General features: G+C 36.7%; 1 protein-coding gene across 4 annotated transcripts; it reads right to left on the minus strand.

The window, feature by feature from the left end:
- Positions 1 to 39,960: 39,960 nt before the first annotated feature.
- On the minus strand, positions 39,961 to 92,471 carry MDFIC (MyoD family inhibitor domain containing). Of its 4 annotated transcripts, none has more exons than XM_009086770.4 (5): positions 92,325 to 92,471; positions 90,124 to 90,279; positions 78,833 to 78,964; positions 55,948 to 56,223; positions 39,961 to 43,488 (listed from the first exon to the last, which is right to left on the minus strand). In XM_009086770.4, exons 2-5 carry the CDS (start codon positions 90,212 to 90,214, stop codon positions 43,241 to 43,243), a joined length of 747 nt encoding a protein of 248 aa, XP_009085018.1. In that variant the 5' UTR covers positions 90,215 to 90,279; positions 92,325 to 92,471; the 3' UTR covers positions 39,961 to 43,240. The 4 variants fall into 4 exon arrangements, with proteins under 4 accessions (XP_009085018.1, XP_050840774.1, XP_030094258.1 ...); XM_050984817.1 differs by lacking the exon at positions 92,325 to 92,471 and adding an exon at positions 90,700 to 90,842; XM_030238398.2 differs by lacking the exon at positions 92,325 to 92,471 and adding an exon at positions 90,527 to 90,664.
- Positions 92,472 to 144,179: the final 51,708 nt, after the last annotated feature.

A 144,179-nucleotide genomic window follows, 5' to 3' on the forward strand; every position in this document is an offset into this window, starting at 1 on the left:
GAATTGGAACATTTTGTGCTGTATTTAAATTTACACCAGTGTTGATGGCATAAATCTCCTCACACTTCATTACAGTATGTGAGATTATTTGGACACCACAGGCAAAAGGCAGAGAATACATCCTGTCTCCTCCTTGTGGCACAGAGAGAGGCGATCAATCAGAAAGGTGCTCAGAGTCAGACAAAATGGCCGTATGGTGCTTCAGTGTTCAAATTATGTGTGTTCTTTAAAAAATTGAATGCTGGATAATGATTTTCCACACTGCTATACTACAGGTAAGTTCAAAAGCAGTCATTGTCAGTAAGCTGATTGATGTAAAGCCTTCAGTCTCTGGGGGGAAGAGTATAGCACTTCCTACTGCTTGATCCATAAAGCAGCATTTACTGCAGCCCACCTTCCTGGTCTGCGCTGCATAATACATTGCCAGATTATGGGAGTTAGGGAATTAAAAGGCAAAGAAAAGAATGGATGAAAAAGCCCTGACCCCCTCCTCCACAGGTGAAATATTTGAGTCCCTGCCTCAGGGTATTAGAAGTTGACACTAATTGCCATCCAGGTACCCACTACTCACATTCACCTAAATATTTCCCACTTCTGGCTGATCAACCAACGTAACATTTAATTGAAAAAGTTTTCATTTAACGTTTGCATCCTGTGATGACTAGCTGGGACTGGAAGCATTCACTCTCAGAGCTACAATATAGAAAGGGAGAATAGCACCGCGTGAAGGAGCCCAAGTAAAAGGGAAGAAGTGAGAAGGGGGGAGAAAGGCTCTTAAGGATACACACTTCAAGTTTCTTTCACTAAGAACCAACAACTTGCACTTCATGTGATACTCCATGTGCCAGGTACTGTGCCAGTTGTTTGATTCTGTATTTGCGACTTAGCAATCACTATCTGGATTTTTGTAGGCATTTTCTTATGGCTGTTGAACAGAAACCTGCAACACTATCCACAGATAGGAAGGGGAAAGTATTATTGATCTGTGTCTGCTTTGATGTGCTGCTTTCTGGGAGTGAAAACCAATCTGTTACAATCAGATGCTGCACAGCCTGAATTATATTGAGGTTCCCATCAATATATAGAATATATGGGAGCAAATAAACAGTGGGCACAAAAGAAAGACTTGACCAGGTTATTAACCAACTCTGGGTGTTGAAAAAAAGAAATTCATGTGGGATCCAGACAGGTCTCATTCTTAAAGACCTTTTGGGGACAAAAGTACAAGAAAGGAAACGTTTGATATTGGAGACCATGCAGAGAAGCCAAAGAAGAGGATTTATGCTTTATGAAGCATTAAAGTTGCTTCTGTAATGACAGTCTATTTGGAACAGAAATGCCCCATTAAAAAAAAAAAAAAAAAAAAAAAGGAATGAAAGCAACCTATATTTAGAACTTGCAAACCTTGTTGGCAGCCTTAGAGATATTTTCTATGTTACAGTTTTACCTGAGAGGGACAAATGGAACACTGAGTACCAAACCCACAAATCCTTGCTCAAAATTATTTACAATTCAAGAGAAGGAACATAAACACAATCAGTCTTCAGAATTACTTAAAGGCAATGATTAGAAACTAGGGGAACAAGATCTGAAAGACAAAAGAGTAAAGAGATTGATAGTTTTGAGCAGATAGCATTCTCCCTACCCCCTCAGAGCTTGCCACCATCTGCACATCAGCCTCCAGGAAGGGCAAGCAGGCAAAAGGAAATATTGGTTACAAATTGGAACATATGCCAAAATAAGAATAGTCAGAGCAGGAGGAACAAGTGACAGAATGAAATTTATTCAGAAAAAAAATACTCCTGGTAATGATTACCAGTTAAGCAACAAAGTTGAAATACAAGTGTTTGTGTCTGTGTGTCTGTGTGTCTGTGTGTGTGTGTGTGTCTGTGTGTGTGTATGTGTGTGTGGGCATCTTACAGATTTAAAATATGTTTGGATATGATTACACAATATTTTGCATCTTGCTTTCTTCTTTAAAAATCACCTGCAAATCAAAACAGTTTTGCAGAGGTCTAGCTACAAAAAGTTTAAGTGTTCTCCTTGTGCAAAACCAGCTTCCAGCTGCCTCTGCACATAGAGATTTCTAGTAGGTATCTCACTGTAAATGCAGAGATGCTCATGCTTTGCCAAGCCAACAGTATTCAGTAACAGTGGTAAACTGGGCATGGAGGCTGAATTCATCAGTGAAACAGGTAAAATGGCCAAATATATTTTAATGACAATAGCTGAATAGAAGCAGAATTGCATAGGCCTAAGGACATGATGAAAATATTGGAGGGTGGAATCCAAGGAAGCTTAAGGAATATCACTTGCATGCCAAGCACATGTACTAGAGGGACAAAGTAATATAAGGAACAATCTTTCATTTTGCTTAGCTCGTTCAATGCATCTTTTCAGTGTGCAACAGTGGCAAACAGAGATAACTGGAACAAAACAGGAGAGACAACTTAGGTACTCTAACTACTGCCAATGCACTACAATATCTTGGACAAAACATCTTCTACTTCAGAAGACTCATAATATTGAAGAAAAGCAGATTACTTTAGAATGAACCAAATGGCACTTGACATGAGACACCAGAAATATTCTCAAAGAGTCAAAAAAAAAAAAAAAAGCTCTATCGAAATATCTTTAAGTGGAGTTCTTAAAAGAAAAGTCAAGTTCCAGAGATTGTGTTGATGCCTCTGTACACAGGTTATTTCCCCTGAAAATGTATGTGGTAATGACCTAATGAGATGCAGATAATACTGCATTACAAAGACAGAGGACTCTGAGACGGGGTCTTAACTTTAATTTTTTGGAGAAGTTTATGGCAATCATGTATTCTTGAGGCTTCAATTTTTTCTTTGAAATAGTAAATAAAATTACCTCAATTTCCAGCTGTGGACAGATTGTGACCAGATAGATAATTACTCTGCCATACCTGTGTGTAACCAACTTCCCCCATTGCTCAGTAGCATTTGAATTGTTTGCCTTATATCTCACTGGCTTTAGACTTTGTTGAGAAGAATGCAGGTGATGTTTATCTCTTAACACAAACACATATTTGCAAGCTGTTTTTAGAGATGCAGATTAAATGAGGGACCATAAAGCACACATATGGGCTGACACATTATAGCAATTTTAGTAACAACAAAGATCAGAAGGGAACTGTTACATTTGGAGAGAATGTGATTGAAAATTAAGGGATTCAGGAATGTGTCACTATTCTCTCAATGCTAAAATAAAGCAGGAAAATAATGACCTGTAATTCCAACAGGGAGCAAAAAAGAATCAGACCTTCTACAGCCAATAGGGGTGCTTCACCCCATACTCCTCTTTTGATTTCCACAAGAAGTGATACACTGAGTAAATTCCTGGCATAGTTCTGTCAAATTTCCTATCACTAACTAGCTAGTTATTAAATAGATGTGTTCCACAAGAGAAGGGACAAATGAGTGTTACATGAAAAGGAAGTATTTTGGTATTTTGGTAGTTTCTTGACACACCTGCTATAACCAACAAGAGCTTGATTAATTTGGACGGCAATGGCTTAATGTTAAGGCATTACCTTAGCACTTAAAGAGCTACAAAAAGCAGATATGTAACCGACCTTAATCCATAGATACAGAATGTGTTACTCTTCTACCAAAATGCCCTACAATCAATAGACAGATTGAAACTACTTAGATGAGAGATCAAAAAAACCCAGGGTTGGCTAGAATTGGTCAGGATCAGGTACGTGTCTGAACTTTGGCCCGTCACAAAAGTTCAGGTGTGGTTCTGCCTTGAGGCTCCACCCCCAGACCTGATGAATAGCTTTTTGCAAAATGTCTCAATGACCAGAGCACTCAAAGGAGTGATACCTGTGGAGAAGCTGGAGTGTTCCAGCTACTCCTCAGCTTAAGGAGATTTAATTCCTCAAAATTCCATGCCCAATGACCAATTAGAGCTAACTGCAAGAGCGAAAGAGGCTCATAAGAAGATTCTCTCTAACCCTTCTTTCCACACTGAGCCATTGTGTAGTCAAAAGAGAAAATGTCTTGAAGTCAAAAGACAATATAGAATTGAGAGTCTGTGGATAGGTACAGATAGGTGCAGTCCCCCTGTGGATAGACAGGTTGAGTCTACTCCCAAACAATTAGTAGCATTTTTAAAAATTTATTTATGAGACATACCGTGGAAAAAGACAGAAAAAATCATGTCCATTCTAGAAGCTTTCAACATTCTGCAAGATGGAAGATGACATAAAGAAATGTATATGATCAGAAAGTTAGTCAAACTGACTATTTTTTGGTATTGAGTCATAGTGTATGATAGGAACCAACACCTGACATATGCCTAGAGTTAGGTATAAATTCTTCTGAATAATTATTTTGATTGCTTTCTAAATTCATAGTATTTGGTAATTAAAAGGTTTTAAATTGTATAAAATTAGATAAAATTTCAGTATCTTATCTATACCTTTTTTTTATTATCGCTTTCAAATGGTAAATTACAAGAAGGCAAAAACATGCCTTCACTCTCAACTCTAAACAGGAATATGGAGGTAGTTAAGAATGAACAGAATAGAAAAATGGTGTGACATCTGAGACCTGGTTTTGACAGAAATATTTCTAGCATTAATTGGAGCGTTGTAAGTAATATGTGGAAGACTTTGAACAGATTCATAGTCAGTACAGCAGTAATAATCCTTGACACACATTATTTTTGAGCCACTGCTGCCCCTATGCAATGTGTTAAAATGAACTTCCAAACCCAATCAGAGGATGTCACAAACATTAGTGCTCCACTCCTCTGCACAGGGTAGTGAGTCAGGGCAGGCCTCCGGGAGACTTGAGTGGTGAAGTAGGGCAGCCAGGCAGGAGAAGCCCTCAGAGCTTTAAACTCTCACACTTCTCTAACTGTAACTTGGTCTGACTGGGAACCAGCAAACACTGCAGCTGCTGCTCTTCTGCATGCTATCTGTAAGCACATGTGCCCGGTGCATTTGGGTGCATTTGGCAGGGTCTCGTTTAAAAGGAAAAAAAAACACGACTGAACCCCCGCGCTTTTTCAGATCAAAAAAACTGTATTTCTTTATTTACCACAGATTTTACTTAATTAGACTTATTTTTAAAATGTCTTACAGTATTGTACTCCATCTCAACTTTAAAGAAAGTGAAATTTATATATGTATATATCTGTGTGTATATATATATATATATATATATATATATATATACGCGCACACATACATATATGGCCTTATGGACCCCAAAATTTCTCTGCATATGTTCTCTGCTACTCAGTTTACATGAAAAAAAAGATAATAAGATTTCCACAGCTTTTGTAACTTTCATACCCATTCCAGATTCTTTAAGGTACTCTGAGGGACTACTTTTAAGAACGCTATTTAATTATCCATAGAAAATACAAATCCACTAATCTGAACTCAAAAATGCTCGCTTATTAAGTGGTTTTTTTACCAGAACATATATAATACTATTTTGAGTAAGTACAAGGATTGTTTAAGTACAAATTCAAAATATAAAATATTTGTTGTATATAAAATCCCTGCAGAGATGGAGCCAGGTATTGCTACCTGCTCCTTATTTAAAGTTGTCATTAACTGAAACGAAAGGTAAGTACTTTCCTATTACTCCATGCCCCTTCTGACCTTAGAGGGTCAGAGTCTGTGAGTATCCAACTCAGTTCCAGAGGGATCCATGTTCCACTGGCCTATACTATAGCATCAAGTACTAGCACTGAAATATGTTGAATGGCTGGGCATTTCAAGGGGTGAGATTTAAGCCTGAAGCAAATCTCAATTTGCAGACTGAGTTCATCTCTAAAATATTCTCAGGTTCAAATACATATTTATTTTTAAAATGGTTCCAGAGTAGATACAACTGAAAACATCAAGGTTGCTTTACCTGTCTCCTGAAGAATACAGTAGTACTCTTCAATGGGTGGGCATGTGGAGAGGATCAGTCATCTGTCTGATAATAGTTGCAAGGCATGGGGTGCCATAATCACAGTATATGAAATGCTGGACTGAGGAAAGTCCTGAATATATATTGTGTTTTAGTCCTGAATATATAACTGTGATATTAGGGGGCATTTTTTACACAATAATATTTATCTATAGTACAGTATTTCCTGTATTTTAGTAAGAAGTGCTACAAAAATGATAGCAAACAAAATTACATACAAGCCTTACTTCGTTGTTTTCATAAACTAAGAGGTGCTAACAAATTAAACTTTTTATGGTTCATTAGACCTGCACAACTTCAAAAATTCTTCAAATAAGTTTTCTGTGGGCTAAATTCTGAAGTAGTTCCAGGCCCAATAGTTTTATTGATTGCTGATTCAACTGAGGCTGAAAAATGCTCATTTATCTGATGGTCATGACCATCATGACCAAATGTCTTGCTCTTCTACCAGTCTCACCAGAATGCAAAGGATCAGTTTTATAGACTCAAAAACCCCTTCTGCCTTCACAATTCCAAATCCTTCAAGCCAACTCTTCTGACCTGGCCCTTATTGTTACAGATCAGGGCCAAGATTGTGGACTTAAATGCAGGTATTTATAGGTTATGACAAAGCCGTTCCTTGCTTCTTAGAGTGAGATTTAGGCAGAAACAATTTCATTCAAAACAAATCTGATAAAAGGGAAAATGACAGGAGTGGGACATGGCTCCTCCTTCCACAAAGGATGCTTCTTCACTAGCAGAATCCCAATCTCCTTTTCCCTCCCTCAGTTTGACAATTGCAGAGTGCCAAGACATGGAAATCATCTTCCCACTGGTGACATCTGTCTCCCCAAAGAGCTCCGGAGGCCGTTATTGTGATAGCTTTGGAGTCTGTCACATTATTAGGTGAATATCGAACAATCTGGGACTTCATTTTCTTAATGCCATTGGCTCACATTTGACTGTCTGGTGTCCTGGTTTCAGCTGGGATAGATTTAATTTGCTTCCCACAAGCTGGTAGAGTGCTGTGTTTTGTATTTCGAATGAGAATAATCTTAAAAACACATTGAAGTTCTAGTTGTGGCTAAGCAGTATTTACATTAAATCATGGACTTATCTGCTTCTTACACGACCCCATCAGCAAGGAGGTTGAGGGCACAAGAAGCTGGGAGGGGATCCAGCTGGGACAGATGACCCAAACTGGCCAAAGGGATATTTCAGACTATATGACGTTGTGCTCAGTGGAGGGGAGGGGGCAGAGTGTGGCATCTGTGTGGTGTTCAGCTACCACTGGATTAAAGTTCAAGAGCTTGAATTATTACTATATATGATTTTATTTGCATTTTTGATGCTAAAAACAAGGGAAGGAAAAGTTTTAAATAAATGTATGTACATATAGAGCTTGTAGTTTAGGAGTAGCTTCTCTTTCGTTTATTGTATGATATATATCAGTCATAACTATCAATCAGCATTGTCCATTTACACATCTACTAAAAATATTGAGTTCTCATTGTGGAAGGCATGATGCTTATGAACATGTTAGAAAGCTTTATCTGCCACTTGTTTTGCAAACAGAGACTTCAGAATACTCTCATTAATGAAACGTAAGTAAAAAGATTTTTTAAAGTAATAGCTCTCCTAAGGAATGGCATTTAAAAGGAGTAGCGATAAATATCAGAAACAAGTCAAAAGAGTTGAAGAAGTTTTAAGCATTATCCTTTTCAGCATGTCTATCAATAGAAAGCTGACAATAGTATTATTGCTATTTACATATTGGTAACACACTGGTATGAATTTGCATAACGTATTGTAGTTCTGTGCTCTAGGGACTTGCATTGTAACATATTGGTGCTTAATGAACTCTGAAAAAATTGATTTTCCACAGAGTAAATTAAGGAATGCATTATAGCTGTTAAAGCAATCTTAAGGGAAATCTGAGGCTTCCACTGCAGCACCGTGCTTAGTAAGTAATAAATTACATGTTATACTTATTTGCCTTAATTCATGCTAATTTTGTCCAATTAATGTATCACAGTAATTCAGAAGCCTGTCACAGGAGAGCTAATTATTTATTGGATTTTTGTGTTCAGCTCCCTAGGAGTCTACTAGCAAACAAACTTGCGACTGTCTTTCTGTTAGGTCCACAATGACAATCTTATGTCTTACTGGGGAAAGAAAAAGAATGTTATTCTTTTTTTGTTTCACTTATATAAATGGATCATTACTCATTTAAGTTAGTTTTTGTTTACAAATTGGTGTCACGTCATGACAGACTGACATACTGCTAGGATGAAATCCAGCGTTTTTCCTCTTCCTGTAAATGCCTAAACATGACATAATTCTTCTGAAAGACCATGGCAGTACTTTTCACAATCTGAAAGCTTTTTCCTAGTGGTGTGTAAACTTAAAGGAAAAAACCTTATCCTTCTTTTCACGGCAACTTGCTTTTCAAATGCCACTGGCTTGAAAAATCACAACATACCCATAGCAATTGATAGTGTTTCAAAAAAATTAGATTTTTAACTGTGGCAGAATGTTAATTCACAGCAAAAATGAATTATTTATGATATTAATTTGTGCGATTCATACCTATAAATAATATGGCAGTTGCTAAATAATTTGCACAGTGTGATAAGATGCAGACATCACAGTTAAACAATAAGAGAATCACCAGCTGTGAAATACCCACTATCTGCTGGCATTCTGTCATGCACAAGCGTTTACAGAAAATTATTTGTTGGGGGTGGAAAGTATTAGATCTGATACTTGGCTTTTTCTCATGGGTAGCAGGAGAATACTTGTCAGTTGATTACTGTCTTCTACCCTACGTGAAAAGAAGTGGTATTTCTTTAAATGTATAATGCAAAGTGATGTTACCAGCAGGCTACATAAAATCATGTGATGTATCCTGCCATAATATGATGCACATGACCGACTGTGTCACAAATTTAAAGAGACTTTTTTTAGAAGAGCTGCTGAGGAAAAAAAAATATTACCCCTTCTCCTTTTCAGTCAGTTGCCACTGATCTGTGTTTGCCTATAGCCAAATGAATGCCTGGTAGTTCAGTAAACGTCCCTGAGCAATATACAGTCTTACATTATAGCTATTATGATCACTTTAAAAGCATCTGTCAAGTACTTCATTGTTTTCTATCACTGTTCTTCAATCTCTACCTTCCTAGCAAGCACACAATAGCTCATCAAGGAATTAATTATCCAGTCCTTGTTTCTTGGAAAACAGTTGTTTAATTGTTTATAGCACTTAGAATTTGAAATTGTTTTCTTCGTTTTCAATCTTGATTTCTCCACTCTGGAAAATATAAAGGCTGCACTTTATGTTAAGCATGTTTTAAATCCCATCAAAGCAAGAATAGATAATAACTGAGCTCCCCTCTTAACTAGGAGCTTTATTTTCTGACCTGCATTGCCGTGACATTCTGGACAAGGGGACAGAGTATGTGCACACCTTTCAAGGGTGGGAGCACTTGTGGCCAACCATGCCATGCAAACATGATGCTGTTTTACAACTGATCCAGACAAAGGGGTGAACTATGCAAAAGAGCAGCAATCAGTAAAGAAAACTCAAGAATCAGGAAGAAAAAAAATCTTTTGACCATGTCAGAAAATTCTTCCTGTCAGCAAATACATCAGTTTTGAAGGCCCACTTTCCTTGAAAGTATTCATAACTTTTTTCAACTCTCAATCCTTTCTTCCTATGAGTAGTCTGCATCATTGCCTATGTGGATAAGCCTCTACTTGTGAGCCAAAATGCACACAACCTGACACACAACACCACCTTCAACGTTGATGATATGGAACAGGCAACAGAGGGTTTGCATTGTAAAGATGTCACACTGTGGATTGATAGAATAGGAAAAAGTCTAAAATCTATAACAAGAACTGGAATTCCTAGTTAGGACAGAAGTTTAAAGTGGTCATGCTTACTCTCTTGTTAAGCTGGTACATTTGCTTCTGCTAGATGTGGTGGAAACTTATAAGCTAACATTTGTATTACTTCAACCTAGTATATAAACTTTTAAAGAAACACCACAGTATCAAAATACCCTTGGAGAGGGAAGACTGGTGATGAGGAGCTAGATATTCATTAGGGACAGCCTCTGTCTGTACCAGAGATTATGTTTGCTCCTTCCTTCTCCAGGCCACCCTCCTGTAGAGCCCAGCTGCACGAGGAAGGTAGGGAAGAATAGTATTGTACTTTCCTTCTGCTTCTTGATGGTAATGCCTTCTAATAAGGACCCCTCTTTAAAACCACCTTCTTTCCATGGAGGCAGCTGCTTTTCTGCTAGCTGTTTCACTGGGTTCTTTACTGGTCATTCTGAATATGACAAAAGAAATCCAATTTCAAGTGCCTTCTTGTACCTCAGAAATGTATGGGCATCTTGAGTTACACAGCAGCAAATCACTCAGCAGTACTGTCAACTTTAACAGCACAAGAGCCTCCTGTAGGTCCTAATTTCTGCATCTGTAATTTTTCCAGCACGAGTGTATTTTCTCATCTCTCATGACACAATACTTGTCCCAACACACTATATCTTTCCAATGCAAAGACAATACCTTTCTCTACCCGGAATGTCTCTGTCTCCCTTCTTTTTCTCCCCATGCCCTCCTGTCATCCCTGTGGCAAAACCCCATCAGTTAAAGGGTTTCATATCTTTCTTTTCAGACTGCCTAAATTTTAGTAGTCTTTCATCACACAAAAAATTAGGGAAAGCTTCTCATGAAAGCAGAAATATGAACTCAAAATAACATTCACAATGCAGATTACTTTTGTAATCGGTGCCTATAGTGCTTCCTGCCACACAAAGTCTATCCTGTTATGCCAATAGGTTGTCTTTGTCAGAGCATAAAACATACTTAAAGAAAAAAAAAGTTTTTACAAATTATTAAGATTCCCAATCAATCCTGGTCTCAGTGGTTGCAGTAAACAGTGAAGTGCTGTTCAAAACAGCTCATCCTGCTAAGCCAAGCTGTATGCAGAGCCTGCACAAATGTCTTTTTGTTCATGTTATCATGGACAAAATCAGTGCAGGTATCACTAGAGAGAGAGAGAAAGAAAGATGTGGATACTCTAATAAAAATGCAAGCTTACATAAACTGCTTTCATTTACTCACTGAATTCAGAAACAGATTATTTAAAAACATAGAGAACAATGACAGTAACACTTAAATCTCTAAGCAGCACCTGGGCCTCAGTTACAATACTAAAAGAAAGGAAAAGTCATATAAAGGAAAAGACAACCTCACTCAGCATTAATTGTAGAATGACAAAACCACATGGGTTAGAAGGAAGCTCCAGTCATCTGGTTTGACTTTCTGTTCAAAGCAGATCCAGTAAATGAGGCTGGCCTCCCAGTGACTGATTATCACAATGGAAATCAGAGATAGCTAGTCAAGTAAGGAAGTTAGTGGTTTGTTATAGAGTGAATTGTAGCAATAGGGAAAACAAGAGAAAGGAAACTCAAAAGAGGATATAAAAATGAGGCAAACTATGGCTACAAAGAGAAGTTGCAGGTAACCACACATCCTACATCTTGCTTCCATGCTGCCTTACAACACGGGTGACTGAATGAATTGTTCTAATAGACACCCATTGCAGATTTTGCTTTCCTGCCCACCAGCAGTCAGTCAAAGTGAAGGATACCCAGATTCCCGCTTAGAGGAATTTATGACCATATTCATCATCCTGAGCACCATGAGCAGTCCTAGTTCCTGTCACATGTATGAAACTATTGCATTCCTGTTTTATGTCTCTCAAAACACTATCAAAATAAACTGTAACTATTTGTCTGTAATTTGAAAGGTGACTTTTCAATTTTGTCTGGTTTGAAAACAAGTTTATTTCTTTCTTTTGACAAAATTAAGCTGGTGAGCAGAAACAGCAAGAGTTCTGCTTGCTTATCAGGACCTCATATTATTGCGAATTCCCTTTTTTCCATCTTGGCATTCTGGTATACATTTAAGTGCTTCCTCAAGAGAGAGGAAAGAATGCAGGCATTGATTCTATGCTGCTTGCTGCTACAGCAGCAATTGCCAACTTTCTACAAAACTGTTTCTTGCAAATGATGGTTCCATATGTAAATATAGGACGTACAATAGTCATCTTCAAAACTATAGTTCAATAAAATCACTTATGATGCCCCCTGATGTGCAATTAACCCTGCAGTTTATTGGAGGGCTGCACCTCATCTGCTGCTCATACAAAACTCCTTTTTCCAGCATGTTACTGCAGTTCACTGGGGTTTTTTTCAAGTGTTTTATATAGTTCTGCTGGAATTAACAGAGGGACTGGCTTGAGATCTTCAGGTGAAATGTGTGATAGAAATGCAAATAAACTACTAGCTTACTATTTGATGCAGAGACAGCTATATAACTCTACTTAGACATTACATTTGCTTTCCATGCCTATCAGTATGCACTCAGAGATTGATAGATGATGGTTTCATAATTCTTAAATACTTTTTTGATATCCTAAACCTATAGAGCCTTCAGACATTTTCTTCAGGAGATCTGGAATACTTTGCTACTTGAAATAAAAAGAGCTTCAGTTGGCAGGGTTTTATATCCAAACATTTAAGGCATTGATTTTACTTAGTTTTTCTAAAGTAACTCCTTAAGGAAATTGAGTGCTACATTGCTAATTTTAACTTTATTCATTTTAAAGTGCTTCAGGATACTAGCACAAAGGGCACTGTAAAAATTGCATTGTGCTGTATTAGGTTTGAATAGGATGAGTTATAGAACTGTTTGAGACTTTGAATTTCCAGAATGTAGTTATTACAATGCTTATAATACTAAAGGCTTCTTATGTGTGCATTTTATGTCTGGGTTTTTTTTTAATAATCATAACTTCTAAGAAATATCAACTATACATAGTCTGTAACTAATATTTATAATCTTTTTCTATTTCAATACATCTGTACAAGAGGATTTTATAGAAAAGTTTTTCAACCTTCATAAATATAATTTAAAATGTAAATAATAATGGTTAAATTACAGTAGAAATTAACTTTATTTTTTTGCAAGGAATATTTACAATATTTCCAGTCTTGATTAATCTACAATAGGATTTTTCTTGTGCAATACAATATATATATTCACCTTGTTTAAATCTGAGTACAGCATTCAAAAATCTCTCTGAACATCACATAGTAAGTTGCTGTGTATTCTGAATAAACAACGCAAAATGAAGCAATTTGTAATGTATTTTGAATTTTAGAACATTTTTCCAAAAGAGATTTGGAGGCTTATGACTTACAAAAGCTTAATTAAATATACAATAAAAATGCAACAAAGATTGTGCTCCTTTTCATTTGGTGATTATACACATTTATCCTGAATTGTTTATTGATTTCAGTAAAAACTGGTTCAGAATACTTTAACCTTTAGAAGAATAATGTAATTTCATAGGTGGATCTTTCTCATAACAATTCACTGAAAAAAATAGATTACAGTGCAAAAATATAAATGATGATGATGATGATGATAAAAAGAGATTCTCTTTTTTCCCACTTATTCATCCCATTATCACCAATAATCCAGCATTCACTGGAAGAGAAAAATATCTAACACAAGAAATAGAATTACTCTAAAGGAAATGAGCAATATTTGAAAAATACTATTAGTAGAGAGAGAAAAATAAAAAAATATCTAAACAGATAAATGTTGGCTTTGGAAGAATAAATAGAACATTCTTTATTGCTCTTTCAAGAGCAGTGGAAAATATTGCTCACAGACACATGATTTTTATTCCTGCTCTCTCTCAACAAGGATAATTTGTGGAGGAATAACTTAGAGTAGAAAAAACAACAAAGATGAACTTAAGCAATGTTTTAATAGATATACCACCAAACTTCAGCAGGTCATTGGGGAGATAGATCGATGGAATGGATGTCATCACTAACATCAAAAAGAATAGATCTATCACAGAAAAAACACCCCAAACTATTTAAAAATTTAAAGCATTATCTATAGAATTTTTATTCAAAGGCTTTTCTGAACAATTGTGTTTGCTTGCACACTTCTTTGACAATAGACAGTTCCCACAATCCATATCCTCATGGTTAAAATACTACAAGAAGTTTTTAGATTTCTTGTGTAATTAGATTTGATAGGTACTTAAGTTTTGTTTAAAATATATATATATGCATTAGTGATTATAAGATGTCTATAAAGAAAAAGAGCAATATTGCTGCCATCCAAGAAGAAAAAACCCCTAAAACTAAACCAATGTCAGAAAATGTCAGAAAACACATTTTTGCTTTTATGTTTTTTATGTTAAAATACATGTTTACCACAATAAATCATGTACTACACAGGATATCTTGTATTGTCTGCCCGAGTCATATCCAAAAGAGGCTGAAATCCATGGTTACTTTCTCCCTGGTGTCCATATTTCTTGGAGCATGCCATTTGTGTATTTCCAGTGTGTCCTTCATTCTGATGCTCTAGATCCACTTTTTCCCTTCCTCCCTGAGGCCAATGGAATTCGTGTGTTTTTCACTGCCCGCTGTTCAGAGCTGCAGTACAGCGGGCCCTTTACTGATGAATGGAGAGTGCAGAGCTTGTGCTAGAAAGGCCCCTTGACTTGAACAGCACAGGGTCTCCAGAGACCTTCACCCTGCTCCTCAGAAATGGGCCAAGGAGACTGGGGAGAAGAGCACCCAGTAGCAACACAAACCAGAAGTATCACCTGGAGCCACCAGCATGTCTGTAACATTCACATCCTGCTGGTAAGCTGGGGAGACCGGAGAATTCTTTTCCTGAGAGAAACAACAACCACTTATTACAATTTTGTGAAAACCAGAAGCTGTAATTGAGGTATGTGATGTTTTACTGTAAAATAATCTGTTTAATCTAAATTAGCCGAATGTAATAAACTATGTACTTTTCTAGTGGTGAAATCTGCAGTGGGTTAAAGAAGAAAACTGTTCTACACTTTCTTTTATAAGCTGCATAATGGCTATATTTAGTCATTATTTAGTCTCTTATTTAGAAAATAGAATTTTACATACAAATGGGAAGTGTTGCTCATCCCTGTAGAGAAGAATTTTCATTAAAATATTCTGGTTGTCCACTAAAAACTCAAAACATTGTCTATCAAGCAGGAAATAAAGTTATTTTTAAAATTTCTTGCCTTTTCCATCAAATGAGTTTTGAGGAAGCATATTCAGTTTTATTTCTATGAGCTGCTTTGCTGGAGCAAAATATCTGTACAAAACAATCAACGTTTACAATAAAATCATTTTTGTTGGCTGAATTCAGCCTTTTTCATGTCCTAATCAGGACTAAAGCTTCATTCATTATGGTTATTTTGGATAACTCAAACCATTTTTCCCTTTTTGACTGGGACAAAAAGCAGAATACTGGAACAAATTCATTGAAATGTATCTGCAGTCAGAATTAGTCAGAAAATTCACCCCATGGAAAATTTCAAATAGGAAAGAAAATGTAAGAAGTGGAAACATTTTCATATGGAAACCCTGCCATATTGTCTGCCAAGAGCTGTCCCCCAAGTCTCCCTTTCCAGAGGAGTGTTGCACGAGCAGGATATTAAAAGTCCAGTAGTAGCCTTTCTTAGCTAATCTGACTAAAGAAAATCCCCAGATGTAATGTAGCTGGGCAATCCAGCTATCCATTTATTAGTGGAGAGACAGGGAAGATGACCTGCTGCCCTTCTAATCACTGCACTAAAGGCACTGGAGCAGCAGCCTTCCAGCCTTCTGACTTGTGGTTCTTACACTCTTCTTTAATACAAAAACCAGATCTCTTCTGTAAAAAAAGAAATGGGTTTAGGTCACAAACCCGGCTGGCCATTAAAAAACGCCCAAATTGTGAAATATAACTTCTCACACTGCCTTGACCCAAGACTATCTTCACAGTTAGAGGGAGCAGCAGCCACCACAATTCCTCTAGAAGAGGTCAGATAAATTTTACCCAAAAGTGCCTATTTGTCTCCACGGACTCCCAAAATTGTTGGGGCAACTCCTTCAGATATAGATCTACAACACTATGTGAGATTAGTCCTCATTCCAGTATTGGTCTAGAGGAAGGAGAGAAAGTAAAAGGAAAAAAGACTTCACTTGAATTAGGAAGTTACTTTTACTATCTCTTCTAAGCTCCTTTTGCCCAGGCCTTGATGCTGTTTCACAGATCTCTTTCAGAAGATTTTTATACTATTTCCTGAGGAGTGGTGAAACAGAAATTTCCAGTCCCAAATCTTTTCTGTACTTCCATGTGGCTCCGACAAAATTTCAGCAATCAAAGCTACACTAATATTGTGTAAAAGAAAAAAAAAAAATCCATCTTTGTTCTGAATAATGGTTTTGGTTCAACCTCCATATTCAGCTCAGTGAAGGAAACCATAAAATTATGTATGTACATTTTGGTATATTTTTGCAATTCTAATTAATTCAACTGTAATAATATTCTTGAATTAGTAGTTTCAAGAAATACTAGTTTGTGCTCTGCATTTCACATCTCAAGTGCAACATTTTAAATTTATATGGACTTCTTTGAAGTCAGTGGGTTCTGTCCAGTGTAAGTAACAACAAAGTTTGCTCTGTGGCCATAACTTTCTCCTAGTAGAACTCCAGAAGTAACTGTTCTTTGTGGCATAATACACTGGAGGATGAAAATTGCTGCAGAAATCCAGTTTTGAACTTTGATTTTTTTCACTTAAACTGCTAGCTTAATGAAACAATTTAAGGATATTTTGCCAGCAAAGTATGTAAAAAAGAGACAGATGAATGAATGAAGAGCTAAGAGCATAGTGAGTGCATTTAAATCCCTTCAATGCCCCTAAACAGCTATTCTCACACTTATACAATTAAAATAGAAAATAACTATGATGATCTGGAGAGATCACTCAACTCATCCTCTACCTCAAAGAGGGATCAGCATTTAGGATGTTAACCAGGATACACAATTTAACTTTCTTTTTGCCTATCACAACATGAAGGTAGCAAGAAAGTCATATTTTCAATATTTTTCAGGAGTCCAGACCAGGAGCCTAGATATATAAAGGCAAATGAAATTGAAGTTACCTCAATGTTTGTATTTTCTAGTTCCAGTTGGCAATTATCTACATCTGTGAATAAGGCCTGACCTAACATCCGTTGAAATTGATGTGGATTACTTTACCATTACATTTCATAAACTTAGGAGTAAGCCCCTATCCAGGCCCCCACAGGGAAAAATTACACCTACATCTGAAAACATGCAATGTTTCAAGTAAATCTGATTACTTAAAACTTTTTTCTGGAAGTTCGATCCACAAACAAACAAAAATCACCTTTTTAGAAAAAAGTTTCTCCTGTTAAATTAAAACATCATTTTTAAAATCAGGATTAATAAAATCCCTAATGAAGGGCATTTTCATCTCTTCTCACATATTATTGCTGCAGATGACTTCATAAACCTGAATAACTTGGAGTTTCTTCAAGCAGCTCTAATAACAGCTCTTAACAAAACAACAAAGACACACATGAAAAATTTAGATATCTTCAGAGAACCTTTAAAAAACACTAAAGCTGTGTTTTACTTCTTGTTTCTTGAACAGCAGCCTTTTACCATTCTGAGTATTTGCTGTACAATGGAGATGTTAATAGTTACCCTCAGACTGCACCTTATCTTTTAATGTAAACCTCTTAGGCAGTGCATCCACGTTCCATGTCCTTTCACAGTGCAGCTCACTTAGAGACAAAAGCAAGAGGAATTTGTTTCAGTTGAACTATTCCTTCTTAAGAGACACTTTCCACCTCCCTCGCAGAAACTGCCAAAAGGAAAATCAAGGACTGATACTACCTTTTTTTTTCCCTCAAGATCTGAAAACCCTGTAAGGTCAGGGGGATGTTTAAAACTTATTTGTTATTTGCCAAAGTGTCATTAAAGCATTTGCTGGTTGAGGAGCTGTCAACTATGAGACAGTCCTACACCTCTAATTCTCTAATTGTACAGTCTTTTAAGATGCTATCATCAAATCTTAAATTTGTCCAGGTGGAAACTGCTTCCAAGTTTTACACTTTTCCAACCACTTTTCCACTGCTAATGAATTTGGTTTTCTACAAGAACAACAAAAGACTAATTATGTTGATCATATATTAGTCTCAGGCTTGGCATTCTAGACAAAGTGCTGAACTTTCATTTGTTTACATGTTCAAATCTAATGTTATTATAGATGTGTATGAATAGGAAGTATTCAGTCCAGATATTTTAAATATCCTACTAAAATTACAACGGTAAATTTTTATAAGCTTTTCTATTTTCATATGTATGTTGCTTATACATAATAAAGAACGAAGCCGCATCCAATCAAAATTTAACAAACTTTAAAAAGTACACTTTTGCTATTTATGTTACACAGAACGTAACAGAAAAATATGTATTTCCTAAAGACTTTAAAAATTATTATTACCTTGTAATACAAGATATTACTCTAAGGAGACGTGTACCCAGTCACTACTTTAAAGCCTCATCATGAGGGAACTTATTTCATCAAGAATTTGCATGAACTTTTTGTCTATCACTTTCCTCTGCAGAAATGCTGGAAATCATGTAATAATGCTCATAGCCACCTTTCTACTGTATTTGCAGACCCTGCACAAAATCTCAACCCAGAGGAACTGCTGGTGTTCATGGAGCCAAAAGTTTCTTGTCTCTAAATGGAGAAGGGAAGGTAAGGTTATCTCCAACATACATCTTAGCACTAAGGAAGCACAGAGTAGAAAAACCTCTGTGTCAACACCCAGAATGGGGCTAGAGCTGTTTTCATGCTATATTCTCTAAAGCTCCAACAGAGTGACCTATCTCCAGCCTCTTTTGATTACAAGATCTGGTTCCCTGCAACAAGTTCATAAGTAACAAAATTACTTTAGTATTTATTGTATTAAAATATACCACATAAATGTAAAAAATTTCAAAATTATTAAGCAACAGGAGGAGCAGAAATAGAATATGCTGTAGTAAGTAATACAGTATGTTTCAATAATTTCTTTTAAGATTTGCAACCAGATCATGCAAGATGTATTTAATCAGTGTAAATATTATCTTTTGGTATTTTCTATATATCTTCCAAACTGGGGTGTTGTTTCTTTCTCCATCAGAGGTCTGTAATGAGCACTATTGTCAACATTCTCACCAAGAAAAATATGACCAAAACTGGTTCATAATATCTTAGACTGACACAAGGGACACGGCTGCTTTTGGGAGCCTTTACCTTAATACTGGCATTGGACATAAGCCTTGATTTAAGTTCCCAGGCAACGGATCTATTAAAGCTATATTACTAAGGTTCACACTGCCCCTGAAAGCTTTATTAAATGATTATTTCATAGCATGGAGGGAAATGCATTGAAAATTAATATGCAGCATCAGCCAGTCATGGCTCATAGCTGAGATATGCTCTTTGTATCCAAAAGTAGAAATTTCCAAATAAGACAGAGGAAGAGAAATTCCTCTCATTAACTTTACTTTTCTAATCTGACTTCGACAGCTACAGTGAGTGGGAGATATGGCCATTTCTAGAGCTGATTCCATTTTTTTTCTGCCTTCAGAGCCCAATTTCCTATTGGGTACACTGCCCTTTGGGAGAGCCCCTCTGCTTCTGCAGACCATAGAAGGAGCCCAGCTGCCTCACTTTAATGGGTGAAGTGAAAAAACAAGAACCACAACTTATATCAGAAAAGTAAGATTTGATGTATCCATCCAACCCATGGGATTCTGACAGACTCAAAGAAGCATCTTGAATATTTACAGATCTCAGTGCATTAGGCCATTCTTTTTGTAGAAAACAATCTGAGGCAACTAATGCCAAGTAAAATTATGTCCACATGTACTTCTTCAAAAGGATTTTTCAGAAACAGCTAATTAGCTAAACTTCTACAGTGTTGCCACACTCAGAACATACATAATTTCTTCTATGAAAACACAATTACATGTTTTATGAAAGTGATTTTTTAATGAATAGTTAAGACCTCTAAATAATTTAAAGATACAATTTAAACCTAACAAAGTTCGTTATTTTACATTATTAAACTGCTAAGAAATATATAAATTCTGATCATACAGTTCTAAAGTTATGAACAATTAGGAAAATGGGCAGGTTCTCTTGTTGACTCCCAATTAATTGGGAAGGTGAGGGTGAGGAAAAGCCCAGGCAGGCAGCTCCTACCCTACGAGCACCAGGTGGCAGTCCAGCGTTGACTGACAGGTTTTCAAGTTCTCCTGCACTCCCCAGGCCAAAAGCTTTCCTTGTTACAGTACTTGCCTGCCTAACCCCGTTCTGAAAGTCTTCCACGCTTTTCTGTATGCTAAATAACCTATATTCACCCTGGGATTTAGGGCAGAGAATAAGATTAATGTTTTTCATAAATTTGCCCATACTGCCTTGCTGATGCTGAAACGACAGGGAATTACTTAAAGTGTATTTCCACAAACTGAGATCTGAATTTTGCTGGTCAAACAGACTACACTAGTACACCCAAAAGTTTAAACAACCTATAAACCATGAAGAGGAAATATGAGGCATATAAGTCTTTTACCTACTAGAGTATGGTGTTTTTCACAGAATAAGTAGCAAAGATAATTTCAAATCTCTCTTATTTAAAATAAAAAAAGTAAATAATAAAAGCTCCTTCAAAACTAACACTGAAAAATCTTGCAAAAATTTGGATCACATATAGTGATAGCTGCAATTTCTAAGAAGAAACAATTATAATAATAATTTAAGTCATTCCAATGTTTGTTGGGATGGTCATCCTCCTAAAATGCTGCAAAAACTGTCCTAAGAAGAAATAAACTTTGAGGTAAATACAGATAGACCTTTACCAAAGCTGTGAAATGGATCTCTCTGTGCATCTCACTGTCATATTTCACCCATCTGTTTGCAGGGATCTATGTTTTACTATTCTAATTACAGTTTATCATTTGGTATCAACATACTCAAATACTTTTCAGTAAAGTTCTAATAATTTTTTTAAAAAAAGAAAATATCTGCAAAAAGAAAAGAAATTAAAGTCATATATTGCAGAAAATATCACTAGTGATGACAAAAGGTATAGCAATTTGACAAACTGTACTAGCTAACATCAATGAGCCACAGGTAAAACACGTAGTTCTGCCCTTCTCAAGTCTTTTTTTACTCTTCTATCCTGAAGTGGTACAATTTCTGAGTAATAATAGTATGGTTTATTCCACAGAGCCAGTTCTTTTGAGCGTTCTGAGTGGGATCTGCTAACTTCACTAAGGAAGAGAAAGTTTTAATGCTTTTTAATGCAGCTAGACCTGCAAATCCATCACAGCTGAGAAAGGATTCTCTTCCTTCCTGTTCATCTTCACTAGAATTCTTCAAAATGGCAATGAAAAAATGCCTCGTTGACATATGGCTTTAAATGTGGAAGTTCCCAAGCCTGAGCTGTGCTAAACAAGCAGGATTCTGTCCCTCCAAATAGGCTTGCAGGACAGGTGCCCCATAAATGACTTGGAAGTATTTTTCTCTGAATCAAACATAGAAGGGGACACACACCATGCACTGAAAACCAGCTCACATTCCCAAAGAGTAATCACATTCCACTTCAGAGTAATCACAGGACTTTTCCAACCAGAATCCTGCTGGCTCTGAAGCAGCTGAGGCAGCTCTGTATCAAACCTTGTATGTACAACTCCAGCCCAGGCTTTTGTGTCCGGGCTGTTCCTGCCATCTCCATGCCATCCTGTTTCCATACAATCCAGAATGCTGACTCCCCTTAGGATCAAAGGGAGAGAACTGCTGGCAGAAGGCTTTTCTCAAAGGTGTGCTGACACAGGAACTGACTTCTGCTGTCCATCTGTGCCAGCCTTGAGTTGTTGGTCATCAATATGTAACAAAGCCTGCCTTCCTCTTGGGTCATCTTTAGCACAACTCTGAGCTTCATTTAGAGGGATGGATTTTTGTTATGAACTATTTTCTGTTATAGTTGCCTTCAAATTTTATCCGTAGTACAAATGAGACAGTGACTGTTAATATTAACATGGCAAGTAGTACATAATGTAGGCACCTACTGAGAGTTTTTCATCAATCAGAAATAAACATTTTTCTAACCACACATACAACACTTGTTTTGCCACGTCTTTTATAAGGTGAACTATTTGCCCATCAATTTAAAAGCAACTTTAATTGATTTTCAGGTTTCAAGCACCTTTACAAAGACTATTTTTATTTTATTGCGCTGGTTTCTACTTTATTGTTTCCTTTTACGTTAGTCTGTTGAGGTTTATTTATGTGAGGCATTTTCTTCTTACCATATTATATTGAAAGGCCGACTAGTACTGGGGAGCTTTCCATAATTCTTTTGAAATTTAGAAATAGCATGGCTCTTACATGATACTTTCATATTGTTGCCAATCCTCTGATAAGTTGTTCACATCAGATATTTAGCCCCAATACCTACTGCTTGAGAATCTGCACTGATTCTCTTCACGTTTTGCCTCTGCATTTCAAGATTTATGAATATTAAGTTGTGCTTGCCCCAAAGCAAAAGTATACTCACTAAGATATTTGCTGAGATCAGGAGTCTCTCTGCCCCATTTTTAAAACAAAGGCATTAATAAGGAAGCACTATAAAATGTACAACATTGAAAAATAAGGAAAATTCAGTATTTTTAATAAAGTCAGAAAAAAATCCTCTAGTTCAAAGCACCCTATCTGAGCTACCCTAAATAATGCAAAAGAGTAACAATTTATAGCACTTGTACAGGATTTTTTCTGCTAAGTGTGAATATACCCTGATTTCTAAAACTGTGACCATTATTTTCAAAAACAACGGTCACGTAGGGTAAAAAATATAATTATCTATCATTTTAACCCTTAGAAACACAAGGGCAGATACTATATACAGCATCTATGTAGGTCAATTAGACCCAGTGGCAATGGTTGCATCATTACCCAGCACACACATAATTACTTTGTGTGCCAACCACAGAAGTTATGGACACACTCAGAGGGTACACACCTACATATTCCAATACTGAGACATCTTTCACAAGGACTTAAAAAACTTCAGAATTTAAAATGCATACATAAAGATGTGAACTTTAAAAAAATCCTGAAATATCTTCTTTTTTCTTATATTTCTTAAATTCTATTACAAATGGTCCCAGCTGCCTCTGTGATTTGGTCTATTTTTATGTGTACATGAAAATAAGGAACTCATTTGAAGCAAGCTGAATCTGGTCTATGCTAAAATGAAAAAAAAAATCACAGAAGAAATATGAATGAAGAGGTTTATAGGACTACAAACAGGTGGAATAAACGTGCTGCGGCAAAAACATCCTATTGAGATAAATGCTGAAACAAACCAATGTAGACTTGGTTTCTAAACTGTGACTACACAATATTACTTCTGCCCCTCTGTTTTTAATTACATTCCTTTCAGTTTTATATATTAAACAGTTCCCCAGCTGCTCTTTAGAATATAATAAATTAGTTAATTCTAAGAGCAACCACATATGGTTAAGATAATTCAAGAGAGACAACTGAGTCATGCAATTCATCTCTTTTTTCTTTTTTTTTTACACAAATCTTTTTATTAAACTGAAAATAGAGCTCTATTGTGTTTATTACCATCGATATTCTTACTGAAGCCAACAGTATATGGCATTCACAGCGGGTTCTGTACAAGTCATTATTGAAATATCTTATTGCAATTATTTTTCAGCAATTTCCTCCCACTGTTATTCTATATATTACAATATATCGAGCACAAAATAAGATGTGGGTATCTGTCAGCATAGCTTCTATTGGATTATAAATGAAGATAAATTGGATTGTCAATTAAGAAACTCAAAAAGTCAAGGCACCCCTTGGATTTAGAATGCTCACTCTGCAACAGAGCCCTCACCTCCTCACCAGCATCAGGGCTGAAACTCGAGCCACTTCAGGATAATTCTCTCACTCAGCATACCCGCAGAAAGAAGACATTTCCCTGGCTTCAAGAAGTAGTGTTAGAGAAGTTTTTTTTCCCTTTACTGGCAATTGCTATGTAGGACATTATGTGGATTCCCAGATAGTATTAATGGTTCTGTTTTCTGCATGCCTCAGGCCACAGGGCTGTGATTACTTTTAATCAGTTTCAAGACTCCCCAACCTCAGCTGTGCTTTGGTTATCTTCAGACTGGATCAGTACTTTGTAGCCTACCTACCATAACACTTGGAAGTTTCCCTGAGGCTTTCAGGCTATGCAGAATGCAGCCAAAATGAAAGTTTAGGTCCCTTTCCTTCCCCTCCTCTCCCTTCAGGAACTTCTCTGGCTGCTCCCTGTTTTCCATCACTAGTCCCCAGTACAACATAGCAAGCAGAAATCCCACCCTTTTTTCTGTAAGGTTTTATACAATACCAAAACCCAAACCAAAACCAAAGCAAAGCAAAAAAAAAAAAAAACGAAAATAAAAACATAATATGTGAAATCAAATTTGCCTGGAAGTTTGCAATGCTTTTTTATGTCACTCTTAAATTCCTTCTGATTACATATGCAAACACACATAAATTCACTTCACACACATTCCTCATTAAGAAATAGTCACACAATTTGTGTTATCAGAAATAAACTTCACAAGACAACAACCTCCAAAATTCAGTCTAATGAGTGTAATGGGGAGACAGTGTGTGGCACTTGCCCAGAAACAGGGAAAATGATTCAATGGTAAAGAGCATTGTCATTCACTCACACACACACCATTTCCTCACTCACACACACCCTATTTACTCACTCATTAGCCTTCTTCATTTCAGTCAAACTTATGTGTCATGTAACCAATGTAACAAGCATGCTTTCTGTTTCATATGACCTCTAAGAGAACAGTCCCTGTACAGGGATGCTGAAACTTAATGCAAGTACTTAAAGAGGGTGAATAATATTGAAAACAGTAATTTTCATTATTATCAGCAGCATAACAAACACAATTTTTCTATCGTTGTAGTAAAATCATGTCAGTGTGGTGGGGGGGGGGAAGTGGGAAGATGTAGTGACAGTACTCTGTGAACATCCAATTGCTATTATTCAGAAAAAGAATAGGGGAAGGATGGAGGAAATTTATTTATAAAAATCCCTAGTAAATAATACATTATTATGTAAAGGGGCTCAGCCAAACACTCCAACAATTTATATAGGACATCATACAACAGAGAGCAGCCATTCAGAAAAGCGAGACAGACGAGATTAGGTTTGTGCCGGCTGTGTCACTGACATGCAGCCTTCCAGACAGCCAAGTGAACATGCTACTAGACAAGCAAGTGAACATATTACACAAGGACCTACGCAAACTACAAAACGATCAAAGACTGCTTCAATATCATAATGTAAAATTGTAATGGGAATGCAGACAGGATGATAAAAAGAAGCAAATCTCTTTGAAATGTGAATCAAGAGGAAAAAAATTGACAGGCTCATAACATTTTCAGATGAGGGTTTAAGACCATGGCACTTTCTGCAAGAGCAACACAGAAAGTGAACACTAACACACACAGCTGTTAAAACAACAAGATTAGCATATTTTTTACAAGCTGTAAAACTCCACTATTAGAGAACTCTGCTAATTTCAGAAAGGAAGATATTCTGGGAGAGGGGGATGGAAGGTCTAGCTAAATGGAAAAAAGAAATGCAGCTAAATAGCTAAATTGTCTTTTGGTACTTTAGTGATGACAGCCACAAACTCGAATTTAGCCAAAAGGGGAGTTTGGCAATTGCATGGGCTGAAGTACCACCAGTATTTAATGGCTGCCACTTGCAGCTCTGACTCTGGGAAGCCTCATGCAAGACTAAGACTCCAGCTGCAGGAAATCATGGGTTTTTATTTTCTGTTGACTACAATACTTCTCTTTACTCCTTGCTGAAATGTGGGTTGCCAGAAGAACAGGTTTGTCCTTCAGCTGTAAAAGTACCCAAGTTCCAGTTGGCTTCACTCTAAATTACTGGCTGACTGGCCACGCTGTGATGAAGAGAGCAAGGACAGAAGATCCGTACAAAGACAAGGGACTGTCATGAGCAGCCATGAAAAAGACAGGCCTAAACACAGTGCAATAAAGGTAAAAGAACAATAAATAAATAAAGACAATTAAGATAAAATACACAGCCATGTTACACTGGAAAAAGCAGACCCTAAATCACTGTTGTACCATCCATGGGAAAACACGCATTTCAAATTATGGGGGAAGGTGTACTTGGTTGCCCCAAGTACAAGTGTTATAACTGTCTGGTTTCAAAGTAACACAAATATTTCTGTTAAAATCACCAATACAATAAAAGGATCATTGGGACAATTTGACAGTCTGCGATGGATTCTTAGTTTGGCTGCCTCCTATTAAAGTTATTCCATAACATAAATCTTTATCTTGAGGTATAACAAAACACCAGGCAGCAGGATAAAAATGCTTCTTGAAGTGGCAGTCAATTTGGTCCTACCAAATTTAGACAGTGTCATATATAAACACAGCACTATAGAAAAAGAAAAAGCAAAAAAAAAAGTTGCAGATTCAGATTAAAGTTCTAATAATTTCATGATAATTAAGAAACACTTGCTATTAACCAGAAAACAAAGCAAACAATTTGTGATCAAGCTTATAGGGACAGACTGCACACAGATGTAGGAGCACAAGACCTTGTTTCTGCAAGGTCTTGTGTGGCCTCAAGCACAGGATTCAAATACTTCAGGATGAGCATTGGTTACTTTTCAATATGAAATATTGTGAAAACCTCTTTGAATATCTCTTTCTTTTCTAGTGAACACTGGCTCAAGCCCAAAGTAGCTACAACAAGAAATCAAAGCAACATAAAAAATAAATATTTGCAAGCTTGCATAGCAGGGAAGCCAAAATGGGAGGAAGATAAGAAGCAGTAGACTTTCTCTCACTGCCAGGTGGTAGGATGCATGCTGCTAGCCCCATGAGGAGGCAGGCTGTCTGGCCCACAGGAGCTCCAGTACCCACAACTGTGATTTGAGGCAGGGAGTAAACTCTAAAACACTTAAATCCAGAGGAAATAATTCAACAATTCATAGTATCAATGACAGAAAAACAGATTAAAGTCCCCACAACTGGATGCTGACTCAAAAAATAAATCCTTTTTTTTCCAGAGACAACAGCAGTTTATGCCTTCTATATATTGCTTTCTACAAAGAGTAGTAATTTGCCAGTATATGCAAGGAGGGGGAGGAAAGAAAAGGTATTCCAGGTTTTAAAATACATGTTTATGAACAAGTATGTGGCTTTGGTTCTAGTCTTTTTGTTTACTCATTCTGACCTTACTACAGTCCTATGCAAAGTAGTTTCTACAGAACTAGGAGAATCCTGCATTTAGAAGGGGTACCAGTTTTGTTGCCTTGGCAGGTCAAGGTGGAGGGCTTTTTGGATGTTTGGGGGACCTTCATTTTTCCTCATTTTGAGCTTAAAAGAAAGACAAATGTGAATAATTCTTCATTTCTGTTGAATCCTTAGGAATGTTTTTCTGCAGTTTAGCTACTATTGTGAATGATTCCTTTACATAGCTCCACAAGCTACTCCCATACAAGGAACAGAAGAGCAAGTTAAGAAAATGATAAGAGAAATGCCTAGGGAAGACAGCACTGCACTGTACACTACAAGGATCAGAGGCAGCCCAGGAGCAGAATTAGGAAAAACCCCTCTGCTCACAACTTTCATCACAATGCAGAAGTTCTCAGAAATCTCAAATACCATCGTTGTCATTTCTGAAATCAAGAAAGCTGGAGGGAAAAAATTGCAGGAGGGACCTGATAAAAGTGCAAGTTAACGAGTCACTTTTGCAGAAGGTTTTACTGAGACATTTGACCTTAAATAACAGATACAGTAGATTTTAAGTCAAGTCAAAGTACTATCTGTCTATAAATCCAAGCCACTTTTATATCTGGTGAAGAAAGCTTCTAAAAATGAAAGTTTTCTTTGCTTCTTCTGTGGAAGGAATTGACTGAAATGACAAACCAAAATAAACACATTCAGCCCAAGCAAACAAACAGAAATTGTGTTAGGAAGAGTTCTGAGCAGCTTATCCTTCCTAATATGCTGATCATGACAGAGTAGCATGTAGTAGGTGAAAGAACTAAAGGATCTGTTCCAAACATAGAATGTGTCAGGAAATAACCCTGAAGTTTGTACATACACAACAATATTAGTCCTATTTCATTTGCTGTCACCTCTCATTGACTGACAACCTCAATCCATAGAAGTAATTAGAGAGCATATTTTTGTGATATGTTAACATATCACAGCTATGTCTATGACTGTAAGAGAGAACACCAAGAATAGAAAGCAAGTGACTGGTTTCTTAGAAATAGAAGCAAAATTTTAGAGAAATAGTGTTAGTGCTTTAAATAGCTAACTGTAAGAAACTGAAATAGGAAATTTTCACAGCAACAGACAGAAATTAGAAATCTTCATGATCATTTAGTGGACTAAATGACTTGTAAGACCTTTCAGAAAAGATGAGACACAGAGATCCATGCTGAACTTTATCCTACTCTACATGAATTATAGATCAATAAACTAAGATACACAGAGGCTTATTAATTCATAATATTTACAACGCTTCTCTGAGAAGCATGCTGTGAGTTTATGATGTTCAAGAGGCATCTGGATCTGGCACTGGGTGATGCCGATCAGTGGTTTAGGGGTGGACAGTTAGACTGGATGATCCTGAAAGGTCTCTTTCAGCCTTGTTGATTCCTATGAGTATGAGCAAAGTTTGCTAGTCAGCATAAGAAGGAGAAAGAAGAGGCCCCAGCTCAGTCACACATTGCTAATGAAATAAAGATAAACCTTTGTGCTGATGTCTGGTATATCACTGCAATTTGCATAGTATCCTGCATTGTCTTTTTAATGTCAGCTATTGCAATAAGCAGTTCACAGAATCACAGACTTATTTTAGATTGAAAAATAAGAGATCATCAGGTCCAACCTATGACTGAAAACCATGTCAACTAGACCACGGCACTGAGTGCCCTATCCCATCTTTCCCTAAACACCTCTAGGGATGGTGGGCAGACCATTCCAATGCTCAATCACCATTTCTGTGAAGGATTTCTTTCTAATGTCCAACCTAAACGTCCCCTGGCAGAGCTTAAGACCAAGTCCTCTTGTCTTACTGCTTGTTGTCTGGCAGAAAAGGCCAATCCCCACACGAAGGCAACCTCCCTTCACATGAGAATCTTTGTTTTCTTGATTTTTTCCTTAAAATTATTTTTGCTACAGCTTTTTAAGGAAGTATAAATCTCTGGATTCCAAAGATTGAAAACAGAAGCTGTGTTTTCAGGCAGCCAGCTACTTATCTGTCACCCCAAGTCTGGATAGTTGTAGATCATGCAGTCACAGATCAGTGATCTCTATTGTTAAAGATATTCTAATATAGGATAGTTCATAAACCTTAATATACATGGATTTGTTTTTCTGCATAAAATAATCTAGGAATAATTCTAATAGTGATATTCTGACATTTTGTTTATATGATGAAGGAAAAATAACCCCAAATCAAACATGAATTACAGTGTGGCAAAGTTGGGAATTCGAAGTTCTACAAGTAGGATGATGTAGTCTACATCTGTATCAACTGGGAAGCACACATTAATACAAATTTTGCTCTTTCCTGGATGGCTAGACTTGCGATGCTACTACCAACCAGAGAAGTCCAACTTGCACATGCTTGCATGTGATATTCCCTTGATGCAGTCTCCACTAATCTTCTAAGTGTTGTATGTGATTCCTTCTGTGTGCAAAAGCTACAGGGCAAACAGCAATCAATGTGTAATTTGACTTGATGCCCTTTGAGTTTCCCAGTACTCTGAAACAGGCAAAATCACTTAGAGCAGATGATTCAATTTGTCAGGCAGCACTGTGGGTAATGTGCATCGGCCTTAATTCAGCTGTAGCAGAAGAGGGTGTCTTGTCAGTCCATCAGCATATTGGGCTGGTAATTCACAGGAGCAAGGCAGAGCAGGATGTGAGCCATAAGCAATCCAAGCAAGAATATTTAGTTAGAGAGGAACTCATGAGCATGAACAAATATTAACATTTACAGTCACATAGCAATACATTTATAGACATAAAGACAGTGATTGTAGCTATTGAAAGGAAAGCTCACAGACAGGTGCTTCCCCACATACCTCACCACAGCTCGTCAAAGGAACAAAGAAATTCTCCCTTTGGCTGTTTATGAACAACTTGGCTTCATCTGTCCCAGAACTCTGAAGAACAATTCTGAGAAAGGAAAGGTAAGACAGAAATGCAGGTTCTTCCATTTAATATGGGTTTCAATGGTGAAGTTTTTTCCATATTTATCAGCTAAGACAGAAGGACTCCTTGCTACACTTCTGCCAGACCTTTATACACAGTGTTTGAAATCATGTGACAAGAGAAAATGATAACAGAGCAAACAATGCATGTCTGTTTAGTATATTAATCTTGGGAAATAATAATTTACACTAATTGTATCTACATCTGAACAATCAGTTCTGCTGTCTAGGGTTTAAAAGCCCACGAAAGAAGACTATTGTATTGATATGATACCCTTGATTCCAGGATTTACCTGAAGGTTATAGTTATATTCACAGATGTAGGCAGACAGTAGGCCTATGCAGATGCAGATTTATAATTCCCTTCCATAAAAAATAGTTTTATAAAACATACAAATATGGCATTTCAGAATATCCCAGGATCATATCTTAGCTCTTATTTGAAATATGCTAGAATATCTTTGGCGTCTATTGAAAATACAAAAATATCTAACCTGAGAAAATAGTGAGCTATCTTACAATTATTTCAACCACATAAAACATTGAAGAATCTTTTATCAAAGATGCAGGGGTACTTACCTTTCCTGATAGACTACTTCTTGAAATGTCAGGATCCTGGAGAATTACCATTAAGCCTCCAGAGGGCATGTACTTTTCCTTATTGTCTCTTCTATTGTTTATCTGAGCTCAAATTTGGCCCAAATCATTCATATACAAGATTTCAACAAGCATATTAACCCAAGCAGTGCTGGATAGAGTGTTTCATACATAAGAGAGTTTCATACATAGCTAAATAATTGAGCATGTGAAATGCAGTCACCACAGAGGATATCACAAACAAGTGTGGCCTTCCCATTTTAGTTTTAACAAAAAGCCTCAAAAGCCTTTACACTTTTGTGCAAATTGCCTGCCCTTTTTCAGCAGTGTCCTCGCTGGGATGCTGATAACCTACGCAGGGCACCTACAGTCAACATGACTTTGCCTTTCACTACCCTGATTAAGTAAGTAATGTTCACTTCCCAGGAATCCCCCACGGAGCAGCAGCATTCCTATGTGCCCAGCTGTAACAGCAGTAATGACTGGATTCTGAGAGAAATTGAAAACCTTCCTCAACACACTTATTTCTGTTTTTCAACCTATATTCAAAGCGATGCTTTGGCATTGCTATGTAATTTTTGACAGGGTTACAGTAAATTCATCATGCTAAACTGAAATGTTTCTGGCAGATGTCTACTCTGCACCAATCAAGCTGTGTGTACAGTAAGATATGACAGCCACAGAGATACTTCTAGTTGTAAAAATTACACATATAATCCTTTATTAATGCTAACTTGGAGCACAATTATGCGGTATATTATTTATTGCTTTAATTAGGAAATATTTATTTCAGAAACTTGCTATAGCTTGTTATATGGATAATTTTTTTTAAATTTAGTCTTGAGTCAAAAAGTATTATTGATAAAAAGGAAATAAGCAAATATTTTAATATCAACAGAGTTTCTTTTTCAATCCTTCATTCTTTTTTTTCTTGACTACTAGCAAATTATTTTTTCAGTCATTTCTACTTTTCTTCCTCAAGACGTCATTGGAACAACAGATTTTGAAAACTGTTGGGTGGGGGAAATCTTGAATCATTAAAGGGGAATACCACAACTTTTCCAAAAGTAAGCGTTACAAAACAGGAGACAAAGAAGAGGGATTTATTTTGAAAGCAATTTCAAAACAGCAGGTTTTGCCACTATTAAATATTTTTTGGTAAGTCTCCCTTCTGTGGACTCCCTGACAGCTTACAGGAGCTGACCAAATTCTGCCAGTGTCCTCTCACTGGGGTAAGAATAAGATCAGTCTCCTTTTGACTTTCTTTGGCTTTTTTAAATTGCTCTCACTTTTCATTTCATTTAAACGAGACCACAAGGCTTAAAAGTCCTTAGTAAGGAGTAAGAAAATGGATAAGCACACATGCAAGCATATATATCACAGTGGATTACTAAACCCTTTTCTCTCTGGAAACCAGGAAAAGAAAAGGGTAAAATTCATTTGGTCACTGGAGAAATCCCCATGTCACATAATACAGTCTTACAAACTACTAATGATTTCCATAGGGGTCAATTTTCATTTTATCATTTGATTCCCTTAAGAATAACACAGGACCAAGGAAGCCTAAGGGAAATAAATAAATAAATAAACCTAATGGTATAGTTTGTGAGCTAAATTTCTCCTGGAGTAGGGGAATGCAAAATTACAGCTGAATCAATGTAACACAGCATTTTATTAACCTCTAACTAAGGAGCAGGGAAGAGAAATATGCAGGAAAGTCTCCACACACGTCTGACCTCTCCACCTGCTCTATAATTTCCAGCATTGCAAGGTCTGGAAAGATAGTGTACAAAGAACACTAGGAAGTATCCACTTCCTTTTCTTAGCCCAAAGGAATTGGACTTTCTAGCTCTGTATTTTTGCTTTTTTAACATTTCAGAGTAGATCTGTAACAGTTATGATGGGCCTGCTTGCAGCTCAGAACACACAAATCCCATTGGTACCTTGTTTAATACACTGAAATGCATTTTGTCTTGTGAATTTTCCATAAACTTCTATATCACAGGTGAACTTTCATGCTTTATTTCACTACAAGTGAACTATTTATCTTAACACTGCTGCTTATCTTCCTTTCACAGCCCATTTAATTAACTTTTTTTTATATTAAGCAAATTCACTTTTTATCTATGATGTTTGTTTTACAGGTAATTCATCCAATTTAAGGTATTTTCTTAGGGACTTCAACTTCATGTTGCCCTTGAAATTAATATCTAATGTGTTTTACATTTTTGAAATAGAAATTAATCTTTATTTGAATTTTAGTCCAGAACTATAACCTACATGCACCATATTTGAATGTTGGTTTGGGAATCATCTGTGATCACATATTATCCTGGACAACTACTGTGATAGAGAACATACATATTTGTGTTGTGGAGATCCTGCAGTGGCAAAAAAACATATTTCTTTTATCTTAATGTTTGACAAAAGTAAGAATTTGACAAACCCATTAACACAGGGTAATCTCTTCCTGTCACCAGACAAATCCATGAGGTAGTACTGTACCATCTCATCTAAGTTCTCTAAGATGAAAAGAACTAAAATTCTGTCCATTTCAGCATCTCTTGACTACATTTTTTCTCGGTATGTGCTAAACATATAAATATATATATATATATATATATATATATATATATGTATTCATATACACACACAGCTTTTTAAAGGCAAGTGTAACTCTGAGAAAAGCATCAGTTGTGGACCAAGACTGCCAAGAGATGAGTAATCAAATGCTGGGTTTGATGGTTTGTCCAACTCATTACTATCTTCAGAGGTACATTTGGGTAAGGAATTGGACATCCATTTTTGTTTGGCTTTATAGTTTAGTTCTTTCTGTATCTCTCTGGCAGAATAGGAAAAGCTTCAGAGCACTGTAATTTGTGCCTGTGAAGATACCAGTACAGTGTGATGGAGTCACAGCTCAGTCTTCTGCTGGATAAACTTGAGTAGAATAAGCTCTGAAATTTTCTCTTGCTAAAGTGATTCTATATTAAGTAATTTCCAATGTTCTGTTTCGAACTTTCTATTTTTCAAAACATGAAGGCCTGAAAGCATGTTTTTCCTTAGCACACTTATCCATTTAAATACTGAAAGGTCACCATGAAAGGCTGCAGGATTTAAGCTGAAATTGTTCAGTACCTTTTTCACCATGATCCTTAAGTCCTTTCAAAGTGTTTGAAATGATTCTTTTTTATATGAAGTAAATTCTGAATATTTCCTTTCCCTTTCAAAGCATGGAAAAACATTTTCCCAGAAGAGATCCATCCTACCAGGTTCAGATTGCTCTAAATAAATATCTTGTAGTGATATGTATTCAATTTACTGTTCCATCAACTATTGATTGATCTACAAATTCTGCTAGAAATCTTTCCAGATTATCGATTAAAATGTTGAAGAGTTGCAGGCACAGTACCACTTTCCTCAGAATCTCTCTAAAATCACCCTTTTAACATATTTTCATTTGACAACTACAGTTCTGAGACCTATCAGTTACTTGGTTTCAGTCTACATCACCTGTACATATTAAAGAATAATATTGCAAGTCAGGATGTCATATCAGTCCTAAACCAAAAGTGTTAAGAACTCAGGTATATTATGGTTGTAAAATTATTTTTATAAAACTTTTATTCTCATTACTGAATAATAATTGAGAAGTATTATAAAACTTCACTGAAATACATTAGATCTTCTCTGTGAATAAAATTATTCTAATTACCATTTTTGAACATGAAGAGTAGTAGGGGAGCACTAACCTTTTGAAACAAAGTTTGTTTATGTTAAAATTCATTCTCAAAAATGATCTTAAAACCATATTACAAGGCTATTACAAGGTTACAGGTACTTTCAATAAGAAAAATCACTCTTCAGTAGCTTTTTTTTCTTGTCATAAATATGTATTAGGCATCAAAGAAGCAATGAGACCAAACAGAACTGGACAAGAAGTTTCAGTGAGAACACAGAGGATGCTGGATTAGTAAACCAAGTGCCCATGAGAGTGGCAAGAAGCTGAAAGCTGAGATGGAGTGAAAATACAGAAGTAACAAAAGTAGATAAGCTTTAATGATATGGTCAATTCATTTTCTCAGTTTGTTTGCTAATACAACACTTTTAGGTCTCCATCCTGGAAATTTTTAAAAGGGTTCTTCTGCAAATCCCACAAAAATCTTTCCAGGGATTATGTAGATGATCATAATGCTGATTCTTAGGACTGTTTCTTTTACAGAAGTTAAGCTGTACGTGAAATACTGTCAACTTTCATGCCACAGAAATCCATGCACATTATTGCCATGAATGTATCTCTTACCTCAATACACTATCCAACATTCTTATTAGCAGAAAAAAAATTCCTTCATGGTTGCTCCCTCAGTCTCATAGTACTTTGAAAGGAGAAGCACAGCTCATACAGTTTTATAATGCCTGAAATGAATGTTGCACTGAAAAACAACACGTTGGGACTATATTTCTTTGGATTAGGCAAGAGAAACTAGGCAGGAGTATACAAACTATATGAAAGGTTATGACAAGAGAATGGTGACTGTTCTAGACATCCACTGGGAATAGAACATGTATACATTGGTTTTATTTGCAGAAATTAAAATAAGATTAAATGGGATGTAAGGACAAAAGCTTTCTATCTGTTAAGACTTTACTGTAGCACAAGTGAGAACTACCTCTAGTGTCCAAAACTCCCTTCATCAGAGGCTTCCAAGAAATGTTTTTAGACACTGTTACAGCTTAGACTGCTGAACTGGAAGTTCTCTAGAAGTTTCATTCAATCATGTAACTCTGTGTTTCTGCAAGATTTGTATGTACATTTTGAGATTAATATCTTTCACTATTAGCCTTATTTATAAAAGTGATTATGCAAAGTAATGTCCAGAAAAGTTGGAAGCTAATATGACTAAGAAACACAATAAATTTTTGTCTTTTCCAAACAATGTGTAAGGTGGGAGTTCAGTATGAAATAACCTTTCTTTTCATTTACATGTACTACAAAAATACTATGGTTCTGCTTTCAGACATTATAGAAATTAATATCAGCTTTAAAAGGATGAGATACATGCAAAAATACCATTTTAACACCAAAAAAAAGAAGAGATTTTCACCACAGATTTTTAACAAGACTTGCATATGCAATACATGGAACAATTTAAAAATCATTTTGATGCATTATGAATTACCTGTAAAAGAATAAGTAAGTGAGGACATTCTCAATTTTGGTAAATATTTATAGAGCCAAACAATATGAAGTATATGTAACAATCAAATTTCTAGTGAAAATGTGTGCAAGAAGGTTTATTTTGAAAGGAAAATTCCTACTCCCAGTGTCATACCCAATTAAATTCTCCAGGTAATGACCCCATTTGCATAGAGAGCTGAACCCACAAGTGGGAATTTTAATGGGCACAGCACCTGAGTACATTAATTGAGAGTGACACTACTTGAACTAGTTTTGTGCTTACCCCACTGAAAATTCTACTCATATTATTTTTAATGTCAAGCTACAAGTCAAATTTCAAGATGATGGATTTGTTCTTTTTTAAGCATTGAATTTGAATAAAAGGCGGCTTTAATTCTGTTATGCATTGCATAGCTTTAACTAATATGTAGTTCTGATTCTCACCATTACTTCATTTTTTCAGTGATTGGAATTTAATTTTATTCATTAATTTGCAAATAATTAGATAGAAAATAATGCGTTCTGCAGCTAAATTGCTTCTGGATTGCTGTTTAATGTACTTTAACCAGAATATGTGTTACAGTTAAGCTGACATAATAGTTTACTAAAATGTAATTGTGTAAATATGTCTAATTACTCCTTCTGAAGAAACAAGAGTGAATATAAAATTTCAGTCATGGATACCCTAATTTTCTTAGACTTAACCCCATGAAAGCTTGGTAGTTGCAAAACAGATTATTGAGGCAGAGACAGCAGTTGTCAAGAGTAGTGGGATCCTTGTAACACATTTCCCTTTATCCTTCACGCACTACTTCTAATGACCTTGAAGTTATTGTGGATTCTAAACCACTGCTGTTAGTCTACATTAAATATGTAATCAAGGTGTCTCCTCCTCACATGAAGAAACAGACAAATGGAGTTGCATTTCCTAGGGAGGAAAGAAATACCACGCTGTTTAATACAATTATTCTTCCCAGCTTTTTCTTAATTAGTCCTCAGTAACTGAAGGTAGCTCAGAATCAAAAAACTAGCATATATATATATATATATATATATATATATATATATATATAATATATATATTTACACATACACACACACACACACAGATATAGATATATACTGCCCCTCTCAAATGTGCTTGTTTGAAACTAATGTGCTAGTCTTATTCTTGTAAGCAGAACTATTTTGAAGATTATCAGTTTGCAAAATTCAGCAGAATCCATCTTGATAGAACTTCTGGTGCTTTATTTGAGCAAGAAAGACATAATCAATTAATTTTCATTTTGAAATATTTCAACACTATAGAGCTTCAGTTATTTAGATGCTAAGTCCAAAGTTCCAAAGACATCACTTTTACAAGTCTCTTTGACTAGAAGTTGCCTATAGCAGAGAACAGAGAAAAGATGAAGAAACATTTTACAATGCAACATGCATCTTAATATCATCCCAGACTTTCACAATGAAGACCCTTTCAATTTTCTTTGAACCAAAATTTAAAAGCAAAACAAAACCAAACATACTAACTTGCAAAAAAGCTAAGGAAACAAAGATAAGCACTGTGAATCTGGTGCCTCAAAAAGTAGAATTGTAACATGAAATACATTGGAGTACAGCATATTCACAGTGTGGTCACTTTGTGCAACTTGGAGATGAGACAAATTTCTGAATCCTACATCACTGATTGAAGAGGAATTGTGCAGTGCTTGGGCACCAATTACATGCCCTACTGAGATGATATAAAGAGCCCCAATTACAGTGGAGTACTTTGTCAGTTAAAATAGCATACGCATACCAGAATAAAAATCAGTAAGGCACTATTAAATGTATAAAAGGTATTATACAGTCTTTCATCTTACATTCCATTTTTATGAGTACTGAATGGTAATGTACTAACAATTGCTATAATATGCCTATATAAAATAAGAAAACAGGATTGTACACAATGTTTTATGAGGTGTGCTGAACTGATAGAAGAATTGGAATTGTTCAGCCTGGAAAAAGAGCTTTTGGGTGGCCTAACTGCAGTCTTCCAGTTACCTGAAGGGAGCCTAAAAGGCAAATGGAGAGAGACTATTTACAAGATCATGTAGTCATAAAATGAGGGAGAATGGGCTTTAAGCTGAAAAAGGGGAGGTTTAGATTAGATATTGGGAAGCAAGTCCCAATGTGAGGGTGATGAGGCACAAAAACAGGTTGTCCAGAGAAGTTGTGGATGCCCCACCCCTGGAAGTGTTCAAAGCATGTTTGGATGGGGCTCTGAGCAACCTGATCTAGCTGAAGATGTCCCTGCCCATGGCAAGCAGGTTGGAATCATATGATGCTTAAGGTCCCTCCCAACTCAAGCCATTCTATGAACCTATGATTAAAAACCATAAAGACATTAAGAACATCTACTCTAATTAAACATCTGCCTGTTTTGCAGAATGATAATTCAGAGAACATTCTCTTTCAAACTATAGTAGAAATAGTCCATCATATTAAAGATTTCTAAAGGTGAGAAAATCCACCCTTTTATGACACTAGCAACAAATCACTGGTGAATAGCAAAAGCAAGTGTTTAAAAGTAGGCTAAACTTTGTACAAGCAATCAACTTCACATTCAAGTGCACTGAGCACACTCAACAAGTGCATCTTGGAAGTGAGCGCAGCGTATTATTTTTACTGAACTTCTTTCATTGTTAAAATTGAGTTAAGGTCTCCCTGCTCTCTTTGGAAGTGCTAAGAGCTGGCAAAAGGTTCGGAATGTAAGGAAAAACACAAGATTAATGTCTGTAGGATTCTAGAGCTACTACTGTTACCATCAACACATTGTGGAGTTTACCAGTACGTGATGTATGAACTCAAAGACTAAGACAAGACACTAGGGAGATAATTCTCTAATGTTTAACTTAATTTTGGTGCCAATAGTAAGATTTCAGATACATCATTCATTCTATTATCTGTCTCCTTTTAGAAAGTTACAAGACTGGAGACAATAAAAGCTTTAACATGGAGACACATCAATACAATTGGCACTGCTCCCCAAGAATACACATCAAATATTGCAACCATTAAGATAATGTGCAAAAAGCCTAAGTGTGTGAAGAGCTCAAAAAATTTTCTTATTTAGAATATTATAAAGCCAGTGATTCATCTAAGTCAACACACAGTTCTTAACATGAGAGCTATGCCTGAAATAGAGCCATTATTCAATCCAAAAGCTCCTGAATGTTCCTGATCCTTCTTCACAGGAGCCATTTTTTTCTAGAAATCTTTTGTATTATGGATATTGGCTAGACCAACTAAAATAGGTGTCAAATGATGCTATTTTTCTATGCATTTATCAGTTCTTTTACTAAAACAATTATTTTGGTGCACAGTCTCAATGCAAGGCTTCATGATACAAACTCAAACTTCTGCCAGTTTTATCATCTTTCCTCTGTAATGGCCAGATGAGCAAGTTTTTCTGACCCTCTGTGCTGGTAGAGATGTAGAAAAATTAGTGCAAAAGACTGTAGACATGCAGTTTCTGCAGTTTTCAAGTAATATATAGATGTTCATACTTAGCTTAAGCCAACATGAAAAAAAAATAATATGAATACTAAGAGCTGATTACACTCTTGGTTCAAGTTGTTTTTAGTAATCTGAAGACTTGCAGTGGATGCATTAAAATAACTTTCATTTTGATAAAATTTAATCATTCCTGTAATTTCACCTAATTAATCCAATTTTACCAAAGAATGTATTTTCCCTCTTAATGACAAACTTTTTTACTGCTGTAGGTTCATGCTAGCACAGCTTCTGTGTCTGAGTGTCTGAGTTGGCTCAGCTCCACCTGTAAGACAAACCTTGCACCGGTTCACCCTCTGGGCAAGTCACCCACAGGCCAACACCTCTAGGAAGGGTTAAAGTAGAAGAAAAAACACAAAAAGACATTAAATTATTCTTCAGGGGAGTAAGAAGGCAAGACTACAAAAATGTGATATCCAAAAGTTTCAAAATAAAGATCTTTATTTCAAAATAGTGTTTGCAAGTAGCACATCCAATTGATATAAAATACAAACATCATGTCTTTCAAATGGGCCAGTTTGCAGAACTATAAACTGAAACACTGTACAAGTTCACAAGAACTATTATAAAATAGACAATTAAATTCTAATGTTTTCATTTAATTTAAAGTCTATTTTCACATTTGACTTCTGATTCTGCTTTTTTTATTACACAAGGTGCTTACAAGACTGATTACAGAGTGAAAATTAAAAAACAGAATTTAAGGATGTAATATAGGAAGGAATTCCCTAAACTACATGCTAATATTCTCTGCTACAAAGATACATTTTTCAAAAGTGCTAATACCTCTATGACAAACAGTAGCAGATTACATTTAAATGTCAAACAAAATACACAATTTTTATTTTTTCAATTGTCTGTAATACTTTGATACTTCTAATAATTGAGGTTTAATAACACTATTTTTACTTCCTAGTATTTCACAAAAAAGTGAAAAGGGAAAAGACATATCTGTGTGTGTATATACATGTGTGTGAGAAAAAGTATATACACATATGCATGAACAAAATTCTCATAATTATTGTTTTTATAGTTTCAATAAATCAAAAACCCACTAAGTTCCAGTAAGTAGAAACAAAGCCTTGTGCAGGGCAAACTCTGTAGATAACTTTTACACAGGAAAATAACTCCCTAGATTATTGTTTTGGTTTTTTATTTAACCATATCAACCTGTGGTAAAAGTAATTTTTATTAAGCTCTAGCATTCACTAAAAGCACGTTGCACAAATGTGCATTTTCCAAGCACAGAACTGGACCTGTTCCTGCAGGGCATGGATATTGGGGCTGGACAAGAGACTGGGAGTCCTCTTGCCAGTCCCAAAAGCACAGTCAGACAAGAAACAGCCCTAATTCACCTCTCTGTGACCAGAAGGACATGAGGAAAGGCAGTGGTGCTGTCTAGCCCCAAAGAACATGTTCCCACAACCACGGTGTCAACCACACACCTACAATGGACAAAGTACTGTCTAGACTTTTTCCAAGGTGCATTGAGTCCCAATGCTCACTGTGATGCCCCCAATTTCCCCAGAGGCATTATGCCTTACAAAGACAAAATGCCTCCAGGCAATGCCACTCAACCAAGGCACCTCTTCCCCCTTCCCAATGTGGTTCAGCCTTTTAGGAGTCATAATTGAGCCCCATGAGCCTGATTCTGAGCACTGGGAATTTATCAATTTAACTATATTATTCCTTATTAGCCTGCCTATTACCATAATATTTTTGTGCTCTCTAACTGGAATTTAACCAATAGAAAATTCTGACATGAATAGAAATACACTTAGTTTATGGAATACAGATCAGAATCTGGCCCAATATACAGAAAGGAAAAAAAAAAACATAATAAGAATAATACTTGTAGTAACTATCAAAAAACAGATTAGGAAACCCACTGAGGGTGAATCTGCATTGCATCAGAATACACCACAATATTGCATACACTAAGGCAAAATGTAACACTTCCCAGCTCCGTAGCAGAGTTAAGGATTTGGCTTCAGTGATAACTTGCAGTAGTAGGCACTACTAGTCAGTGTTCACAAGAAGAAGCTTTGGTTAATATCAGACCATTTGTCGACTTAGCTTCACACTCCTGTGATCTTTAGCTTGTCACATTTGCATAAACTGAATTCACTATAGTAGAAAGAGACATTTATGGCCAATTCACTCAACACACATACTTTTGGCTATTGATGACTCCTGTAACAAGAACTGAACTTAGGAGATCTACAAATCTATGCCCTACAAATGGAATACCTGGAATGTAAATAGGAAAGTTTACGTATGTGAGATCAAGATGTGTGGGTGGTTTACAAAGAACAGTTTGTGAGCTACAGACAAGGAGGGTAGAAATTAGCAGATGGTAAAGAAAATGGGTAGACTGATTCCCTAAATCTGGGAATGCCACAAATCTCTTTATGTATTCCACAATTACTATTACAAAAGAGAGATATTTCTTAGAAAATCTTAATGGTGTAATAGGGAATATACAGTTAGGTCCAACAGATCCTAACAGCATTTTTCAAATATTTTAAATACCAGTCCTTTTATTTTTAAAGCATATAACTTATTTTTAAATGATATTTTTTACACAGTTATTTAAAAATAACATTTAAAATGTATCTGAGAATAAACATTTTTTCACTTGCTTTTTTGCATTTCAGATTATGAAAGAATTCCTTAATCAGGGAAATTTAAACTTTTTTTATACCCTGTTTAAATTCTACTACCCTCTGTAGATCTTTCTAACACCATAAAGAAATAAATAGTAAGTTACATGACACGGGCTCCAAAGCCACAAACACTGACCAGGCCACTTCATGCACTGGTTTAGATTCTTGAGTTAACTTTTAATAATTTTCCTGTTATAGCCAATTTTTGAAGTATCATTAGTCTATTAGTTTGTTACTCCAAGGATATATTTCATGTCTACACAGATTTCCTAAGTCTCTTTTAAGAGAAAGCATTTCAAGTAATAATAGTACTTACCTAAAATTATAAGGTGTCTATTCTGTCTTGATTGATGACAAAGAAATCCTGGTACTCTTCTAGCCCAGGGCAAAACTTATATTTGACTTTAGATTGTCAGATAACCTCAGCAATAGAAAATACCAGGAACTTCTCTCTAATCAATGAGATATTCAAAACAAAAGACATATTGCCAACATGACCACTGTAGCAAAACCAGTGGAAGATTTCTGATACTGGCTTTTGAATTAAGTTTAAAACAATATGGCAAAGTTGCTTTCAACCCAAAGAGAGATAAAGAGAGATATCTTGATTTTTAGAATGGCTGTAAAGGCATGTTATGCATGGAGGCATTTGAGTGTTTAAACATTAAAGTAGGTAAAGGCAAATACTTAAGGTTTGCCATGCAGTCTGTTCTCTGACCAAAACCTATCACTCGATTCAAATGGGAATTTTGCCTTCATATGGCCTGCAGTATCAGGCCTGAAATTCACTTCCAATCAACTCTTCCATTTGCAAAGCCAAAAGGAAGCTGGAATGTAGCTTTAGTTTCACATACAAAACTATACAATTTGTGTTAGAATAGAGATTTGAGGATTGCTTTTTAAAAAAATATTTATATAAAGGGAATTAACAGTGCAAGTGTGAAAATCTTGTCTTTCTTCAAATGTATTTAAAGAAAAGCTCTCCAGTTTTATAGAGAATAAAATAGAAGGGGATAAATATTTCACGATGGGAAGCAGATCCCACAGCATTCCATGCAGATCTCCAAGCAATCTGAAGATTCACAACAGGCGTCCATGATGCCACAGTCCATATCACATGGGCAGTTACAGTCATCCCCCATCTCGTCCCCGCAGCAACAGCAGCAGGCTTCCGACGTGCAGATGCCACAGGACGCTTGTCCCAGAACAATGTTACAGAGGGTCAGAAATTCACAGAACAAGCAAGCCAGGATACAGTGAACACAGCAATCTTCATATGTAATAGTTCAGTAGCATGTCAGGAACAAACAAAACGAACAAGCAAAACAATAAAAAAAAAGGCAAAGAAGAAAAAAGAAAATCATTAATATGTCATTCTAAATCAGATACATCACAATGTCAAGTAAGTAGCTGAATGAAAATGGTTCAAAGTAGACATAATCTAATACAAAAACATCTCTTCCCATCCTCATGGTCACTTATGCAGCTCAACTCATCTCCAACTCTGTGCAAGTTTCCTGTCACCACTTCACTTCATACAAATCCCAAATACTAAATTCCTCAGAGTTGCTTAGATCAATCTCCTTAGTCATTTATTATGTAAAATATCCATATCTATTATCTTCAGTTATACATTCATACACAAGCTGATAAAAAATAATTTAAAAAACAACGCATGAGGGAAACTATCTAAAATAATTTCCAGCCCTTCCCAGTTCATCTCGCCCTTCTGAAACTATTTTGTTTGCTTGATACATGTGAAGAAAAATAAGAGTTGCCTAAACATTATTGCCTTATTGTTTTTTGCACATGTTAAAACCAGCTTAACTGCATGTTACATGCATTTCTTACTTTCAACAATACATAAAATATTCAGTCAAAATACAAATTTTTCTCTTGCCTTAATACAGAAATCTACTAAATAACTGCCATTCTTTTAATGTACTACTTCAATCTTCAAGAGTTCTTAACTATACCTGAACATCAATATCCAGCTTTTAGAAGTACTACTAAATTACAAAGATAATTACGATGTCCCACAAACTCTCTGCAAAAAATACGGCACTCAAAGAGTAAGTATATGGAATAACTTCAAACAACAATACATCCATGAGACATGACAGGAAAACAAGGATTAGAACTAAACATGTGCCAGTGAAAAGGAGAAGGAGGATTGAAGGATATACTCTATTTACATAATGTGTATAAATTCGTATGTATAAACATATTTAATTTGTGGCAGTGAATAGTCATTTAATAACAAAACAAAAAATTAAAAATACAAGATGCGTTCAGGATGGAGAAATACATTTCTTTCCTAGCCTCAGCTTTTGTTCATTTTACTGCCTGCAAATTTTGAACTCTTTAGCCACACAGAGGTGAAGACTAGAAAAATGTTCTGGGAAAAATATCTTGCACAACCTCACCCTATCTCTTGTCCCTACAGTCGAGTCCTACAAGCCCCTACAAATATCCTCTATGAGAGTCTGTTAGGAACAACAGGATATTGAGCTATATGGACTGCTGGTCTGAGCACCTACAGATGTTCTGTTCTATAGAGGTTAACTTCTTACAGTTCACAGGCTGAAGACTGCTGTCATAGGGGAAAATTTGCAATTACTTGCAACAGCAATACTATTATCAAGTCTTCTAACCAAATTTATAAATCTTAAAATTGTGCAGTAGCCATGACAGGTATGTTGATTGATTCCAAATACCTCTAACATTGCAGAAACTCTGACTGCATGATACTGCAGTGACTTACACAAGCAAGCATGAACACTTACAGCAATGCAACAGAGGCTCAGACCAGCCAAATCTGTCCCAAAAAGCAAAGGAAATACTTGAACCCTTACCCTGCTCCTACTTACGATACTACTAAGATGCAAACTTAGCTTGGACATTTCTGTACTGCAGTGTGGCCACAGTCATAATGTACTACTGAACCCTCAAGCCCAAATGGAAAAAGATGAAAATTTCAGAAAAAGCAAGAGGAGGGAAAAAGCCCCCAAAACTCTAACCTTAAAATCTCCCCACTACTGTGAAGGAAGCAAAACTGACAGGAAACCACAGGTACATTTAATGTGCTGTTAAGAAAATTGTTTCTTGTATTAAAAAGCTTCTGTTCCCAAAGACATAATGTCACTAAATAAATGACCTTCATAGAAAACACAGAAGATATGTGAAAAAAAAACTGGAGAGTATCAGTTCACTGAAGAGGACCAAAGCCAGACTGATAGCGATTAATTAGCTGGTTGTCATGGAGATGGTGTTAAATATGCTCAGGTAAAATCTCCTTTCAGATTTTCTTTTAATATGAAGGGAAAAGATAAAGAAGCCAAGAGTTCTATCTAAGAAACCTTCATATTTGAGGAACTAAGGTTTTAGTATATCACACCTTTAAAATACAGGTTGAAGGAGCTAATACAACAACAAATGTTGTTCTACAATTTTTTTTAGTACACCACAATGAAACTTTGTGTGTATACATATTGTAAATAGGATGTCCAAAATAATCTTGCCTGCTTCATGCAGGTAAAATTGCAGGGAGAGGAATACACGTTCACAGACATAATACATTTCTATTGATGGGAAAGGAACAGAGTTCATAGGTTATAATACAGAGATTGTACTCAGAAAGCATTTTCTGGACCCACAAAATAACTTTTCCTTCCTAATCTAAAAAACCCACCAAATCAAGACTTACAAGAAGAGGCCACATTGATTTAAATGAATGTATATCAAAGGTAAAAGCTATGAAAAATGGTCCAAGTCACAGTAAAAAATTTTGGTCATTAGTATTATCACAGAAACTCTACAGAGGGTCTTTTTTTCCATTTCTTCTTCAATGACTGAAACACTAAAAGGATTTATTTACCTACTCTTTATTTTTATATCCTTCTCCCCACATGGCAAACCTAATATTCAATTCTAAAAATCTTTATATAACAATTTTACTTAACCTCCACAAACAACTGAGAGAAAGTAGAGATGACTCATTTGTGCAATGAACATAAACTTTGATCCACATTTCAAGGAGAAACCTGAAATAATCATGCTTTTATGTTTTTCATGTTACTGACTTTTAATAGCTATCCAGGTAGCAATTATTTAACACATGACAAAGCATGCTGTTACCTAGTCCTACCTAACTTGGTGAATTCAGAATCATGACTCTAAAGGGCTGTAATACAGTTGGATAAAATGGGTGGAAGAATAATTTCTTCCATGTATGACCCCTATTTCTTGGCTTCTGATCTACAGATGCAATTATAGGAAAAAGATATAGTTACACTGTATTTTTGTAGTAATAACAAACCACCATGCCACACAATAGTCATTCTTCTCCAGTATCAACATTCCTACAGCAACCTGTCAGTTCCACAGAAAACATTACGCAGCTAAAACCGATTGCTGTTATGATCGGTGGAACACAGCCATGAAGGTGCTATACAAAGTTCACTGCAAAAGAGATGACCACAGGTTTTTCATTACCATGTTGGAGACCACTACAATATATTTCACTGCTTGCACAAGACACTCCAATAATTTTTTCCTGCTTATAAGACCAAGGAGACTATTTAAAATGATATATAATTCTTAATTTCAAAACTTATTAAGAAGTAAGAATAACATTAGATTAACATTAATTAGATGTTAAGATTAACATTAAGAATAAAGACTATACTTCCACTCTTTAACCTCGCCCCATCAAAATCTGTTTTTTTTTCAGGTGACTGAGTGGATCACTTTAATCCAATTAGAACTAAATATATTTTATATATTTGTAAACTTGGGGATTTTAATGTCTGACAATGTGTTTTCTGGAAACTTTGGGTATATTCTAGTCTTTCTAATAAGGAAATGATACAGCAATACCAGTTATGACATTGGTGCCAGCTTAAAATTATCTATTTCTTTAAGCTCTTTTTTGTTTGCTTGAGAATTAGAGGGTCTCATTCTTCTTTTCCCATTAGATATAGTAACACAATCAAGAGTTAGGGGCATATCTTTATTGTGGACAGAACTCCATGAGTCATGGCATACATGATGCACTACTGTTGATAGTAAGTTAACTTTAAAGTTTCTGAGGTTTAGGTTTCCATTAAACCAATTTCCCTCTCTGTGGAAGTATTTAAGTTTCATCACACCACACAGGCAAATCATTAACAAAGATAAACTTTTTCTTAGGACTTCCACACTACACCCACACCAGTCTCAAATTTCCATTGTTTTTCAATTCTTATATTACACTTGAACTGAGAAATGATGCACTAAAGACTATCACTACATAAATGTGAGGATGTGGGGTGTGAACACTATCTAGAGGCATACATTAAAAAAAAAAAAAATCCAAACCAGTATATCTACCTTAGATTCTTTTACCAAATGCTTCTGATTTCATCAAAACACTCTATCATGTCTGTTGACTAGATCCAAGCTCCCATAAGCTATGCTAAATGGCATGAATTGCAACAGTCTTGATCTGTAGGCAGTGCTACTACATTTTATTAGACCAACTCATCTTTGGGAAATAAAGGTGAGCTTTCAGATACTCAAGCTTATCTTCAATTATTCTTTCATTTTGTCTGGGACGAAAATTAGACCTGAAGTTAAAAGGGTCATCCCATCTGACATTTTTTAAAACCAACGTAAGTGAAGGTCTTCCCTTAATCCTTTGGCACATCTGCAAAAGGCACAGATTTGTTAGGGAACTTCATCAAAACTGTTAAACAATGCCAAGGCAAAGTGAACCCAACCAACATGTTCAAGCTTTTGCTGCTTTATATCATACACACACACCCAACCATGTGCTGATTTAACCAAAAAGTGGATACAGTACCTGTAATATCTACTTTAACTGTTTTAAATATTACCACAGACAAGATCCAAACAAGAAATAGGCCTAAGATCCCTTCAAACTGTTTATACACTCTTATAAAAGCCCAGAAGTCTCTATTTCTAACTTACCCCAGTTATAAGAGCTGCTTTCATTTAAATAAAAGAAACAATATCAAAATAAAACTATTTTTAATGTCTGACCATGTCTTTAAACATTGGCATTTCCACAACACGTTTTACTTCTAAAACTTCTGCATACAGATATTACCATGGTATCCAATTTCTTTCAAATACTGAAATATACATTTATTTTATTTCAATTTCCCTTGTATCATCTCTTCATTTTTATGAAAAGGTGCAGCTCTACTAAAAAACAGATTTTGAAGAGAAATATCAACCATCAAAACTGTACAGGAAATACAGAAGATGAACTGAAAAATGCACAGAGAAATGCACATGCAAGCTACTATGTGCTGCTTTTGTAATGTTTGACACTAACCCGTCACAAACTGACTCAAAAAGCTTTCATACCAAGCAGGCAGGTCACATATGATAAAAGTTTTTCATGTCTACAGTGATAAATAAGCTCACTTACAGGATGGCGCCCTTGGTCAGCTTCTTACTAACTACATTCACCAAGTTCAGACCACTCAAAACAAATCTCCAGGCACTCTGCTGTCTCACAGAGAGAATCAAAAAGGGCAAACCCACAATCAAAGTGACAGCTGAGGTCTTCAGCAGGGGTTTACTGCAGAGGGCCCCCGCAGAGCCCTGAACAGAAGCCCCAGCAGGTGCTACAGGCGTCCCGCAGTCCGGCAGCGCGGGCTGGCAGCGCACAGCGCGGGATGAGCTCACGGCGCCAGCGGCCGGGGGAGCACAGCTGGAGCGGCACAGCCCCAGCCAGAAACCGTCGGGCATGCGGCTCCTAAAGGGCTGCCGAGGCGCGGAGGGTGCAAAATTCCCGAGCAGCGGCACACGCCCTGTTCCACCTCCCCCACTGCTCCTGCAACGGGGCTCATGGGCAGCCTCTGCGACCCACTGTCTGTCTTAGAGAAAAATCACTGCACCCAGGAAAGTGTTCACAGGAAAATAAGCAAAGGCTGAAAGAACGAACTGACATGTTGTATGGAGTATGGTTACCTCTAGAAGAAAGAGTGACATTTATTAAGGCAGGGGAAAACATACTTAAAAAGCCTAGTATATGTGATATTTCACCATTTAAAATAAAAACCTATTATCTCTATTGAATAATAAAATTAAAATATTGCCTGAACAGGCAAATCGCATTGAATACATGGAAACTTTCATCAAAGCTTATATTCTAAGCCCTCAATACAGATATAACCTCAGGAGTAAAATGAGCCATTTCAAACATACAGATATACTAAGCAATCTGCTAATTTCCAATACCTAACACTTCCTTAGACTATGAAGCCTGCATTGCATTGCCACTGCTCACCACGGCTAACACTGAGACGAGCTGGTCTAGCTAGACTATGTCCTTAGGTGCTAGCTAGACTGAGTTGAAATACCCTTTTTCTGTTACAGGCCCTGTTTTCCACTCAGTACTGTTAAAAATTACCTTAAAGGTAAATTACATTTCTGTGCAAAAAAATTATGTAAATCGTACTTAAAATACATCACTCTTTACAATGTATTCTTAAAAAACACCCATTTGACCATATGATAATGTTATTTGACCACTGCCTGATTGACAACTGTGTTCTGATACAACCTTGCCTAACAAAAACCTGTTTAGCACTTCACGCCCAGGTACAAACCCACTTTGAACCAATTTCTAAAACATAACAAAATTTTGGCTAAAGTAGAGAGATTGCAGGATAGTAACAAGTAGCTGCCTAAATACTACTTAATGCTATGGGATGGATTTCAGAAGTGTATGTATGTTTTAAGAAAAAAGCCAGATTGAGAGATGGCCAACAGATATTTCTGCAACGTTAGGCTATTGATGCACACGTACTGAACTTCAGTAAATAATACCCATCAAATGACTGAACAGTGTATAAAAGAAAACTTAGTGCTGCTCTGGTGTCCCTCAAGAGGAAAAAAACCCAACACAATCCTATTGCAAATCATGCACACTAAAGGAAAGTTTCCTGGAAACTATTTTTCCTATATAAAGTTATAAAAACCAAAGTAAAATACTCCTACTTCAAATAGAAGACTGCTAGCATGCTAAGACATCTACTCATTACTTTCCATGTATATGCACCTACTGGCTCTTAAGACCCTGGCTTAACACAAAGGCTATTTGTTGGATTTGCTTCATCTTCAGTTAAGCCATCAGTATCACTTGGGATATCATAAAAAATTAATGTGGTCAGCAGCATAAGTTAAATAGTGTCCACCAACCCCATGTTTTGATTCAAAATCTAGAACAGATGAAGTTGCATTATACTAAGAAGAAGGGCGAAGGGGAGAGGGATGTCTTGTTCAAATGCACCCTGAAATGTTGAATTTTAAACACTGGATTCAAAAAAAACCACCCACACTTTCTTCCAGTGAAATAGTTCATTGCATCTCTAAGCTCAGCACCATGAGAAGCACAGTCTAGAAAGTTGAGGAAGGTTGCTTCAGGCTTTGCTTCTGGGAAAGCTTGAATGGTAACGTCAATGTGGTGGCAAGTCTGCATTGGCTGTCCTTCCCCAGAGTCTCACCCCCATGCTGCAGGCTTTCCTTATCTAGCTCATTTCTTCATCTAGCCTTATTACATTTCCTAAAGACCTCTCCTGAAAGAAACCCATTGCAAAGAAGATGACTTCTGTTGCCTTTCTGATTTAGAGAGCCTGAGAAGGAAAGAACAGAGGAGATCTCACTGTCCATACAGGAGGCAGATTCATGATCTGTTCAGAATAGTTTAACAATCTACTGTTTCCAAATGAATACAGCAGTTGTGTATGCTCAAAGCCTTTTGAGTGAAGTACCACATTAAACTCAAATTATCAAGTCACTGGAGTTGTGAGAATTTCCCTGCCAAACACAGTAACTTCTGAGGTCAGAACAACTTGTTTAGAAGTGAGAGCTTCATGTCAAAAACAAATTAAAACCTGTATTCCCTCTCTCCATCCTTAACATTTCATAAATGATTGCTTTGATTCAAAAAATGTATAACATCAAGCTTCATAAGGACTTGGTAGGAAAACTTGGTTTGGTTTTCAGAAAATAATAAGCACCTACCTTGGCTCCTCACTCCCTGAATTAGATTCCTCTTCCATCCTTTCCCTGCCCAACATCTTTGCTTTCCTCCTCCAACTGCATGTCATTATTATTTCCCTTCCACCACTCTGATACACATATGTATGCATTCAGTTACTCATCTGTCTTCATTTCCTGACATCTAGATCTACTGTTCTGCTGCCTCATTGCTGTCTCCTTTAGACCTCCTCCCTTCTGTAAGTTTCTCTGGACAGGTATGCATCTGGATCTGCATCAAGGCTCTGGATACTCTGCATCTGAACACAGCAGCTAGACTGCCTTCCTTTTTACTCATTTACAATTGCTTTTTCATGCTTCCAAGTTGTTTTTCTTCACTGCTCATAACAAACGGGAGCAAAATAGCTACAATTCTCTTTGCTGGTGGCCTACCAACCAGAATTTTGGAAGTACTGTGACACCTCTGGCATCAATAATTCAAAATATTATTAAAATTTCTTTGAGCTAAATTTTTTTTTATTCCCAATATTCACTGAAACCTATCTAGTCCCTTTGAAAAATCTTTAGAACTGAAACAGTGTTTAAAAACTGCTTTTTAGGAGTGACACTCCAACTATTTCATAATTCCTTTGGTTTTTTGTAGTGTAAGTTATGGAGCTGAGTAAGATTTCTTCAGGGACAATATGAATTAATAATAGATGTGGAGGAAAAGCAGAACTGGTGACTGCACTCACAACCTCCTAAGTCTCACTGGATGTGAAAGTGTTTCTAACCAGCATATTCTGGAATGCTGACATGGCCACATATACTACAGACTCACTTTAAAAAGTAATTTCTTAAGCTTTTACATTACTGCTACCAAAATATCTGTTACACTTTATGCATTTCCTACACCAATTCAGCTCCAAAAGCTCACAATATATGACTGACAGCACAAGTGAAGTTTTCAGCTGGAACAATTAATAAAAGAGTTCTTAAATGTGGTGGGTGAATTTTTGAGGGGTGGCAGAGTGGGTGGTTTCATAGCTTGTGTTAGGACTGCCTAGTACTTTGGAGACCAACAGGAACAGCACCAACCCTACAGGCAGATGTGCTAGCCAGGGTAAAGTAATCCTCAACTTCATTTAGCTTTCTAGTATATATACTGAAATCTGCAATATGAAGCAGCGTGCTACATTTCAAATAAGCATGAGCCCAAATATGCTCCTGTGCAGGATGGGTGGCAAGCCCATCATGTTTCTTGATTCTATTCTGCTTCAAGCCCTTCCAGGCTTTCTGTTCTGTCAACAGATAAAATATTCGAGAGTAAAGTACCAGATCTGGACAAACTTTGCATTACAACCAAGTATGGTGCTCCAGAAATATTCACATCTTGTCTTTTAACAAGACTCAAGAAAATGCAGCTTTTGGGAAGGATAAAAATTAAAAATATTTTCTCTTTGCTATAGTTTAAACTCAGCTTGACAGACAGAATTTTCACTTCTCTTCCTTCTGAGGACATAATCTATTCCTTTTCCTTGGCCACCTTCCTTCACTTAATTCCATTAGTCTCCTGACTGACAACAGATCAAAATACTCAAGGAAGAAGAAAGGCAGATTAAGTAAAAATACAGGGTGTGTATTTTCAGGTTTAAAAAACTAAGCAAGGCTAGCAATCAGAGAATAAAATCCAAGGTACTACATAAGGAATAGCAAAATTAAAGTGAATTGAAATACCTAAAAGTGTACAAGTTTACCTTACTTCTTTCTACTAAAACTTTCTGGATGCTGTAGTAAACTAAGCAGGTGAGTTAATTCAGGTGATTTATTACTCACTGTACAAAATAAATATAGTTTGTCTCTTTCTCCATAAGACCATTTTAAAAACTGCCTAGAAGTTATATTATTACACTATACATATATGTGCCTGAATACAAATACACACCTTCAAGTAAATTCAAACCCAGCAACTCTTCAGCAGTAACTATTGGCTTATAAGGTTAACATGGTACAAGCTAAAGCAAGGCCAAGTAGTTCAGCAATGTCACAAATAATTTTCAAAAGCTTTGTGTCTTTTCCATCTTCCTGGAAGCTGTGTCAATAGCCTCTACAGAAATTCAGTGAATCAGAAGAAGCAACTGCTCAGAAAAATGCCTCTTTGCCCAAAAAATATACTAAGAAGCTGCAGAAGTTAGATTCAAATTAAATTCTGTATATCATTTTGAAAGAATGTCTATGCAATCCTCAGTCACTGAACTTAATAATATACTCTTCTGGCTTAGTATAATTAGATTTATTTATCAAGCATATCCATATATACATGCATATATTCCTGATTTAAACACAATTATAGTCCTTTAAAGAAGAAACTGGGCTAATTATATCAGGTTTTTGTAATGCAGTCTTCCAGAAGTAGTCATAAGGGGTTAATATGACTTGTAGTAGTAACAGAATTATTTTTAAGCTATCAATAAATCATTTTTCCTTTAAATAGTGAACTCTTCTTTGTGTTAATTTAGATATTTCAATTGACTGTTGCCAGACTTTCTGATTGCTCAGCTTCTAAAAAATTGGGATGATAGAATAAATGAAGTGTATATTGATACTTCCTGAGAGGCAACAGCTTGATAAGAACACTACTTATAATTTATAGTTCTGTCATGTAGCCCCATAGGGTACCTTACAGAAAAGCTGAAGAAGCTGTCAGAGAGCTTGTACATGTGTGCATGCAGATGTGTTTACACAAATATAAAACATGTCTGTCAGAGAACTGCAAAGCAAAATAAATTTCAAAAACAGAAAATCACTTTTAAAACAATTTTTCCCTTATGGGCATATTCCAATACACCAGACATACTTTATCATTGCATGGTAAAACCTGGGCTTCGCTCAGACTGAGTAACAGAGAAGTTAGAGCTGCAGACATTTGCAGAATGGGACAAGCTACTCAGAGCATATATCCAAGTTCTTACGTTCAAAAGGAGAACATTACAATGCCAGATGTACAGTGTTGACTTTATTTAACCTTAGCTTTTAGGTGACTTGTGAAATTGTATGTGAGAATAAGGACTCTCCTGTATTTCTGTGCTTTGAAAGAATGCAAGTTATACAATGTGACAAGACTATTTAATCATCTATATTCTAATCAGATATGCCTTTAAGTATAATGAAATTTCTACTGCATTTAAAAATATTGCATGATGGCAGTTTCAGGCATCTAAAACAATTGTGTTGGATATTAAAATCAGACATTAGAATTTAAAGCTAAATCTGAAGTATTAATAATCACTTAGTAATTTGACATAATTATATTCAGTTATTAAACAGAAAAAAACCAACAACTGTTTTTATTATGGGATAATTTATAGAAGAATAAAGGAAACGTTTGCCATAATTAATTGTATAGGGGAATGAACAGGACAGGCACTGCCTCTGAAGCAACAGTTTGGTTTTTTTCTTTGGAGATGGGATTTCTTAAAATTCAGAGGCCTGCACTTTGTTTCAGTCACATGAACAGATCTAGGATTCTTACGATACAGTCTTTTCAAAGTGCACTAAGGAGAACCATGTAAGGATATTTCACATAACAGAAAAGGGAACACAGGAAGTATGAAGCTGTGATTTTGGAAAGAAATGTTAGAAGACTAAAAGTGCAACAGAAAAGCAACAGTAGATTCTTGAAGACAGACATGAAAATAAACAATAGCTAGGGGGACCAGCCCATGGAAGGGTCTGAGTGAAGCTGTAGTTACTACACAGATTCACTAAGTTTGACTAAAGCAGTTGAAGCTAAAAAGAGTCACTCCACTGATGTCAGTAGGCTTTGTTCAGGCCACTACATGCAGTCCTTCTGATCCCTCGTCCTTTCATCTAGGCTGGGAATCCTCCCCATTTCACTGAACACTACCATCTTCCATTTCTTTATGAGTCTGTGTCTGTCCCCTCCCTCTAGAGGTGTTTTTTTTTAACCAGTCACATCTGTGCCTGCCTCAAACCAATAAAATTTCTAGTGTCTCTACACTCTTCTTGTTACGGGCAATGGCAAAGTCCATTGAGTATATTAGTGCTAATGGGAAGGCAATGGATTGAGAAGCCCAGGAACTCTGGAACCATAAGTGTAAATGCAAGCAGTGAGAGCATAGAGACACAGCTAAAACATAAGAGAAATTATTTAATTTTGCTTATTTAAACTATGCAGGAGTATGAAGCTTTTTTTGGGCACATTATCTACATCCTAAATATAGCATAAGGCACACTGAACACTAAAGCACAGGTCACTGTTTTATTATCCAATGTTTAGACCTCACAGCTAGTCAGGATATCAGCTAACAGAACATTTCAAAAGCAAAGTCTACCCTCACAGAGCCTGCCACTACTGGATTTAAATATTTACTATGCTTTGAACTAGTAGTACTTTAATAGGTTTTTTTCTGATGTATGTGTGACAATGTTGACAGGAATTTCTATCAGTTCAGGATACTAAGTACAGAGACTAAAACATTATCAGATCATGTTGACCAAACATTTGAAAGCAAGAACTCTCCCATTCCTTCCCTTTGCTTCAAATACTTAATATTTTCCTTTAGGAAAGAAGCGTGTCTTTTATCTTAAAAAGTTCTGTTTGCTTCTAGAGCATGAGTCACACTCTTCAATTATTTTCAGTTGATTGTATAATTTTTACTGAGGTTTGGTTGGTCTTTATTTATTTGGGTTTTAAGTAAGAATATCAGCTTACCTTCTGGTGAAGTACCTGGCTTTTGAGAAAACACAGAGCTTATTTTACTCTTCTTGCTGCTGTTGCTGTTGACAGACAAGGTGGACTGAATCTTTCTGTGCATTTTTTCTGAAACAGGAGACGAAAGCTTTCTGTTGTCTGCAGGCATATGCTTGACCCCATTGTGAATTCCACTTCCATTACTCAGACCCACATGGCCATTTTGGATTTTGCCACTTTCTTCCTCACTCCTTTCCAGTGCTGAAGCATTTGGCTGAGGCAAACGTTGAGGTTGTGCTTAAAGTACAAGAAAGAAAAGGTTAATTTCAATTGTGAATTGATAACTGAGCACTTTAGGCTAGACTGGGAACGCAACTTTCCTTGCTCTTATTGATCAAAAGACAGACTGACAAGTTAACATTCCCTTATCAAGACAATAAAGGAAAAAATATCTCTAGATTAAAAATAATTATTAGGTAATCAAAAAGAATGTCATGTCTGCATGAGACCTTTCTTCAAATTCCTGCATTTGACAATGCAGGAATTTGAAGAAAGAGAAAAAGTCAAGATTGGGAAGGAATGTAGCAAAACTAAGATAAACTTGTATTGACGTAATCAAATTAATAATGTGTGAAATACACCCAAATGAGAGAAAAAGTATAGGAGTAAACATACAGACCAAAGCAATGGACTAAGATGCAGGCTGGCCAACCTCCAGCCTTCAGAAAATAACCTGAGTGATGTGGTAGGGGTCCCCTGACACTCAGCCACCCAGTATATTCTAGAAGAACAGGAATATCCAGGTAACCAACAAGTCTGAGCTAAAATCATAAAGCTCGTGGATTAATGAGAAGTACAAAACCAGTCAAGATCCAGTTCTGTGGAAGAGGGAGCCAGAAGGAACATGCATTCAAACACCACAGAGATATGACAAGCCAGAGTCCCCCCCGCCTCTGCATTTTTCAACTCAGAATCGCAGTTTAAGAAATGGTGGTAATGGGCCAGTTAGGGATTTAATGGAAACGTTAAAATGGTCAAAGGAATAAAAAGAAAAATCTGTCAAGGCAAGAATCTGCAGTGACCTGGCTATGTCTCCAAGAGTACATGCTATAAACACATCCTAATGAGTAAGTATGAAACTCGGTCATTTTGTGTTGAGCTAATGTATCATAAAGGAGAATATTTGTAACATGGAAAAGGGATTGCCTACGTATTCTATAGTCTGTAGCTAAAGAAAATATGCATAATTTTTTAATGTAAAGCTTTATAATAAAACAGGTGGTTTCAATGTAACAATTCTTATTGAGAAAAAATATACAGATTTCATGGGGGAAAACTAATTAAATTGTAAACACAGTAACACAACAAGATTTCACAATCAAAAAGCATCAGCCCAATCATCTCTCCTAATCAAAACACTGCTGCATCATGCTAGGAAATAGAGAGGTTTCCAGACAGTCCAATCTTCACCTATTTAAAAATGTTATGTCAAAGAAGAAGTCCAGGTTCTATTAGATACCCAAGGGACGAGGAATTAGTGCCAGCAGTAAGAAAAAACAGTGCTGCATTTCATTCTCTTTTCAGATGATTCATGTCCATTTGCTGATGATTTCACAGTATCCAGGTAAAAATACATATAGATAATTAGAGGTAGTGTGTTCTAAAAGAAATTACACCACTGATCACTTCAGGTACAAGTTAAAAAATTTTCCAACAAATACTACTGGGACAAACAAACCAAGATGGTCTATAAAAGGACTCAGTTCTAAATTTGCCTAACAAACACCCAATGCTTTCCTTTTATCCAGAACACTAACTCCATTCTCAGATTGCTATCTCCACGATCATAAACTTTTCCACATTAAACCTCACACAAATCTTAAACTTTAGGTTCTGGTCACGTAACAAAGGCAAAAAAGGATTCTTTTTCAAAATAGTTTAAATATGAACTGGTTCATGCTTTTCTTACCACTTGATATTTTAGTCACCGCCACTAACGTTTTCAGAGGATAGCCTTGACTGCCCACATTTATCTAGGTCAGAGTAACCCTGCTTGAACCTACTTGACCAAAGTGATAATTTTCTGTTGCAAGAAAGAAAGAGAGGGCTGGGAGAAACATTCATGTTTTAGACTCCCCGAAGATGTTCCAGGGAATACAAAGATCAAAGATCATTCCCTTCCATTACCAGTAGTAACTGCTCAGAAACCTCCAAGCCAACAAAACAGAAGCACACTATCTGAGACCTGAAGAAGCAACTGTTACCCAAAGGCTTTTTTATTGACAACTCTGAGACTGCTTCTCCTTCAATTTTGCATTAGTGTTTGTAAAATCTATGAACGGAAGCATAAACAAGGAACTTTCTTCACTTTGGAATTCAATTTGTGCTATTGATGCCTTGAGAGGCTATCTAGAACAGAGGCTAGGCAGTGTTAAAGGAATAAAGTAGGTGTTTATTAAAAGGCCTTCAAAGGATATACCTTGGGCAGTACAAGAGTCTGGCCAAGGCTACACCCAAGATGGACCCTGGGTCACACCTCTTCACACTTCTATAGGTTTTGGTCCTTTTACATATTGGGGTTAAGTGTCCAATTACAGCTTCAGGTTATGCAGTCATCCTCCCAAATGGATCTCCTCAATTCCCTGTTGTTTATACTTTTTGGGCCTGAAGCTGCAACAGTGTCCTTGGTTCTCAGGCTGGAAAAGGATTGCTTTGTCTGGCTAAACTGTGAGAGAACTTGCTAACACTTTATATGAAGTTCAGAGTTTTACACTAATGAAGTACAGAATCTGGAAAATATGAAAGCTAAAACTTAAGGCATCACTATATATTTGGTTAACATTTTCAAACTCTCATAAAGGTCCCAAACCAAATTTTTAGGGAACTTTCTCCTATTTGAATAAATATTATTAAAAGTATACAGCCAGGAATCCTTTGTAGGTTCTCTTTCCATGCATGTGCAAAACAGTCAAAAATCTTTTCCAATATCAGAAATGAAAATTTACTCTCTAAAATTCCGTGTTTATGTCTACAGCACCCCATAGTTTTATTTTCATTATCCCACTTGAATGCAAATTTTGTAATTAAGGAACAGTGTTTTTCACATTTCATGTAATGTTTCCTCACCCTGCATTGCCTATGAGTTCCTACTGTGGAGTAGTGCAGTTGTACCAATGAACTAGAATTGCTGGGGAGCAGTTAACCTTCCTCAATAAACACAAGCAATAGACTTTTCTAAAAATTCTCTGTATCTGAATGTCAGTTTATAAAACTGACATCTATGCCCTTTTTCTAAGCCAGTTAAATTGGGGGTGGCAGCTTACAAATTGTTTATATATTTTTGGGGCTTTGCTACAATACAGTACTTGACAAAATATCCAAAATTTATTCTTTAAAACTAGGTGTGCTTCTGTCAAACTGTGGATAAATGCAAAGTCCTGGAAATCTGAACAGTTACAGATTTTTACTTTTATTATTATTTTTACTAATGGTTTAGGGACTGTTCTGTGGTTTTTTTTTAATTATTTACATTTTTTATTAAGTAATCCTGTTCCCAAAGTACTCTTACTTGCATCTTTTAGCATTAACATACAACTTTTTAGCTGACTGGCTTTACAGTATTCACATGTGATATGCAGGTCAAATCAAAATGGAATAAAACCCCAAATGGATTAGTTATCTCAATTTAAATTTATTTTAACTTTATTGATAATTTTGCACTAGGGAGACTTGAATCTTATGGTTAAAACACACTTGAAACCAATTAGGAACCATATGACCGCATTCTAGCATAAAGAACAAAAGCAATTGACAGTTCAGAGATTAAACCACAACTACTCAGTTTAGAACAGAAATATTTTTATCTTATTTTTTAAAGGTTGTGTATATCTTAAAAAAAAAAAAAAAAAAAAGGTGTAATATGGAGAACGACACGATGCTTCTTAAAACACAGTGATACCCAGGGACTCTCACTCTCTCTTTAATGATCCACTGCTCTCATTCAGCTGTCTTTCTTTTTTCAAATCTTTACATATGTGACAGCTCTCAAAAGTAGACCATAGACCATCTGGCATTTTCCGAGGTGTAACTTGTGCAAATTCAGCTCTACTGGGAACACAATGCTATCTTCTGCCTCCGTTATAAAAGATACAATAGAATGTAGAACTTATGAGTTGTTTTGAATTATTCATTTTTTGCCTGTATATTCAAGAAATTTTACAAACTCTGCATTTTGTACTACATAATCACATGCGTTAAAGGTACAAAGAAACTTTTTGACACCTCTTTTCTACAGAAAGATGGCATTTTGTTTGATATGTGAACATTCAGCGCCTGTTATATCATTCTAAACAGGCCGTGTGCTGCTACAAAAGATCCCATTTTACACTCTATGTATGAGCAAAAATGTTATTCTTGATATTCACTAACTAATGTAATACACATCAAAATTTCAAATGTGTGTTGGATGAACATTCAGCATCGTCAAATCAGGATGGTATTGGTCACTTACTATATGTTAAAGATTTAAGAAAAAAATCATTCCTCAGACAATACAGAAAAATTGTCATTTCAAACATCTACAATGAGTAGTTTCAAAATGTCCTAAGAAATACCATGCTTTTCAGGTTAATATGTTTTTAATCTTTAGCAAAAGCAGTAGATTTAAGTCAATATTTTATACAGTGCTAACACTAGTGGATTTTCAATAAGAATGATAAATATTAGATTAATGATTCAATAGACTGAATCTTTTTTGATAGAAAACTAGCAGATAATATAGGTAATAATAACTGCACATGAATCTGCTGCCTTGGAAAAGCAATAAAAAGGCCATGCATTGCTATAGCATACAATCTATTAGCGTGTTTCACACTTCCTTGTCGTTGCTTTCCTTGCAAAGTGGGCCTTAACACAGTAACTTCGACATTTATTTAACTGACTTTGCACAATGATTTAATTGTAAGGTTACTATCAGGTGAATTCAAGTAGTAAACATTTATTATGATTTTTGATGGTTTTGAAGTAATTATGCACATTCTCCTTTAGACTGTAAAACCCTAAGCACACTTTAAATGACTATGCACATAGATATGCACCCTGACTGCACACTGATTTACACCTTGCAAAGTCCCAGCTGTTTTTAAAAGAAAAATTCAGACGCATGCATTTAACAGGAAAATGTATGTCAACTGCGGGAAACTCTCAACCAAAAGAGGACCAAAAGAAAACAGTCTAAGCTATCATTAGGGATTTTACACAAAACACAAAAACAAACACACACCAAATGCAGACTCCTCTGAGTCAAAGTGAATCAAAACAAAACATCAGGGAGGAGAAAAGAATTGAGACAGTTAATTAGTAGCCTAATCACATCAAAAGCAATTCCAAGGCAGCTGATACAGATACCCTTGGAGTTTGCTAGTCTGGCCAATGAAAGTGATGGAACAAAAACTTTCCAGTTTACAGCCTGAGTTATCTGACTACGCCCAGAGAGGGAAGAACAATTTTTTTCTTTATGTATGACACAATAGTTTACGATGAGAAATCAGGCCACAATACAGTATTTTTGCAGGTGGATGTGGGAAGAATAAAATGCACAACTCCTGGTTGTAAAAACTGTAATGTTATTTTCAAATATTGAGAAAATACAACATATTGTTTCACTTGACAGTATTTTTAACACTTCTCTCTTCTCAAAACGGTTGCAACTACAATAAGAAGATGAGTTTTCCTGGAAATACAGAGGTCATCAGTTCCACTAAAAATGAAAGTCAAGATCTACACATTAATTTGAGCTGGAGGAACTGTTTGATCACAGTGGACACTGCTCCTACTTCCTCTGCATGGATCGCATGGAACAGACCATATGTAAGGGAGGTAAGAATCAGGCCTCTGGGTTCCATCAGTGCTTCTTTATAACACCGATTTAAGCATAAGGGGGAAAATAAAGCAGATGACTGTCAAGAATTAAAGACTATCAAGTAAAACCAGGGGCTGCCTGAATTCTAGAGTAAAATTAAGGTGATTCTAAATTACTTCTGGAGAAAACATAAATTCTTTAGATATAAAAGGCAACATTTCCCACTGACTAGCAAAAAAAATATCTTAACTTTTCAAAAATATTATATATTGTATGTGTTATAGGCTCAATAAACATAAAATTTTACTGAAACTGGGAGAACTCAAGTATCTCAATCCTTCTCCATCCCCACTTTCTAACTAAATCCTGACTAGTGTCTAATATGATCTTCAAACTACATCAATAGTTTTCTCTGTCTAGCTATCCAGAATATTAACATTCAGATTACAAGACGTACCTCTGAGTCAACCTGTGAAGTGGCTTTTGTCAGCAATTATTTTTGAATATTTTCTGGGACATAAATAGCATATACTGCAGCTACCATATCACAGAAGGCATACATTAACTAAATAACAAGGTACCATCAAGGCACCATCTATCTTTTAAAATCATTTTTTTACACTGAATTTTTTATACCATGCTGACTTTACAAGGAAAACAAAGTATCAACTAACAGCATCAACCACCTTTTTAGAATTCCTTCTTGTAAGACGTGAGGATATCTTCAAAATGAATACAATATATTATTATGAAACAGGATGTCCTTTGTAATGAAAATACTGTAGTAAAATTGCTGGTACGAGTTTTACAGGACCCACACTGAGAACACTTTGTTAGAATACATCTGAGAGCACATCCAGGGAACACCTGGTATAACAGAAACAAGGCTGGCAGGGGACAAAGGGAAAAGATATTTTATCCTGTCAGCTTTCACTTGGTGAAGGGTGGAAAAGAATGGCAAACGTGTGCATGTGTGTCTATGGGTTGAGAAGCAACACAAGTGCACCAGCCAGTGCCCAAAGTACTCTTATATCTGTGCAAAGACACCTGCAGTGCCTTCCTTCGGAAGCACTGCAGGACTTTGCACACTGTTTGAAGGGTTGCAGGAATTGTATAAAGATGTCTTTGGCATACCCAGAGAGATGCAGTTAGCACAGGGAAGCATGAAAAGGGCTTGTAGCCAGGGTTTACAAAGTTGATAAGCATTCCAACTGATAATATAGGGTGACTTTCTCTATTTACAAATCCTACATCCTTCCTGATGTGAATTTGAAAAATGAACATATGCCCACTGATTTTCTTTAATGACTGCAACAGCAAATTTTAAATCTTTTCTAAACTGAGTAAATCCCCTAACATTTTTAGTTACCTATCTTGTAACAATTATCTCAGAATCAAAAAATACCCTTTGGCTTCTAATTACCATTAGATTGTCAGTAAATTATTCTTCTTTATCAAACACATCTTGCCGTCATTAGCAATGTTTTTTCTGAGACTGCAAATATTGTCACTTGTGATAAACTTTGCAGATGATCTGGGAGTTTTTAGTAGATCGCAATATAATTAGAAATAAAGAGAATTCACATAATGCCCTGATTGTTAAACTACACCTACATAAAGTTGAATATAGCGCTTACTGTAGCATAGTTTGCCACTTCTTGAGAACAAATAACAGGAACTCACCACAAAATACCAAGAGCCAAACACAAACTAAGGCATTATATGTAACAGACACCCATACACATGGGGAATAAATTCCTACATAATGTTGCATTCAAAAGTGGGAAATTTTACCACAACATTTCTGTATCCATTTTCTTCTCAAGCATTCTGGCAGGACTGGAAAAGAATTGTACTGTATTTGCTCTTATGTTTCATATCATTACAACTATGTACTGCAGTGGTAACAGTTGCACAGATATGCAGAATAGCAGGTTTACTCCTGGTCACCATTCCAACACTCCTAGGGCATATTTATGGTGTTTAACAGATTCATTAGTTACTACTGCAGCTAGTCTGTTGTTTGGTTGTTTGTTGTTGCAGCTAGTTTGTGGGTTGGTTTTTGGGTTTTTTAATGTAAGATTTTTTTCTTATTTAAGGTGAGATGTTTAGTTATTTTGTCCTGTGTTTTATACAAAGGTAATTTATTAAGAGGCATCTTCATCTACTTGGGGTTTTTTTGTTTGATTGGTTGTTACATCTTCCTTTATAAAACATCGTGGCTTGTAAAACATTGGATCTCAGAAGTGAATAATCAGTGCATTAAAAATCAGAGAATTAGCTCTTTGCTAATTCCTAAAGTAATAAAATTGATCTATTTCCTCAACACAAATAATCAGCAATTTCCTAAATGTGAAGACAAGCGCTGAAATGATAAAGGGCACTAGGAGTGCAATACAATCCATCTCACTGAGGAACAGAATGCTTTGTTTGGAGCTCCAATTTTAAAAGAAAGTTTATCAACCACTACAGGTAATCCAAGCTGTTGGCGTGACATTACAGCAGTTATGCTATTTGTATCTGCCACAACATACAGAAATACCACTGCATAAAGACACACTGGTGTCCCATGCAATTTGACACATTAAGTCTCAAATATTTGAAATAGTTTTGATGCCCCTCACCATTGTGTTACTTGCTCCCAAATAAAGTAAAAAACATCAAAGAGAAGCTACAAACAACAGGATATCACTTGCTGGGTTTTGCCTCATAAGCGGCACAGCAGGATGCACCAGACAGGAGAGATAACCTCAATGTCATTAACAGCTGTAACCTGAGCAAGTGCACAAACAGGTCCTCTTGCCTCCAGCACCTCCTGCTCCCTTCCTCAAAACCCCTGCAACCACTGACAAACTAGATTCTGTTTCACCACAGGAAAAAATGTGGGATGGTGAGGCAACAGCTTCTCAGCCAAGCCCATTCAGCATTCATCTCTGAGTGAGAAGATATTCTGAAGTCAGGTTTATTTTCCACTGACCATATATACCAAGTGTCCACATGTCAAGATTCCAGCGGTCTCCTAAACTCAAACAAAAAAAAATGCATATAAACTGGCTGTACTTAGTTTTAAAAAGAACTCAAAAGGAAACGCCTGGAATGAGCAATTCCTTTAATGTTCACTACTTCCTTGATTTCTAGTCCTCAACTCATGTACGTGACAGAACTTCAGGAGACTCTAGAAAGTGTTCCACCTCAAGTGTGACCACCTGCTCTCAGTGCATCATCTTTGTAATCTCTATAATTTGAATACCCAATGCTACAATTAAAAAAACTAATTGCAGAAATCAAAAATAGGAGGGAAAACGTAGTAACAGAGGATAGCAATACAGACATAGCAATAGAGAGGATTATATAAAAAAGATGGCAGAAAAACACAGAACATGAGTACAAATATAGTAATATATAAATTTATAACTGAGGTTTTGATTCCATTGCTGCACTTATTTTCTCTCTCCTATTCTTTCTTGCAACTTGTAGCTGATGCTAAGTTTGGCTTGGCTGAAACAAGTACCATAAATTGAATGAAGAGAGAGAAAGAGAGAGAAAGAGAGAGAAAGAGAGAGAAAGAGAGAGAAAGAGAGAGAAAGAGAGAGAAAGAGAGAGAAGAGAGAGAAAAAGAGAGAGAGAGAGAGAGAAAGAAGAGAAAAGAGAGAAGAAGAAGAAAGAAAGAGAAAGAGAGAGAGAGAAAGAGAGAAAGAGAGAGAAGAGAGATAACGAGAGAAAGAGAGGAAAGAGAGAAAGAAGAGAACAGAGAGAAGAGAGAGAAAGAGAGAAAGAAGAGGAAGAGAGAAGAAAGAGAGAGGACGAAAGAGAGGAATAAATAGAGGAGAGAAAGAAAGAGAGAAAGAAAGAAAGAAGAAGAAAGAAGAAGAGAGAAAGAGAGAGAGAGAAAGAGAGAAGAGAGAAGAAAGAGAGAAAGAGAGAAAAGAGACAGAAAAGAGAAAGAAAGAGAAAGAAAGAAAGAAATGAAAGATAAGAAAGAAAGAAAGACAAAGAGGATAAATAGAGAAGAAAGTAAGAAGAAAGAACAGAAAGAAAGAAAGAGAGAAAGAAGAAGAAAGAAAGAAAGAGAAAGAGAGAAAGAAGAAAGAAATGAAGAAAGAAATGACATGACGTAAAGTAAATGAAATGAACGAATACGAAAGTAATGAATGACAGCAGAAAGAAAGAAAGAAAAAGAGAAAGCACCGCTGCAAGAAAAATGTAACAGGGGAAGCAATGGACAATAACTCCAAATAACAGCCAAAACTTGGGATTTTACATTATTAAAACAATAGCAGAGCAAAAACATCAAAAGAAAAAAGAGCCAATAGGAACCACCCAGAAGAAGAAAACACTGGAAGGGAAGGAGACAGAGAAATAATACATAGTGAGCTGAGCCACTTTACTTCTGTGAGGGTAGAAAAGAGTTTGGAAGAAGAAACAAAAAAAATTCACAAGTAAAATCCTAGCAAATCTGAAGCATTTATGATAACTCATAAGTTGATAATCAGTGAAATATAACAAAGAGAAACAATTCATACTTATACAGTGATCAAGTGCTGAAGCAATAGCTCCCCATCTGCTCGAGGTCAGAGAGGATCCTGGAGCCCAGGCCAAAAATCAGCCACACTCAGCAATAGCAGCATAATGGAAAATGGAAATTCTGTGTCAGAAAGCAGGGTGAGGACTTGAGGTCCACAACAATAATTCTTCATGACCCAACTTTTCATAAGTGCAGACTTCATCGTTAACAGAATGTTTGCCAGTAGTAGGAAAAAGATGTGGAAAAATGGTTGAGAGAGCAGCAAATGTCCATCTGTTTTGTGATCCTGAAAAAGTAAAATGTGAGGAGAAAGAGAAGCAGCATCTATTTGCACAGACAACACACTGAGAAGATTTAGTCCCATTTATGGATGTTCTTTAGCTACAAGAATTCCCCTATGGCAAGCAGGGTCCAGCAGATGGATACAGGACACCCCTCACCAATCCACCAGGCTTCTAAGTCCATGGGCTGCATGAGTGGGGCTTCCCCATCCCAAAGCACTCCAGGGATCCCAGGTCACCAAAGGATTTTGAATCATACATAAAGTCCAGGCAGAGCTCCTGTCACCAATGATGTCTCATGGGCTGCTGTATGCCACTAATGCACCAGCTTGGCATCAGGATGACCCAGAAATGAGAGCTCTTTTTCCACCTTTGAACTAACTCTTTGGTGTACCTTGAAGTGATAAGGCACCATCTAACCCAAAATATTTTTGTGAAAGCTGTACATGTAAGATTCTCGAGAATATACTTTGAAAAGTGCTCTTATCAGACTCCTTGAAAAACCTAAATTCTTTTTTTCTTCCCTAGATTCAAATCCACAAGCATCCATGGGCTAAAAGGCTGAATCTCTGTATCAGAGCTCACTGTCTTTTCCCTTCCCCACCCAACTGGCAGTTTAACTTTGACTCAAAACCAGTTGTTTCATATACTAAGGGAAAAGGCAACAGAGTCTTTCCAAACATACACCTTGTTCAACTGAGAGTTTTGTGTGTTAAATTCAAAACTGAATGCAATCATTGTCACAAATACTAAGGAAAAAAAAGGCAAAAAAAATTTTACTTAACTGCTTATTTATCACATTCTATTAAAATGATCTGGCAAGACCTCTTTTTGACTTGGCTGGAAAAACCCACACATCCTGGCCAAGTTTTCATAATGACCTCAATTACATGAATTCAATCTAGTAATAAAAAGAAAAGCTAAATGAACTTTCGTCAGTCGCTCACAGATCCATCCCTTAAAGCAGAGCAAAAGTCAGACTGCTGACCGTGCCTGCTGAAGACCAAACTTCCTGTAAAAACGATGCACTTGGTTTCCTGAAAGGAAGCAAAGCATAAGCTGCCCAAACAATACAGAAGAAAGCTCTGATATCTGAGCCACACAGTTACAAATCTGTCCTGTTAGAAAAATACAGTGTCACATCAGTGACCAACAGCAACAAGTGCAAAAATTCAGAGAAACACATGCATTAACTCAATGGGAAAGAATCAGATTAGTTGAAAAAATAGATAAATTGTTTTAATGGGATAAAATTACCTTTAAAGCATTTTTCTTTCATTCCACAACTGAGCTAAAATTCTGATTCTCCACTTTGTTCGTGAAACAAGATATAATTCCCTATGAAATAGTTATGCCCAAATGATATTAACAGTAAAATACTAGTTTTTATCTCTAACATGCAGATAGGGATTATTCTCATTCCAGCATGTTTAAAAGCATTCAACATTACCTACACAATTATTTTCCTTCTCTATTAAAAATAGTTCTCTCAACTTACGAAACTATGCAATTTGACCCACTGAAGTTTATTTGGTTCATCTTTTGGTTAAAATATTTTTAAGTAGCATTTAAATTTGAATTAGCTCCATGCCTGGAATCAGTGCTTCTTGCAACTCAGTTGTTTTGTTTTGTTTTAAAACCTTTTGGTTTTTTGTTTAGAAGACATACTTCTCTTTATTCATAAAAAAAAAAATCCTTCTGCACTAATCTCAATTGCTTTTTTTAAAATGGAATGCTGATACAGCAATGAAATCTGTGCTGAGTCACTCAAAATGTCATTGATACATTTTAAAAACATTTTATTATACGTTTTTACAATAAGCTGAAGGATTTCAAGAGAATAAACAGCATTTTAAGTGAAAGCATTAGAATTTAGCTAGTTTTTTTTGTCCTTTCACAGTTTAAGAGCTTTAAAAAGTCTCAGCTGAGACAGCAAGCTTCTCTTACCCACAAATACCCAATGTACAGCACAGCAACCACATCAAACACAACCCACCCTCTCTTGCTGCTTATGCAAGCCTTCAGCCACACAAAAGCATTCCCAGCATCATCAGCAACAGCAGCACCTGCCCAGGCTGGTTACAGGTGAGCTAAACTGCTCCTCCATCCCCCTGTGCTGTGCAGCCTTTCCCTACCTGGCAAACACTGCAGCCTCACTTGAATTTCTTGGCCCCAAACAATAACACTTAGGAAACCACTCAAACAACTGCTATGGGGGCAGAACTACACTGTTTCTAATACCACCATATCCACTCTTCTGGAGAGCTCTGGCAATCTGCCATTTTATCTGCCATTTGGAATTAATTCCAGCGCCCTTTTCTTTCATGTTCCTTCAGTATAACTGGCTACATTTTACTGTGCCATAACATTTTCTGAGGCTGCTAGACTAACAAATCACAATGGAATATTTCCCTACTACCTTTTATTTAATTAGCATAATGATAATTTAGCCAAAATTCCCTGTTTCTGTACAGTGCAGTACAAAGAAGCCAACCTAATCAAAAATCACCAACATTTTATTTTTAAATCCATCCTTTTTACTGGCTTCCCCAGTTTTCAGTCTTTAACTTTCTGCTTTTGTCAGTAGCTACAAACTAAGACCAGGTTAATTTTTTTTATTTTATGAAAATTTAAATCTCACATAATCACATGGCTCTAGAAGCTGAGTTTCACAGTGTGTTGTAAAATTTAACAGCTGGGGGTTTTGTCTGAATTGCACAGTATCTTTACAAAATTCACTATTAGCTCTCCAATAGTCAGATTACTCATGCTAACACAAAAAGGCTCGTTGCTACTTAAAAACCAGATTAAATGTTGATGTTAACACGTAGATGCTGAAACAGGCTTGTACTGAAGCAGTTTAAAATACTTTCAGTCAACCTCTAAGGACAACCTCACTGTCGCTGCTTACAGGTTTGCCATTGTATTTGAGAAGGAGCGGGGAAACAAAGACTGTTCAAGCAAGCAAACAGACAAACAAACAAAAATAGAAAAGGGGGCACTAGAGAAAATTATGCAAACAGAAAAGAGAAAAATGGCTTGGCATCAGATTTATTATAGGGACGGGTCAGTCTTTTCTTTATCCTTTTACTTTAGAAAAGCAAATATGGGAAAGAGGATACAGAATAATTTATTAAAACTGGGAACAAACCTTCAGCATTCTTCCAACTTTGATTCCACCATATCACTTACACACACCCTTTACTTTCTTCCAAAATTACCCTAAATTCTAAGGAGTTTTTTTAAAAATCAATAGCTTGAAGTGCCATTGCATTATAGCCATAGTGAAATGCACTTCTACTCCTAAGTTTTGAAAGTAAAGTGTATCTACTATCAAAACCTTCCCCATGCTTTCAAGCAAGTCTTCTCTCCTTTTCCATAAGGACCCGCTTCAAAGAATTTCAACAAAATATACATAATGAGAGCTGAACTTCTTGCCCTCTTCCAACTATCACAACAGAATTCCTGGGTGGATGCTGATTTGATAACAAACAAAAGCTTTTGCCAGGTTATTTTCTCTTGTTCAAGGGGGGAGCATAGCGCAGCAATGGGATCTCACTGTTCTTCTGAAAATGCTAGAGTAGCAGATGTTCTATAATAATACAAACAGTCAAAAACAAATAGTGATTTACTTAAAATTGAGTCTGTCAACTAAACTGTAAGAAAAAGATTCCTCAGACATAACACTATGCTACAAATGAGAATCAGAAAATCAAGCAAACCAAGAAGTATATCAAGTAACAGTCAGAGGAGTGGAACAAGAAGAGGAGTGGATAAAAACCAGACACCTTTTACTAAAATTACTCCTTTAAAAAGTGTTCTGAGTTGTTTTTTTTCCTTCCATATTTCCAAAGTTAAACACTGTCTTATTTGTTGTAAATACAAAACTCACACCAGTTGCAAGTTTCCAGGATTTGATCCAGCACAGAACAGCTTACAGAAGGGCTGTGCCAAAGACTCTCACAGAGCAGGGAGAGCTTACAGCTGCTTCAGCTGCCTTAATGTACACTGTCAGTTATTTCATAGCATGATTAGCGTACAGTCCCACTGAATGATCTATCTACTGCTGGATAAAAATATTTACCAATACTGATTTTACATTATAAATATGACAGTGACTCATCACTAAAAAGTCATCACACAGTAAAAAGAATATATATATATTGAAGTAGGGAAATACTTCACAAAGTCATAGTTACAAAGTGAGCTGCGAAATACTAAATGAGATGGTGTAATTTGATAAAGTCACCTACAAGAAAACTACATGTACACTATCCAAGATTAGCTCTGTATCCTGCCTCACCGTCCAAATATTCTTCTGTATCACCTCTGTGAAAAACTAAGGTTGATCCCTCAGACAAGTTTTTCCAGGCAGATTAATCCCAAATCTTCTCACCAAAACTTATTTTTCTTTAATTTTGAAATTCAAGCAAAAGAGTATTGTTCACTGATCTCCCGTATTCCTGAATTGTACAGACCTAAAGGACATTCTGTTCTAGTCTGACACTGCTCTTACAGCCAGTTCTAGTCAGCACAATAATCTCTCATTGCTTTTCTGTCAAAATGTGAATTTTATTTCAACTTGCAACTTATGGAATACAGTCAAAATATGCACCTGTCCTATTGAAGAAAGGAGACTGGGAAAGGTAGATGCCTTCTAACTGGCTAAGAGTTTTTATTTTTGAAGAAGTTCTTCCAAGTTACCCATACCTCAAAACAGGCTTGCCCCTGATCTGCCAAAAAATGGGCAATAGTTTATACTGTCTCTCAGTAGCAAAAACTTGCCCTGAAGGTCAAATCTGACTCATAGGCCATTTTTTTATAGGTTTGCCTAACTCTTTTCTCTACTTGACTTGTCTCAAAAGCAAACTTCTTAATATTTTATACAAACTTTATACAACCTTAAGTTTGAGTTATAAATCAATAAAACTCACTTAAACCTGAGGAACCTTTGCAACAGGAAATAGTCTCTCAGCTGAAATTCTGCTGTAATTAACATCAGCATTGCTAAATATTCTCCAAACAAGTGTCATCATATTTATAGTTCAGAGAGAAAACATGATAATTGAGATACTGCACAGAATTTGAAGGAAGAAAGTTTACAAGTAAAGTTTAGGCCTCTAAAAATCATGGGTCCAGACAAACTCAGAATCTGAAAACTTCTTTTAGTAGGATGTATGAGTTTGCATCTTATAATCACAAACTTCAAGAGCAGTCTCCACACAAAAATGTTTCTCACACACCAAACACTACAGTTCACTCAAAAAGAGTTAAGGCTCAGGTAGCAAACAATCAACCATTCTCTTAAATCAAGCCTCAATATATGTGGAAGCCTACTTTGCTAGTAAAATTATTTTAAAAAGTTGTTATTAGAAATAGCCTGAGTGACCACAGCTGTTCAACATTTTAATGTTTTTCAAAAGGCTCCTTGGGTTTGGATATGAAGGATTTTTTAAGGGAAAACAGAAAACCACACCAAAACAAGACACCAGTACGTCATAGGCTTCTGTTACTCCTGGTCTTTTATAAAAATACCTTCAAGGAAAGGTACTTGTGGGTTCTTTTGCACTACAGATATCATATTATCAGAATGCATAGGAAGTAAGCAGTACTCAGACCTCCCTTTCCTCTATGTAGCTATATAAAGAAGAAAAATGTTTAACTGTGATTACTTAGCTAAGGCTTATCCTGTGACCACAAGTTTCTCTCCCCCTCTTTAACTTTTTCATCAGTAAATAAAAAAATTAAAAAATATTTTAATTTAACTCATTTCATTATTTTGATGTAAATGCAATATACACTACTGCCTTTGAGCTGTATAAACCTTCACCATGCTTTTCACACCAATGAGAGCAAATACAAAATTAAATCTAAAATGAGAAAAAAAGAACTTTTGCCATGACATTTTTCATGACATTTTTGCCAACAGACAGGTTCCTCAAAGTATGTCTTAGATAATGACACTTTCTTACACTTTGTAATTTAGTGTTTTCTTCACTAAATATGGATAACTAAATACTGTTAGCACAGAAAGCATAAGAGTAAAACCACACTGACTCATTGGCTTGGTAGTATAATATATCACATAGAATACTGTCAAGAGTTTTATTATTCCTCCTCTTTAAGGAACTACAAGCATATTCTACTTATTTCTCTATAAGAGGAAATAATCAGAAAAATAATATACCTATTCTTTCCCATATAGGCAAAACAGCATGATTAATTCTGAGACAGTACCAATACAACACAGGAAAATATTCTGAATTTAAGATACAATTTACTTCAGGCCCAAACACAGCAAGCACAGTAATCTTCACGTCACTTGAAGAATTTCACCTTTGTCTGGTACTGATGATTACTGCCATCCAAACTTCCTCAGCCTCAGACCATAAATTCAGATAACATTTTGAGAGTCACAAGTAAAACAAAACAGAAAATAAAATGCTCCAAGAAATTCTGGCTATTAGTGATATGCAGAATACATACACCTATCTTATGGCCATCTGGAACAGTTTAAACTTCTCTCTGAAGTCTGACGACTGTTCTGTAAATGGATCAACAACAGCAAGAAGTTTATTTCTTGACATGGAGTGACAACAGAGTATACAAATTGCTCTTCTATCTCAGTCCATTAGTTGCATTGCCTTACAGCATGCAATGCAGAGTTGAAGGGAAGAGGATATACAGAAAACACATACACCTGGCAGTAGCTCGGTGTACAAGGGACTACTACAGCAACACCCAGGTCATTTCGCAGTGACTTCTGTAAACACAGAAACACCAGGATCAGTTAGGTTGGAAAAGACTTCTGAGATCATTGAGTCCAACTTACGAGAAAACACAACCATGTCAACTAGATCATGGCACTAAGTGCCATGTCCAGTCTTTCCTTAAATATCTCCAGGGATAGTAACTTCACTGACTCCCTGGGCAACATCTGATCTTCTTTTCCGTGAAGAAATTCCTCCTGATGACCAACCAAAACCTCCCCTGGTGTAACTTGAGACCATGTTTGCTTGTCCTGGGAGAAGAGACCAACTCCCACCTGGCCACAACCTCTTTTCAGGCAGGTGTAGAGAGTGATAAGGTTTCCTCTGAGCCTCCTTTTTTCCAGGCTAACACCAAAGACCCAGTCAGACTCTGAATACTGTAACTATAATGGTACAGCTACCTGTGAAAATTCCTTTCTACCCAGGAGAGGGTAAAGTGAAGATCAAAAGGAAAGGCTTCCATTGTGCAACTCACCAGGCCCCTCAATAGGCCTGAGAAGGTTTTCGAAGACTTTTGGAGCAGCTGTAGTGAAAGAACTGCCAGGTCAGGGGAGAAACAGAAGCAACACAGGCTAGTTCTGTGCGGGGAGAGGATTAGAAAATCTCTGGGAGAGGAGTTCTCAGGGAGGACCTCTTCACATCTACTAGCCAGATTTGTCAAAGATTAACCTTTTTTTAAAGAGGGTTCTAAATATCAAATACTGTGCTGCTGTATAAATATTGAACTGATTAAGCTTTGTTCATTCATAGGTTAACAGATTTTTATACCTGGGTCTATTTGGAGCACTGTACATAAATCACTTCTTTAACTAATAGAATACACCTTTCAAACCCAGTAATATATTTTGAATAATTTCCATTAATCTATTCTGCACAATTTCTGTAGTCACACACTGTTATGCTGCAAGACTGTATTTGTCATACTTTCTAACTTTGAAAAGAACCTTTTAAGTTAGCTCAAGAACTTTGCACTATTTTATAGACAAAATAAACGGGATACTCCAAAATCACAGTAATTGTAAGATGACTGTGCATCACAGAACAGCCAAAAGATATCTGGATTAATATCAAATGAAACAGACTTCTAACAGCAGATTAGCTACTTCTTGTTTGGAAAAAAAACCAAAAAACCAAACACAAACAGCATAACAAACTACAGATATCACTCACTTAGCCAGACAAAGAAAGGAATTTCCAAACCTTAAAATTAAATAAATAATAATGTAAAGTGAAAATGTCAACATAAAATACAGAAAACAAAAAGATAAAAATATTTAGGTTTTACTCCAGAAGAATACAGTAAATAAAATAGTGGCCACAAGACCATGTAAAATTGATCCCCACAGAGCTGAAAGAAGCATCCCTTTCTCTGAAGAACCACTCTTGTCAGGAGGGTGTTTCATGGAGGAGAAAGAGACAATGGAAGCTAGAAAATGATGGATAGCAATGACCTTTCTATCTGTAAAACATGGGCATATTTTAGGTATTTAATCTTCAGAATTGGATTATTATTAATCAATTATTCATGACAATTTGAATCTATGGTAGATGTTTTTTGTTTTCTTAAATATCACATAGCTAAGCTTCTGCTGGAGAACTGGAAAGGAGATTAAATCCTCACAAGCAAATAGTGTTCAAGACTGGCATTTTATTCCCTCCTAAACATTCCCTTCTCTGCACAGCAACACACATTGAAGATAACCTAATGCCCTCTGCAAAAATCCTGCCTAAGTATTCTAAAATCCATCTCTATAGCCTTTTTTTCTCTAAGAGGGGAAAAAAAATCCCATACCTCTTCCAGAGAACAAAGAAGAGCATTGTAGTAACTCTGAGCAGCAAAAACTGCTATGGCTTCATTCCTATAGCCACAGGTTACCCTGCTGCATTTTTAACATGCACTCCTCCTCACTTGCCAACAGTGAGTGATAACAGAAGCAGAACCACTTCATTATGGGCCACCAGACCATACAATGAAAATAAGCAGAAGGTGTTTGCAGATATTTTAAATGCACTGCCAGAAAAGATAGCAGATGGAGTTATTCTAAGGCTCTTTTGAAAAGCAGAACCCCTACAGTCAGAAATAATATAAAAAATATGTATGGTCTGTGAAGAGAAGGGAACAGGTACCAACATTTTCTAGAAGAATAACTACACTGAAAAATATGTGTCGTCCCAGCTGAGGGAACCGCTATGGAAAGACTCTCCTTTACTCAAGTTCGAAAATTCAAGGATATGGATAGCAGTTGCCACCTTATGATGACTAAAGCAAATTTAACACACATAAAGCCACCAAGGATTTGGCAGTTTTTCCTGTTCTCAAATACTCTGTTAAAAAAGTACACATTATTCCTAGTCTAACTGAACTTCCTGACATTATATTTAGCTCTCCATTTGTCTTGCTATAGTTGAAGAATTGTCTTAACAAATTTCTGTTTGTTGTGGCATGCTTCTTAGGGACTAGGCAAAGCCCCTCTTTATTCCCTTTGTTAACACCAAGCAGATTGAATTCCAGGAGGTTTTCCACAACATGGCACATTTTCAACTACTCCAGTCATTCCTGAGATATTTGTGGTTCTCCCCTGACCCTTCTCCAACTGAACAGTCTTCCAGTAACAGTTATGCAAGTGTATTAACAATTACTACAGAAAGGTAATACAAATGCTTTCTTCTCATGCAGCCCTTCATTGTTTATATGCCAGGATACAGTAATCTTTTGATTCTCAAACTCTCTTCAGAAATAATAAATTCTTTGGTTGAGGCTTCCCATAAGATTAACCATTTACCCAGGATATTATGAACATTTTCATTAATGGGGAAAGGGATGCTCCAAAGGAGGTAGGGAAAAGGCTAATCTGGAGGAAATCTCTGGAGGTTAAAAGAGGGAGCTTGAAAAAAAGACTGAAAGGGCAAAGCAAGGTGAACGTAAAACATCTTACTGTGGAAAACAGGGGCAGTGTTTTAGTTTATTGATGTTGCCTGGTAAACTGAGTTCACAAGTGCAAATGAGAAATCATACATAATGAAGTCATTACAGGGGCTCTAACACTGGACTTCGTTGTTAGTGTGCCAGTAAATCTGACTGATTAATCTAATTCCATATAACAGCAGGATAAAACAGCTGCAAACAAGGAAAACCTTGGAAATTAAATGCTGGAAACATTTATAAAGTAAAAGCTAATGCTAAGACAAATGGAGTATGTATCAAGTGTGGGGATGGAAAACAATCTGTATGGGAAAAAAAGCAACTGAATCATTAGGATAGTGTGGAGCAGTTATGAAGTATGTGCTGTCTAAATTTTCACAAAGAGTTTTAAAATATACTGCAATAATCAAAACTGTTAATTTCTAACCTCAAACTTCTTTCAATGTACAACAGTCTGTGAACTTTACTTTGGTGGGGTAATAGATCTGGTTGAATCAAGATTATTTTGAATTACAATACTTATTTTTTACATGAAATACCCAAGTAGTATTTGTGATAAGAAAGTTTATGTTTGCTACACTTGCTCTAGTTATCAAACTTGGCTACTAGGTATATTGAGTTGTAAAACTTCTGCAAACTACAAAATGTGTAACTGGTCAAGCACTGTTCCTCAGTTTTTAAAAGGAGAACATACTCATAAGCCTCGCACCCCAAAAAAAAAACCAAAAAGAAACTGCTTTGATTTCATCATTTTTGTTTCTTCCATCTAGAAAATTTTAAACTCAAGGTTACCTGAAGCAAGGAGGGGTTTGCATCACAGCATCTAATCATAAAAAGCCTCTACTACACACTTATTAAGACTAAGTGTTTTAGAAACTTACAGCTCTCAGCTAAACTTGCTTTCCACAAAGTCAGAGTACTACTCTTTATCCAACCCTTTTCCCCTTTTTTTTTTCAATTTTAAATTTAGCAGCAACTAAACTTTCCATCACAGAGATATAACTACGTATAATCATCATGTCACTTAACCAGGGATTTCCACTATCTGCTACAATTCTACTATATGTTGAAAAAAAAGTATCATTTCCTCACACTCCCCAGTGCAACCACTGCAGTATGTCTTGGAGGTGAACAGATTAGAGGATGCACAGAATCACCCTACAGTCCTCAAGGGTTTGGGAATAAGGAAACTTCTAGGAAGAGGGAATGAGAAGGAGGCTGTTCCAAAAGCAGAAGATGCTATACACACCTTACAAATAAGCACAAAGCAATTGCTTGTCCAGGGACAGTTAGGTTTAAAGCAATAATCTTTTGGAATGAAGTAAATCTTCAGTAAACTCTCAAGCTGTGCAGAACAATTCTCCCTGATTCTAGCCCTTTAAAAATTATTTTAAATCATCAGATTTAAATATCTGACATGGTAAATTCAAGTTTCCTGTAAAGGATCGAGATATTCAATACATTAGAGGTGTAAGTATTTACTGGGATTAACTATTTAGAAAAAAAAAAGATTAACTAAGATTTGAAAATAATTTCAAATGCTAACACAAAGTTCCAGAGAAGATAAATGTATAGATAAGACTGAAAAACAACTAAGCAAAATAACAAAACAAATGAAAAAAAAACCTAAAAAGAAACAGATAACTGCAGCAAAAAATCACCAGTTTTGACCACAGCAGGTTTTAGAAATATGAATTTACCCCGCTGTCAACAGTATAGTGTGTATCGTAAAGAAAGACTAAGGCTGAAATGTGTGATTAGACAAACTCAAGAGAGCTGGAGCACCATTCTGCATTTAGTCCATTTTCTTTCTGAATACACCCAATAATTAGAGAATAGTTCCTCATGCTGCCCCTCCCTTGAGCAACTAATGTTAAAGCATTAGAGAATTTTAGAGCATTACAGAGTATTACCTCTGGTAGTTGACAGAAATATTTTTGCCTTAAGAGGGTACAATGAATAGCATATGATATTCAATCCAAGACAGGAAAATAGGAATGATCTTGCATACTTTTTTTAAGTTTTAAAGCATACAGGACATACACTAGGAATGTGGACCTGTAAAAACTAATTTAAAAACTCCACGGTTCCATAGCATGGGTGTACTACTTCAGGACTCAAAACCCTTATAAAACTTACACCTGACCAGTACTCAGTGCATCTGGAAGCAACTGCTCTCAGCACAGTTTACTCTGCTGCTTATATATATGCATTACCTGGGAAATTGAGGGTGATGACACCTAGCACAGCTGCATACATGCAGTACTAACTATTGTACTATTAATGAGAAGAATGTAACACTAAGGCTTTAAAAGCTTAGATGCTACAGAGGTCTATACCATACTGCACCACTCGAATCACACCTTTCTTTATACTTTTTGCTTATGCATGCTGACAGGAGTCAATCTGGGAAATAAATTCAGTAGATGTGCATTACAGTTGCAAGACAATTGCATTTGACACACATTTAACAGAGTCAACAGGCAGTATCCCATTACACTGTGGAAGCAAGCCTCAGTGGCAGCAATTTGTTCTGGGAATACTTACTTCTGATGAGGTCACCATCAGTGCGATTTCCCCAGATGGACTGTTCTTGGATCTCTGCTTGTATACTTTGATTACTGGAAGGCTGGTTTATGTCTTTATCTCCTGCTACAGCAGTCTCTTGGTCAGTTTTTCCTAAGTCAAAAGAAATTTCAAAAAATTAATTTCTATGGTATTTTTTCTCCATGTGGACAAAACTAATTTGGAAAATTAAAAGTAAGATGGCATAAATTATAACTTGTCTTAGCATCCCCTTTTGTTTCCTTAGAATTAATTTCCAATAAAGTTGATTTTCCATTTGTTTTCTGGCCTCAATCAATATAATTTCTCGTTAAGAAAGACTTTTAGTCATATTGTATCCAATTGTGCAAAATAATACTCAGCAACTCAGCAGCTTCTGTAACAGATTATACTTTTTGGGGGGTAGGGTGTTTTTTATTTAGTCACCTTCCATAAAGTTTCCATATAAAAAGTTTAACAGCTTTGTCACACAAAAAACCATTATTTTCTAGCGACATACATGTGGCTCTGGCACATACAAGCTATGGTAATTTCACAAAATTTTGTTCTCTATTTTTTATAATTAAACACATAATCAAAGACAAATACAGTTGAAACTTCAAAAGTGACTAGCACAAAAATTCAGAAAAATTATTATACCACAATTACCTATTTTTTGTTGAAAAAAAAAAAACTTTTAAAAAGCCACTGCTGATTAAAAGTAGCCATTTACCCAATAATGAAAAGAAAAAGTATTTCTTCTCTCCAAGTATACATAAGATGCGGGAAAATTCCACAGTAAGGTTATTTGAGGGATTCTTCAGCTTATTTCACAATGCAACAGATGTTGTTTCATTGATGTTGCCAGTTATCACAAGACCATAATTTCCTCAAACCAAGGCAAGTGACAGTTTTCATCTTCACTGTCATTAATGTTTTAATGCACACACAATTTTTTCTGTTCGTGATTGTTACAGATTTTTCCTACTGGCACTCAAAGAAACATCTCTAAATCTGGATTTACTTTGTTCATTATTCACAGCAACAGATATTCAGTTTATATTACTTACTCAAGGGATCTGTAAAACACTAAATATTTTCAGTCTCATGTATTTTTTTGAGTATATCTACAAAATTTAATATTTACAGTGAACCCAGATAAGCAACTGCTGAAAAGTCTGTTAACTCTATTTATTTGTTTCAAACAAATGTTTATAAATCCTGTATTACAGTTTCATACACTGTATCCTCTAGTAAAGCAATTATTCCAGTCCTGAGACACAGAAAAATCACTTTTTGCTACTGTGACATAGTAAAGGTTAGTTTTTATGTAACCCACAGCACTTTGATTTTAAATCCTAACTTTCTGCCTTTGTTATTCACCCTATTAAACTGAGGTGCTGGACATCACTCAAAATAATATATGCCATCTTGTGTGTATGGTAGCATATGCCTTCAAGCACTGCTGCTCCCCTTCTATCAATTTCCACCCCTGAAATGTCTGACCTAGCTACCTCCGTGGTACTTTGCTCTCAGTCCTCCCTCCAATCAACAACTTGTCAGTATTTCCTCGAGCCCATCCTGAGAGGAACTGTTTCAGTGGGATTGGTCTAGTTATTGAAATTAATGGGAAGATATTGACTTTAATGAGTGTTGCCCCTTGCTCTGATGACTTAATCTTATCTAGATACTCATCCTATTAATATTAAAAAAAAACCAAAAAAGCCAAAACAACAACAAAAAAAAAAACAAACCAAGAAACCAAGTTAAAAAAAAAACAAACAAAAAACAACAACAACAAACCAAAATACAGTTTTTCAACCCCTTTGACAGACATCAGATACAAATTATTTCTGCCTGTATCTATCAAATACAAAGTGGCTGTATTGAAGTATGATGATTTAGCCTGTGCAGTTAAGTATTAGGTGCAAATATGTTTCAAAAGTGTTTGAAAAATGTTCTGGAATAAACTGAATAAGTAATGTCCTGATAGAGCTAGTGTAAAAACACTCTGCTTTCCACAAACACTAAGCTTAAATGAGATATTTTATGAGATTTTGCTCCTAAATTACTTTACAGTGATGACACCAAAATTACAATTTGTACCCAGCAGTACTAGTACAGACTCAGAGAGCAGCTGTATACAATGCTCGCATATAGGATATGACTTTGCAGCACCCTATTATTTCATGTAGTAAACAATGAATGGCTATAAGGAAACAATAATGTCAATATTATGGGGCCCTTAGTGCTCTAGATTACATTTTTATCTAAGAAATCTGAAGGAATGCAGAATACAATCAGTCATCATTATTCATATGAATTTATTTTTCATCCCTCTTCTTGTTTTCAGTCCAGTATTTTTTTCTCTTTTTTTCCTCTTGTTGTCTAGGCTGTATGTGTACTTTTCACGTGCACTTTTATTATTCTAGCTGGATATAGTAAATGACAGTCAAGACCATGTAAACAATAGTAGAAGTTAACAAGAAAAAAGAAGCACCATTAAAAAGTTAAACAGACACAATGTTGCAATTGAGCAGCAAACAATCTTGCTAGGGAGTTCAAAACAATTAACATTAATTATCTCTTTGATCTATTGAATTCACATGAAGACTTCTCTCTAAATGCACATAACAGAAACCTACGCCATTAAACACATTAAGTATCTTATTTTGCATTCCAGAATTACCCACTGGAGCAGCTCATCCTGACAGTTGCTGCTCTGTGGTGTGGTGTGGTGAGCTCACCCTGGGCAGCAGCAGCTAAGGACCACACAGTTTCTCCTCCCTTCCCCAGCCCCCAGCAGGACAATGGGGGAGAACAGAAAGACCCAAGGGAAGAAACTTATGTGTCAAGATATAGTTTAATAAGTGAAGAAAAGAGGAAGGAAAAGTAAAACAGGAGATGCAAAGGAAACCACTCACCATCTCCCACAAGTAGACCGATGCCCAAGCTAGTCTCTAAGCAATGGCTACCTCCCCTAAAACCTGAGCATGACATTCTGTGACATGGAATAGCCCTCATGTCAACCTGAGCCAGCTGCCTGGATCGTGTCCCCTCCCAGTCCCATGCCTATCTGCAGTCTAGTCACTGGAGAGAAAAATGGGAAAAGAGAAAACCTTGACTGATGCTGTGCAAGTGCTGCTCAGCAATAGCCAACCCACTGGTGAGCTATCAACCTTGCTTGAGTCACTGATCCCAAACACAGCACCACAGGGGTTGCTATGAAGAAAATTAACCTCATCACACACCCAGATTTAGTTCAATGGGGCTTTAGAAATAGTAGACCTTATGATCTCTTTTACATATTTGAGTATTTTTTCATAAATTGCTTCTGGTGCATCAGACTACTGAAAACAGACACACACTGGTGTCTTGATTCAGTTGCTTTTTCTTGAATATGTACCATGTCTCAGTTTTTGTACAAAGGAATTTATTAATTATTCCCTTATAACAAACAGTTGATAATGGGATCATATTTTCTTTTTTTGTAATATTAGAGGTGCCACTTCAATATACCAATTGCAACAAATCACATATGAATATAGCCTCAAGACCATTCCTGTCTTTTTTTGATGCCATAATTTTTATGTTAGGTACCTAAGAATTTTCACAACAGTAGTTTATGAAGAATCAACACAAAGACCTTACTCTGACAGAAATACTAATGACTGGATCTGGTCATAGAAAAGCATGAATTTTTTCCACTACATCTTCAAGTAAGTTTTTAACACTTTTCTGTTTCAATCAAGCTTACCCTTAAGAATTCTTTCTGTAAGACTTCCTTAGTATTTTAGCTTCTGCTTCCTTTAGTACACCCTTCCACTCTCATGTGGCTAACCTCCAATACTGACAGTCAAGAAAAAAAGAGATGCTCTTCTTAACAGTTCAAATAATGGAAAGAAAAGACTCATTATGTTCTGAGTCTGGTAGAGCTAAAGTATAAATCCAATCTCTCTTCAAAACCACAGTAAGTTACTCTAGGTCATGTCACAAAAGCAACACAGACTTCTTACCTACCACAGTTCAGCCCCAAACTAGCAACTTGTGTGGCTCTGTACTTCCCCTAAACTAACAGCAGTGCCGGGGCTGAAAAGCTTCTAGTCAAAAGCCCCAGGGAGTGACACCCACACAGAACACCCTGTGATTTATCCTGAAGGTAAGTATAGGCAGAAACTCTGCTTATCCAGGGACTAATGCAAGTTTAAGGTTTAAATAGTAAGAGATACGACATGCTCACAAAGTATAGAGTTGAGATGGCTAAAAGCCAAATCATATCTATGATACAGACAACTGGTAAGCCACTTAGTGAAAAAAATTAAAATTTTAATCGCATCTCAAAGTTACTGCTTCATTAAATAAGTGAATAAACTGAATTACTGCTTTTTCTCTATGGAATTACAAAGTACATATAAATAATTTCTATACTTAACCATAATTTAGTTATATTTATTTTTAAATTAGACAGCAATACACATATTCCATAGCATAGAAATCTGCTTTCACCTTTAAGACTATTGCAATATTGATTGTTAACTTTTGTTCTAGTTTGGAGAACGCCTCCGGTTACACACACTCCTTTGCAACATGACAAAAACATTCTGCAAGACTCCACCAATTGAATAATGTCAGCAGTCTGGATTAGCAGCAACGCTACTATTACAGCAGCCCCATCAAAAAGTAAATGTAACAAATAGTCAGAGCTTTCAAGAAAGACCCATGTATATTAGGCAAAACAGGTATACAGGGCAATCTCCCCGGATTCCTTCCAATTCTGCATCCTATGGCATTGGAAAGTTGTTGGAACATATGTCAAACTAATTCCGGAAAAATTCCTAGACCAACCCAGTGAATAATCTTTTTTTTTCAGAGCTACATTTGTGTATCTTTCTATGTAATATAAAGCATACAAGGTGAAGATTAAATTAACACACAAAACTGATAGAAAAGATAGCTAATGAATGTGTATTTGCAAGACACACCTCAAAGAGCTCAAGTCTGAAAAATAACCAACTTTTCTTCTCCAAGCATTTGTCTATTCGTACATTTACATACCAGCTGCCCCCAAGAGCCCCACCACATCTTGTTCAGAAATGGGTCTCTGTGATTTCATACATCGGCTACCATGTATCATGAAGTATGTAACATACACAAAACAAAAATGGAAACAAGTGCCCCCATTAAGTGCACATCCTCAGAGTTTGACTGGCAGCTGATTTCTGTTCATTAGATGACACATAACCTTATACACTGACTCAGCCATCACTTCCAGGAATCATTACAGTGCATGATTAGCAAAATGACAAACTGGACTTGAGAAACAGGTTTAGAGTTTGTCTATAAAATTTAGGAGCTTGATTATAAAATTAATTTAATGAATGCTGCTGCAACAACCAAAGCCTTTGCTGCTATGACACACTCATTTTTTGTTCACCAGCAATGTGGTAGACTGCTCCAAATAGCATGTAAAGAAAAAAAAAAAACAACTGGTGGGAGAAGTTTCTGGAAACCTGAGTGCATCATTCTCAAGGAGAGAGAAATAAGCAAAATGGACTGGCACAGTGATCACTGATCTCCAAAAATGCTATCACAAATGGTCCAAGAGTTTTATTGCATAGGGGCAAAGGGAAGATTTGGAAGCATGGGGCAAAGTTACTTAGGCACCTAAATCTGACCTAAATCTTGGGATGAACCATCAGAAGGCCTCAGTTTTTCCTACAACAAGCAGATGCAGATTTAAAACTAAATGCACCAGGTTCAATTCATCCCAAATGATATTTTGTCCTTCAAAGGAAAGAGCAATTACAAAAGGAAATCAATTGCCACAAAACATAAACACAAACACATAAGTAGATCTATGAGGAATAAAAAAAGTCAAAGAACCTTCCCAAAAGGAAATGTAACAATCAGTTCTCTGTCTCAAGCCTACAACTGGGAGGGATTGAGGAGCATGTGGCAAACACTGCATTTCTAACACTTCCTTTGTTCATTAATAACTTTGCTAGCAAGGAACCACTAAGGATGCTACTTCCTGCTGAAAATTCACTGTTCACAACAATAGCACAAAGAAACCCTGATAAAACCACATTTCGCAGTGTAATCATTAACAGTAATGCCTACCATCTACTTCATGAAATGCCTAAAACTTTCAGGCACCTTATAGAACAAATAAATTCAACAATTTGTGTAACAGAACGCCTATTCCAGCATTTACCTGAAACAATCTCATTTCATTAAGGACATCTAATTAATACTGGTAGTCCACAAGTTATGGAGTTAGAAGCCTCCACTTAGATGTTTGATTGTTTTAAAACAACAGCAACAAAAAAATTTATTTGCATTCATTTAATTTTAGTGTTTTTCACTTAAGTATCTTGTGGCAACTTTCAATGGCTTCAGAAGTGCCACAGAAAAAAAAAGGTTTCTTAAAATTAGAGCAATTTAACTGAGCAATTTTTTGGAAAACTCTTACAAAGAATTTTCCAGGTGCAAGCTACGGAATAACTATGAAAGCACTAGAGGTTTGACAGCTGTGAACAAATTTGAGTCACGATAAATTCAAAATGAACAGCAATGTGCAAATAGGTATTCTGCATTATTTTAAGTATTAAAAAGGTCAAATACAGAAGTGAAGCCTTTTCACAAATAATCATACTAATTATACAGTCAGTTATGCATGTATGTCATTCATCCAAAGAAGTTTCACATGTATACAAAACCAGTTTCATGCAAGTGCTAAGCAATACTTGGCAGCAATGGCTAATAAAACTGGGCCTGTATAGTGAAAGAGTTAACTTTAAGAATATTCCATGTAATACATGTTCCAAGGGCTTTCTACTTTGAACTAGTTCTCAGATATAATCTTAAAGATGCAAGGCTTACTAGTGGCTGGAGTGTATTAGGCACATTCCTGCAGCTTTCACATTATTTTGAGCAAAAGGAATCCCATCCAGGTCACTCCCTAGGATCACTTCACAATGCAAATCAAAGTAGAAGAGAACAGATTTACTTCAAAACTGCATGGCTGATCCAAATAAAAAAAGCAGGATAACACACTCATTGCTGAATATTACTTACTAGGGAAAAAAAAGAAAAAAAAAGAAAAAAGTGTTTAAAGCAAAGAGAAATCTAACTTCTGAGAGTCCAGAGCTGAATTTAAGAAGAATTACTGTGATATAAAATAAACCTGTGATGTAAGATGGAACAAAAATATTTCAAACTTGATACAAGATCTTTACAGTCAACTGTCACACCCATGAGGGCATTAATCACTGACTGGAACGGTATGCACGTGAAACTGAAAGCAGACATATGCTTTCATGACAAACTAAGAGTCAGAAATCTATTAACCAAAGTTTTAGATATTTTAGTCAGTAATATTAAATAAATGCCTCAGTACTGGCACACAGCAATGAAATAAATTAATACAGATTCTCTCAACTCTTGTCAGATAGCAAGAGGGAATAAAATTGTAGAGGAAATGTTTGGTAAGTTTGAGCAATCTGAGTACACTGGTTAACCGTTAAAATAAAAATATATTACTCATAACGCTGAGGCATTGCTGGTAAAGTGGAATAATTGTTGCGATAGCAATCACTGTTGCCTCAAGAATGTCCAAACATTCCCTGCATTAAGTCTTTTGTCACCCAGTCTCATCTAGCCATCAGATTCCTTTCGTGCTCCTCATCATGAAAACAGTTAAACAAAGAAAACATGGAGATTCGAATCACATTCTTGAAGAGGAGTATTTTGTACATTTTCTGAATGAAAGTATTAGCTGCTGCATATGGTTTCTTGAGATACCAAATCAGAGCTGCATCTCCATCCACCAACAGTGAGATGAAATCATCTCTCACCAGAGAGAACAGTCACTTATAGAATCTGATCCTTGATATTTCTACTAGATTTCTCCATCCTCCCACCCATTAAAATAAAAAGTTCTAGTGAATTTCCATCATCTAAAGATCTATTATAGTGAAGTTATCAGTCTCAATTTTGTAACAAGATGTTAATTATTATAATTACTGTTCTTATTTTCTTTCTTAATCAAGAAAGCTAAATATTATTCCTTCGTTATTCTAGGTTACAGTTAGTTACCAAAAAGCAAGGATAAAAGCATTCCAAATAATTTATAGATGACAGCCCTGAATTTCTCTCTTGTATTCCATGGTTTATTCAAATGCAGAGGATTTAAAACAAAAAAAAGCATACCCATAGTCCAGGCAATAATCACACCATAACTTTGAATATATGAAATATTTTCCTTAAAGCAGAGAGTCCAATGGTCATAAATTGCAACATTCCTTCCTCGGGGACATTATTTTGCTACCTATGAGTTGAGAAATACCTGATCACAATCAAATTGAAGTGGTCTGAGCAGAGACATGGCACTATTCACTGAGTACATCACACAAGTAGATGTAATCATAACTTGATTTCAAGGTTCATGAGCTAAAGGAAGAAAGAAGGCATCACTAGGATCTTGAACAAGAGTGCACAAGCAGAGCTACACTTTTGGAAGGATGTGGCAGAAATTAACATGTTTGCAGAAATTAGATTAAACCTTCTACCTTGCCGGGTGTCTCTTAGAGCAGCAGACCACACTGACATAGATAATGATTTAAAGACTGAAGTTGAATTGTGACATTGCCACAGAAGAAGATGCCATGATTTCATTTGCTGTCTCTCACACCACACTGTGGATGGGTGGCATCCAGATTCTCCCTGATATTTATGCATTTATTCAAAAATGAACTAACAAGGAAGAACAGTGGCAGAGGATATGCTGAGAGAGCATATTGGTAAAATAACACAGAAAAAATATTTTAAATTGTGAAAGCCAGAGCATACTACATGTGTAGGCCAAACTTTGGCTCAGCCAAGTTTTCATCATGTCCAAAACTGATGAATATTCCTGCATACTGCCTAAGTTTTATTAAGTTTGCCTGATCTTTAATTACATTGTGGAATAGCTATTTTTGAATATTCAAATTCAACTGAAGTTTCTTTTCCTTTCATGGAAAAATACAGTTAACCTTCAGCATCTAGATGTGTATCATAGCAAGCAAAAGGGACACTTTGTGTTCCTGGATTTCTTGATGATATCTCGCAGAACTACAGAAGAGGAAAAGTTTGTTCCCAGGACAAGGTATCTATATCCGTTAAACATATACAAAGCATGTTAAAATATGCTTTTACAAATGAGAAATTTCTTCTGATTAGAAGGCACTTAATACTTTATTATACATATAAGATAAGTCATTTTTTCCTGATTAAGGAATCATTAATTCTAGGTCAACCCAGATTTCAGGTATCTCACTGTAAATATATGAAGTCATTTATATTAGGTCAATAATATGAATTTCAATCAAAGCTTTTAAAATTATCACCAAATTCTTGAGAAGTCAGTGTAATTCTGGATGTTCCAGGGCAGAACAGAAGGATAGGGGCTGTTGAAAGCCCCAGACATACTATCTTAGCTTTTCAGTCCTGGAATATCTGAATTACCTTAGCCTGTAACCACACACCACAAAGTTGACAACAGAAATGCTGGAATATAGACTGGAAATGTTATGAACTCACCTTTTCCTCTTTCCACCCCCACTTCCCCAACAAACTTAGACTAGAAAAAAGCAACAAATATCCACATTAAAAATCCATATTATCCCTAAATCTAAGTTCCTTAGAATAAAAATAATGTATTTGAATGCTGAATTCTGCTTTATGTGAACTCTATATAAGCTTTAAAACTGAGCATGTGACTTGATAGGTGTGGCCAGTGAACAAACCATAATCATAATGCTAGTTTGTACCTTACTGATCCCTCAGAAAGCTGTGACGTTTAATTGTGTCATTTGTATTTGCTGCACATTACTTGTCAGGGACAGATCAGTATCTGTTTCCTTGCTTTTCATTAAAAAAAAAAAAAAAGCATGTATTTACAATCGTACATAGGACTTTCACTTCATAGTGAACACTCAGTCTGAAGTGGTGCTGTGAGACTTCCATGCTAGTTAGTTCACTGACTTACCACTTCAGTAACTTTGATGTATGGCCTACATGCAGAATTTAACCAGTGTGGCCAGTTGACCACATGACAAATAAAAACAACACACTGAAAATAAACACATATCACAGGTAGTGATGGTTCTGGCAAAAATGTGATTCTAGCAGTTCAGTTCCGTATGCTTGATCTTCTGCATTTAATCTCTTTAATTATTATTTTTTACTGTTTAGAAGTTATGAGTCATCCTCTAGAACAAAAAAAAAAACAACCCAAAACCCATCCAACAATAAGATAAATATAAGCCAACTTGCTATGCCCCCTTGCCAAAACATTTTTTACTTAGCTCCAGATACTTTCTGGTTTCTGAAACAAGTCTTCAGCTTTGATTACACATAGCTATTGATTTTCATAGTAACAAAAACAAGACTGCATTTTTAATCCACAATTGCACAACTGCATTACCAGGCTCTGCTCCAGTTAACCAGTTATGAATAAAGTTACAGTTCTTGAACAAGATTATTTGTCTGGTTTTCAGAGACTTTTTAAACTCCTGTCAGAATTCTGGAAAATGGTGGCTGTAAACAAATAAACAAAGAAAAGTCTCATCTTCACAGATGAGGACTTGACAGGCAAGCATACTTCCCAATTTCGAGGATAAACTAAAATATACTTTGTTAAACTTCTCTACATGAAGGTGATCAGAGTATCAGTGTATTTTGTTCAAAAGCAAATAAGACGTAACTTAAATAATTTATCTTTAAGATAAACATACTTTTAAACAACCTTTTGAACAGCTGATATGAAACAAGTTATATTCTCAGAGTGATTTTAGCTGCAGCATCACAGAGTAATCTAAGAAAAAAACAGCAAAGTGACTTCCAACCTGAACAAGGCTCTCACTATTTGATCAAACTTCCATAATTTACTTCAAGACCTGGAAGGATAGCTTTACAGGAAAGAATTTATAAACACAAACACAAAATTGAGAAAAACAAAAGCGATTTTTAAGGAGCAACATCTGCCTCTCAATGACTGCAGTTTTTCAAGTACTGAATATCAGGGCTGAGAGCAGCACATTTTTTCCTTACTTTTTTTTTTTTTAATTTTGTTCATTTTTTCATGGGAATTTTGGGTCAAAACAATAAAATGGTGAAGCGAAAGTGCTACAGAGATACACTACAGAGGGGAGGGGCAAAAAAAGAGGGGTTAAAACCCACTAGTCAAATCAGTAAATGTATCCTTCAAGTATAACGCGCAACAATTACAGAGAAACTTTAAAGCAACTTACCTCGAGGGAGAGAGATCAAAGAGCTGTTTTCAGTCGGAGCTTGCTCTGGCCCTCCAGGCCCCGGAGGAAGAGGTTCTCTCACTTGGGACATCTGCCAGCTCTCTCGCCAAGTAACAGAGAGCCTGCACCCCTCTCCAACAAAACTAATACGCGACCCTGAAGGAACAAGCAAATGAAAGGACTCGTTAATGTATTTTACGCGGAAAACTCACGGCTCGGGGCGAGGGACCGAAGAGGGACAGTAGGGAAGCGGCACCAACTTTCCGGCGCGGCGGCGGCGGCGGTCGCGCCCCCCGCCCCCTGCAGCGAGCACCCGCGGGGCCGGGGGGCGGGAGCGGCCGCGGGGGTGGCCGGGGGGGCCCGTCGGCCGCGGCGGAGCCGGCCGGCAGCGCGGCGAGCCTACCTCCGCATTTCCTCCGCTCCGCCTGGCCCTGCGCCGCGCCCCGGCCGCGGAGCCTTCGCGCCGCTCCCGCCCCGCCGCCGCCCGGCCCGGCAGCCGCCTCCCCTCACGCCGCGCCGCCCGCCCCGCAGCCGCGGGCCTTCCCCCGGCCGTGGCGCGCACAGCCTGCCACTCACACCCGCTGTCCCACCGCCGCCACAGTCACTCCTTCTCCATCATTTCCGGACAATGAAACATCCCTCTCCGGCTGGCGGCGGCTGCGGCTCGGGGCGGCGGTTGTGCAGCTCCCGCCGCCCGCCAGCGACGGGCCCGCGGGCTGGGCTGGGCTGCGCGGGGCCGGCCGGCCGCGGGGCGCCGCGCTGCCCCCAGCCGGGCCTCCAGCCATAGAAATTCCCCCGGGAGACCGTAACCCGTCAGACAGAAGTAGGCAAGAAGGGAAAAAAACCACCACCAAAACCCAGGAGAATGTGACAGGGAGGCTTTCCAGGCCGGGCAGGGTGTGCAGCTGCAGTGCTGGCAGCGGCGCGGGGCACGCTGCGCGGCGCCGCCGCTGGCTCCCGAGCCGGCCGCCGTGTCACGGATCGCCCGCCACCGGTTGCGCTTCGGAGCGCGGAGCGGCACGTGGGGCGCCGCAGGGCCCCGGCCTCTCGGCACCCTCCGCCGGCCCTGCTGCGCTTATGACCTTTCTGCCCCTGCCCCTGACTGGTAACATGCACGAATATCCATTGAAAGGACTTCACAGCGGGCACACAGAAATACGCAAACACGAGGAATAGAACAAGAAGTTTTCAAAAGTAAAACCCTAAAGTGCAAACTATTTCCTCTGCTACCCTCTGCCAAGTAGTGTTACCTGGACTTTCTCCATATAGGAAATAACACTTCTTTCCCATGGCACAGTCTGATGTGCTCATCAGTCTTATGCTCCGTTCTTGCCCACAACATAGGCTACTGCAATTATTGCTCACACATGTGCTGGTGTCCATAAACTACATACTTTGCCTTGCTTATGGGAACACAATATGTCACCTTTCTCAACTGAAGTGTGTCCAGGTTTAAAATGTATTTTCATTAAAATTTACAAGCAGATTATTTTACTATGGTTTGGTAAATATGCTAGCTTTACTGGTATGTCTCATCACAGTGAGATATTTAAGTATATTTTTTGAGAAACAAAAGTAGGAATATAAAATAAACATGTTAGACAATCAGCATCCTAACATGTGAGACTATAGCTGATAGATATTTATTTTGATATTACACATGCTAAGCAATATACTCCATTTTTAAACGTTAAATTCTTAATGTTTAGCCTTTCCCTGACATGCTTGCAAAATAACCAGGATGAAGTGTAAATACCTGACTAGGAGCCAGTTCTATGTGAACTCCACACCCTTCAGAGCTAACTCTTATTTCAGTCATCAGTAATTTTGCACCACTCAACAGCTTTATTTTTGTCATAGTTGGTGCAAAAGAGAAGCTTGGTGAAAGGTGCACATGCTTTCCTCTGAAAAATACTATAATTTTTTAGTATTTCAGTAACCTAAGGTGTTTTTTAGTGCAACATAGTCTTTCTTTAAACATTTTTATGGGAAATGGGGGGGAAAAGATGTTTTATGGTGGAAAGAAGCTTTGTGAAAAAAAAACCATTTGGGGCCAACAAAGCTATTATTTTACTGTGTAATAATAATATTGGTCTCTGTATCTACACTTTTCATCTATGCAAACATTGCATAACTTTCCATGGTCTCCTCCTTGCTGTCCCGGGGGCAGAGTGATCAAAACATAAGGTAGAATGACTTACCTCAAACTCCCAAGTGAGTCAGTAGCAGAAGAAAGGTTATGACTCACTCTCAACATACAAGCTTGTATTTTTCCCTCTGAAACTGGAAACATAGGAGAGAGCTGTGGGAGGAGCAATAATTTAGGCAACCACACCCTGCTTCCAAAATATTTCATTGGATAGTAAATGCCTATGGAGAGCTGATACCACCCAGGGTTGGTATTTCAGTGGGTTTTTTTAACCTTATCTGTGAAACCCACATGGTAAACTCCCATGACGTCAGTTTATCTTCTTTAAAAAGGTGATGGGAAGAGGTCACCCTGACAAGGTTCAGTTGCAGAGTTTAAAGCTCTAACTAAGTGAATTTACAGGATCTTCAGCAGACAGTACAACAGATGCAGTCAGAGGCAGTCCTAAACAAAATCAGATTAAGAAAAGGTACGATAATTCAATACACAAAAAGCACAATTCACTGAAATTGTACATTAAAAATATTGTGCAATAGGCAACACATTGCATACCAAAGGCTGTGATTGTAAAAAGATGGGTCCAGATGTGGTTCCTGTTAATGAGATACCACAGATAGGCAAAGCTCATTGGCATACGCGCTTCCTGTACAGCATGCTTCTAACAAATACGCAGCAAATCTCAAATAGTTTTTGGATTACTTTCCTGTAAAATACATATCATTCTAAAATATTATTGACAATTCTCCGGAAGTGGGCGGTTCAGATACTAACACCAGCAGCCTTTCAAGTAGGCTGCAAATTTGAGGTATACTGTATCTTACTATAGCAACCAAGTTACTGGCTGTTGCACATATGTATTCCAATAGTTTTCCATTGCTGTACCATAAAATCCAGGTCTTGTGGGCAATTGATGACAAATCTTGGGATTGATGTGAAGAGAAATTCAAAAGCCTTGCAAATAGAAAATAAATACAGTTTGTAGGCAAGTTAAAATTTCATGAAAGGGGAAAAAAACCACCAAAAACCTACCCTGACCAAAACAGACAAACAAACAAACAAACAAACAAAAAAAAAAAAAAAACAACAAAAAAAGCGCAACAAATCAGAAAACCCAAAAACCCCCCACAAAACCACACTTGCCAAAAAAAAACCCCCCACACCACCATCACCATGAAAAAGCCCTCCAAGTTTCTGTCTATATTAAAAAGATCCTCTAAAACACACTTCTATTAAAAGTGCACAAAATGTACAATATAATCCCATGTACAACATAATCCCATTTGTCCCTTCAGGACAAAATTTTTTATCACCAGTTCCTAGACTGAGATCCTACACAAGCCATACAAAAGATATTACCTGCAGTCAAAATAGGCTTGTCACTGAACAGAATGAAGTGTTTCAGAAAGATGCAAATTGTTTATTTAAAGTAAGCCCACAATGTTCTAAAATTAACAGCTGCAGAGGTTGTTTACTCACATTATTAAAAATTCAAGCTATATTTCGAGCTTGAATTTTCCAAGGCAAACTTTTAGTGTTTGTGGGGTTTTGGATTTTAAATAGTTTGTGTTGGGGGAAGTTGTGGATAGCACAGATGCCCATCTCAGAAATGCTTTAGGAAAATTTTAAGAAAGTGTATAACTTTTAATTTTAGGAAAGTGTATAACTTTTAAAATAAAAAATGTGGTCAATACCTGTTACTTAGGAATCAATGAAGGTCTAGGTACTCAAATTTTCCCTCCATCCTAACACTACCCTTTCCTTCCCCAAGGCTATTCTTTAACTGATGCGGATTTCCTTCTGTCAGGAGGAACTGAAGACATTTTACTTCCTTCTTAACACCTTTAAATAGTTCTAAATAGAGGACAATAATATTATTGAATCTTTTTGTGACTGATTGCTTGTACGTCAGTACCTGTGAGTTCAAGTTATTTTTTTCTGCTATGCCTGAGAACATGATTTTCAACTTTGTCATATGTCATTTTAACATATGTGTATTATTCTAAACTTCACCAGTTTTTTCAGTATTAGGATCATGGCATGATCTCTGTCCTTAATATTTTATAGTGCAGCAATGCTGAAATGGAAAGACAATTATACTTAAAAGGTCTAAATAAAAAACTTAGAATTAAAACCAAATTATTTTGTAAAATAGCATAATTACAAGTGAAGCTTTTTAAAAATAATTTTAAAAATACAGATGAAAAACAGAAATACGCACAATATATGCATAAAAAGACAGTAAAAGAGAATTTGAAGATCACTATTATGCTTGGTTTGGAGTACTTTTGGTTCCTGGAGTTCATGACCTAGCTTTTGTATTACCCTTCTGCAAAAACATCCTGTAAAAAGCCATGTAAATTGTCAGGTGCCAGGGCAAAGCTGATTGCAGCTTTGTGCTCTAGATGAGGATTTGTACTTCATAAAGCATGAAGTGCTGTGGGATTGATGGTGCCTGAGACACCAGCTGGTCCTAGCAGGGCAGCCACCCCCTTTTAGGCCAAGGAAATCCATCTCCAAAGAGCACTAACAGAAACAAATAAACAGTTGAATGTCTAAAATGAAGCTGACATGCAAATTTAACTCCTTCTGTAACTAGAACTGAAATAAAGATATGTATTATCTTTAAAAGAAGCATCTGGTTCCAGTAATGCTGTACCTGGGAGCAAGAGGTTTTTCTATGATAAAGAATCCTTATCCAGGTTTGATGTGTTGCTGCCATGGGATGTACTCCACAATGGGGAGAAAGGGAATATGAGACTTAATGATTTCTGCCAGCTCAAGGTATTTTTCTCCATTTTGTTTTTCTGTTTAGACTAAGAAATATAGTAGTATAAGAAATAGTTTAGTAGTAGTATTAGAAATATTGTCTAACACAAGTGGTAAAGATTTCATTAAAATTGATAAATAATATTGAGTCAAGCAAAGAAGATTCACCAAGATTAATTTTTTCTGATGTAACTCTAATGAAGTTCAAGGAGTTGCATGAAGATGAATTCAGCTCAACAAGCTTTGTCCTGCTTAGGGCAATGCACATCACATGGCCTGGCTTACAGTAGTTTCAGCTGTTCCTTAGCAAGCTCAAGCAAGTAGCTCACTCAAGCAAGTAATAGATCTCATGAAAAAATAACAGATCATATATTGAGGCATGGAAAATGATGTTTCATCACAACAAAATGTCAACTAATAATTCATTACTTTCCTACAAATAAGTCGAGGTGTTCAGTAAACGATTACAGCTGTGCTGGATTGCAACAATTAATTAATTTGAATATATTCTTTCAGTTATTCAGCTTTTCTCTTTACAGTTAATATTGCACCTTCATTAATAAAAACTTATTTAGGACATCAGAAGAAATAAAATTGAGCAAAAACTAATTTTTCAAACTCTGTACCGATTTTTAAGACATTGAAGATTATTTGGAACTTGTAGTGACATTAAAGATCATCTCAGCAAAGGCAAGCGATAGACAACAGGATATTTTGAGTTAACTGGGTAGGAATTTTAAGAGAATATTGATTAAAAAGTGTAGCTAGCTTAACACAGAATATTGTGATATGAGTTATATAGAGACTTAGTGAATTTATAATCACCTAATGAATTTGCCTGCAATATTTAGTCCTCTTAATCCTAGAGGTTGTATTTATAGTGTACAACAACAACAAAAAAAAAAATGAACTAAGTATTTCTGATGCTTTTCAGGTTAACGAGACTCCTTATGCTTTAGAACCCTGAGAAGTATCTGGATCTACCATTATTCTACATTAGTATTTCATGCACATTCCTTACAATTGTGAGTATTCATGAAATTTACATTACCTTTTCTCAGCAGTATCAAACTAATCACCAATATCAAATGATGCTTTAAAAAATACCTTATCTAGAATTCTGCAAAATCAAAAGTATTTCCATGTAAAAAGAGTATCTAATCCATCTGTTCCCAAAGATTTTAAATCTGAAAATACTGAACCGAGTATGTTTTACAAAGAGAATAAATAATGCAGTGGAACAGAAGACCAAATGTTATATTGCTGTGTGAGGTCATGGTAACACATCCTGAGATCTATAAAAATTTAGTTAATTCTGTACATCTTTAATATGAGCTGATAATACAGAGTGCAGATGCTCCTTTTGAGCTGCAAGAGACTACACTGTGAAGGAGTATTAAAAATACTGTGCATTCTATTTTATATTGTCATAATATAGCATGCTCTTACTTCCATATTGTGTATTATTCCTCATACATATTCAGAGCATATATTGTAACAGTTCCTTTGGAATCACTAACATGTAAGCTGAGAATGTGTATTAACAGCCAAATGCATTTGCATATTATGAGCCCATAATACTGAATGCACAGCCAAATTGTTGATAAAAAGTCATTGCTATACATAGAAACAGAATTTGTTTTCTCATTCTTCTCACTCACAACTGTGCTATCTTACACTTATTTCTCACCCATATCATAACAACTGAAAAAAAAATTTAAAAATGCCAGTACAACAACAATTGGGAATTGTAGTTTTCTTGAAGTAAAATATATTGGGAGGGTTTTTCCTCTGTATCATGATCAATATTTCTTTTGATTTCCTGAATATATATGCTCCTGGTGTTTCATTTTGGTATCCATATAGATGATTGGACCAAACCCTTAGCATCAAATGCTCATTCAGATAGTACGTGTAAAATGCATATCATAGGAATAAACGAATATAAATATTAACCTCAGTCAGTTCCACTAGTATTTTTAACTGTCATGATTTTGTTTATTTGTATATTTGCAGAAATTAATGGGGGGGTGGGGGGTGGGGGGAGGATGTTGCCAGCCAGAAACATGCAGTTCTTTACATTGAACAGAACAAAATTTACAGGATAATATTACACAACAGCATAATTACAAAACTTCATTTGTATCACAAAGTTATTGTCTGTCTACATTGACAGGTGACCATTCTGGCAAACCATGCAAGTAAGGATGGAAAAAGACACCATTTTACTTTTCTAAAACAGGGAATGGAGGAAAACAATCTTCTGCCTCCGTTTCTTACTTAGAAAAAATGAAAATTATACAAATCTTAGGTCCAGGTCAGATCTAATTCTGTGACTGTGCTGCTAAGATGGGGATTTTCCCCAGGAAGAAAAAGAAAAGCTAAGGACCAATTGCCTTTACTCAGTTGCCTTCCTCATTCTATAGAGTTATTGAAATAACTAGAGAGACACAAGAAATTACCTACACCATTTCAAGGACTGCATAGTTGTCATACTGACCATTACTTTTAGAATAATTTCAGATGTATTATTTTAATAAGCAATACTGAAAGCTACTTTATATTTCTGATATCACAACAGAGATACTAACTCCAAAAAGTATTCAGTTATACTTTCTGCCAATTAATGACAATTCTAAACCACCTACCATGCAAGAACCAAATATTTACACAAGATCTCATAATACCTCAGCTAAAACATGATAAAAATAGAAAACATGAATGAGGTTTAAAGTGACTCCCATATAGCTGGTAGTTTTGGAATCCATCTAGGACATGAGTCCTGCCTGGTGAATGGTGGCACGATGATACTGTTCACTAATATGTGGAATATCTGCCACATATCATTGAGAGAGAAAGAATCTATATATGTATGTATGTTTGTTTGTGGACAAAAAACCACTGGAATTTTTGTGGTTTGCCTTTGAAAGAAGTTATTACATTTTAGTTTACTGTAGGAGCCTATTACAGTGTAAAATTCCTTTATTGCTCTTTTACTTTTTCTGTGGTTTGTTTAAAACCTTTTAAAGTATTAATTAAGATGTAGTATAAGTCATAATGTTAGAGTGTCATTTTATTTCATATTGCTTTATATTTATAAGATGTATAAACAGATTCCTGTAAACTTATAAAATCAGTTATTTTGAGATCAGAGCTGTGGGGGTTTTGTTCTTTTATTGTTGTAAATAAAATAAGATTGTTTGTACTCGGTTGTTTTATACTTCTAACACACTAGCTGCTCTCTGAGAGAATGTTTCAAGACATAAATGCCAGCAGACTAAATTACCTTGATAACCAGTGATCAACATAAGCAACTGAAATCTTATTCTGAAGTTTTCCAAAGTGGTCTTTTTATTTTCTCAATAAATTATTTGCATTTTTTACTTAATACAGTTTTTTATAGTCAAAATAAAATTCTGATAACCATGAACAACAGACAAGGAAAATTTAAGCAATTGTGGCATGGCTACTTTCACTTTCACATCTCTGGTGTTCCAGTCTTGGATCTCTGACCATTTCCCTAATTTTTTTGCCCAATTTTGTTATGTCAGTATTCTATTTTTTTAAGCCAGATTTGATTGTGTAACAGTGGTAACCAATCCTGACCCAATCCAATCCTCTCCAGTGGCTAGTTAAACTTTCAAGCACTACTACTCTGGTCTTCAAAAAGTTTTGACGCCTGTTTTTTTTTTTTTTAATTGTAGATTTTTAGTTAGTTTGCACCATAAATATAATTAGGGAGTAAACCAAGTGAGTAGCAAAAATGCTGGTGCCATTTTCTTTCATGACTTTGTCACTTGCAGTGGTGGAAGCAGAGATTCATGCTCATTCCACTTTTCCAAAATATATACCTGGAAATTTATGTGAAGGAGCACTCAAGGCATTTATTCAATACGTATTTCTTTCTGCCTTCCATTGTATATGAGATCAAGTATGCTAAGAATTTTTTTTTAATTAAATAATTTGCTACAATGGAAAGAATATGGAAGTTAATCATCAGAAACAGAGAATTTATCAGCCATTTAATTTTCTTGTTATATATATATATAAAACTGTAGTTGAAAAATACAAAACCTGAGGCTAAGCAGAAACACTAAAAATGCTGTTTTTTCCCATTTAATACCGACAAATAACTCTCCTCTATGGCATCCAAAGCTTCTCATGTCTTTTCACATATTAAATTCTCCTCCTGTATGAGATTTCTTATTGAATGAGAACTGATAAATAGCATCAAGGTGTCATAACACAGGAGAGCTTCTTAAAATAAAGCAGAAGATATTTTATCTTTTTTCTCAATGTAAATGTTTGAACTTGGAACAGTAGAGTGACTTAGACCTCACACTACCAAAAAAATCAGATTCTTGACACTTGGATACAGCAATTTGAAAGCTACGACAATAGTTTCCTCTACAGAGTGCAATCAGGGAATTTGGCAAAACAAAGTGAAGAAAATACAGGACAGATTTCTGAACATACTCTGAAATGTTTGTGTAAGTATCTGTCTAGACACCCGTAGTTAACTACACTCACAGTGTGAATGCATAAATGATATGCTACACTAGACCATGAGATTATACATTTATCCTCATTTGTGAAGGTGGATGCCTCGAACTCATGAAAGGAAAAAGATATGTTATAAAGTATTTAATCCTAATCAATATTTATTAAAGGAGACAAAGTAACAGTAGCACAAACCTATGGTACTTTACTAAAAAATCCAGTAAGCTGGACTTCTTATCATGCAATAATTAATGAAGTTTTAAGATTTATTTTAACCCTGAAGTGGGTTTTTTAAAACTCTAATTTTATTAATGTATGAAAGAGGTATAAAAGAAATACAAATGTCACTTAGTTTCATTAAGCATGACAGGTAACAGTTTCAAAGACAAATACTGAAACTTGTGAAAATTGCAAGTTCAGGTTGAAGGGGCAGTATGGTATCCATGGGATGGAATTGTACTTCTCACTGCAATAATCAATACTAAAATTTATTTTTTAATGTGGAAGGATGTTTATTTTCATTAATTTATGACTAGGTTCTTTCTACTTATGCCTTTCTGTCTTTGGATTTCTGTCCTTCATTTCAAAATATTTTGTCTGTTTATAAATCCACAGCCAATCTCATAAAATATTACTGTTGAGAAAGAATCAGTTTTCTGCATGCCATGAGCAGTTTGTGATATTGATCACACAACAAACTCAATTAAAGGAGACATAGCTCTGTTAAAACTGGAAAAGTTCTATTGTCAGCTGTGCTATACTCTGTGCAAAATCAGAAGATTTACATTTGTTCCATTTGTGATATCTCACTCGTCATTGCAAACCACAGGCTATACCTGCAATCCCCTAGCACACCTAGATTTTTAATTTCCAGTTGTGAATGCAGAAACTAGTGAACCAAGTCAGCGTTATATCTAGCTTAGCAGAGCCTCTATCATAGGTCACAGATATGATACTCTTGAGCTGGAACTGAGAGGATCCTGCCATAAAATATTTTCATTACAGCTTTATGGTTCAAAACACAAACACACACATGCTCCATGCTGCTGTCCATAGATGGGGTTTCCTTATGTTGCACTTTGTGACAGCCCATGTAGTGAAATTTTAGTACTTTGGGATAAGTGAGCAGTTAAAGATTTTCATTTCCAATGCACTTAATGAGCAGTGGTAAGGTGTATGTGCAGTAGACTTTTATGGACAGCTGTCAGAAAGAATACTTACAGCACCTGAACAGAATAGAATAAACAAATATTTGGACTATTTTCTCTAAGTGCAGGTAAATAATGTATAGATGATAGCTGATACATAAATTTAAAATTCAGAAATGACATGAATGAAACCATTTAATCAATCTTTTTCACAATACTATAAGATCAATACAAGAGGGGTTTCTAGAGCAAACTATTAGCTCTGTATTGGGATACAAGGGCCTTTCCAAGTGAAAATATAGTTAGTACCAAATATCAGACAGTACTGAAACTTACCCCTGTCAACAGGTCTAAGCTTGCTAGGGGAAAAACATAATGTAAATATTTTAATGTTGAATGTAAATGACTGTGAACCTGTTGGTAGCTTTCTCTGCTAACAGCACGCATTTCTGCTCTCTGCAAGCTGTGTAAGCTCTAGGTTATGGACTTGCAACTTATATTGCTCTTTACATCTCCCATACATCTGGCTCATTATTCCCATAACAAAATTCACATATATTGTGGGTATTGTCTCTTACCCTTATTAACCCAGTTTGATTAAGAGACAATGTTCATAGTGGAGGAGTACATGGGGCAATTTATGGTTTTTGAGAGTGCATAAAAGCTGAAATGGAGTTGAGGCATTTGATAATCACAAGAGCTATTTGGTGTTGGAATATTCCAGCCACATGACTGTTTTCCCATCAGCCAGTAAGAGAAGCACATTTAAAAACAACGTTAGAAAGCCAGATTTTTCTGGGTAAATGAAGGTCTGAAAGCAGTTGAGAGCTGCAGCTCATCTCCCATGAAGGGCAGGCATAGGTAAAGTTTGTATAGAATTCGGAAGGAGTATTTGCCTCTCCCTAAGAGCAGGGCTAAGGACAAATTAGTTACCTTGGAGTTACCCACATAGAAACTGAGGGCTGAGACTGAGGTGTGAGCATAGGTGATTTGGATTAGGATTTATGACTCATTTTCTTATTGCCACTGTAAGAGGGTGACAATTATCATCTGCCAGACTGGCCTGTTAGCACATGCTGGAAACAAGTCCAGCACGGCGGCAATTCTCCGGTTTCATGGGAACAAGCCTGTTTCATTTATGTCCCCAAAAGTATAGATGAAGTAAGGATTGACACCTAGGAAGAGGCCATTACAGAATTAGAAAGGAGGCTATGGTGGAAAAATCTCCCGAGAGCATGGAGAGGAAGTTGAAGTTGAGTTTGGAGGTTTTTATTTGTAAGGTAATGTTGTGAGTTATAAGTAAAAGGCCCATGCAAGGATATTACTTCATTTTTATTTAGACGGTGAATACCAAGAAACTCAAATCATTCCCACACAGTAGCCTGCTATATACAAACCATCCATGTTTGGTTAATGTGGGGGTTTTTATAAAGAAGGAATTACTGGTATTCAGGTTAAGAGGAGGTAATGCCTCCTGCAGCTGAACAACTAAACCCCAGAACATTAGTTTGTAATCAGGTGATTTCCAGAACTGGGGAAACTAATTTGATGACATTTCTGATCATCATTCTCCCCGTTCCTCTGAAATCATATGCATCTGTCCAAAGCTATATAAAATTCAACCCTTTTAATTTAATGGAAATGAAGAAGGAAAGTGGAAGATGCTAAAGAGTTGGGCAGGCAGGTTTGGAGAGTCTCTCTAAGCAGAAAAGAGGTAACTGATCCACTTGCAAGCTGGCACTTCCTGGAGTGTTAGTCAGAAGAGAAATAGAACATGTTTGTCCTTTTCACTGACTACTATGGAAAAAAAAAAAAAAAAAAGAAGGCCTTATTTACTCCAACAGTTTTCTGTCTTCAGCTTTCTGATGTTCTCAGTTCATATCCACAAATGATTCACAGAGACAACAGGGTGGAAATCTGAACTGGTGAACATACTGTATAGTGTTTTTTAAAAAGCATACTGGAAAGGACAGGAGATGGACTGCAACTGCACAGTAAAATACATGAGTACTTTTATTATAAAAATTCTGAGTCCCAGCTGCATTTCCTTAAACATAGTTTCTTCTTCATTTTTTTTTTTTAACACAGGAAACCTCAACTCTTCTAAAATCTACCACAAACTTTCGCTGCATCTGTAAGCAAAACACTTAATCTTTTCAAATTACCTATGAAATAAGAAAGGCAGTATTTGCTTCCTAGGAAAGTTAAATTTGCCTGGCATCTTGGGATGCCAGGATCTATTGAATTCCAAGCAGCTATTATTTGTTAAGACTCTCAAGGCAAAAATTTGCAAAATCAGTGAACACACCTGTAAATAATCTTCACCAGACCATGTTGGGGGGGTCTCCATTAGGAGGCACCATCACCAGACTTTTAGTCTTGCCTATCAGCGTTCCAGTTTGGCCATTCTCACCTGCGGTATTATTGACAGAGAGGGCTTCACCCACTTTTGCTTTCCTCAGGCAGTCAGAAAGGATGTGATGACAAAATCAGAGCTTCCACCAAGATAGCAGGGTAGTTATCTCTGAAAGTATACTGGGCCACGGTTTCAGAACAATCCCACAACATGATTTAGAAGTTGACGGGTCTCTTGTTAAAGACATAACAAATCAGCTTGTTCATTCTTGGGATGATAAAGCCATTTCAGTGAAGTACAACTGAGTACCTTTTACATTTTCTGTGTGCAGCAAAAAACTCCATAACAATACTGTTGAGCCTTCTGAAATGAATGCCTCTTGAAGCAATAAATCTGTTAAAGAAAAAAAAATAGTTTCTGGGCACCTGGGCTCTGTGTTTAAGGATTTGAACTTTCCTAATGCCTAAAATCTGGGGGAAAAGTCCAGAAAGGACACCCAATTAGAAGGATATTGACTCATCCTGACAAAGAGGTGGGGGGAGGGAGAAAGGGAGAAGGAGGGAAGAGATCAAGGCTCACAACAAAAGGCCTATTCATTTATAACAGCTTGGCTGTGGAACCATTCCAGCATGCTTAAAAATACTTTATCCATTAGTTGGGAGCTCTTTTCTAAATGACGACTTGCTGCCCACATCTGACCACAACCAGCTCCCTTTTCACATTGAACATAGGAAGGTTCACGTTGTCAAAAGCAGCTTGCCACCTCTTCTGGACGTTGTAAGGAGGTGAGGCAGAGTAAAGCAAAAGTGCTCTGAGAGAAACAAAAATCCCTGACCTCCAGCATATGGCGAGGGGAAGGACAATGACACTCAGTTCCTCCCAGACTATTTTAAAAAAATAGAACCAGTGAATACAGTATTTAACTAGAGTCCTCTTTGCACAAAAAAAAACAAGGAAGAGCATTTTAGGTCAATCAAGTTTTCAAAAATAAGATAGTTTCTTGCCTCAGTATACGAGCTCAGCAATAGTCCTTTGCAATTTTAAATGAGGCTCTTTATGCTAAGCTCTGATCACACACCAGAATAAAATCATCAAACATATTTCACCAGTGTTCCTACATATTAGCCAATAGATATACATTTTTAATTACAAATACTAAATACTTGTTGAACATCAGGATTTTTTTAATCAAAATATTCTCTCCTAGGAACACTTCCTCCTCAGTTATAAAGCAGTATAGCTGGAACTATTAATATTTTATGCTGGGGACTGTGGGTACAACTTCATACAAAAGCTTTTCTTTATCTGAAATGTGACTGTTGCTGTAAAATTTGTACTCCTATCTTTTCACAGTATTTTGTTGCATATGATTTCAGAGCGTAGTTTGAGGAAAATGAATGTCTGGTTTAATGTGTGTTTATTTCTCTTGACACATACGTTGTGTCCTTATGTTAGTTTGCATTGGGACTCTGGAGAAGATTCTGGGAGAATACTGTGCAGTTGATCTTCTCATCAAAGTATCAGCTTTTCTAAATGTGTCATTCAGCTACAGCAAAAAGTACTCTATATTACAATATATGTATCTGATTCACCTTCTTACAAGGATCATCTTTGTAACCTTCTCTCATGTGGATATTCTTAATAACATCAGCTTTATGTAAATGCAAAAAGACTACATCTGTATCTACAGTATCTGTTTAAAGTAAAAATATGGGGAAAAATACTTAGGTTCTTATAACAAAGTATTCAATAATTTATATTTGGAGTTTAGATATTAGATATAGAACAACAAGGTTTGTGAGAATTCCTTGTTTTCTTTTCTTTGTTGGGTTGATTACTTTCAAGCTAGCATGCAGAAGCAGTGCTTAAAGTTGAAATTGTAAATAAATATTCATATGTGTCCACTTAGTTACTCCTGAACATGATTTTAGTGTAAAGAATGGAGTGTACAATAGCTGTATTTTTAGTTTCCTAAGACAAGATAGCTCTTAACCTAGGTTTGCAGGTACCTTGAAATATTTATGAGCAATACAGTATGGATTATAAAATATATTTCTTTTAATGAATACTGGCATGTTGTAACCCAGCTCTGCACAAGAGCTAAGAAAAATGGCAGGGCAAGATCACACATTTGTTTACATCTCACTTCCAACAAAGTATTTTACTTTGGTTGGCCTTTAAGTGGATGCAAAATTACATAATGCAGTAAACCACAAGCCAGATAGAAAAGAGAGACCACAGGTCACACTATCCAAAATGAAGAAACAAAGTCTGGTTATAGTTTTATCATGAGAAGTACTATCTACGTTTTATGTGCAGTGCTGGGCTTGTAAATGTTTCTAATTTAATGGGGCAATGTATCCAGACTTTAATAGCTCATTTCATTTTCTAGACTACATCAAAGAGCAAGATGACCTCTATGCAGTAGCAGGAATGAAAAGATTTGCTGAATTCTGAGCCCAGATGCAAGGCAATTTCGGAAACCTTCCTGTCACTGCCAGTCTCCTCTCTTCTGATGAGCTGGCTGGTTGGGGGTTTTTATTTAAGAGCAACATTTACCTACTTTATAGGAATGCTCTGAAGATTAATTCATTTGCATGCCATGTGAAACATGAAATGTGCTAGGAAACAGGTTTCAATTGTGGAAGTTAGCGTGCTGCCATCAAGCTGTGAAGGAGAGACTATCTGGTGGTGTCTGTTGACTTTAAGGTCCTTGCTCTGTCACTTCTCAGAAAACACTGAGAGCAGAAGGAAGGGGTCTCAGGGACAGTGTCCTCTTTCTAATTCACAATGGGAAATGCCCTGTGGCCCTCAGCCAGAGGGCATTTCTGCAGACTGCTTCCGTGTCCTTATGGCAAGTGAGGTGTTGAGCCTTGCATTAAGTTCTCATTCCCACTTGGGCTTCTCTGTCAAAAGTACTTTTAGCTGAGGTTGGATCTTAATGTATGTGCACAGATGTTAACCAGACAAATTGGACCCTCAAGCAAAACAGAGAATGATCAGCTTGTCTGTGTAGGTGTAGCTCATATATCATGTTCCACTTTCTTATTGAATTCTAACTCATGGGGCTAATGGACTCCTTAAAACAAAGAAACACTTAGAAATCTCTGACTCATCAAACATTAGTGGTCTTAAGCCAGATCTTAGTACCAAAAGAAGCTGATTATTAATAACAATATTATAGTGAATACCTCAAAACCAAAACGTCACTTTTCTTTTTGTCTACAGTAACAACGTCCTGTCCTCCATCCATAGCATGAAACTTGAGGTGCAGTTGCATATCATAATAAATTAAATAAACTTTTCTAGAAATAAAACTATACCAAATACAACATGAAGCAGAAGTGAGCACTTATTTCTGTTTATAGGAATATATAAGGAAATCAATGGTTCTTTTAATGAAATATGTAAAATAAGAAGAGAACATAATAGAACACTTATCCCTGAATCAGGTAAGACCAAGTTCAAAGTACCTTGTCTCTAATATTAGCCTGGAGAAGGTGCCTCTGCAAAAACAATTATATTTCATAGAATAATAGAATGTTAAGAGGTTGGAATGGACCTTAAAGACTATTCCCAACCCCCACTGCCGTGCACAGGGACACCTCCCACGAGCCCAGATTACTCAAGGCTTTATCCAACCTGGCTTTGAACATTGCCAGGGCTGGGGCACACACTGCCCTCCCTGGGCAGCTTCTTCCAGAGTCTCACCACCCTCACAGAAAAGAATTTCTTCCTAATATCTAACCTAAATTAGAGGACTGGGCAATCATCAACCACATGAATTTCAACAAAGAAAAGTGACAGATTCTGCTCCTGGGATAGGGCAACCCTGGATGTAGGTACAATCTGGGGACTGAAATACTGGAAAACAGCATTGTGGAAAGGATCCTGGTCTGTGGCCAGTTGAATTTGAGTCAGCAGTACCCTGGCAGCCAGAAGGGCCACCTGTGTCCTGGGGTGCATCAGGCACAGCATCACCAGCTGGGCAAGGGAGGGAATTGTCCTGCTCTGCTCTGCACTGGCGCAGCCTAACCTTGAATTTTTTGTGCACTTTGGGGCACCACAGTATAAGAAAGATATAAAGCTATGAGAGAGTGTCCAAAGGAGTGCAACATGGATGGTGAAGGGCTTTGAGGGGAAGCCGTGTGAGGAGTGGCTGAGGTCACCTGGTCTGTTCAGCCTGGAGGAGACTGAGGGGAGACCTCACTGCAGTTACAGCTTCCTCATGAGGGGAACAGGAGGGGCAGGCACTGATCTCTTCCCTGAGGTGCCCAAGGGAATGGCCTGAAGTTGTGTCAGCAGAGATGTAGGCTGGATATTGGAAAAAGTTGCTCCAGACAGAGGGTGATTGGGCACTTACCCAGGGAAATGGTCACAGCACCAAGCCTGATGGAGTTCAAGATATATTTGGGCAATACTCTCAGGCACTTGGTGTGGCTCTTGATCTCCTGTGCTGGGCTGAGACTTGAACTTAAAAATCCTTTTGGGTATCTTCCAACTCAGCTTATTCTGTGATTCTGTAATTTGTTCCCATAATTTTTTGTTCTATCACTAAAGTTCCTGATCAAGTGTCCCTCTCCAGCTTCCTTGTAAGGCACCTTCAGATGCTGAGAGGTTTCTATGAGTTCTCCACCCAATATTCTCTTCTCCAGTCTGAGCAGTCTCAGCTTTCTCAGCCTCAGCCCACGTCCCTCCTCTGGACTTATTCCAACAGTTCCATGTTCTTATATTGGGGACACCAGAACTGTTTGCAGGTCTCCAGGTGGAGTCTCACAAGAGCAGAGTAGAGCAGGAGAATCACCTCTGATCTACCAGCTACGCTGCTTTTTGGAGCTGCCCAGGATTTGGTTGGTATTCTGCGCTACCACTACACACTGCTGGCTCATGTTGATTTTTTTATTGACCATTATCACCGAGTATTCCTCAGCAGGCTGTGGAAAAAGTTGCTAAGTTATATACCCTAAGCCTACACTACCAGGCCACACATATTGTCAGTTTATAAATAGCCAAACTCAGTAGTTGTTGTTATTCAGTAGCTTTTTGAATAGCTCATTCTTCCAATTCTTTTTCAAGTTTATATCAACTTCTAACACCACAAGTGTCCTGTAATGACTTCATTACATGAAGAGGATTTTTGTTGTTTTAAACTTGCCTTATTCAAATTTCATCTGATATCTTCTTTTTCTCTCTAGAAAAGACAGTATGCAATCATACCCTTTTTAGCTCCTTGATAATCTTGATGATTTTATTAACTATTGTTACATTAATAATGTCTTTTTTTTTCTAGTCTGAAGAGTAATAAGATGTTTAATTTACAATCATATAGAAACTGTTTCATACTTCTAATCATCCTTGTTGTCTTCTCTGTGTCTTTCTGATTGGAGAGGGAGGAGAGAAAACTGAACAAAAAGTATATACAGTGTTCAAGGCAAGCTCATGCTGTGAAATTACAGAGAGGTGTAACAATATTTTCTGTTTTGAGATTACTATATCTTAGAACTGCTTCTCTGCAGTCATCTACTCTTTGTAAGTTGAAGATATCATTCCTGAGTGAAAGGTTGTGTATGTTAAATTAGGCTTTATATATAGCTAGAGCTGAAGTTATTTTTCCCCACAAACATCACTTAACATTTATTTGTATTTCACTTTACCTGTTTTTTTATAAGAAGGATTATGTTCTTCAACTCTTCTCAGTTGATCCTCATCCTTCTTGTCCTGAATAATTTGTATTACTATAATAGTAGTGGGAGATCATGGTACAAGGCTATTAGGACAGCATCCTGGAATTTAAAATTGTTCTTGGTCATGCCAAAGATAAAGAGTGACAGCAGCCAAAAGCTATGCAAACACTTGCACAGTATGACTCAGTGCAAGTGACCTTCACATCAGCTCCAGACAGTGGCAGTGGGACAATGTCCCATGCATATTGCTGAGCTGAGGACCACTGTCACCATCAGTTTTCAATTCTCTGGCCCAGAGATGAATTGATGATTTCTTCCAAAGCAACGACTTGGATATTGCCTCACATTACAAGACACTCAGCATTTTCCCAGAGCTCCACTTGGTTTTGACACCTTCCTCTGATCTATATTGTCTTGCCACACTATCCTGGGGCAGTCAGGTCACTCTGGTGGTGCAGAGTAGGGACAGGCAGAGGCCCTGTGCAGAGCTGCTTGCTGAGGTGGTGGGTTGGACATGGAACAGAAAATATGGCTAATAAAGGAATATAAAGAACAGCATCTTAGGGCTGCAGCTGTTGTATTGGGCTTTTGATGAGCACGGCCAACCTGCAGTCCAGATGTCAAGATGATCCTCCAGCCTAGAAGAATCTGTATATGGCCTCTCACCCTCACAGATGGGACAATGAATGACCTCTACAGATTAAAATATATCAAAAAGGCCAAGATATTAAACCAAATACAGCAGGCAGCACTGACTATAAAGAGTAAATTTAAATTACACTGGCAAAACTAATGTTACATGGCTCAGAGATGGCCACTGACTTTTATTCAGAAAGGTTAAACAAAATGAAGGGGTGCTAGAGTATGGTTAGTACCTGACAGGATGCTAAATCTTACTCACCTTATGGGTAAGCCAGAATTCGGACACAAATGTTTGGCTGATGTGATAGCATTCAATGTTCACTGCTACAGTGTCACTCTGTATTTAGGAGGACTGCAAAAGAGAAGTTTAGAATTTAGTCAGTCATGGAGCAGGTTTAACATTTGGTTTACAATTTGAAGAATCTCAGCCAGATCTGCAACAGCGGGCTCTCCATGACTTATCCTTGTGGCTGTTACCAGCATCATTTGCAGTCTCAATCAGCTGTTAATGCTTCTCCTGTAAGATTATAAAATAATTGCAAATAGCTCAGATTAGGAGGTGTAAATGTCACTTAAAGCTCATTTCTGTTTCATGTTCTATCCAGCATTCTCTGTAGGCAGCAGATGAGCATCTACAGAAAAACAGGATCCTAGAAACAAACAATAATAACAAGACCTAATCAGAGTATAATAATCTTTTGAATTGCACTTATGTTGGAAGGTAATCACTGATATTCACACGAAGCTGAATAAGTAGCATTTCATATGGACTTCATAGTTACAGAAAGAAAATAAAGAATTTGATTTCCTAGAGAGCATCAGGAACAAAATATGAAGAAAACACAGCTCTGAAGTTTTAGCACTGGGTTTGAGGAGAGCTGTATTCTCTCTGTTATGGCATAAGATCTGGTCCAGTCCTAAGGAAATTTTGTGTCAGTTCTTTATAAACACATTTTTCAGCTGCAATATTGCAGCAATGGGGTGTCCACTTGGTCAACAGTATAGAGACAAGCCTATAGAAAAACCCAGGCATCTAGGTATGTTAGCTGGTGAAAACTTCTGTAAGCGAGTTATAAGCACCACCCTGATTAGATGCCAAATGAGGGATTGCCAGGATAGATTTCATGAAACAAAGGGTCCTGAATGTAAGGAGTTGCCACCCCATGTCTCTTGTTCCAGTGGCAGCAAGGCTTGCCATCCTCAGGAGAGCTGCTCTTGCCACTGCCTCCATATGTCAGTGTGTGCCTTGAGAGGGCTTTCAGCACATGCATGCACTTAGACACCTGCATCTGGGCGTATTACACTATCTCCCATAGTGTCTCACCTCTTGTGGTTTTAAAACACAGTAATAATACCTGCTTCAGCAGGGAGTGCAAAAATAAACTTCCAGTTAGTGTGAGGTACTTGAAGAAAGGGTGTTGTTGAGTAAGAATTACCTTTTTATTTATTCATCAAAGATGTCATTCACTATTCAAATTTTTTAACAAAATTGAGATGCCTGAAAAACGTTAGACTTTAGTAGCAGAAAATACAACACTAATTCCAGACATAAAAGACCAGCATTTTTCACAGAATAAATACAGAAAGAAAAAAAGATTTCAAACCTTTGGTTTTTTTGGTTTTTTTTAATACACATACACTAAAACAATATATATACATTACATAGATGTATGGGCATAATGCACATGTCCTAGCCGCATGAAAGTTTTTTATCTGCTAAAAAAAATGTGTCTGTAACATGTTATCGAATGTATACATTTTGTACAGATTTATTTCTTTTTTGATTAAGATAAAAAAATTGTGCTTTGAGGTCTAAAATGTAGCAATTAAATATCTGAAAGGGAAAAAGTATATAGTATATTATTTATACATTTATCATACTCCATCACATAATATTTGCATTCATAAATATGGTAATCAAGGACTGTGGACTTTAAAATCAAACATATAGCAGAACATCAAAAGTAGTATTTTAGTGGTTCATGATAACAACCATAGTGTGATATGAGATTCTTTATATACACAAATATGATCTTTAAAATGGCCTCTATCAGCTTAAAAATGGACAATATCATGAAACTTGTTAAAGCCTAGGTGAACTGTGGCACCATATCCAAATGCAGAAAAAGACAATCACATTTTTCGACATTTCTACTGCTGATGGCATTGAAATGTCAGCAAAGCTCAAAGCAAAAGTACACAATAAATTTGATATTACACCACATGTTTGATTAAGCCCAAGGGTGAAATTGTAACCTGCAATTTTATTCTGAGTCAGTAGATTTCTGACACATTTTGATTTTTAACAAAGCGAAGCTCAGTCTTAAGGCTTCACAGAATTCAGCAGGACTGTCATTGTTTTATTCAGACTCTGCTAGAAATTGGTCTCTACAAGCCCAGTGGACAAAAGCACATTAATAAATTTTATTATTGTAAAAACTGTTTTCACTGAATTGTTTCAAATATCAAGGCTATGACTATACTCAAAATACAGGTAATTAATTAATGGCACATGTGTGGAGAAGCAGCAACAGTATTTTCTTGTGAAAATTAGATTATTTTCTATTTCAGGTTTTTTAATACTTCAAAAAGAGTTTTATCCGTGTACCTGAAGTAGTTCACATTTAAAATGAAAGAGTGTTGAATGAAAACATCAAAGAATTTCTGCAAAAAACTTGTTTTATTTTTAAAAATTCATTTACTCTCATTAATATATAGGATAATTCCAGTAACATTTAAAAATTCCAGGTCTGCTTCACAAGGAAGACATGGAGAAATTTTATCAGTTATTGTGACAGGTCTTGAAGAAGAAACACTTGACTACAGATAAAAGAAATACAAATGATGCAATCCTCTCTGGTTTATGACCATGGAGCATGGTAATTAACTCACGCATATTCAAACACTTTTTAAGAACTATCCTATTCAAAAGCTACCTGTTGTTTTTGTTGTTTCCTAATTTTTATCACTTCTCTGGATGGCTCGGAAGTGATGCTGTCAAAGCGACAGTCAAGGACCGAAGTAATTGGAACGGCTGGGTGAAAAGACAAGCTTCATACAGGAATTTCCTGCCACTCCAGTGACTGTGACAGAAAAGCTCTGAAAGTGCCAGTAGAGATTTAGAATGATGAATAGCTGATACGGTTAGTGAAAAATCTTGGACGTTCAGTTTTGTTTTATTTGCTGAAATATTACCAAAGAAGATTTGAAGTCTGTGACTTGTAAAATGTGACTCAAGAATGACCTCTGGCAGTTGGGGTGCCTGTGGATGTTGTGCTTCTATTTATCTGTCAGTATTGTCAGGTCCTTTGTCTCATTTTTCAAAATAAAAGCACAAGCTTTGTACCAATGTTTGTCATTATTTATACACTACAAGGTCACTTCCTTTATCTTGAGACCTCCTAATTTTCCTGACACTATCTTTTCGGTCTGTTTTTTCCACCATTTGTGATTATTATCCTTGTATGCCATTCTCCAGCCTTCAGAGATAAATCTACAAGGCTATGTCCACCTAATGGACTTCAAAGTAAGTTGTTGCAATGTTGAACCTAATTACACTGCTGCTCTGTGGAATCTGTAACCCTGTGACAGGCATGTGGGCTTTGACTATTTTGAAGCTCCTGAAGAAATGGGCTTGTGAGAACAGTATCCACTGAAAGCAGGGAAATGACACAAAGTAGGAAATTCATGAGGGAATCTGTCAGCACTCCCAGGCAAGGGAGCCATCTATCTCCTGGCTGGACATTGATTGCCTCTTTTTCCTCCTGAGGTTCTCAGATGTGAAATCCCTTCAGGTTGAGGTGCTTAACAGAAATTAATGCCCATGAGCACAGCAGAGAGGCAGCAGTAGTAAGTTAGCAAGTGTAAATAATCCAGTTAACCCAACTAGAGCATTCAGCTGCACAGGACCCACACTCAAATCCTACCTCTGAGGTACGAGCTCTTCAGTTTTTCAGGTCTTTGGAGAGCATTCCCCAAGACAGAGTTAGAGCAAATGAGAACTAAAGCAAGGTCTTTGTAAGTCTTTTTCATGCAAGGAATTATATAATAGGTGCAAGTTTATCAACATGTAAGAATCAAAAAGATGAATTTGTGTAATCTGGTGTTTAACCATTGTTTGGTTGTGATATACAGAAATGTATCTCAAGTACTTTATACACAGCACCTGGAATGTACACAAGAGCAGTAGAGTGATAACTTTGAAGATCTACCAAAAATATTAGTCACCTGCAAGTTATTTAAAGTGAACAGGCCTTGGTATGATTTCACCCAAGTGGATCCAATTGCAGAAACAGGGCCTGAAGACTTACCTGAAGAACATCTTCCAGAAGCATTAAAGCTTAAGCCTGGTTAATACTCCATTGGTACCAAAAAAGTGTCTGCTAGGCACTCTTAAGACATAAATCCAGCACACAGAATAAGTGCTAAACCAATTTTGTTTTGTATATGATTTTTCAAAAATGCTGCAAAATGAAGCAGACAAAATGAAAGCATTAATCTCAAAAACCTAACACCACATCCTTTTGCTTCCAGGCATAAGTATAAACATGCAAGCTAAAAGAAAATAATTTCTTGCTGAATGAAACCACTTTCACCAAGCCTAGATCTAAACTAATTCATTCTCTTCTCAAGTCTCTTAAAAAAAAAGAGATAAACTAATTTGAGGGATTGGGAATGAAGGAGTACAGCCAACCTAATACAGAAAGACAAAAAGAAAGAAATATATTACATGGGAAATGTAAAATAATTGGTATAGGTGAACATAAAAATATTCTGGAACTTTTTTCTAGATGATTACTGTAGAGGAGCACTTCCAAAGGGAAACACTCTCTTCAAAGTTATAAATGAAAACATTTACAGTTGGTAGAGTTAATTTCAAATATCTGGGCTCTTTCTCTCTCAATTGTAAAATACAGAATCCTGCAAAAATATAAATTTTTCCCAAAATCATAGTGAAATGAATTTTCAGGCCTCTAAAGTGTTTTTCATCTTTTTTTTCTTTTGTTTGTCTCATGCTGTCCATGTATCATTCCTTTTCCTATACAGCTTCTGTTTTCCAATCCTATTTCTAAGTATTTGGCTCTATCCTGTTTCATTGTAACAGTAAACTTCTAAAGGATTACAGTAGGTCTCTAAAGTTATTTTCCTACTCTATCAGGAGCAAAAAAAACCTCTGTAATTGTTATCCATTTTATTTATTTGTTGATTAAAAAGAAATCCTTTCCAAATTTAAGACACAATATCTATTGAGAAGATGTTGGCATAGAAGTACTTTCAGGACACTTTCATTATGGCAGTGCTCAACTACTTACCTTGCTGAAACACCAGAAAAAGAGATCAGAACAGCAGTCATTTCAATACAAGACTGATGCCACTCTTCAAGCCACCAGTCACGTCAGAGAATAACCTCCCAGTTTTATCCTTGAGACCCCTGTCCTCACCCATGTTTCCAAAATCTCTCTGTTTTCTCCTGAGTGTGTTGAAATGGTACAGTGCAATCCCTTGCCAGTCGTAGAAGAGATACTAAGAAGAACAAGAAATTTTGAGCAAAGTTGATATTTTCATTTAGTTGACACATATGTGCATATTGTGATATGTCCCTTTGCTTTTGCCTAGTCTGGCAGATTGTTTAAGATTAAACAAAAAAAAAAGCCATGGTCACCTTAATCTTTCTTTCTGCTCTTAGCCATCTGGAGCTGTTTTTTTGTGAGAAAGAGTCACAAAACATTGCAGTACTCTCATAAAAGTAAAGTGTTCCTTGTCCAGTGGAAGAACAATAGACAGTTTTCCATTACATTCATGTAATGTCAGTACGTTATTAAAAATGCTCTAAGGCATGCCTGTCCCAGGAGAAGTGCCAATTGAGGGAATATCATTTATATTGTGCCTATTTAAAATATGTTCAAAGAACATTAAAGTTGAATAGCCAGTGTTTCAGACAGGATTACTTCTTAGGGAATGCCAGATGAAAGTTTATTTACCCAAATTTTATATCTGTATCATAGAGTCATACTATGCTGAGTTGAAGTGGACCCATCAGGATAATCAACTCCACCTCCTGGCCCTGTGCAGCACACCCAAAAAGTCACACCATGTGCCTGAGAGTATTGTCCCAATGCTTCTTGAACTCTGTCAGGCTGGAGCTGTGACCACTTTCCTGGGGAGACCATTCCAGTGACCAAACACCTTCCTGATATCCAAAATAAATCACCCCTGACACAATTTCAGGCCATTCCCTCAGATCCTGTCACTGGTCACAAGAGTGAAGAGATCAGTGCTTGTCCCTCCTCTTCCCCTCATGAGGAAGTTGCAGAGCTCAATGAGGTCTCCTTTCAATCTCCTCTTCTCCAGGCTGAACAGACCAAGTGACTTCAGCCACTCCTCACATGGCTGCTCCTCAAGAAGAAGAGGCCCTTCCTTTGGCCCTTCACCATCTTGGTTGCCCTCTTTTGGATGTTCTCTCATAGCTTTATATCTTTCTTTTATTGTAGCACCCAAACCAGCCCCCAGCACTTGAGATGATGCTGCCCCAGCTCAGGGCAGAGCAGGACAATCCCCTCCCTTGCCTGGCTGGTGATGCTGTGCCTGATGCCCCCCAGGACAGGGTTGGCCCTCCTGGCTGCCAGGGCACTGCTGGCTCACATTCAACTGGCCACAGACCAGGACACCCAGACCCCTTTCTGCAGTGCTGCTTTCCAGTTTCTTGTCCCCCAGTCTGTCTGTGCATTCAGGGCTGCCCCATCCCAGGTGCAGAATCCAGCACTTTCTCTTGTTCAAATTCATATCATACAGTCAGTGATTGCCCATCTTTCTATTTGGTCAAGATCTCTCTGCAGGACGTCTCTACCCTTGAGGGAGTCAACAGCTCCTCCCAATTTAGTTTTGTTCCTTTAGTATCATTGACTCCTCAATCATGCCTTATTTTCTGCATCACATTTGAACTGAATATGCAGCTTTTAAACCACCAAAAAACCATACCAGTCCTTAAACAGGTATAAATGCTCCTTGTTACAAGGCAAGCTATGGAACAAGAATGAAATGCAGGTCAGTTCTCATCCATTCACCAGGAAGAGGTTGATGTGCTGTCTATAGCCTCTATTAGCTAATAAAGCCAGGCCACATTGAACTGGCACATTCATTCTGAAGTGCATCGTGCTTGCATGTAAGTCTTGGCTCTTTAGTATTAGGAATAAGTGTTTTACTCTTTCTGCTAGATCCCAACTAAATGGATAATAGCTGTCTCAGATTCCTGCAGTTTTTTAAAAGCAAAAAGTTTATTTCAGGTTTATCTCATCTGCATCTTTGTGATTTTACCTAGACTATGATCAGATATGACAGGGTTATTATTGGTAGGATCAGCATATGAAAACTGTCAGCTCAACGCCACGTAGTCAAATGTGCTTACTCCCGACATTTCTTGTTCTCTTTGACTGCCAGGACCTTTCAAAAATCTTATCCTATTTTTAAAAGAAAACTAGAGCTTTCAATATTTTTTAATTGCTTTTCAATTCTCAAAAAAAAATCTGTTTCTTTGATTTTTCCCACCTTCTCAGAGAAGAGGAAATTCACACCCATCCAATCTTCCTTTGTGAGTTGGAATAGTCTGAGGGACACAAACTTCAGCAGAGGATATACCAGAACTTTTCAGAGGTTACTAAATAATTTTATGTTTTTTTTCTCCAGATCATCCATATGGTGAGAGAGACACAGCTGTGATTGATTTGCTGATTTTAATAAATGTATATCATCAGATATCATTAGCACTTAATAACTTGATATGTGACAAGCTGGTGACCATAGCTACACCTGTGTCCTTTCTGAAAGCAGGTAGTCTTAGCAGATGCCACAGATCTTTATGCTGATGTGTAGATCACACAGCTGGAATCTGAGAAAAGCCCTTAAAATGTTCTACTATACGTTTTCTCTGGTTAAAGTGAAGAGAAATTAAATATTCATACAATGTGAAGCTTTCTAAGATGGAAATAGGGTTTCTCTTGCCAAAGGAAGCAAGCACCTTCTATGAATATTTTGCTTGCCAGAAATATGGAATGAGCATTAGCTGACTTAAATTTCCCCTTTTATTTGATTTCCTACCACACTGAAGTGAAATGTGAACTGTAGCTTTAAGGCCTCTCCCAGGCTTAATATGCTCCAGGTGTACTGGAAGCAGTTAATTGCTTCTGAAGGGGACTTAGAGAATATTGTTCCAAGAGCCTGTTATTTCTGAAAAGACACTAAGATCAGGGTTTGCTGCCTCAGTGAGTTCCTATGGTGAAAGTTATTCATGTACAGGAGCTATCTGGCTTGAAAGAGAGAGCTTTTATGGAGAACCTCTTTGTGGAAGGATGAATGCACTGAAGATTCTCTACAGAAGATTATTTGAATTAGATGCATCTTAAACAGTGTATGTTGAACTAAACCCCTCTGAATTTTATGGAAATGGGCCCAAAGAGGGAAGCCAGGCTTACGATCCAGGCTTCCTTCTTATAGAGGGGCCTAAGTTTGGGGTTTACATAAGGCTCCTCTCTAATTCCATTAAGAGTGAACTCAGGATGTCTCTTTTCAAAAGTAGACTGAAATCTCTTGATGTAACTAACCTGCTTTTGAGAAAAATAAAATCTTCTGTAAGAGTAATTCTGCTGCACCATCATATTCTGTCACAGTTTCTCATTTTCTAACACTGTACAACTAAAAATGCATTTATATGATTTATGGTGATTTTTTTATAATGAGAAATTAGTGGAAAAACCAACCTTTAGGATCAATTGTTTCCTGTGTAGTTTCCACATTGCCACATCCTTATCACTACCAACATAGTGCAGCCAAGGGATATCACAGTTACTTAGTTATGCTCTTGCAATGTCACATGATTATGTTAAAAGTGGGGGGGGGAGTTATTTTTAAAAAAATGAGCAAAAAAAAAAAAACCCACCAAAAAACCCCAACAACACAAAACAACAATGACAAAAAAACACTTTGTCAAGTGCTTCTCTCCAGGGTCACAGATTTTTTAGTAAAGGACATTGAATTATGAAACACACATCATGTTTGTCTGTAAAGAAGAGCTAACTTGTGATTGAGCCACTGTGCTACAACATTTTAAGGTGTAGGCTAAGTGCATCTTTTTAAATTTGCCATTGTGCCCCTGGATAAACCATCACATTACTCAGTCTAATCTTGTTCATGGTAGAAACATATCTGTTGGGATTGAAATTTTCCAAAACTTACTCTGCATGGGAAATTTTAGAACAGATGTTTTAGGCTTGGCAATTTACAAGTAAAGAAAAGAGGCACTTTGGGAATCATGGATAATTTTTAATGATTGATGAGGTCTCTCTATTTGAGTGTAAACAGGTTGTACACAAATAACTTTTTAACCATAACTGTCTTTGTCTAATTTTTGCATCCCACATAATTATCTTTATTCTGCTGACTTTACTTGTCTGCACTCATCTCCTTACTTATAATTTCAAGATCTCTAACACTTTCAGATGACATGTAAATGTCCTTTTCAAATCTAGTGTGACTCGAGCACTATAGTATTTGTGTCATTTTCTTCTTATTTAAACTTCCTAAAGAATTTTTCCAGGGAAGAGGTGAAAATTTTCAATGAGACACTAAGTCCATTTTTAGCTAAACTTCAATGCAATTTCTTCATACTTCTTCTCATGCTAAACTTAAATATAATTAGTATATTAAAATATAATATAATATTATAATATAAATGTGCTTTTCTGTTATTACATATATGGCCTTTTTACACCTTTCCTTTGCACAACTTTTGACACTACTTGAATTTCCATCAAGTTAGAAATCTGTTCATAATTCCAAGAAAGTATATGCAATCTCTTGTTTTTTCTGGTTCTTCTTCTCAGGAATTATTCATTGTTGGCAGGTGATTGGTGGCTGACATATTTCTAAATTCAGGCTTCTCATAAGCATTATTAGAGTGCCATTATATATATTTTAATTGTGGATAAATTTCTGGCTATAAACCCCAACCATCTGGCATTGCTGTGGTGGTTTATAAGACAGTGAAACAATACATTCAACACATTTTTCTCGTATATCTGCAATAATCCAACAGAAACGCAAGATTTTTTTTGCAAGAGAAGTAACATTTCAATGCTACTTCCTATTTTTAATTATTATTATCATGCTGTATAAATATAGCTGCAGCTTGGAAGGCCTTGGTGTCAAGATTTCAGACACACTATAGTATCAGTTGTTTAATAAGACGCAGCCTGCTCTTGAATTATATCAAAGTCAAGAATCTGGAACACTTTGGATTTCCAGGAAATTCCTAAAAAGACTTGTTCTTTGTTTATTTAGTTTTACACCTAGTAAAACATGATTAGGTTCAAGAAGCAGGCAGAGTGTGCTTGGCAAGGAGTGTGGAATGCCATAGCAAAGAAGCCTTGGCACTGTACATGTAATCCCTAGGAGCACTAAATGTGGGAAGAAGGCCACATTATTCCCTTTCCCAATCCCCTTATTCCCATTCCCCTTAATAAATTAACTTCTAAAAAAATAACTTGAAGGCCTCACCAATGTACACTTTTTTCTTTCTTTCTTTCTTTTTTAATCTTTAAAAAAGAAACAAAAATTCTTTAGCTGTTTTGTCCACAATAGGTATAAGGAAGTCACTAACTGATGCTGTACTTAAAAAAAAAAAGGATAATCTCACCAGTTTTCTATTGTACCTTTAAGTGCTGTTCCACATCATCATTTGCCTTTCTCAGAACCTAACAAACATCTGGTTTTTCTGTGTTACCTGTAAACTGGTCTGTTTGGACTATTTCAGACAGAGGAGACAAGTCAGTTTGAAGAGCTGCTTTGGAGAACACCAAGTACCAGAGGCCCTGCTCATATAAACAAACTTTTTACATCCTTCCAGCTGCAGTTTTGGCAATGCATCCAACTGAGATGAAATCCTCACGAGTGACTTGTTTTCAAACTGCTTAGGGTTGCATAAGCAGAAATTTTAAATTCTTCCCAAAACCAAATAGAAACCAGAAACCAATTACTCCTGCTTTATTTATCAATTTGATTTAAAGTGTATAATCCAGAGCGACTCCAAAATGTTCCATAGCTGAAATAATGAAAGTATGGGTTTTAGTAACATCTGAAACAAAACAAGAGATGTTGTCATTTCAGAAACTCAACAACATGGACAACTATTCTGGCACTTTTAATTTAAATGACAAGTATTGTGCCCTTTCAGGAGCCCTTATACCTTCACATTATGACAGTAGGTTGAAGTCTTAGGACGCAGCAGCTCTGTCCTCGTCACGGTATCTCTAAAATTATGCCATCTCAAATTAGTCATGAAGCCATGAATGTGCCACCCAGGAGAATTATTTTTTTTAGATAGTCATCTTGTTCTACTAAGATATTTTAAGCCCTCCAGCAAGTTATTCACAAATCTCATTGCTTTTCCATTCTGCCTAGGCTGTATTTAAATGCAAGTAATTGAACTGAGGCAAAAAAGGGTGCCTGGTGGAGTCAGGCTACGACTTCTAGCAACAGCACTGACCAGATGTGTTACAGGAATTTTATAATATAATGTTTGAAATGTATGTTACTATTCAGCCTGCTATGTCAATGCTGGAATCCTGCTGAACAGCATCTGCCTCAATCATGAAGCTTTTTTCTTCATGTCCTGTAGTGGGGATTGGTAAGGAAATGAACACTGTCTGTGATGCTAATGCTATCACACACATAATAAAGGACAGTCTGTTTGCAGAGTTGGATGGGGGAATGGCCTTTGCATAGCGCAAGAGGCAGGCTCAGAAAGTGTTTTACAGTGGTAAAATTTGTAATATTCACATTTTCCATCCACAACAGTGACTACTAACACTTTGGGACTCCCTGTGGGTTACCAGGGCAAGTGACTAAAAATGAAAATCTTCTGAGTGAGGTGGTACATAGGCATTTCTTAGCATTTGCTGAGGGTCATCCTATTCTCTTTCCATTCCAGAAAGCACCAAATAAAAATAAAGGCTATCTAATACACATGGAAATTGAAGAGTTATGCTTTCAAACAAACAAGAGAAATCTATTTTCTATAATAGAAACCATATGCTAAAATCCGATGTGCAAAGGCTGACTCACTGCTAAGTATTTTTTTAGGTTTATTGACATAGAAAGTACACTGAAATTATATATCTACTCCACTCCAAATGTGGTTCTGTTCAGTGTACAGTACTGACTACTAATTGTCTATTCTAATACCAGTTCTGTAGTTATCCAATTAGGTAGAGCTGGGAAACACACATCAGACTTTCACATCCTCATCTGTAGGTGACAGACAGAACTTCTGATAGTCAGTGAAGCACACGGAAAGGGGCTGATTAAATTCTTCCATCTGAATTTGGAGGCTGAAAATCTGATCGCAAGTTTCTCCACTCTTTCTAAAATCTGACAGTTCAACATCCACCTCCCCAACTTCCACTGATTCTTAATGTGATTTAGAATGACATGAGGCTGTATTTTTACTGGATGAAATGGGCACTGTAATTTGTTCAAACTGTTAAAGAAGGAAGATTATTTAGATTTCTGTATACATAACCACTCAAACTAGGCACAAAAATCAGTGATTTCTACCTGTTTAGACATAGGTAAGGATTTTTTCCTATTAAAAAAGCATTTTAATCAATCTTTCTTTTAACAAAAGTTAAATTAATAAGTATAATAAATACCCATCAGCTTTCCTATGTCTTTTTATGAGATTCTGCAACCCTATTTTCTAATTGTTTTAAGGAAAACTGAGGATTTCTTTAAGAAGATTAATACATGCAATGTGCTTTTAAATGATAAAAAACCCCACAACATTTGAAACATTTTAGAGTAGAAAGCACTTAATAAAATCTATTAGAAGTAGTGAGAAAATATTCAAAAAGTCAATTTGTAAAGCATTTACTTATATTTCCTATGTGCAAATCATTTTGTATGGACTACAAGGATCAGAGAATGAAGTGTCAGCAAATAACTTCTGAAATACAAGATACCCTTGTAGTTAAATATTTCATTTCTGCATGAGTGGTCGTGAACATCTATGGATTTACCAGCCTTTTGTAGCCTATATAGCAGGATAATATGAGAATACCTTCTACAAGTGAAATTGAATTTTAAGATATTCAGATAAAGTGGGTCAGAATAGTATGGAATTATCAACAAACTTAAAACACTTCATGTCAATTTTTATTACATTCAGTAGAACAGAGCTCTCAAAAATGATATAATCTAACCTTTTCAATAATAAAAAAAGAATACTCCTTCTTTAAAAATCTGATCTCACAAGTATTTTTCTTTAGGGAAATACAGCTCATCTCAGAAATATCCCTCTCTTCCTTTCACTGTCATTTATCATTGAATTCAACTGAATCTCTTTCACTGAGACTTTATAATTTCATCTTTAATACCCCCCACTAATCTCCCTCATGGTGGCCTTCAGCCAACAAATGTTCTTTACATTACAATACCCTCATTTATTCAATTCCCAAGAAACAGATCTGTGAAAGGGTTAACCATTTGATTGTCAAAAGCTTTGGGTTCTGCTGAGCTACTAAATTTCATGTGCACTTATTACCCAGGTTAGGTTCAAGTCGTTGCTGGGCTGGCACAGCGTTTGCCTAACAGGGATAGACCCCTGTAGAGAAAACTAGACAATTAGATGATACTCTGCACACCTAGCATGTATTCAGCCTAAGCCATGGTGGTATAAACTCAAAGGTAAACCATCTTTCCTTGATTACTCACTGGGAGTGCGGTTCCACGAGAAAGGGTTGCAACTAAATCTAAATTAGAGGAATGAAATTAGTTTACCAGCTCACAGCTCCTGCTGCCCCTCCACGCAATACCAAGATGACATTCTACTTTTTTTTCTAAGAGGGGGTGGGGAGGAATCATTTCCATCCTAAATGGGTAATATTAAAAGACTCATTTTTCACTATTCAATCAAAAGGAAATTACCTACCAAACAAGCAGACGAAATACCACAGGGTCTGAAGTGACAACAGCAATGTATTTGTCTCCTGTTAGTCTTCCTATTTTCAGCATGCTTATCTAAAAATTATTAGGTGAAAATTAGTCTTTCTACCAACTGACCTGCATTTCATATGAATAATTAAGCATACTTTGGAATGGGTACATGAGTATAAGTTTACCGTGTCCTGGGAGAATGCCCTTGCTTCCTTTCCCTTTAACCTCCACATTTAGTTATTTAATGCAATATTTCATAGCCTTAACAGGAAATATTGAGGAAACTCTGCCTTCTTTTCAAGATGCCTGATGGCAAAAACATTTGACACGCTACATGTGGAAGATTTGGCTTCAGATTCCTGCTTCAAATTACACAATTTGTAGCATCTTAAGGAGGTCTTGCCCTGTATATTGAGACTCATGCCAAGTCAGTGTCTCTTTCCAGATATTTTCTGTTACAATACCCTATTCCTGTAAGGTCTGAGAACAGTTATGAAGTTTGATCCTATGTCTTGGACCCACGATAGAGCATTTTGTTGGAGTATAGAGAGGTGCTGTGTCTGGACTTCGTAGCATCAGCATCCCTTCCTGCTCACACAGGTAACAAACACCTACCTGAGCCAAGGATCCAGAGTGCAAAAGATTTCTGCATGAAGTGGATTCAAGTAGGCAGGTGCCTCTCTCCCCATATGTCTTTCAGCCAGAGCAGATCTTCATAAATGGCCACCCACAGCCAAACAAAAATAAAATAGGGGTGTTAACTTTTATCTTCCTGAAGAAATAGTCTGATAAATAAGGGATTCTCAAACCCCCTTGCAAAGTCTATTAACTGAGTTTCTGATGATCTGATCACTTCGAAGTAAGAAAATGAAAATAAGTATCCTGTGTTTTATTTGCCAGTCTATATCACGGTGTTATGAAAACCTGAGTGCACTGTTCAATTTTAATTGAAGGGAAGAAATTACTTAGTCACTTTTAAACACAAGAAATAACAAGTTCAGGCATTATGGCATCTGTGAGAACATGGGCATATCCCACCCACCCCTTCAACAAAAATGAAGCAGAGAAAATGGAAGAAAAGGCTAAAACTTCCTTCCTCATACTAAAAGATACTGGTTGCATTCTAGGCATAAAGAAAACTGCTACTTGTGATACCAAATAGCATATAAAGGTTGCTCGATTGCATGGAAGAAGGACTAACAGCTTTTCCAATTTTAAAAATGGTCCTATTAGAGACAAATGAAAGAGTTCTAATCATCATTGAAACAGCTTTTTTTGATTAAGTCAGAGGCATCATTTAAGATATGGGAGGCAATCCACCATGTTCAGATTTGAAGAGAGCATCTAACTGACATGGCACAAAACAAAAATAAGTAATTAAAATAGTTTTATTTTTGAAATATCTCTCACTTATTAAATGCACACTCATAAAAAAACATGGCATAATAACAATTTATATTTAGGCCAAGATGGGTAGGAATTATTATATTTTTAATATAGATGGTGAGTTAATTAAGACAGAGAGGAGGCAAATTAACTACTTAAGGTCATACAGAAAGCCAGTGAAAGTAGTAGGAAGAAGCACAGATGTCCTGTTTCTGAGATCTCTGTTAAAATCATTAGATAGTAATTCCCAGTCTGGCAAGTAGTAAAGTCTTCAAGCATGCTTCATGCCAGTACATATTGAAAAGCTAAACCCAAAGCCAACAGCAAAACATGGCCCACAGCACATTACTTGTTTACTATTTGGCTGATAAATGAAGCCCGTTGGAGACACTGACAAAGGGCCTAAATCTGCTTTACATGTCCTTTGCATAGAGCCAGGTTTTGACCAGTCTGCTGACTTGTTAGAGAGCAATAAAAGGCATGAAACAGCTAGCAGTGTTCCAGCAGAGGAGGCAGCCGCTGCTGTGGTCAGAAGGCACCAGCAGTCACATTCACAAGCACATGGGGGAAGGCAGCACCTCCAGCTTCAGCTTCAGCTCCCACCCCAGCAGCCCCCAGCAGCACAGGATCTCTGCTGCTCTACCACAGACAGCGCTTGCATATGAAAAACAAGTTACTCAGAGAGCTGTAAGATACATTGAAGCAAACCTGATTGACTGCTGCACACTTAAATACTCTGCCAACCTACATTTCCTAGCCTGATTCTTTCCCTGTGTTGCAGTGTCACTGCATTAAGATAGCTAAACATAAATTATAGGCTTTTCTTTACAACTGTTTTTTCAAACTTGATTGTTGCAGTCACCACAGAAATGTTAACCAAGATTCATTGCAAGTGTACATAGCTAAAAAGATGTAAAAGTGCTTCTCTATGAAGTTATTCATTGAACATTCTCAATATGTAAAATGAAGTATTACAGTAACTTTGTTTTATGGATTGCCATTTCTCCCAGAAATTATGGATATTGGAAGTTTTAATGTTCTTTAAGTGACATGAAGGTATAGTTCTTTAGATATGAATGTGAGTTATAAATTTTGAGGTTCTGTGTTTTTCTTACTAGAATATCTGACCAGAAACATTCTGAAGGAAAAAAAAAAAAAAAGCTTAGCAAGACTGCTGCATGTCTGGATTTCTCTAGTCTTGATGATTTTCCTGCTATAAATTTTGCTTGGTCTAGATTCATCCTGTTTCATCCAGCACTCCAAAGATCTGGTAGCATCAGAAAGGTTGAGAGGTTCTGGACAGTACTAACATCCTGATGCAATCACATCCACGTTCAGAGAAGAATAGATCACACACATTGCAGGTAAGATAACCTGGATCTGTAGTCCCATGTGGAAAAACAATTCCTCTGAAATCTTATGCCTAAGTGCACAAATAATGTTGCAATTGCAGCTCTGAAAAGCAGATGGTCTGGGGTATTTTTCCTCATATGAGAGACATACTCCTTTTTTGTCTCTGGGGGTTTGCCTACATTACCTTGCCAATATGCCTTCAAATCTTCAGATAGACTCATTTAGCCCCTTAAGTTTATTCACAGAATCCCAGAATATTTTGAGTTGGAAGGTCCCACAAGGATCATCAAGTCCAGCTCTCAAGTGAATTCTTAAGTGGCCCATAACCATCAAACCCACAATCCTGGCACTATTAGCACCATGCTCTGACCAGCTGAGATCATCTCCAGTACCTGACGCTGTAGGTACAGGTGGCCATCAGCCAAAAAGCAGTAACAGGCTGCCCACATGATATGAATGACACTGGCATAGAAGGAAACTAATAACAAATATTCACATAGTCATGCAGTGATTCTTTCTTTTAAGATAAATGAAATATAAATCATTCTTGGTGTCTGAGGCTCCCTTTTCCTTTATCAATAGATGTTTTGCATGAGATGAAAGGCAGTGATAATGAAGAACCCTGAGAGAAATGTATTTGTCCCTTATACTGGTTTGGTTCTTCCCACCAAATATTAACAGAATATTAACAAGTAATTGAAATTATTTAAATGAAAGTGGACTTCCAGTTCCCTGAGAATAAGCTTCACATTAACAGAAGTTTTTTCTTCTCTTTTACATGGAAAATTATACATTTCCTCTTTTACATGGAAAATTATACATTTACCTATATATACTACTGCAGTTACTTGAGAAGTGTCTTTTATAAACTCCTGATGTTTTGATAAGTGGATGTTACATATGAAGTTAACTCTCTTCATACATTTTAAACTGTCTATATTTGGAGTCCATTCTGTTCTCATGTATGAGGAACTATTTAAAAATGCCTACAGCACAGAAACTGTCACAGATACCATCAGGTGGAGGATGAATGCTGTCAATGCTTCCAAAACCAATCAGTCATTAGGTTTAATATTAGAGTGTACACAAATGCTACAAGAGTGGTGTGGGGTGGGAAAGATGGAAAATGTGGACTTTTTCACTGAATTTCTACCTGTATTACTTACAAAGACAGAAAGTCATGTCTGAAAAGGATGGAAAACATGACAGAAGTGCACAAAAATACCTTGGTGTGGAAGTCCAAGTTTCGGCTACCTATCTGTGTATCTAATTCTAGTACTCTCTTTCCCTCCCTCTCTGTATATATGAATTTTATATATATACTTTTTTAAAAATTTTTATATATATATAGACTTTCATATATTAAAAAAATGTGTCCTGGAAATTTACTTTCAGGCACCTGAACTATGAAATATAATAATACAGTAGACATAAAAATACTTAAACTGTGACCAGAGCAAGTGTTTCCTGAGGAGTAAAATCATTCATTAAGTGCTGGAGATAGATATAGAATTTTGGAAGTCAGACACAGAAAGAAACTGTTTACAAGATCTCCAAGGAGCAGTCTGTGCCTGTCAGAAGCACTGAATCTACATTTTTGAAGGTTAGATACCTTTGATATTCAAATAAATAAATGTTCCTATATTATTTTCAAATGAGTCCAGGTTGACCTAATTTGCACAGAAATGTTTACACTTCCTTTACCTTCAAGGTAATTCATTTAAACTTATTTTTATTGCACTGAAATAAACACTAATTTATCATTTTCCTGTTTCCAGTACTGGGCTATTTACAGCCAAATGTGCACCACACAAAAATATAAATAACCCTTAACCTGCTCAAGACTTTTGCACTAAAAGCAACCTGTTGACATAGTCTCTGTCATGAGATTCTTAGCTTGCTTTCAGCAAATAAAATCAGCTTTTTAAACTCTCTTTTAACACTGGAGAGCTGACACAATTTTGGCCCAGCTGTGTAAAGGAGCTGAATCAGGAGTAGCATTCTTATCCTTTGGTGTCCAAGAGAGCATAAGTGGAGACTCTGGCTGCATCTGAGCAACAGCCTTGGTCACAGCTTTGTGATAATGACCACAGCATTCACTGTGTCATTGAAGTACAAATGACACCACTTCCAGAACCCTCTCACTGGCAAATCCAGGCTCGGTGAGACCCCCAGAACTGCTGGATGTTCAGGGCCTGTCTTCTAGGAAGAGCTTGCACCACCAATGTGTTTTGAGACATGGCCTGTCATGGCCACAGTTGTCTGGAGCATGTTATTAAAGTCATCAACAGGAGTAACAGAGTTTTAGATAAAAGGTAGCAAAAAGATTAGGGCAAGTGCATGGGTCTCTGGGACATTGCATCCTGATGTTTGTATGGCATCTGACAAAGTGGCTGTACTCATTTTCTTGATGTGCTCAGACGCAATAATAGTAGCAGCTGACAATAGCAATATAAGTGTTGAAGGGACCATGATAAAGAATTCAGGGCCTGGCATTAAGATTTCCCAACACATATGCCATGGTTCTAATTCTGCCTTTGCATGCTACCAAGAAGATCTTGCTGTCCCCTCAAGCCTCAGACAGAGCCAGGTTCAACAGGGCAAGAGGAGCCTGAACTCAGAGCAGCTCTGTCATGCAGTAGCCCTGCTGCTGTCCCTGCTGGTTCCTGTTCCCTGACACAACAAGGCAGGATGGAGCTGGGGACCACAGCAGAGCCAGCATGAAGTGACACCAGGGGTGCAGCCAGCAGTGCTGTCATTGCCCCGTGGTGGAACAGTGCTGCTGCTCCACCAGCCTGCCTGAGGAACTCCCTGCACTGCTCATGCATGTAAGCTTCCTTCCTCTGGTCCAGAAGACTGTGCAGGAAGGTGAGGGTTAAGTAGGTGGCACATCTCTGGACTCAGCTTCAAACATGAAATTTTTGCTGCTCAGTGCAAGGCTGCTCCTGCATCCGAAGAAAAACCAGTAAACTTCCCAGCCAGACCAGCACGAAAATACAGCCAGTGTGTATGTGAGTAAACACAGATGAAGTAGCTTTGACATTCTGAGTTCCTTAACTCAGGGGAGCCCTTGCTTGCAGTCATTTCGAGTGACAAAAGCCACCCCTGATGACTCCAATTGCTCACCATTTAGTAAATATATATTTCAGTCCCTGGAAGATGTTCAAATACTGGAAACTGGAAAGAAGTATCAGACATTTTTATAAGTACAGTGACTGATTCCATGATTTATTCATGAGGTTATAAGGTATTGTTGGGTTTAGTAATCACTCCATAAATAGGGCAATAAAAGCACAGACCAACACCTTTCACTTACCCTAGTAAGTAACTTCATGGTCAGATTTATATGGTATACTGAGCAGAAAGCCATTTTATATCAGATAATGAAAATATTTAGAAAACCTCTAAAGAGCAGTGAGGACTATAGAACTCCTAAAACTGTAATTGTTCTAAGCCATTATTAGTAATGAAAATATTGCAAAATTATGGAAGTTTCCTCATAAATAGTGTGTTACACCAAAAAACCTCAGGTTGCTAAGAAAAGCCATTTTGAATTGCAAAAAAAAAGAGGGGACACTTTTTCAGCTATTTTTCTCTACTGCTTAACAATAACTATATGTATTACAATATCCATATGGTCATAAATATTGCTTTATAACCAGAGAAGTTATCATTTGGAATTCATATAATTCAAAATCAGAAAAAAACCCCTTAGAATAAGTTTTAAAAAATATAATTGTGTAAGGGTCACCAAATGCAACTATCCATTCACTGCAATAATAGTTAACATATCAACTCTAAAAAAATTAAGGACAAAGGATAATGTTCAGTATTTAAATAAAGAAAAATTATTTGAGGTCACTTCAAAGTTGGGCCTGTTTTAAGCTGATATATTTATTCAACATATTGGGGAAATATCTTTTTTCTGAGATGAAATCTGGATTAAATTTTTTCCTCCTCCACAATGTAAAAAGTAAAAGCAAGCATGAGAGGTGTGATTCTGGTTTTGAGACACTTGTGTGAACTCCGCTTGATCAACAGCTGAGCATGTCCAAGGAAAACGTGGAACCTTGAGTGACAGTAAAAGTTTCATTGGCTAGTATAATTCCACCAAATTGATTGAAATAATTTGTACTCACTACACATTAGAAACCTATAAAAACAGATTTATCCTGTAACCAAAACTACAATAGAAACTCCAGATCTCAAAAAACCACAAAAACAATCCCAAAAAAAGTCAGAAAAGTATATTTACATGACCAAAATGCTCTTAACTGGAAACATTGTTCTGAATTTCTGTACTCCAGCCTATTGAAAATATATATTCATCATGTCTACTAAACCTTTCTTAACAGATTCAGCTCAACAACTGTATGTAATATTCATGTCACATAATGGAAGCTGTCCAACATTATTAAAAACAAATACACTTTGTGATAATTTATTTTACCAGTGCATTAGATCACATAGCTTGTTTTTCATGTGGTATTTCTGTATATTTTTTTGAAATGTTATAGTAAAATTAAATTACCTCTAAAGGATGAGTACATGGCATTAAAATTGTTGGTAAATTCACCAGAAGATATGTTAATGACTGCAAATCCCATGCAGGTGGTGTGGTTCTTTTAAGGCCAGAAAACCAAACAGCTAGGTCTGGTAATTCCCACCAGGTAAGGCACCCCAGCCCTTCCAAGTTTTGGCTTCCCAAGGACCACTAAATTGGCTTTTAAATACTGGATGGAAATATTCAGTCTGCATCTACCTACTTTATTTTGTGGGAATGAAAGCAGTGATCCCATCTGCATTTGAAGCAGTGATAGTAGCACAATACCAGCATCAGCTATCTCGTACTGTGTGTCTGAGGAGCAACAGCCTTCCCCTGGGAACAGTGGCTTGGCTAGGTGGAGCCAGCTAGGTTTGAAATTGCAACTAGCCAAAGTGCTTTAGTGCTTGTAAAATACTCTTGGTGACCCATTCTAGTGGGATTCAAGTGCTGAGGGATAATCTTGACAAAAGGACAAAGTGGATGTGAGTTGGTGGTTCTCAAGCTATCACCAAGGACGAGCCTCCTTCTTGGTCATCTTGGGCAACAAATCCTTGTGAATAAACTCTGCTTTTTTTTTTTTTTTTTTCCTTTTGAAATGCAGCACATCAATATCTGTGACTTCTCCTAAATAAGCAAACCAGCAGTTAAGTTTGTGCTCAGCTACTGCCTTCCAAGTCTTTCTTCCAGCAATAATAAGACATTTTTCATACACCAGACACCCTCAGAATTCTCAGACAAATCATTAGCAATGTGAGCTGTTTTAGAACAGGTAAGACTAAGGAGGTTACACATGATTACCCTAAAACCACAAAGGCAGCCTCTGTCAGAGCAGAATAGAGAGATGAGTTAAATAAAGTAATTATAGGTCCTGCTACCTGACTGCCTTCAGAAGCCAGTCATCTTTATTCCAGGGTGGTAGAAAGTTACTGTTTACATATTTATATCCTGTATAAAATTATGCCAAAAGTAGTTCAGTCAGTTTTTAGGGGCCTGTTTGGAAAATTTTCCACTGTTGTTGGCCAGGTTTGCACTTCCTGTTTTTACAGATGATTTGTTTCTGGAAATGTCGGTGCTGCAAAAAATACACAAATCCATCAAAATAAACCAACACTAACTGAACCTTTGCTTTTCACATAAAACTAAAGCACAATCTCATTACTTTGGAGACAAAAAAATTTAATTTTGTGAAGCTTCAGGAATTGTTTTCAACCTTTTTCACAACCTCACAGTTTCCTTTGTTTCTCAGCTACAAAGTTTGGCTCTGACCTCACTGGATTAAAGAAAAGATAAGGTTATTATACACAGTGGAAAAGAAATTCAATGCTCTGCACCATCTTTTTCCATCAGTCAAAAAATAACTACAAATAATTTATTTACAGAATTTTCAGCAAGTTATTTTGCACAAGGATTTTGCAAAGGAAAATGTATCTGTACTCTCTATAGCTGCAGTTTGCTTGGCTTCACATAATGTAATCTACTCCTGTTTTATATGTATTATCCTGTATGTCAAAGCTGGGTTTTTTTAAAACAGTTGGGTTTTCTCTCTGAAATGGATTTAGAGGAGCCAAAGATTTCTTTTCTTGTCTGATCACCTCTCTGATGTTACAATGTCCTCAGTGCACTCACACCTCAGGATTAAAGTGTTCTGACAGGTTTTTTTCCAACTAAAAAAAAAATCAGCATTATTTTGGCTACTTACTTACCTTTTAACTGTTGCCCTAACTACATGTTCACCAGCATCATTCTCATAAAATTTCTGTAAGAATCACAGAAATGCTGAAAAAATTATTTTTACAGTGCAGTGGAACTGCTAAGCTTGTGCCTCGTTTTTGATTAATTTCATGCCTGACTCAGTCAGAGATTAGGCCCTGACACAGGTTATAATTAAATATTGAAATCATGAAGTGCAAGAATGTTTAATTTTTAAAATATGAGTTTTAATTTACCTCATACAGAGAATAGCTCTGGTCACCTGCAGAGATGCATTACACACTACATTGCCTAATGTAGGATGCCTGAATAAGGCTGAGCATACAGTTAAAGTAAACTAATGCAATTTACTGAACAGCAGTCAAATATTTATCCAGTTGATGAAGCAGACTTTATGTGAAACTCAGACAATAATTAAAGAGAAGCCTTGCTTAAAACATGCTTATTCCAGTTTCCACAAATATGTTATACCAAAGCAGCATCTTCCTTTTCTCAAATATTGATGTTCTCCTAACACATTATACAGTGAGCTTGTCCTTGGCATTCTCTTGACTATTTAATGAATACATTTCCTGGCATTTGCCTTATCTTTGTTATGTTGTTCTTTGGAGAGCTAAAACTATTAGTTAGCCCTTGACAGAAAAACATCAGAGCAAGCTAGTAAAAGGTCTTACGGTATCAAAGTTATTAACATGGTGTTTGATTAAACCATAGAAAGATGGGGAATAGATACTACAGAATATGTCCCCTGTACTTAGGCTTTCAGAGCCTTGAATATCTTTTCACAGAACTTTCACATTTGTTTTTGTCATTTTATCTGAGCAATAGTCTGTTTAGTCACAGGCGGAATACTAATCCAACAATTATTTTGTAGTGCTCTATCATTCCAAATAGAATTGAATATATTATATACTTCCAGTTATTCAGAAAAAATATTTTTGCTTCAAGTTTCAGTTTTCATAGTAAAAGAAATTTAAAACTTTTATGCCAACAGCAGGAAATATGTGTTGAGGAGAGACATTTTTACGCAATATAGAACACAATGCAAACTGTTAGAATGCTGACATTTATAAAATGATAAATGGTCTCAATTTTTAATTTAACACATTAAAGCTTGTGTACAACATAATTTGCAAGTATTATTAAATCTTCACACTTCAAGGTTTTTTTAGAATCAGGAAGTCTGAGTAGTTGTTCTTCAGAAATGCCTAATGATGACCATAATAATGGAGAAGACAGAGCTTGCACCCCGTCTGTGTTCCTGAACTAGATGGAAGCACATTTCCAAAATGATCTAATGACCTGTAGTTAGTGAAGAGTATATGCTCATTGTCTGTTAAAAGTCATTAGGACAGCCTCAAATTTTTCAGTAATAGAAAGCTGATGATGTGCTTATATCCATTGCCTTAAAAATAGACCATATTTTGAAACACACCCTAAAAATTACAGCACTCTTAACCCAAACACTACTATTTTTTGCACACCTCTGGATAATTCAATATGAAGTGACTGTGTGAGAGCTCTGCTACCCCAAAGTACCATTTTTGTTTTAACAGCTTGTTTTTTACTTGATAAAGTCACATATACAAATATCCGCTCCACTTAGAAGGCCAGTGGTGTATTTTTAAAAAATTTAGGTTATTTTATTTAGTTCAGAAGAGAGATGAAGGCAAATTCCAGCAACACAAGTTAGTGCATGAGAAAAGCTGTGGAGCAGGAGCCTAACTGGTGTAAGCTACCACAGCTACTTCAGCAGAGCCGTGCCAGTAAACATCAGCTGGGTTTCTAGCCTGGTATTAGAAACTGCATCCAGCCACACTTCATTTTCAGCTGCAGCCTCCAGCTCAAAACAGCTGCATCCATAAGCAGCTGGGAGGCTGCCTCACAAACTGGATTTTCTCTAGTCTTGAATGTGCAGCATCACCCCTGTCCCTGACGTGCTTAGAACCAATATTCCACAATTAACATTTTAAGTACAAGGCTGTTCCTACCTGTCCTAGGAACATTTAGTAGATGACTGTATGTCCAAGTTCTGTAAACTCAGAAAATTAATACTTATTAGCAATAGGACATCACAACAACCAGACTGAGCTGCATAGGATTTTATACTGTATTCTGACATTCTCTGCAGTATTGAAGTCATTGCTCAAAGCATGTTGGAAAAAGACAAATCAAAAAGTCTTAAATGCTCTCGACTCATCAATAAACTCATTGGGGGATTAACAGCCAGTATGTTTTGTAGGGTAAGGAAAAAATATGGCCTAACTTGTTTCTTCTCATCTAATAGGTGAGGTTGTTGTCAGTCCATCTTTCTACCTACCTATTCCCTGATGACTGAGACACGGAGAAAAGGCAGCTGGTTTATTCTTAAATCAGACGTAAACAAACTCATTCCTATTTACCATATGCTTTACTCTTCATACCATTCCATAAAGAACCTCCTTGATAACACAGGATCAACACATATGAAGAACTGAAGCACCAGAAGCACAAACAAGCCACTGAACCTGTCATACTGTGTCTTGTGGTGATTTTAAAAATCTGCTGTTGTGGTTGATTTTTATAGGATCTTCAGATTTGTTACATTACGAGTTAAGGTTGAATTGGACCCTCAAATTTCCAGGATTAGCTGAGTGAGTGCCCAATTAGGCAGCAAAAGTATTGATTAAAGTTTAAAACATAGAAGTAAATTTGAAACTGTTTTGGCTGTGGTATTTTACAAGTAAACATATTTGAACCCTTTTAAATGCTTTTCAGTTGGCTGAGTTTGCGTTCTTCTTCCCAAAAAGTTTCAGAGCTAATAAAAATATTTGACTAACTATTATGTACCACCAAACAGATGAAACTTTGACCTTTTAGCTGGAAGAAAAGCAGAGGCAGGTTATAGGACATCTGCCATTTTTTTGAGAATCACTTAAGTTTGTCCCCAAACATTCTTGACTATCTATAAACTCTGGATCCTGTACACAGTCAACTCGATGCTGGTTCACACTGAATGATTTTACACTGATTTTCTTTTTTTCTGTTCAACTATTTTCCTTTGAAGTCCCCCTTTTAACAGAGTAAAACTTTTTCAAGGACATAGGAGTTTTATGACCCATTTGTCTTCCAAAGCCACTGAGAACAGTCTAGTTCCTACCTCTCTGTCTGTAAACACACACAGGTAATCCCAGGAAATCACACAGTAGCTGATCAAGCCACGAAACATCCAATCTGCATTTCTTTGTACTGTAACAACACAGTGTTTCCCATGACCATACAAAAGCTCACACTGCTGCTCCCAAAATTACTGACACTGCAAAACATGCCATTTATTCTGGCAGGAAATATCCGACACATGTAGGTACCTTAGGTGAAACTATCCAAAGATTCTTGTCTTTAAAACTTGCATTTTTACACTTTTATTCCTCCTTTGTGTATATACACCTCTGATTTACTTTCCTATTATTTATACCTATTTGCTCCACAGATTTGAATGAGTGCATTTTGTGTAAAAGCATCTCATGCTTTGCCGACTTCACATGATTTTGACTATAATCCTCACAATTTGTTTATCAAGATACAAGACTGTATGGCAGGGAAGCTGTCACAAGATTGATTCTGTGTTGTCAAAAAGAGAAAAAAATAATGTTTGAAGTGTTTAATACTGTGGCCCTTAATTACAAGACTAATTGTACTTAATAGATCCACTCATGGGGGCTGTAGAAGAGGGTTTGAACAGATTATGTATTGCCCCCTAGAAACCTGTACTTGCTTGGCAGACACCCACTAAGAGCAAGGCTGATTCACATGCCATAGCAGATGCCACTAATACAGAGGGCCGTGAGTTTAGCCTGCCAGAAAGAATTCATTTTCACATTTAACCATTCACTGCAGCAAGATACATGGGTACACACTGGCTTGTGACTGTTACAGCCCCATGCTATTTTACAGTGCATAGAACCTGTAATGGAAGAAATCATTCCACAATAAAAATTATTTAAGATGGCCTTACTTAGTCTGAATGCATCACAGGACTTCAAATTATTTTACATGGTGCATAATGACCAGCTATTGATGTTCTCCACTCAGGCTTACCAAGTGAATGGAAAACTTCACCTATGCTCAAAGAAGGTTCATCGTGCCATCATGTAGAGTGGCCTGCTTTGGAGGCTACTACTAAAGATTAAATAACAACCAAAAGGCCATTTAGACTATTTCCAATGTTCTTGCAAGTATTCCTATGTACCTCTAGATTTGTTATACACACCTATCCTGTGTCTGCATACATACAAATACATACATGTAAGTTATAGTTGTTGGATCACATTAGCATAACGCAAAAAATTCAACTGTCCCTTCAGAAATAGAATGCTTCTCATAATTACAATGAATCATCATCTCTATTTTCCAATGGGTAAAACGTTAAATAAATAAATAAATAGAGATTTAGAAGGCTTCAGATTTCCTTAAATGACTGACTTCTGTTTCATGAGAATTGTGGTTCCGCCAAAAAAATGTTCCATTCATATTAGCCTAATTTGGAGGGTATCTTTTAGATAAATCAATTAGTTAGATTAGTTGCTCATCTCTATATGTACACATGTGTAAAAATAATGCCAAATTCTTGTTTGAACTTGTTAGATGGCAATTGCTCACAGAACTATAACCTTACTTATGCAAATCAAAAGAGTTCATGGTAAGCCTGACATTTGCAGAATTAATGAACTAAATAATTAAGTGACCTGGTAAGTGATTTGGTAAACCAGAACTATTAATCTTTTAATGAATTCTTTACTATCACTTAAATAATAATTTCTTGCATAATTTTAAAGTATTATGGTATAGAAACATTAGAATATAAAATCCATTATGTAAAGGAAGGTTGCTTTTATAAATCTGTCATTATGTCTCATTTTATTGAATTCATTTCTATTCAAGATTTAGAAAAGTGGCAATTCCTGCACTGGTGACTAACAGTCCCAAACATTTCAGTGGTAAGATTTTTTCTTGCTAAGACAAGTCTGGGATCATTTACTGTATCAGACAAACCACTGTCTAAAGTGAGTAATTAGCATACAACTGTAATTTAAGAAATCCCTTTTTGATGGTGTGCATCACACGTTTCAGATTTTCAAAGCACTAGTAACTTAACCAGGCACAGTAAATGATGTTTCTGAACCTGTTCCTCTTAGGGATATTTTTTTTCCTTTCTACATGTTGTTGGCTTTCACCCTTAAAGCAGCTTTGCATCACCTCTCTTACTTTTTCCTGTTAGAGTATCCTAAACTCAAATAGTTTCTTGAGCTTCAACTTACCAGTATTCTTCATATCCTGTCTCAAGTGATATGTATAGTTGTCTTTCCTCATCTTCCTCTCTATCAGTGTCCACAATGGAATCAGATTTATCAGAGTGGAAATTGAGAAGTACCACATACTTCTGCAGATACCATTTATTCCATTAATTGCTATATGGACTTGAGGTACTTATTCTATTTTATTATGTCTACATGTATGTACGCACCAGAGACAACATATGGTATGATACATGTGATTTCTTTCCCCCTCCACATAAATTTGGCATGACTGCTAAAGAATTCAGGAAAGTCAATATTTATTCCCTCTTCAGCATTAGTCCCTGAAAGCAGATGGGTAAAAGCAATAGCATGTACCCAAATTTGTTAAAATAAAATTTTAAGTAGTTTTTTCCAAATTCATACTTAAAGCTTAGCTTTCAATTTATCTCCTCTGAAAGCTGCTATGTGATAGCACTTGCCTCAGTGTTACAAAATACAAATTGGTGTTGAAATGTCACAGGGTATAAAAATAAAATAATGATTTTAATGACATTAGCTTCTGAGGAGGACCTGTCTTTTGAAAAATTATCTCCAAAAACCTAAAAAAAAAAAGCAGAACGACCTGTTGCAAGGACAAATATAAGACTTAGTGGCTCAAGAAAGAAAGAATGTGGTTCTACTCCATTTCATTGGCACATGCCAGACACTCAAACATCTTTCATTGCAAATCATTAAGTGGATCATGTCCACACAAGAGTCCAGTGGGCTTTCTGAGCAATATGAAACCACCAGATATGTCCTTAACATAATGCAGACACTACATTTTGATCTTAAAGCATTTCTAATGATTCCTTTGTGAATACAAATGAATGTCCCAAAGGCTGGCCATGGCTGAAGTTTGCTCCACCTGGGTTTAATTTTTATGAATAGATATACTTAAAGAGTAGCAAATAAGAAGAACAAGGCTGCATGAAAATGCTATTGCTGCAAGTGTGCTCTGGGAACAAAATCCTAAAAATTGAACCCCACAGTTGGCAAAGCTTCACAATTTGAAGTGAGTTCAACATATTCTAAGGAAACTGGTGGAACTTCTTCAAGAGAAAATCTAATTCTGCTGACCTATGCTGCACCCACACAGCAGAGCTTCTGCAGTTCATCATGCATGCACAGCAGCTGTGACATGCAGTGACACCCACAAAAATATTTCTGAATTACAGAGGACTATTTAATTCCACAGAACACTCTGTCATTAGGTAAAAAGCTATAAGAAATCAAGAAGCAAAACACAGGCAAGTATGCCATTCTCCAAGTTCAATCACTATTTGTAGCTTATCAAAAACTTTCAACCAGACAAAACAAAGATATTTTAAAAAAACCCACAAAAAAACAAAAAAAACCCCATATATACCTATGTTTTGAATATATTTAATTATGAAGAGGGCTCTATTCACATGGTGTTTGGTCTACAGGTGTGAACATTTGTGATTTTCTGACTCCTCTGAAACAGAAAGCAAGCAGAAACTTACTCTGTATTAAACATCAGACAAGCTATTTAACTTTTCAAGTTAAATGAAATGTCTTGAACAAAATATCTGTCAAGGGCTTTGTATTTTGCACATGGTAACGTGATATAAGCACAAACTAGGGGACTCAAGGACTAGAAGAAATTGGAAACCCAATAGAAGGAGCTAAGGAGTTGTGTGAAATGTGCAACTCAGAGACACTGCTTTCAAAAGAAATTGTGTTGGTTGACTTTTTTACTTAATTATATTAAGGCTGCAGTGCACGCCAAGGTTAAATACCAAATAATCCATATTGAGGGAAAATAGCTCAATGACCTAATCATAGCAAAAATGTATGTCAAGATATTATCTCCAATAGAAAATAAAAAATAAGCAGGACAGAGAAAAATAGATGAAGATAGGATTGTTTGATTTTTAATATGGTGCAAATGTCAGTTTTGTAGAAGTTCTTGATTTTTAGAAAAAGTTCTTCCTTTCTTTCCCACAACTCGACTGTTGATTCTCTGGTGTCTAATAGAAAACTTTCTTCAACTGCAGCCATTTCTGTACTAGAGAAATTACCAGTATCTGTCCTAAGTATTTTGATGAAGGTAGGAAGCATTTCCAGATAATCAGTTCAGCAGGTTTTACAGTTCTTGGATCTCCCATACATGAAATACAAACACAGTGTGAACAGAATCTATAGAAAACAAGATGAAAATGAGCACAAAAGACACTAGCATAAGCTAGAACAGTGGAAATAAAGACTTGGAAGAGAGATTACTCTAGGAGATTTAAAAATGCATAGGTGTATATCAAATGGTCAGTCTTAAAGAACAGAACCTAATTTTGACCCAAGAGAGTCAAGTGAGGAACCAAGAGAGAAAGTCACAAAAACTTTGTTTACGTCCCATTTAAGCAACAGATGAAATTACATTTCTCTGAGTACAAAGAAACTGAGAGAGGGAGTAGTGGAGATACTGACTAATTCATTTGAAAAGTGATTTAGATGTTATCCAACACAAATTTTGCATTAATCAGCTAATGCTCGTAATTGCACTTTATTTCTCTAGCAACCTCTGGAGGAGGTTTCAAGCCACAGCAATCACAACAGCCTGCAGCTCTCTTGGAAAATAGAGTATTGGGCTGTAAAGGGTAAATATGTAATGGGAAATACAGCATATAGGAGTAAAAGAATTATCAGAGAGACCAAAGCAAGCATAATATGTTAGAAAGAGGCTGAAATAATCTTTTTGAGCTCGTTATTTAAAATCACTGATAAAGTGACTCCAAAACGGTATCAGTTTAATGTGCACTGGCAGAACCCAATTGGCAGCTCTTTGGATTGGCCACAGACAGCGTATGAGAGGATTCCCCGGGCTGCTGGTGCCTTCAAACAGAAGCACTTTAGACTGGCAGCATGGGAATACTCCCTTTGAACAGCTGAATGATATGCAAAAGATGTAAAAACAGATATAAATGCTAATAATTAAAAACTAAATGAATAATACCCAATGCAGATTTTTTAAGAGGGCTGAGAAGGCTTTGGCATTCAGAGGCTGTGCCAGCCAGCTGTAATAATCATCTTAAACACTCCCAGCAAGGAGAAAGACATTATTAGCATTATGGAAGCAAAGCAAGTACCCAATGGATAAAAGTGTGTTTCTATAGTCAAAGCTTCTGTGGAAAAGCTTCCATAGTAAACTGAAACATTTATGCAGTTGAATCTTGCTGCTCTAAATGAGCAAAGCAACATTACATTTATTGGTCTGAAGAGACCTCACTAGAAACATATGGCCTTTTATCCAAGTCTACCCAGCATAATAAACTCTGAAATACCATAGATGTGTTTCTTACTTTATGGGCAACAGTATATTAAGGAAGAAATATTTTTAGCATTGTAATTTTATAAAATGGAAAACTTTCAATCTCCTCTGGAACCACCTATGTAAAATTTGGCATGCTGTCAGCAGTGCATGCTACTCAGATGAAAATCTTTGCTTAATTTAAAATAACAAAACTCCAAATGAAACTGTTGAAATAATTTATCTTGAAAATTGTGAATTAAGCATGCTTTGTATGAGCACTGAGATAAGTTTGATTTATGAGTTTGCTGTACAATTGTGTCAGGGATATCTGCCCTGCAGGTTTTTGGCTCATGTTCCTCATCTCACTTGTTCTTCCAGTGTATGTGAGCACCAACAGTTTCTGGAGGCTGTCTGGTCTGTTCCCAGCCACGACACAGCTCTGCCCACTGCTGCAAACATTCCAGGTAAATGTTCACCACCTCAGACATCATTTCCCAAAAATATTCGCAGACAACAGGTTACCACTGACACTCTTTTTGATTTTTTCTTTTTTGTATATATTTGTACCAACGTTATATATCTTCCCCTGTTGAAAGCCAAAAATGCCAGATCAAATGTGAAGGTGGATAAGAATTGTACAGCTTGGCTGGTTCTTTAAATCTAATTTTCTTTCTCCTTCAAATGCAAGGAGGTCCAATTAAACAAGCACAAAGTACAAAATAAATAAAGATAACTGATGAATGACTTATATTGCCCAGGCTGTGAATTATTACAACAGAAAAAGACTCTAATACAAAAATGCCACCATCGTAGTGACTGGAAAGAAAGATAAGATTCACACTGGGAACTCTAATTGTGTATACATTTTGAGCTGCTTTGCTCTAAAAAGAGAAACAGGCATGGGCACCAGAAAAACGCAAAGCTGAGTATGCCCAGAGACCCTGAATTTCAGTAAGACTTAAAACATGAATTGACATCCAAACCTACAGACCTAAACCTACACCTACTGGTCTGACAGAGAGATAACGTGTACGGCATCTAGGGAGAAAAACCTGTCTTTATCCACTTATTGGTGGAATTTAAAAAAAAAAGAAAAAAAAAGAAAAAAAAAACAACAAAAAAACAAAAACAAACAAACAAACAAAAAAAAACACCAGAAGAGAAATGCATTTATCTCCAAAACTTTGGAAGAACTGTGGGTATATTTTGGTGTTGACCTTATCCTTGAATAAAACAATCATGTCATATAAGGAGTAAAAAGAAGCACAACTATGTCATGTTTTCTTACATTATCTAGGGATTGCTTGCCTGGGAAGTCACTAAGAAAATCACACCATAGCTGATCGATGGCTGCAGCACGAATGTCTCAGCATTAATAATGGCTCACTTAAAGCTGAGAACTCTGCACTGAGTTGGAAATCCAGCCCAGTGGTAGAAACCCTCTGCTCTGCAAGTCCTTCCTCCAGCAGAGCATGGCAGGTCTGGGTACTCAGGTTGTGGAGAGGATGGGGACAGGAAATGACAAGTCACTTCTCAGCCCTTCTTTCCAAAGGTTAATTTCCAAGCTCATATTTTGCTTTCTGTCCTTAATACCATTGAGAAGAGAGAGAATGTGTGCCATTTCCTGGTCTGTGGCCCAAGCTACTTCGATGAGGACAGAGAACCAATATCTGTAACATAGGTGGATATTTCTGCCTTGAGGTGTTTTCTGAGCACTAGTGCTTGCAGTCTTTTGCTGTGGATGTTCAGCCTTCTCTTCTGCAGTTACATGAATAAAATCAAACAACTGGAGTGTTTTAATTTTTGGGGGCCTACTTAGAAGTTTCAATAGTGCTGGGAAGCAGTTGTGGTGCAGGGGTCACCATACCACAGAGAAAATACACAAGAGAAGAAAACTGTACTGTTGTATCTTGACTTTAATCTCAGAAACATAAATTACTACCCTTCCTTTGAAAAAGAAAAAATTAACTGCATTTTTAGGAAGCCAAATCAAGGAAAAAAAAGAGGGGGCCTGGGGCTGAGGCTGACTCAAGCCCAAAAACAATCCCGTCAAACCAACTTTAACATTTCTATTGTTAAATTGATAAAATGCATGAGAACTCATTGAAAAGTAAAATTTACTAGCAGACCTCAGACAGCACTCTACCAGATGGATACTCTGAGATTTTTCCTTTCTTTTCCAGCAGGAGAGGATACACATGGATATTTGCACATTCCCTGAAGTATGAGGGAGCCAGAGCTCTCCTCAGCATACATTGTGTCTTCCCACCCCAGTGCATCCCACAAGATCAGCCATCCTGGGAGACCAGCAACCTTCCTGCATGCAACACAATCACAGGGAAGGCAGAGGTGTGTGTGCTAGGCTGTAGTCGTGGACATGGCACCTAGCAGGTCATCTTTTATGTGCCCAGAAACTATTGATAACACATGAGATTACAGAGCCAGGAAAATGCATTGGCATTAACTCTAAATGCATGGGACATAGTTCAACTTTTCGTGGAGGAAAAAAGATGACCTGAATTGCATCCTCAATATTCAAGACTTCACAAGTGAACCAAGGACCCATTTCACCAACTGGAAGAGAGCAGCATAGCAATATGAGACCTGCCAGGGCAGACTGTCCAACCCAAAATGCTCCCTTGCCTTCTTAGGACAACTTTATAGTTCCTGTGCACTACTGGGGCAGTGCAAAGGGACCTGACTGAACACTTGCCTTGCTGAAGTTGGCTGTGGCTCCAAGAGGTTAACAATTGCAAAAAGGCAGCCTTCTCCTTGCTCCTTAACAACACCAAGATTCATAATTCTATAATCTCAGTAGTAGGAGGACATTATTTTTATAGCTATTTATTTGATTTTGGGGTCCAGAAAAATCAATTTTGTTTTGCATTGTGAATATTTAATATACTTTCAAAAATTAATGTATATAGTCATTTTCACATGAAGAAACCTAGGTCTGACTGCAGAGAGCATGCTTAGTACATGTAATGATTATAGGAAATTCCATCTATCTTATATGGTGTTTTCTTGTTAATTTCTCAGACCCCCAGAGAATTTACTGAACAGCTTTGGAGGACTGGAAAAGATCTCTAAAGAATTTCCAGTGCTCTAAGAGGCCCAAGGCAGCATTTCCAGTGCCACAAGGTGAGCAAAGGTCTGTATTAGCCTGTAAGCTAGCCTGTGATGACTAATGGCTGTACTGTGAAATGAAAACATAGTGTACAAGACAAGGCTCAGATAAAACAGATTC

This window comes from Serinus canaria, chromosome 1A (assembly GCF_022539315.1).
Source record: "Serinus canaria isolate serCan28SL12 chromosome 1A, serCan2020, whole genome shotgun sequence".
Lineage (NCBI taxonomy): Eukaryota > Metazoa > Chordata > Aves > Passeriformes > Fringillidae > Serinus > Serinus canaria.

Excerpts from the sequence above, each read along its gene's own strand:
- MDFIC (XM_009086770.4), bottom strand. The coding sequence starts at position 90,214 with ATGTCCCAAGTGAGAGAACCTCTTCCTCCGGGGCCTGGAGGGCCAGAG. Across the intron at positions 78,965-90,123 it reads TTTGATCTCTCTCCCTCGAG|GAAAAACTGACCAAGAGACT; the intron begins GTAAGTTGCTTT and ends CTTTTGACTTAG. Across the intron at positions 56,224-78,832 it reads TGATGGTGACCTCATCAGAA|CACAACCTCAACGTTTGCCT; the intron begins GTAAGTATTCCC and ends TTGTACTTTAAG.